The sequence below is a fragment of the Larus michahellis genome, chromosome 2 (genome assembly GCF_964199755.1).
Source record: "Larus michahellis chromosome 2, bLarMic1.1, whole genome shotgun sequence".
Taxonomy (NCBI): domain Eukaryota; kingdom Metazoa; phylum Chordata; class Aves; order Charadriiformes; family Laridae; genus Larus; species Larus michahellis.
Genome location: NC_133897.1, coordinates 53,365,454 through 53,502,493, shown reverse-complemented (window position 1 = coordinate 53,502,493; position 137,040 = coordinate 53,365,454). Strand labels below are relative to the sequence as shown.

Genomic DNA, 137,040 nt, shown 5'->3' with positions numbered 1-137,040 from the left:
CAGAAGGTCAATAAACTGATTCTTCCAGACCTGCACTATTTTGGAGTTGGAGATAAAAGCCAGGATGTGAGTTTTCTGAGACAGTTGCTTCTCTATCTATAACTGCATGTTCATAAACTGTCTAAAGATGATTCAGGGTTATGTAAAGTCTTCAGCTTTCCACACTTATTTGATATTTCCTAATTACAATTCCCTTCAGTGACAGGCCGATTGAAATTCCTATGATCCCTATTGTAGTTGTTTTGCAGGCTTCCTTTATCTACATAAACATTTCCTGTTCTGCTTTCTCATCCTCCCCCAGTGTCCTATAATGGCTTCCTATCATCATTTTTTTACCATTTCTTTCACTTGAGTCCAAATTGTTTTTCACTGGTGACAGTTCTGTCTGTGATTCTTCTTGCTTTAGAAACACGTCACGGCTTCTCACCAAGTGAAGTGGTTTTCCGTGTGCTACCTAATGCTTTAGATAAAACGTATAGCATGATGTTTAAAATTCTTAACTGCATCTTAATCTGACAAGAGCTCGGGCGCAGCTAGTTCATTGTATTGTTGTGATGGCACTACTCTCTTCTGCACACTCATGACATACAGAGGGTTCTTATTGCAGAAGAGATCCTCTCAAAACTGAAATTAACTTCATTTTACCACTATTTTTTCCAAAGAAAACTGCTACGCTAGTATTCCAACCCTGTTGCAGCAGCCATTCCACAAGTACAAGTTCTGCATTCTACCCTTTTGTAATCTATTTATGCAATTCATTTTTACAGCTGGATAGGTTATTATTGATAGAAGAACACCATAGGTGTGCTTCAGATACCGTTTCGGTGCTGTAATACTCTGTGCTTTATATTTTACTGCTATAATGGTTTACTATGGAGCCTGCAGTCTGACTGAGAAGGTTACAGACCACACAGCAAAAAGCGAGGGAAAGACTGAGGCCGTATAGCGCCAGTATGGAAGTTAGTTCATTAAAGTCAAGTCAAAGTCAAGCCAAAAGAGGGGAATCTAAAGGAGGATCTTAAGTCTTTGTTATGTTGTATAAGGGAGGCAGCGCATCCTAAGGAAGGTCTGGGCAACAAGCCTGAGTGACGTTTGTCTATCCTCACCCTCACTGTTGTGCTCTGACCCAAAAACATGCCTCCAGTGACTGCTTCATCCATTCACCTCTTCTCCCTCTCCCTGCTGGCCTTAAATCGTATTAGTCACTTTTACAGCCTTTTCTTATTATTCTCTTAAAATTTATGAATATGCCCCAGCTACCACCATTGGCTCTGTCCTCCTTACTAGCTCCCCCAGACTCTTGTTTTTAATATGCCTTCCATTTTGGGTATCATAATCATGTGCAGTTAGTCTGCAGCGCATTTTGCTGCCAGTCACCTAAACGTCACCTACACTATGTGCCAAGGGATTCTCTCAGTAACACTTAAGGGTGCTTTGGGCTCTCTTTGGTACTTTTTATTGCAAAAATGTACAAGCCTGGTCTTTTTGCCTTCCCTGAGGGGCTTTCATGAAATGCTAGTTTGCAGCATGCAACCGCATCCTTCTCTGCAATGGTGAGGGACTACATCCTGTACACCTGCAGGCACTTCTGTTGGTGGGTCTCAGTTCTCAAATAAGACAGCTCATCATTAATTTGTATGGATTCCCATCATAATTGTCATTACTGAGTATGGCCACCAAATAAAAGACACAATTTTCTTCATCACTTGACTAAAACAAGGTCTGTTTTTATCTCAGATGGGAGAGCAGATGGGATGTGGCTGCTTTTTAGCATGCTACATGTCACTTCAGAGGTAGATGTTGTAAACATGGCTTCATCTAGCACTGAGGATTGTGTTGGTCCATCCTCAGCTGGAATGTGGCTCCTACGGCTCTTGTCTTTGGAGGAATTAGTGAATATAATATAGTTAAAGTAGGAGATGAAGGAGGTAAATTAGCAGGCAATATATTACTGCTTCTGTTGAAGGAAACCTTAGAATAGAATATAGAATAGACTGTTTCAGTTGGAAGGGACCTACAATGATCACTTAGTCCAACTCACCGAGCAATTCAGGGCTGACCAAAAGTTAAAGCATGCTATTAAAGGCATTGTCCAAATGCCTCTTAAATACTGGCAAGCATGGGGCATCGACCACCTCCCCAGGAAGCCTGTTCCAGAGTTTGACCACCCACTTGGTAAAGAAATGTTTCCTCATGCCAAGTCCGAACCTCCCCTGACAGCTTGGCAGCTTTGAGCCGTTCCCACGTGTCCTGGCACTGGGTACCAGGGAGAAGGGACCAGCACTGCCCTCTCCACTTCCCCACCTCAGGAAGCTGCAGAGAGCAGTGAGGTTGCTCCTCAGGCTCGTTCTCTCCAAACTACAGAAACACCATGTTCTCAGCCACTCCTCAGAGGACATGCCTTCCAGCCCTTTCCCAGCTTTGGTGCCTTCCTATGGACACATTCAAGGATATTCACATCCTTTTTAAATCATGGGAGGGACCCAGAACTGCACACAATACTCAAGGTGAGGCCCCACCACTGCTAAATACAGCAGCAAAAACCACTTCTGACCAGATGGTTACGCTGTGTTTGATGTGCCCCAGGATGGGGTTTGCTCTCTTGGCTGCCAGGGCACACTGCTGACTCCTGTTGAGCCTCCTGTCAACCAGCACGCCCAGACCCCCTTCTGCAGGGCTGCTCTCCAGCCACTGCTCTCCCAGTTCAGACTTGTGCCCAGCGTTATTCCATCCCAGGTGCAGAATCCAGCATTTGTTCTTGTTCAGTTTCACGCCATTGGTGATTGCCTGGTGCTCCAATCCATCTAGGGCCCTCTGCAAGGCCTCTTGTTCCTCAAGAGAGTCAGCAGCATCTCCTAGTTTAGTATCATCAACAAACTTAGTAACTGTGTGTTCAACTCCTGCATCCAGATCATTGATAAAAATATTGAACAGAACTGGCCCTAGAATTGAGCCCTGAGGAACACCGCTGGTGACTGGTCGACAGCCAGATGTAGCCCCATTCACTACAACACTTTGAGCTCTGCCCTTCAGCGAGTTAAATCTTGAGTAAACAATATGCATCTTGCAATCTTTTTTTTAAAAAAGCAAGCAATGATCTTCTGCATGGTTTTTGTTTTGTTTTGTTTTGTTTTTTCTGTTTGCCTGATGAATTTCTGTAGCAAATACGTGTTCTTCACACTCAGTCTCCTCAACTGATCTGAGTTTCACTTCAGTCATGAGAATTACATCATCCCTTCTCAGCAAGTATCCTTGGAGTGGTAGGGAGGGAAATACAGTCTTAATGGGGTTGAGCCCTATCCTGTGGAAAGCCGAAAAGAGAAAGATCATTGTTCTGGTTTAAAGTGGCTACTGAATGCGGAGTCACTAAGCTGCAAGGAAATACGTTCTGACATGTTCCCATTCGCCTTTGCAGCTCGAGAAATGCATAACTGCATGGTGGCCTGGCTAACGTGTCTGAGCAGCTTTCTGGTCATTTTAAAAGATAAAGCATTCCCATCTTCCATCTTAGAAATAAAGAGTCACAGGGATGAATGATGCAGTCCCAAGAAGCTGGTTGGATTAAGAAGGAAGGAACGTAAAATGGCTTCATGGGTGTTCAAATGCTGGTCAGAATTAAGTATTACCTGAATGCTGATATTCTTGATAACTCTGTCATATGTAATCTCTCCTTAGCAACTGATGGAAAGAGGGGAAAGTCGTGATTTCCTTAAAGTGCTGTACCATCTGTCAGCTATACTCATCTTTTCTTCAAACTTATTTTGAGTTAGCTTCTTTTCTTCTTCTGACATTCACGATTCTCAGATTTGGCTATAGTTGGATGACTGTAATGCTCAGTCCAGATTATGAGATACATATAACCCTTCATTTTAAAAATCTGAGGTATCTCATCAAGTGACATCCCATTGACGCAAATATTGACAACTAGCTTTCCACAAAAGGATGTCAAGCAAGGAAGATAACCAATGCGACCCTCTCGGATATTTCTGCAGGGACTGCAGATAGTTTTCATCTTTAGAATGACCCCATTGATCCCAAATAGCTTCTGTGGAAAAGCAGCCAGACCTTAAGTTCATTTGTGTCAAAAGCCGCTGATAAACTTGCAGACTTTTACCAGAGATAAGAGGATCACATTGCTCAATGGCTGTGCAATCCTAAGAAAGGTCTGGATTTCTGTGAAAGGTGGGCATTACTGAACCTAGATTTTTCATATTTTTCTTGAGGTCAAAAAATACAGTGTTTATACAATGCAATAAATATGATTTTTTTATATTTAAATGTGATTCTTTTATTGAGTAACATCTGGATGTTACTCAATAAAATGTGTAATGTCTGTGGGAAGAAATTATGCAGTTTTTTTCATCCTGTGCCTGCTTTATTAATTTTAGTTTTGCATAGAATTTTTTGGCTTTTTAATTTTCTTTTTGCGGTCAGTAGGACTTTAGAGTTTTACTTTCTGGATTTTTCATCTGCAGTCTCTCTCTTCAACAGAGCACTAACCCTCAAGAGGTTAAAATGACAAAAAAGGCACATTCTCATACAATCGGGATGCTAAACCCAGCTGAGCAAAGCAAAGCAGAGTGCAGATGCAAGACAGCAATGAAATATGCAGCAAACTCAGAAGGGAAAGAATAAAGAAGTCAGTATGGCAAACAGTGAGAAACTAAACAAACACATTCAAAACACAGCCCACGAGGGAAGCAAACACGTACCAAATATAATCAGAAAGGAAAAGTCAGGCCCGGGCCATCCCCACTCATTGGCAGCACATGAAGAGAGTCAGCAAATGCAAACTGCACGGGCTTCTCTAAAAAGAAGAGCTTGATTTTCAGGAATGGAATTTTCTTCTTCCCATGAAGCAGCAGATTGCATTCTTAAAGTCTATCTCTCCAAAAAGTCAAGGCGAATACCGGAATGTGGTTTAGTGTTTTGTCTTCTGGGGAAATGTTTATATACGCTAACTGAGGGTAATTGGAAAGAAATCGTTATAAATTATCTGTGGAACTTCAAAATTTATCTTTTGCATTGTGTCATGTGCTGGCAACAAAGCGAAAGTAACTTAGAGCTGGTGGTTCGGGGGAGGAAAGCTGGAACAGGAAACATCAGGAACAGCTAATGCAGTGAGTAGCTACTCACAGCATAATTCCCAAAACGTGGATGTTATACACGCACCAGGAGCAAGACGTGCGTGTGTACGCACTTGTGTATGTACGTGCACACCTCTGCCACGCAGACGCTGAGGCAAGAGACGGAGAATGGAGAAGAGAATGGAGAAGAGAAGAGCTTCAGTGCTCTGAGCCCGTGTTCACACGTGTTAGACCTCTGTCCCAAGCCCACCCACACGGAGCCCTTTTTGTCCACTTCGCTAGACTTGAAAAATCTGACAAAGAGCCCTGGCATGTGGGAAAAAGCCAGTGGTTTGCTAAAGCTCTTAGGGGTTGGTCTGCTTTTTTTAATCCTTTGTTAAAATGTGCTCGCAGCCCGGAATGCATACTTTTTTGTGTTTTGCAAATTGAAATCAAAATAAATGAACAGCTAAAAGGAGCCTGCTGGCAAATTTATATTATCTATGGGTTGTTATAATTCTGCTAGCAAACACAGAGTTTTTCAGAGGAGAGTAGCCAGGGCTCAGGACTTAGAAGAACAAAGCAGCAGAAATAAGGGAACAGGGAGCTACATCCTCTGCCACCAGCCCAGCGCCTATTACTAAGATTGTCATACAGAGGCAGCAGTGACATATTCTGAGCTCAGGAAGATCTCTCATATATCACATAGATGGAACTAACAAAATTTAAAAAGATGTGTTATTTTAAAGGATAATGAATAAAGATATACGTGCCTTGTTCCATATTCCAGAAACAAGCAGATGTTCAGAACGGTGAACTGAATAAACCTATCACTTCACATCACTTTCAATTCTTCTTCCATAATTTTCACAGCCAGAATAACTTAGCGGGAAAGCAACACAAAAAGCTGAATGTCAGATGGTGAGGAAAAAGAAACAAACCATCAGTGGCTGTAATATTATCAAGAGAATCAGAGGCTTGCGCTTCCCTGAAGCAAATGCCGTCTACAACCAGCTCTCGCGGCATTTGAACTAGGGGAACTGCTGATGCAAATGAGGCAAAGCCAAATGAAGCTCCAGTGAAGACCTATTGCCGAGGGGTGGAAAGGTTTAAGCACAACAAACGCCTCGGCTTGACAACGTAAATTCTGCAAAGACTCAGACAGAAAGGGGCAATTACTGCCTTATGTTCCAGTTCTAATCTTAAATTATAGGATAGTTTACTAATGAGGGGGAACACTGCCGGAGACAGCTGTGGTGGATGGAAGGGAACGTTGCTGTAATTACAGCTCCTTGCACATCAGTGACAGAAGTTCCCAAACTCCGAGGGGAAACACCTTCATAATGTTTGTTTTTGCAGAATCAAGTAACACTTTCAATTGGCAATGGAATGGAAACGTTCAAGTATGTGAGCCTTTAAACTAGACTGCAGCCCTACCTGGTGCCTGTTAGGAGCTAGGCTAAATTGGCGGGCATGAGCTAGTGTGCTGGGATCCTAACTCAGACTCGGGGTACGATAACGATGGTCAACTAGAGAAATGCAAGGTATGGCAGCGGCGATCGAGGAAGAGAAAACAAATAAAGAAAATAAGTAGACAAGGTCCTAGGCAGAACACCTGATACGGCAAAGTCAAAACAAACTCCTTCTCTTCTTTCAAGATTACTGCTAGCGGCAAGGGCGTTGAATGTTTCATACGCTTTTTCATTACACAGAGCGCATTACTGGAAAGACCGAGAAAACCATTCTTGAGTTAACAGGGTTTTTTTGCCTTTGTGAGCTATACAGTCACAGACAGTGGTTTACAACATGTGGTCTACAGACTCCTAGGGATCCACAGATGACTTCCAAGGGCTGCAGAAGAGGTAACTAAGGAACAAGCTGTTGTCTTGTCCCTATCCAGGGGTCTGCATCTCTCCTGCAAAGTTGATAGGGATCTACAAGTGAAAAAAGCTCAAAACCACTGCTTTTACACTATTACTATTACTATTGCATCACAAGAAATGGATGGTATTTTTCCAATTAGTACTTCCATGGATGACTCAGCTCCTAGTAGCATCATACATAGCTAGTTTTTCAGAGTAGCTGTGCTTCACCCAGTACACAGAACAAGAGCTGGTCATATAATGAGCAACTGTTCAATGATTTGTGTTCTCCTGGTTGTTTAATGGGGCTTCAGTGCTGTAATCTTTTATTTTGCTCTGAAGGAAGAATTGTTTGTTCTCCAAGGTATTTTTTTTTTAGTGACATTTAAAGCTATAAAATCTGAGTACTTCACAAATATTAATGTATTTTTTCATAAAACTCCAAGGTGAGTGGATGAAAAATGGGAGAAAAGATAAATTAATTTTTGGCATCCAAACCTTATCATTCTAAGCATTGACATTACATTTTTTGTGTATACTAAAAACATAGCCCCTATGGACTTTAGTTATAGCTCTGAACACTCATCACTTTCTCACATTTTGCATCACGTTGCTCACTAAGGAAATGAGGAGCTTCCAGGTAACCATATGCAAAGTTTGCCTGGTGTGCAAGGAGTTCTGGAGCAGTGGGACAGAGTCCAAGGGAGCATATAAACCCCAGGGGCCAGTTATCTGCACCACATCTCCTTGCCCTCAGCTTTAACTCCTGTACCTCTGATTGAGCCAGTCCTCACCTCCACTCCGTAAACTTCCTACCCGGTCCTAATCTTCTTGCTCAGCAAATCCTAGGCCCTAGTAAATCCAAGATAAGTGGACTGCAGACAACAGCCCCACGCACAGCTCGTGTCCTGGACCAGCGCCGTTATTCTCTCCCTGGCTCAGCATCGCTGTCCCTCTTGCCTTTCTCCTTTTCTCCAAGACCACTTCAGGAGGGTTCAGCCCCAGGCTCTCCTCGTGGGTACTTCCCAGGTCCCCCAGCCCTGATGCTCCCTTCCCAGCTCCCATCTGACTTCTGCCTTGCAGTTTGCTTCAGGCACCAGCTTTCTGCCCCATCTCTGCTGCCAGTTTAAACTTCTCGCCCTTCCTCCTGCCACCTCCGGGTCCAGTTTCCACTGCTCTGAGGCTCCTTGCCCCCAGCAGCTTCCCCTCCCCTCCCCGGTGCCAGCCAGGGGATGCTGTCTGGAAACCAGGCTGTGCCCCCAACTCATTAAGCGTGACCTGCCACAGGGACTCATAACAACTGTATGGGGCCGGGAGGAGAGGGGGGAATAAGTCTTAAATTTGGAATGGGGTGTGTTCAAGGCAGACAAAATCATTGGGCAGGTTAGCAGCTAAAATTGTAAAGGTTTCTGTTGAACACGTGTGAGCTGCAGACTTTCAAGGGCCTCTCTGCCTGAGCTAACTGTGGCTGAATTTGCTGAAGGAGTGTGAAAGAGAGAGCCCTTTCAGAAAGACCACTTCCTCCCTCCTCCCCCCCCACCTCCTGACTGCAAAGGCCAAATCCTCACTCCAAACCCCTTTGACCCGAGCAAGAAACACGTTTCACTTTTATCCTGGATCTGAAAAGTCCAGCCCCGTGTACATATGTGTACCCAGTGCCGCCAGACAGGTCTGAATGGCTCAATTCTAGGAGCTGGACTCAGACGAAGTTATAACCGGCTGGAAACAGGGCTCTGTAATGAGATGTGCAGACAACTTTAATAATACCTGGAGCCACAGGCCTCACCACCAACAACCGATTTCATTTGGAGAAATCTGTACCAAAACTGTTTTGGGGAAGCCTACAGTAAACAGGCTTTTGTTTTATCCTCCTCCTCCCCATGTTAATTGTGACAGATACAGCCTGACATCATTGTAATCTGGGAAACAGATAGTTAGGAGGGGAATTACAGTCGCATCAGCACCTAGCTTTCATCTGACGACTTTTTGCTCTTTGATCTCTTTAGCTGGATAATTAAGAAGCTTGAATCAGCACGCTGCCAAAATATGTTATGCCTTTTTCCATACCTGTGACCCTCAGAAAGAGCATCCAGTCTACTCGCGTTCAGTAAGAAATTTATCACTTGCGAGTCTTTCGGCTCTGTTCATTTAGGTGACCATATAAATGTGCTCTGTGTTCTACTACGGACCCTCCTCTTTCTGCGTTTCCTATTTCAAGACGAATTGAGGGGGGAAAAAAATATAAGCCTTGACATCACATTTTGCAAAGGAAGCAAATGCACTCCTCCCTAAAGTCTAAATGAATGGCCTTTTAAGGTGACTGCTGAATTAAATTCCTGAATGATGAAATCAACGGGCATGAGAAGGTTCTTATTTCCGAAAAAGAAAAAAGCTGCAGGAAAAAAAAACCCACCCAGTAGTGTGATTGCAGGGCTGGGAGCTGAATAGGGGCTGTTTGCACTGCCTCAATAAAGATACTTTACTCAGCTTTGGTAGTAATGCAGCTTCACAGGCTGAAGGGAAATGGGGATATACGTATTCTGAGCCCGCTAAGCTCCTCTAATGTAAGACATGTGCATTTAGTTGAAGTCCTGAAATACCTCACCAAGAAGAAAGATGATCGAAACCCCAAGCACATCTTTCTGTTTATCATACATTACGTATTTCTGACATATTTTAGGCAGTACTGTATGCAGACAACATTGGTCGTTATATATATGTAACATGCCTGTAAGGTATGCAGCTAAAACCCAGTTTCTGTGAAGACCTAAAATACCCTTAAGACAGAGTAAAAATAATCTCATTAGGGGTATGGGGCATGTCTGGACATTCTCAGGATAGAAGCTCTACTCAGGCACAGCCTGTCGCTCTGCCCTTTCAGGGGGAAATCACAGTGAATCAAACCACCATGAAAGACAACAATGAAACAATCTCCCTGTAATCTTGAAAAAAAGAGGTCTCTACCTCTGTGAAAGCCTTAAATTCCCTAGGAGCCCATTAGTGGTTGATTAGCACTACCTGCTCACTTTTCTATCATTTTTCACAGGGATATCGCAGAAAGACAAGAACACAATGGACATGACAGCTAGTTCCAGTTTTTTTCCACTCCTTATTCCTGCTGCCCCAACAGAACTCCAAAACCTGAGTCTCCATCAGACTTTCTTCCATAACATCTTCCATTTTTGGGGCTTCGCCTGTGGCTGGAGTGTCGATAGCAATATGAGCTTTAGGGCAGGAGAGGTACTGTTAGACATTGGTTGTTTTGGTTTTTTTATTACTACATCAACCAGACTTGCTTTAAGTAAGGTTAGACCACACGGTGATAAAACACTGATGTCTTATCTTAATTGTTCTCAGTGCTGCTACAGGCGACCGTGCTACACCAGCGATAACTGAATGTTAGGGGAGGGTGGCTATTTTAGACAAGCCTCCATCTGCAGGAAGGAAGGGAATGTGACACCTCTGTAGGACTTTAGTTTTAAGATAAATTAAGCAGAAAGCAGCAATTTTCCTTTTTTGAACATAATTCCTCCTACTATTGCAGATTTACAGGTGGTAAATGAATTCCTTAGTTCAAATAGGGAATGAAGAGGGAGATGAATGATGGCTTGAAGACCTTACGTAGTTTAGTCACTTCAGTGGACTAGAAGGGCGTTAGGGCCAGATTATGATGACAGGCAGGGGAACACTGCAGTCAAAGCTACTTTCTGTGTCATAATCTGGAGCTAACCCTGAACTGGATGTCTCAGCAGGGGATGTGACAGCACTACACTCTTTTAACTTCTTCTGTCTTCTTTGCTCCCTATCTACTAAAAGAGTGAATTCTGAGTTTTGGACCCAACATATATTTTATCCATAGCAACCACAACACTTCCCTCAGATTTGCTAAAACGCAAGTCTTTAATTTAGAACAAGGAAGATGGATCTTCCCCCTGATACTTTACTTCTGAGCTTGCCTGAAATTTAGAAGTAAGCATCTTTGTCAGCATCAGGCCTTCCTGATGGCCCTTCCCATCTTAGAGCCTCCAAACTCTGGCTTAGCAACCCATGACCTTTGCTAGCAAGCACTGGGAAAGCACTGAAGAAAAATTGTTGAGTGATGACTCATTCTACCACAGTTTGGTTGCTTTATCATTTTCTAATGCTGCTGATGGGAAGATATTTTCTATTGTGAGAGGCTTGTTTTCCTGCTCCATAGGAACAATGATCCATAAGGATTTCCTGAGGAGTGACTTCTCCTTAGAGTGAGATTTCTTGTCTCTCAGCTCCTGGAAGGCTAACTGAATTAACCATCACCCAGTTACTTATTACCTTCCTGTTCCCTCTCGCCTTTTCAACACCTACTTTAATGCAGAGGGCTCCTCATAGTATGCAGGCACTTGGAAACAGGGTGTGACTAATGAAAAACCTTCATAAATCAGCAGTGGAGGAGGAAACGCATAGGACCAGGCAAGAGCAATCAGGGGCCGCATGTGGACGACAGCATGGGGGATTGCACATGGAAGGGAGCAACGCTACGGGTTCAGTCCTGGCTCTGCTGGCCTTCAGTGTGAACTCCAGCTTGGAACGGCCACAGCCGACGATGAGCATCACAGCAGAGGACTTTTTTCTCCTCTGATCAGAAACAGCACTTGGGGCTTCTTAAGAAAGCAAAGGCGCAACAGCAGTCAAGGTTTATCTGCTTGGGCAGAAGGCCCAAAGCCACTACATTTTTCTCCGTTTATTTACAGCCTTCGGCGAGGACTCATCTCCCCTGATGATCACAGACCGTAATGTTTCAGTGCGAGCACAGCTGGCTGTTTTGGGCGGTTTACAGGCAGAGCTGCACCTGCTAGACTGGATGCTAAGAAAAAAACACGTGTTCTGACAGATACAGGGAGATTGTCTAATCAGTGATGGATTGCGTGGCCAAAAGAGTATGTTAATACCATCCTGTGTGACCTCCTGCATTGACTATCCGTTGACTACTGGCTGGGCAACAGAAAGTCTTTTAAGATGGCACCAAACCTATAGAAATGACTCTGATCTGATGGTGAGTAGGGGTAAATATGCGTGTGTGCCTTTAGGTTGGTGGGGTAGAAGAGATGTCAGTGACGCTGCGTAGCTTGCTATTGTCCCTTTTTCTGCTCCCAGGAGGCCGGGAGAAGCAGCTGTATTGCAGGGATGCCAACCATCAGCAAAATACAGCAATTGTTTTATGAGTTTAATGCTCTTTATCTCCTAATTTATTTACCAGGGGCATGTGTAATGCTCAGTGAAAGCCAGTTTGCTGAGGAGAACAGTCTTAAAAACACCCTTCCATTTGCTAATGTGTTTTTTCTTATTAAATAAAATTGTTGTGTTTTCAAAAATTAAAGCTTTATTTAAAAAAAACAAATAACAGAGGGTGAAGTACCTCCCAGCTCATGCTGAGAGAAGGCAGCAGCAGTTAATGGAGAGCAGGTCAGCCAGATCTTGTCTTCTTTTTCTAATTACCCCAGCGAGGATGGGGACCCCATTGCCCTGGGAGTGTACAGTCCCTGCCCCAAAGCTCACACGCCAAAGGGCGAACGGTCACCTTGTGAAACCATATTCTGAAGGAGTTCAATCTGATCTTCATGCAAATGCGAGAAAGCTGCTGGCTTGGTATTTGCTAGCTCAGGTACCGCTATCTCCTTCGTGTCTACGTACAGGTATCTGGAATGGCTGGGACCCCACGGCGAGCGCTGCCAACCTCTGTACCAACCAGAATTAATTACAGGATAGGGGCCCACTGTGGAGCTGATAAGAGGGATCTAGAAATGCAACAGCGGCCAGACAGCATTAGATAAATGGTGGTGAGAAAGCCTGCATTAATAGCACTAATGTAGCTGTGTTTCCTGAAAAGAAATTCCCTAGTGTAGACATACTTCTTGTTGGCCAAAAAGCATTCTGAATTCCTCAACAATCAGGCAGGAAGTGGTAAAATCCGTCACACAAAATGACCAATATGTTATTTTTTCCAATATCAAAAATACATTTTAGGTCACAACTATTAGAGAAACACATTTTGTGGCCAATCAGATTTATTTTTTCAGCCATACTAAACTCGTCAGTGATGTACAGCAAATGGAATTTCTGTACACAAAAATGTATTTTAAGAACTTTGTTTCAGTCCAGACCAGTACTTTACCTTATAGGTGCATTATTCGTAAGCACTCACTGCTCTTTCAAAAATTTGCACAAACAGAAGTCATGTTTAGGTATTTTCCCAGTCAAGTAATCGGAGAGAAAAGCAGCATTATAATAACCCTGCAGTTTGTGCTGCCAACAAACAAACATCTGGAGTTTTTATCACAAACCGACACAAAACATATAAGGTAATTTCTGATTTAACGTCATTGCTTTGTGTGATTACTTCTGTTTAGTTTCCTCCGTGACCAAAGTCAAAGTGTTGACCCTGTATCCCAACAGGTCTGGAGCCTAGTACCTAGCTTCCTTTCAGTTGGCCGTTCTGAGAACCTCCTACCAAGATTTCCCGTTGTCTCCATTTTAGAGGAGCTCTGTCTCTTCTCTGAGGAGTGGAAGTCAGTAAGACCCCCCCAGTGCTGCTGCCTGAGTTCAGTCAGCAGAGCAACACCGTGGTTCCTTCCAGCTTCTTTCCTCATAGATAAAGAGGAAGGAGGATGCTAGCTTAATAACTTCTCCCCATTGTGCCCCAGAGGTTAGGCGCCTTGCCAGATACAGATGTTATCAAAAATGGAATCATTTTATAAATAAACTGTGAATTAACAGCAGTCTGGATAAATGTATGCTTTGGTTCAAGACTGATGTATTCCATTCTTTGAGAACATTCTCTAAATAAACGGAATGTTTTCATTTTGTACTTTGTTATGATTTATCACTTTGTGGTTTATTTAAGTCTTTCAATGCTCTCTCTTCCATTTGCTGAACTTTAGATATGGAATTAAAATACCCTTGACTGCACTGTCTTCCCTCTGTGTTTGAAGGAGAAGCCATGTAGCTAGCACAATGGATTAAGATGTCCTACACTAAAAACCTGTGTCACTTTTGCAACTGTGTGCATTTATGTAACAAGACATCAGTAGCTAATGGGTCCATCTAAGACACTAACTTGAATGGACACTTTTTTCATAGCTGTGGTAATTATGAATACTCTGAAAAAGGCTTCTTTGCCAATTGTAGCCTCAGAAAATCGAATCCTGTTTTCTTGCAAAAAAATGCTCTGCAAGTATTCAGCCATCTTATTCCATTACACACCATTACAAAAAGCAGTGGCTTGTTTATTCATTGGAAGCTACATGCACATACACTAGATCTTTTGAAGGCCGATAAATGCTGCTTTAGCCTGCTTTCTGTCAAAGGCATAGGCTCAAACTAAGAACCTTTCTAAAGGGTTACTTCTCCATTTATCTGCTATGGACAGTCCATCGCACTAATAGATCCATAATCATGAAAATTCTATGATCCCCAATTCTTTCATAGTGAATTCCAACAGCCACCTTTGCTCTCTGGACTCAGCCACAACAGAGTTATGGATGATCCACCCATCTACAGGGAAAGGGTTTCTTTTGGGCAACATCCCCCAAAACATCAGGACCAAACTCTCAAATGTGCCCAAACCTACTTTTTTTGAGAACTAGGGCTTTCCAGGAAAGAATATTAATAGTGTTGAGGAATATTCACAATAAATACCTTCTGCTGTTATCAAACATATCAACTTCCATTTGGTATTTAGTTATGCCTTAACCATTTATTTACTGTCTAGTTATGATTCATATAACTATACATTGCTGCCAAGTGAATTCCATTACCATGGGGATATTTGCAGACATTTTAAATAGTTGAGATAAATACAATAAACTAGAAACACACCGAGAAATAAATGGATATAAAATGGGAGACCGTTGGCTCGCAAACTGGAATTCAATACACTAAGTTTTTGGACCAGCTAGACAACACAGCAGTAACTGCATGAGCTGCATAATAATATGCTACAGGTAGAACAATACCGTGATTCTTTTTGCAATAAAAGTAGTCAAAACACTTTTTAAAGAAGGATAACCTAGGCAAATATTTGCTTCCTACACAACTGAACCCTCTTTCAGTAATAATTCTTCAGCTAGGTATTTCAAGGAAATAAAGAATGCACGTAAAGGTAAATGTCATGTCCAATATAAATGTCATGTCCAATAGACTACTTCTATCACAGTGTCTTTGCTGAAGATGAGTAATATCCGACAACAGGCACGGGCATTACCAATACTAGTGTGTTCACAAAACATGAAGTCATGCAACTAGTCATTCCAGGTATTAAAAAAAAAAAAAAGTGGTTTTATTTAGTATATTATATAATGGAGGTGTTCCCGTGCACTCTGTAGAGCACAAGATTAACTATCAAAAAATGCTATCAATGTATAACCACACAGTACATGCTTCACGTATATTCATCCACCGTTTTTAACCACATTTTTTACAGAACACTGGGCATTACATTAGACTGTTAGGGAAAAAAAAGAAGAAATGTTGGCGAGGAGCTCAGAAACATCCTGGGTTGGAAGAGTCCATGCTGCCAGTTAGTCCAAGGACATTTAATGACCCCATGATCCAGAAGTGGGAAAAAACTGTTGTTTCATAAAACATATCTATGATATTATGCAGATAACTCCAACCCTAATTTTTCTACACTAACACAGATTATGTATGTTGCATTAAAATGTATACACTGGAAGAACTGAGCCTGAAGTCTGGCTCTGTAACAAGCATATAATTTCTTCAAAAAATCTCTAACACTCTAACTTTCTGTTATTACAATAATACAAGAACTTTTCTTATCTGTAAGACCAAGGATATGTCTTGGGTTATGCTAATGGATCTACTTTGAAATAAGCTCTTGAAATATTCTTGGCTTATATAGTAGATTCATCATCAAAAAGACCATTATCTTCCATTATGAATCCCAAACGTCTACATAACAGATTCTTTCAGAACTGTGCTCTGTTTCTAGTATTGCTCAGTCATCATAGCAAAATCACTAAGTACTGTTCTCCTTATGTAAAAAAGCAGTTCAGCATGATGTAATTCAGAATACAAATATGAAGAAGTAATCTGAATTAAGTTTCAGCGCTTTCCACTTATGCACCTATAATTTAACTAACTGGATTGAACTATAATGTGTTTTGAGTACTTCTGTACTGTCACATTCATATTTTAGCTGTTCATGGTTTTCTTAGAAAACATAGTTTTGAGATTTTTTTCCTGATAACAGACAAATCTGACTTGTAGGAGATTGTATAACCAATTGCAAAATTCCCACTGGCAACAGTGGCAGTAGGCTTCAGTCCCACGTTTAAAAAGACACTAATCCTTACACGTGGCTTAAAAAAAAAAGGTTTTGCTTTTTCACTTATTCCTAAGTGTTTCCTATGACCTTTTGTTGCAAGGGATGAGTACTAATATTGCATTAACTAGGGCTCCATGCCTAGGCGTGTTCAGCCTAATGGTTGCTGCTAGATAAACTATGACCAAAGCCCAAAAGACAGGTACAAATAAACCATACTCTGACAAAAGCAGGAGATGAAGCGGTGAATGTAAAGATTGTATTCATTGATTCCAGCCCAAGGGATCAACAACTGTTTTTAAGCTGGAACCTAAAGATCAAAAGCACATGGAATATCTGAAATTGAAAAGCGCAACTGAGTATCTGAAATGTGACTTTCAAGAAGTGTAGGGTGGATGTTCTGGTGCCAAGGCACCAATAATTTTGTTCATGCAAAGCAGCTGGTCAGAAAAAACAGGAAGGATAATCTGACGACCTTGGGCGAACAGGTGTGGAGGTTCAAGTCCTCCTCTCTGTGAAGTGCTGCACTCCTGGTATGGTCGTGATAAGCAATTCGTTTTGCTTAATCGATTCACCGAAGTGCCAGATGCAGCCTCAAAGGGTGGATCTGGGAGCCAGGTCAAATGCAGGTAAGAAGAGTAAGCACAGTGGGTGGACTCGGGACCTTCCTACCCAGAGGGAGCAGGGTCCAGGCTGGTCCAACCTGCAGTACGAAGGGATGAGTTTGGAGAGGACCCCAGTTTGTAGGTAGCTCAGTAATCATGTCAGAAGCTAGAGTCACATTTTCACAGGTAAAGGAACTGGAACACAGTGAAAAAGTTATTAAAATGCCAGTAAGTAGCACAATCTGCAACACTTTGTTTCAGTTGTTCAACATCTGTACCCAGGGCCTTGATGTGGCATACTGCTACCTCAAGTCTAATGTCAAGTGCTAATCACTTCAGTGTTTGCAAGGACAAAGCCCAATTCATTGTTCCTAGGGTGATGCAGATGTCCTTTAATCGAAAGGGGACAGCTGGAAAGTACAAAGACGGACTGCTGGGACTGCAGTGGCACAGGGTACACAGTACTTCTTTCGAATCAAATCCGGCATTGACTTTACTTTTTGTAGAAACAATGTTCAGATATGAGTGAAGAGAATAAAGAGCTGACTACTGTATGTACAGTATTCATTTGTTTTCACTCTGTAATATTTTACTATTATTTATTCCATAATATTTTACTTCTGGAATGAAAAAAAACCCTGCGAGCATTTATGCAGGAAAGTAATTTTAAGCTCATTGGTTCATTTTAAGAAAAATTATTTTTCTTTTGGAGGGCCTAACTTCTTTCCTTAAATAATAAAAAAAATAATGTAATAAACATCACATTGCATTAAATGCTTAGTATTTTTTTTTCTAATGTAATATGCAAAGTATGACAGCAGTACTTTATGCTACGCTAGGAAGCACTTGCTAATGTAAATAGGCAATAAGCCTGATGCTCTGAAGGCCTTGCTCTTGCAGTGGTGACAATTTGAGTAGACCCTTTTTGCCCATGGGACTCTGCTCAGACGCAACGGTTCGTCGGTATATGTCCGGCTGCAGCAGTGGTTATTAATGATTACACATCGGGATATACAGAAACCCTCATAAGGATTTACCGAGACCTGCCCAACCCCAATGGGGTTTACTTATTAACAAATAAACAAACGGAGAACTGGAATTACAGGACGCGCGCTGCACACAATCACCTTGCTCCTGGTCCATCTGAGCAGCCGCTGCCTGCAAGTGGAAGGGTAAGAGGGGCCTTTTGCTGAAGGCTCCGACTCCCTGGCGCAGGAAATAGATCTTTCAATCTGACAGCTCAGCGGCTTGTGCCTGTGAATGTTGTACAAGCGACGTATTAGATGGAGCATTTTTCAAAAAGTTAAACATTACTGGAAATCTGCTGTGTTTCCCAAGCCACGAGTCCTTCTCGCGAGGATGAGGGAAACTGCCATGAAGGTTCTATCTCACCTCTCTTAAGGAAGTAATTGTTATTGGTATGGGTACATGACTAAGGGTTAGGCAGCCTTCCTGCTTCTACTGATCTATATTCTCTGCTACACAACTGTAACTGCACAAAGCAACCATTTTCTACCTTAAACAATAAGTGCATGTGTGTGCCTCTCACAAAGATCACATCATTGGGTCATAATCTATCAAAGCCTCTTTCTTTAGATAATTGAAGTAATGGATGTATACCAGGACGATACAGTAAACACACTACAAAACAAGAGATGCTGTATTTTTCCCATAGCAATTGTTCAATAGAAGCCTGTGTTCATAACTTTTACAGCATTTTATAAGCATTTGCTGATGAATGTAGCTCTTTCTGATTGTTGCAGAGCATTTTTTTTAACAGCAAATGGCGACACTTAAAAGGGAGCCAAGAGGTATACATTTTATGTTGCTTCATTTGCATATTGGTAGAATAATGTTGTAGGTAGTGGCCAAAGACAACAGCTGTGATGGCAGGGACAATGATTGTTAGGATAGTTGGTTATTGTGCTGCTTGTGAATTTTCAATGTTTTTCTGCTTCCTGACAGCCCTCCTCTGAATACAGAAAATACAGGCCTGATTCTGGAAACCTTTATTCAGCCAAGCAGCCCTACTGACTCGGTATAGCTCAAAATAGGAAAGGGCTGATGGACAAGAAGACACCGGGGTCCAATTAGATGTGACACCAGATGCCTCATACTATTGTTAGCATTTGTGTTACCATTGTGTCGGGCTGCTTCTTGTACTAGCGAACACAGCAAAATGGCAGCATTTAGAAAAAGATCATCCAATGTAAAGGGCAACAGATGTCCAATAGGCAAAAACTACAAGGACAGGAGACGTTACTGGTCAGCATGACAAGCAGTGGTCAAAGAGTGGTCAAGACGCTGGTAAGCATTACTGCAAAGCTGATTTAAGGATGCATTTGAAGGAGGATCCTGTGCTTATTATTCACTGTTGAGCATCCTCAGCCTCCTATCTTGCAAGAGATAGATTATTTACAGGAGTGGGAGTTCAGGACTTCACACAGGTAGAACGAAACTAGTTGTTTTGGCAAGCGATCGCTTGGTATGCAAAGATCTGTTACACTTGCACAGCAGCTCAAAAGGATGCTGCATACATTAGACTGACTGAGCAAGCATGATTTAGTCTGGAGATCCACCACGTGCCCTACAAATCCACGAGGTATTGGAGTTTCTGTGCAGGAGCAAGTCAACAGGGTACAAACACAGTAATTCCACCACATCCCATGCTGGAGCTAATGCTATGTGCAAATTCACCTAGTGAGTCACGTCTGCTTGCATTAAAAAAAAAAAACAACAAACCAAACCCAAAATAGTCTTCATATGTCTCACTGGCAAGAAGACACTGAAACTGGCTTGGCTGGTTGGGAACCAACCTGGCGGCAACCCTAGTTACCAGATTTTGTAAATAAGGTGAGTGGGTTTTGTTTCTGCATCTGAAGACAAGAAGGACACAGATGGGTTCTGAGTTGTGGCAGGTAGCGCTCTACATTTACCTTTGCAAAGCTTTTTATTAATTTTACAAGAAGCAGTCACAAACTGCATCTTCTTTCAAAATCATCAATTTAAATAACATCTGAAGAGTCTTGAAAAGTACTTGCTGAGTTCAGTTTTTTAAAGTTTAGTAACAGATTTAGTCAAGTCTCTTCCTTTTGAAAGACGAACAGCAGATCGCTACAGGAATGGAAAAGTTTGGATTTATTACATTGTACACAGAACACAGTATTCTTCAAACCTTGGGGACCCATTTGCATTTGCTTTATTTCTTCTCAAAATGCACAGAGTTTTGCAGAATCTTCCTAACCCCATAAATTACCCTATGAAAGGAGAACCCCCCCTGCTATTCACAACACAGAAAAATGGGACATTAACCTCACATAAAACCCACTGGCTTGTATCTTGCTTCCTCATTTAAGCCTGTGCCAGTTTTGCAGTAGATTTTAAAGGTGCAAGCTCACTTTTGTTTTTCCGATGATCAATCAACAAAGTAATGTCTTGCTTAAAAGGAAATTACTTAAAAAGCATGATTCCCACTTTGAAGATATCCTCATCAGTTACATACTATTTTCTCAACATTGCATATCTGAAAACCAAGATAAATGTTTTTGAGCAACTTGAGCCCTTACTACAAGACAGAAAACAAGTATTCTTCTAATTGTTTATTTTCCCACAATGTATTTTTATGGGAGAGCTGCAGGGACCATATTTTGTATTCAGTGAACAACTTCTGTGGTGTAAAATGTCTCTTTTTGGTATTCAAATAACCACGAAAGCAATGTAGCTATATCTTATTGCCATGGACATTACCACCTAAACCAACCAGAATGAAAAAAGAGGTTATTTCTTACCTCATCCATTGTGAGAGACACAGATTTATGAGATAACATTTGGCAGTCCTGTGACCAACGATAATAAAAATCTCTTTCCCTTGGGCATCCGAGAACCGCAGTATATTGTAACGCCACCACTTCTTAAACAGTGCTGAACCACATTGTGCAGCGCTACATACCTTTCTGAAAAGATGATGCGTTTTCCTTGTTGTTGCGAAAAGTATTTGTTTATCAAATGCACCCGAAAAAGGAAGTCAGACTTAGACAAGAAAGAATTGGGTGGAAATCGAAAACAAGGACAATCTTAGCGTCATCATTGTTGCTTCTGTCTGTCTTGCTATGACTCTACCTACTGAAATACTGCATTATTGAAAGTTTTCCTTTTGCTGCTGAAATTAAAACCACTATTTTCATCCTTCTAGTACCAGGGAACGCTCTTAAAATGTACTCTTAACAATGGCAGAAACAAATTATATCATAGGCACAATAAATTTATATAGTTTTCCCTTTTTGCCAAGTACCTTTCCCTGCTAGAGAAGTATGCTGTGCCTTGTGTGAAATAAAAGGGAAAGGAACGGACCACACTCGGAAATCCCTAACACAAAAGAAAGTATGTTAGATTTCAAATCACACATCATAAATACAGGCATCCAGTATTTCAGTTGGGGCATAAAATATCCCAGAGTTTAAAAGGCTCCAAAGATACTCGTCCCAAACATAAAGAGGAAATACATGTTGAGAGCTGTATCGGAATAGGAAAGGCAAAATTCGTTTTTCTGCCTCCCTTGGAGTCCATCCTTTTCCGGTGTCACTTCTTTACCACAGTGGACGCTTACCCCAACTTGTAGCAGCATTTCCGAGGAGCCAACCCAGGGTCTCGGGAACGTGCCAGACCAGCCCAAGCGGTAGGGCTTGTCATGGTGATTCCCAGGGTGTACGAGCAGCCCTTTGGCCTCCTAGACGGATTTTATATGTGGTGCCTGCCAACAGCAGCATTCAAATGGCATTTTATTTTTTTTTTAAATGAGTTCTCATTCATTTGGGAGGACTTGGGCAACAAATTATCACCTCCTGATGGCAAGAAGGGCCCGCTCCCGCCAGCCCCGGCGGGCACACGCCGGGGCGTCGGCAGCCGGGGAGCGCACGGCCGCGGCGGGAAGCGGCTCCGCGATGAGGCGGCGGTTTCGAGCGGGACCCAAACGCCTCATTCAGGGGCGGGACGGCGCCGGGCTCTCCCCTACCACGCCGCGGCGGGGCTCTCTCCTCAGCCGGGCGGACGTAATGGGGAAGCAGAGGGACGGACCGTCAGCCACAGCCGGAGCGTTCGGTGGGGATGAGGGAGGCCGGCGGGCCCTCGCCCCAGCGCCCCCAGCCTAAAAGCTCCCCCCGGCCCCTCTCTTCCCGTCGCCGGGTCTCCCTCTCCTGCTCTCGCACGCCAACTGCGTGGGCGGGCGTGCGGACGGAGCGTAAGGCGCCGTAGCCCTTAATGGGCTCCGCAAGGCGCGTACGCACTAGCCATGCTCCGAGAATAACGCCGGGGAAAGAGGGGGCGTTGTAACCGCTTCGCTCAGCCCGTCCGCGCCGGCAGCCATCTTTGTTCCGGGCAAAGCCCTGCAGCCGCCGTGGGAACTTCGGCGCTCCCTGAGCGTGCCCGGTTCCAAAATGACCGCCGAGCGGTCCCTTTTTTCTCTGACACGGAGCGGGAGGAAATAACAGTTCGATCTCGGGCTGGGCTGGGCTGGGCGCGGGATAGAGACGTGGGGACCACGGCGAGACCCACGCTGAGCCGGAAGCCGCCGCCGCTGCGTGCTCGGGGAGGCGGGCAAAGAGCGAGAGTGTGAGGAGCGGGGTGGAGGCGGCGGCGAGGAAGAAAGAGGAGGAGGAGCAGGCGGTGGAGCCGAGCCGAGCCGCTGAGTCCGTCTATCCGGCCCGCCAGAGCGTAGGCGCTGTGCGGAAGGGCCGCGGCCCCTCGGCGCAATCGGCGTAGGGGGCGTTGGAGAATCGCCGCGGCGGCCGCCGGGTTGGCTGGCGGGAGGCGCGCGGGGAGGAGGGGGCGGCCCGCTCGCTACCGCCGCGACTGAGGGAAGGCGGGGAGGGCGGGAGGCAGGCAGGGAAGGAGGGCAGCCAGCCGGAGCCCAGCGTCAGCAGCGGCAGCGACACCACCGCCGCCGCCGGCCAGCGCCATGGGTGAGTCTCCAGCCCGGGGCCGAGGCGCGTGTGTGTGGGGGGACGTGACAGTCCGAGGCGGGAGGCTGCGGCCGCGGGGTCTCCATGATGGGTGGGATGGGAGGCGGCGGGGGGGTGCACCGCCGAGACCCCCCCCCCCCATCACCGCGGCGCGGACCGGCTGCCGGGCGGAGCGGCGGCCCCGCTGCGGGGCCCCCCGTCCCTCTCGTCTCCCTCCCCCCCCGCCTTCCTCCTCCTGAGATGCGGCTCCAGCGCCCCTCACCGCCGCCTTCCCCCCACCTCCTTCTCCCACTCCCCCCCCCCCGCAGTCACTTCCTGCCTCGCCGAAATTGTATAATGCCTGCGCGGAGCCGGGGAGCCAGGCGGCCAGAATGCCGGAGATGTTTCTTCTCCCTGGCTTTCTCCCGTTCCTTCCCTCCGCCTCCCCCCCCATTCCCCATCCCTCCTCCCCCTTTTCTCCTTTTGCGCCCAAATTTGGGAGGGAGGAATTCGCTGCAGGAATTAAAGCAGCCTTCAAATATGCGGGAGAGGAGCGGGTGGGACTGAAATCACGGCGCCGAGGGGTGGAGGAGGAGGAGGACCGGGGAGGAAGGGGGCGCCTGTGCGTGTGCGGCGGCGGGAGAGGGCCGGAGGCACCGCGCCGTGCCCGCCCGCCTGCCTCGGTAGCTGCTTTTCTTTTTTTCCCCCTTTTTTTTAAGTTTTGTTGTTGCTCCTAGGGCTTTATGCCGCTCGGGTCTGGCTTTTATTTGGCGTGCACGGGGCTCGTCGCCGCCTCCGCGGGGTGCCCGGTCCGCGCCCGCTCCGGCCCCTGCCACAGGAACAGGGCCTCGGCCCGTCGCTTTTAAAACAAAATAAAGGTTAAAAATTACGACTTGCGAGCATCCGTATGAAATGCTTCCTGAGCGGTTTCCGTGTGATCGCCTCGCTCGGCCACCCAGTCCTGCGGCATAAATTAGAGGGGGGGGGTCAGTGTTTCGGGAGGGTGACTGGGAAAAGGCGCGATTCCATACGGAAATTTTAATGAGCGGCTTAAGGAAACGCAGCTCAGCTTATTTTAGCGTGAAGTTGTTTGGCTTCACGCTGAACCAGTTACGTACAAATGTTATTCTGTGAAAGACAACGTTCAAGAATCTTCTGCGTGCAGTTTGTGTGCCGCCTCCTGCAGATGAGAAAGCAGTGAACAGAAGACTGTCAGAAGTACCCATTCACTGAATGTTGTTTTTTTTTCTTGGCCGTTGGAATCTCTCTCTGACTGACAGTGGCTTTAGGTTATGTTCAGTGAAAGAAATGCTTCCGTATGTAGAAATACCTACGATCTGTATAAAAATCGGGGCCAAAAAAAATGCCAGCTTGTGTGAGTATGCAGGCTCAGCTCCCATGAAAGTTAGATGGGCCACTGCTGTATCTTTCAGCTAAAAGGTAGACCATACCTTCTTATGCAAGATTTTTTTTTTTGTAGTAGCTTTTCAGTGCTCAGTGATAACTTAATTTCCGACTAGAACTTTCACTGAAATATCAAACTAATATTATTGTGAAGTATTTCTCCTTTATAATTCCTTCCATATATTTGAAAATTCTTGCCTGCTGAAACATTAGGAAATTGGGGAAGATGTATTTTTGTGTAGTGTTTAACATCTTTCACTTGATACCTGCTTAGTTCGTAGTGTTGAATTTTGTTTGCTCTCTGAGATCGCTAGCATCTTTGACCGATGACTTGTGAACATGAGAGCATTATTTCCTTCTGGCTTCAGATGACCGCATTTTTAAATTTTTTTTTTATTATTTTTTCTTAAGCTAACACTTGAATAACAAAACCCAATAAACAGAAATTTTATTTAGGAGAGCAGACTTCAAAAAGCCATTGCTTTAAACGTTGGTTACTGCCTTGTCTGTGTTGAAACCTGAATTGAAATGCAAGGGCATCACCTGTTCTGCATTTGCTACTGTGGAAGAAAGGGTTGTTATTTAGTCATTATGAAATTGAAGCAAATGCACCCAGAACTGCGCATATCAGTCTATGTGCTGATAATAACTCACAGCATTTCCTTCAGTTTACCCACAAGGACAAGCGACTAGTCTCAGTTAAAATGGTGCTTCAGATGTATACTCAGTGTGACAAACAAACGTGGGTTTGTTTATAAAGGGATAAAAACTTGATTGTTTATCTTACATGGAAATAAAGGATCAAATTTGTTTTCTTTGTAAGCTAAAATGCAATAGATTTTGCTTTCTTTTTGCATGAAAATGTCTAAACGGGCACAGTAGTACTATCTTCTTTTTTTTTTTTCCTCTGACTGGCATCTTAGTGGTATTACTGTCTTCCATGGGTCAGGCTCATACTTCTTGTACTTAAATTTCTGCAGTTTTAGTAGCTTACCCAATGGTGCAGTAGTGGTGTTCTTAATACTATCTTAAAATACCCATTAAGACAACAAATAGTTATAAAATACAGTGGCTATAGATTCAAAACCTCATTTTAAAGATAAAGTCAGTGAAGGAAAATCTGCCTCTGAGAAGGTGTAAGAGAGAGGTTTCCACTTGGAACTGTAGCGTGACATACATTTTTAGCTTTAATTTATGGCCAGACTATTCACTTAACCTGTCTAGACCAGAGATGCGTATGTATGAGCGACGTTCTGTTTTCTGTAAGTTGGTACTCTAACTCCTGAAATAAGCTAGCTAATTGCAAATGTGTTCTCTGTAATTAGAATGGCATTTAGTCACCATTTAAGTAGTTTAGTTAAGTCTCGTTTAAATTAGTAATTCAAATTTGGGGTAGTGTTAAACCGTAGGCGGACACAAACTATTCCCTAGGAGGGTTTGAACGTCTTGAGATGATGTTTATAGAATAGATGTCTTGCAGAGGTGGGGATGGTGGCATAGGTGAGGTAAAGACATTTCTCAACTGTGAGGGCCAGAAACTTGGTTCACAGAAACCAGTGACTTCCTGCTCACCTTGCCAGAGTGAGTTTCACATATGTCAAGGGTGAGTCAAATTGAACTTTTTTCCAGTCCTGGTTTAATGATAGCATCGTGATAGCTCTGTAATGTCATCAGTTAGCTCTTTTATATTTGTATTTTTTTCTTTAATATGAAAGAATCAAATCAATATTTACTTACATAGCTTGTCGGTTTTGCCTCCTCCTTTAGTTTAATGCAGCTGCCCTGCAAAACTAGATATCTGCTGCATTGCACAAGCATGGCTGTGAAGCTACTATAAGTTATGGCATTCTTTGTGTTACATTAAAAATGGAAAAGTAACCAGTAGGCTCATAAACACTTCAGAAGGCAATATGTATCCACTTTCCTTTTGACAGAGTTTGAGCTAGAGGTATGTGAAACACACGCCTGACTAAACCTTCTTCTGATGTACATGCTGGACTTCCTTCCCGCAAAAGCCACTTAATCTTACTTCTGGTTTTTGTGCATCAGTGCCGTTCCACGCTTCTCAATGTGCCTTACAGAAACCTGCCAGTCGCACACCGACTTCAGTGTCTGGACTGGTAGCGCTGCTGTACAGAGTAGCGCGCTGGCCAGTAGCCCTTCTTCAAGCTGCTTATGGGGAATCCGTTCTTTAGTGGCTCTAGCTCTGTATCTTATTTTCAAATGGCTCTTTGTGTGGCCTTTTTCATGCCAGATTTCTATCATTTAGCGCAATGATAGTTCAGAATGCATTTGCAAATAATTTTGGAAGCAGTATTACAGAACAATAACACTATGGGTGTTACATTCAGAAGCACTTAAGCAACTAAAATAGAACTGAATTACTTCTTAGTAGCACAGAAGACATAGAAATTTTTTTTTGTCAACATTGAAAATTGCATCTGAAGATGTAAGTTTTTCAATTGCTTTTTTTCCCGTTTTCCACTTAACAGTTGTGTGCTTTTCTATTGGTTATTGTTTTCTAACCTGAATAATGAAGATGTTAGGACCTACAGTCAGGGGGAGGATTGATTAAAACATTAGGAAGATTTCTCCCTCCTTTGACTCACTGTAGCTTTAGGGGGATCGATATTAAGATACAGCACCTAGGTTTGGTGTCAGCATTTTTAAAATAGAGCTTTTTAAATGGAAAATTCGCATCATACACACAAAAGATACAAGACCTAAAGGAAGAAAGAAAAAAAAAAAAAAAGGCTTTAGACTCGTCTTTCATTTGACCACAAAAAAGACCAAGGGGTGACAGTGAAGCATGCCCTCAAAGGAGAGAATATCACATACTAAGCCTTTTCCAGTGCTTTGGGGTAAAGCATGATGGGAACAATGACCAGAAAGAGAAATGCAAATAGATATATATATAGGCCGTACTCTTTAACATTGTTGGTGAGTGTTGAGCTACAAGGTAGCAGTTTATCAAATTCCAATCAAAATAGTCTTATTATTTGTAGAAATCAGCCTATCATACAGTAACGTTATTACAAAGAGACCTTTGTAATAGAGAAAAAGAGAAAGGCAGCCAAAGTAATGGGTGGCAGAATTTCTGGTGTGACGTTTGCCTGAAAAAGCATTGTAGGTCATTGCAGTTGATACTGAGAAAAATGTAAGATGGTATGAATGTTGATATTGGTGCCAGTGGTTGTCACTGTATTATGAGCAGGCAGATTATTAGAAGAATAATGTATGAAATAGTACCTCTTTTTATATCTCGTACATTAGAAGACCTTCATGTAATGATTCAAGTTGAACTTTAAATAAAATGAGATTTGACCTAGTGAGGTGGTCAAAATTGCCAAGAATGCTTAAGTTAATGTTAAATAAAGCTTAAATAAAACCTTTTCCAGTGTTGGCCAGTTGGAGTATTTTAATCTCATTTATGTGTAATTTGTTCACAGTTTGATGGAAGTTTTAGTATGCCCAGCAGCATTTTCAAACAGCAGCCCCTGCTTTCCTTTTTGTTCTTTCTTAAGAACCTTATCATGCAATTCCGTAGCTTACGCTGACATAACTGGACTGCAACTGAAAAACACTATCTTGATTGTGTGTTTTTCTCTTCTCCTTTGTGTTACCTCTAGTGCTCATGTACTCGTATGATGAGATGAACTTGCTGATGTAATGGAAGGTTAACCTTAGGGTAGAGTAGTTTTCAGCTGGATATGTGAGCTAATCTGGCTGGTTCCCTAGCTGTACAGTTACCAGAACTGATACCCGGGAAGCCTAAGCTCACCCCTGATGGTACAGTTGCTAGGTGAATCTTTTGGCCAGCTGCTTGAAAGGAAGCAACTCTGCTGCTCTCCCAACCCTTGCAGCGGTGCCTTTTTGACCTGACAGACAGTTCATGGAGCTCAGCTCACAGGAACTGCCTGTTTTTTCTTCCTCAAGATTATTTTTCTTTCTATCAGTTGAGCTCCCTGAACCTTCCGTAGCATGAAAAAAGAAACGCAAGTGTGCTCTAGGAAGAGATGGAACTTCAGCCGACCATTTCGGCAGTAAACAGGTATGCAGAATCCTGGTTTAGTGCCTGTTTTAGACTTGTGTAACATGGCACTGCTGCGAAGAGAAGCAAGCTTGATGTTCTGTTCCTACCCTAGCACTGAATCTTAATGTAGGCTGAAAGTTGTGGTATTGTGCCCAAGGCACAAGAGATACATGGTAGTTGATCTAGTTGTACAGCTTGTTTATTTCCACTCTACCAGTGGTTAAGATAGGGAAGAGGAAAACCCTGTGCTGTTGGAGGAATGAATGCTCACGGTTAAGAGGTTAGTATTCTCCCCTTGGTGCTGAGCTGGTGACTTCGCTGAGGATAAACACAAGTGGGCAAAGTTTAATGGCTCTTGTTTCAGCTGCTGTCATTTACTGCTTGAGCACTGAATGGGTGAGGTGACTTGCTTTTTATTATCTGCGGTTACGTCATTACCTAAGATGTTTATGGTAATACTAATATTACCATTAGGACTCTCTTGAGTGATTTGCAAAACTAAAGCCCTGACTAATGATGGCTGCAGAAATCTGGCAGTGCAGAGGGTCTTGTAGTCCTGACTAGATCCTAACTGTGCTGGTATCTGAAGTAAGTTGAGATGCCAGTTTTAGCTGATTTGTCAAAAACAAAACAGTTGCAAGGCATTAAAATCTAATGCTGGAGAAACGCAATTTTTCTGGAAGCTTTCTGACAGCAAAGTTTTTTCTGGCTGTGCAGCTTTACCAATACTCACTGTAGCTTTTTAAAACAAGAATGCAAACCTTGGAGTATATGACTCAAAATCTGAGTTCCAGATGCTGGCTTAAATGTAATTGAATGGTTTCAAGTTTGGGACAGTGAAAATTTCCAAAGTAGAAAGAGGCCAAGAAACCCATCTTCTCATTTCTCCCTCCCACCCCATGCTTCTGGAAACAAATGCTTCCTAACTGTAGTTAGTAAAGGTATGCTAACAAACCAAGAGATTCAAGACTAAATTAGTTTCCTCTTGGGAGGCTTTGCCAGATGGTGCAAAATCAAGGTCTGAGTTAATCTCTTGATGATGGGTAAAGGGGAGCCGTGCTGTTGCTGCTTTCTGTGTTCTCTGTCTTTTTAGCACTCAGTTGAGGAAGAACTTGCAGAGGAGAATAGCCTGCAAACTGCTGCAGTATTAGTTACTGAAGCTCACGGCCCTACTGTTCAGTGGTGCCAAGTATTGACCTTCAGTGCTTTTATTTGGAATTCTGTGGGCATCTGCAAACCTATAAGTTTTCAGAACAGTGTAAGGAACCTGCAGTTTGAAAGTGACAGGCTGAAGCAATGGGGAACAAGACCTTAAAGAGACTGGGGCAAAAACTAGTGGATATGATTGTTCAGTCCTTTTTCAGTTCTTGTAAAGTTGTGGTTGTGATTGAAAGGAATTTCTTTTTTAATGAGTTAAAGGAAACATTTCTTCATGTTACAAGTTCGAAACAATACTGAAGACTAGATGCTTGAAAGGTGGAGAAGGTAGGGGTAATGAGCCCCCACCCTATAGAAATTTGCAAGGAAAGCTGGGAATTTCAGCAGGGAGTTTTTCCTTACTAGGAGTTTCAAATTTAATTAGCAAGTTAATTTTTGAGCTTGTTGATGTTTGTTCCTTTTTGGGTGTTTACCAGGGCCTCTGTAAAAGATCTTTAAGATTTGTTGTGTTTTGGATCCTTAAAAAATTGAAATTTTCAGGGGGTAAGTTCAAAATTACATCGGTACTCAGTAGTTTATGTAGACCAAGTGAAGTTATTTGGGCGTTAATACCTTAGTAATGAAGGGACAGTGACATCTTGTTTGTCCAAACATATACAAGTATGAGTTGATTTTGGAGAAGATTTTGAAAGTGATAAAGACACGGCTTCTCCAAAGAAATATTCAATGGATGGCCTCTAATCTGGTCACTGAATGAATTTCACTTGTCCCAAGCTTTGTGTCTCTGACTTCTTGCCTAGCAATATGCCTGTAAACCAACCAATATCCCCTTAGGTAAAGGTGATTCTGTTTCGGTATGTTCAAGTCTTTGTTGCTGTGGGTAGCAAAAATAGTTCTGGGTTTCTTATTCTTTTGAATTGTGTTCCCACTTGTGAATCTTGCCCATCAAGTACTCTGGTGTGGCAGCCAGGTATGGAGGGGAGTTAACTCCCACTCTGAAATTTCGCGTGGCTGATCATGCAGGGTAGATGCTCTGCTGGTATACATATTGGACCATGTAATGCATGCACTTCACAGCCAGCTTTGTTACTAATGCCAAAATCAGAAGTACTTGGGAAGTTGAGAAACTGACAGGTTTGGTGCTGTCGATCACTGGGATGGTTCACTATCGAGCTGTGGCTTCAGTCCTTGCAGTCTTTAGTTTTGTCATCCAAGGCAATTAGACTGCTGGTGTTCTGGATGCTCTCAAATAGGTTGCCTTCCTATTTAAAAAACATATGCAGGGAATGACAAGTTAAAAATTAATTCCTTGACATGGGATAAGTGAACCCAAAACTTAGGGTTTTTAACTGCTAACTTATACTAGAGATTAGTGGTAATTATACCAATTACGTATTGTTGTAGTCTTAATACTAAACCTGGATGATACATTTTATTATCGGTATGGACCATTCTTTTGTATCAGTTGCCATTGCAACCCGCAGGGAAACAATCTTAAGTTTTGCTTACTATCTTCCTTACACAGTAATTATAATGGGAGCTATCTTTCTGTGGTATCTCTCTAGCTTAAAAATAAAGACAATTAAAAACCATGCAGCCAGCCAGCTGTGTTTCAGAACATCTAAGTTTACCATATGAAGAGTTTTTATTAGTTGGCATAATTCTTTAAAATAGCACCTGTGTCTCTTCTTTTAATCTTCATCTCATTAGAGTTATTTATATTATAAATACAGAACTCCTCAGACAGCATGGAAATAGTTAAAAAGTAAAATCCTCTAAGTATTAGTAATTTAATAATATCCCTAAGGACCTCTCCTGGTAGTGTTTGATGAGCCTTGTAGTAGAAGTATTGAAACAAAAATAAACATGATTTCAGAGTATCCTGAAAATTCAGCTTATAATTAAAGTCTAACTTCTGTCTTTTAGTGTCATTAAAATATGCTGTCATGGGGGAAATGAACGTGGTGGGAAAAATACCTAACCTGCTTCAAGTGATAAAAAGTACAATAATTTAACTTTGAACTACCACAGTGCTTTTTTTCCTGAAAATGTGTTTTAAATGATTAGTTGGTAACAGCTTGTTAATGATGAGATAATCTCAAGATACATTTTAATTTTTCTAAAGGAATTACTTGTCTGAGACGAAAGAATCAGTGCTTTCAGAAGAACTTGGGTTTCGCTGTTTTGGGGTGCTAGTTTGCTACAGCACAGAAATACAATAAGCCTTAAAGGACAAGTGGCAGGGACATGTCTCTTAGACAATTTTAGCTTAAAATGACTTCCTTGGTGAAACCTACAAGGCTTCTACTAAGTCAAAGCTTGAGGTGTTCAGCATAGAAACTAGTATGGGAAAACAAGAGAATATACAGAAAAACACATGGCTTCCATATGGGAATGAGTTGCATCCACCATACAGAAATGTATGGTGAAAGCCCTTCACCCTAGTTACTTTAAATGAGAATTCCTCATGTTAACAGAAGCACCAGAGGTGAAATACTGTAATTTCTCTCGTGATTTTAAGGGGAACACTCTTCACTTAAAGTGTGTTGAACATACTCAAGTATTTCTGCGTGAGTGATTCACCTCTCGTTAGCATTTCTGCATCTACATTTCGGGAAATCTTATTAGATAGAATAGTAAGCTCTTCAGGCTAGAAGTGTAGCAAATACTGTTTCTTATATTGCCATCCTTACAGCTGCTTGCTGAGGAGAATGGGATAGGATATATAGCAGGGGAGTTCACTTCTGTTAGTATTCAAGGCGTAGAACAGAAGGGAGCGCAGAGTCCACACCTGCAAATGCTCTTTTTTGGAGTCTCTCAGTTGAAATACTGCCAGTTGGATTGCAGGAATCTGCTCTTCCTGAAAAATTCACTGCTGTGCTTGGGCAGATGTGAGATGCCCTTGCTGTTGCTGCTGCTCCACCCAGAGATTTGGGGTGGGAGAGGGAGGGAATTAGTTCATTTGGTTTTGTTATCTTCTTTTTTTTTTTTTTTTTGATAGGTCTAAACCTATAAACCATGATTTATCACTACCTGCTGAGTCTTTGTGTTAACTGGCCAATCTGTATGCAAATTTTGAAGGAAAATGCAATGTTAAGGTGAACCTAAAGGAACTGAAAAATGCTCAACAGTAACTTAGATTAAAAGGAAATGACAAAGGAACTAAATGATACGTGATAGCATGGTACTTCAATGTATTTCTTAATATGCTTCATTGCTTCTTCCTACTATGTTTCCAGTGCTGAGTAAGACTCTTGAAATGGTCTCCAGGTTGAGGGACTAACCTACTTTGTGGAGAATTTCTATTTCCTTAAAAATGTCTCTTTTCAGACCCATGGTTTAATTGATTTCATAGGAGATGAAACTAGCAGGAGATAAAAGTGCCTGAAAATTCCCACCAGTTGCTTTTTTTTAAAATTCTCTTAAAATCTTTTATTTACATCTCTTTGGGAAGCTTCCACAAACTAAATAGACAAGAGATTTGTTAAATATGAAGTCCAATACAGATAGATACTTTTTTAATTTTGCTTGGGTTGGTGTGTGTTGGTTTTGTGTTTTGTTTTAGTTGTGTTTTTTGGGTTTTTTTTTGGTTTGTTTTTTTTTTGTTTAGTGTTGTTTTTTCTTTCCCTTGGAGGTTTTGTATCCAGGAATCTTTCATAGGTTGTTTCAAAATATTTTTCCTTTGCGTCTTCAGCACTCCTCTCAGTGTGTGTATTGGAATAAACATTCAATGATAGCAAAAGTGAGGAGGAGGAGGAGTTAGGAAAGAAGGTAGGTTAAAAGTGGAGATAGACAAGTGAGGTGTGGTTGATGCTCGATCTGCTGCTGTTCCTGACACTAGTTCCTGGCTGCTGTTTTGATGACCTCTTTCTGTAGGCTTCCCTGTTTTCTATGCCGTTTCTTACTGTAGTCATTTTGACCCCTACTTTATGGAGTGGAAGATAATTGGTCACTTTACTGTCAGATTTGATTTTGAGTTGGTCATTTCAGTTAGATGCAAGTTGCTGTGTGGTGGTCGTTTGTGTGCTGCTTTCTGCAGGCAGACCAAGGCTTTCTTAAAGCCAGAGTAAAGGAGAAAATGCACAAAAAGGACAAGCTTTACAATCATATTCCTGTACTCTTAAATTGTATTTAAAATGCACAAAAAAGGCTTACTTTTTCTTCGAGGAATTAGTTGTCTAGCTAATTCTAGCGAAGGATGAACTATTACATAAAAACTGTCAGTATGGGTAGCTAGTATAAATGTTTTAAAGAGTCATCATGGATAGAACTTCCTTTAATACTGCGTGCTGTAGCTATACAGGGCTGCTTTGGTAGTTTGACAGCCTTTTATCCTCCTCCCCACATCTATAATTAGTTTTGTTTTTCTAAATAGTTAACTGACTTCATTTTCCTGTAGTTGTCTGCTTTCTTGCACTACTTTGGCCGCTGTAAGAATTGTAGCACTGGCTGTATTTGCTATGTCTGCTGCGGTCTGTGCGCAGTTTGCTCAGCCTGCCCTTGTATATTGTACACTGGCTCTGAAGGCTGGCAAATCTCTTTTTAACAGGCAAGCTAAGGTTTACCAGTGTGCCTGCTACATCCCCTTTGTTTCTCTTCAGAGTTTTCTGCTTTCCTTCTGGACGTGCTGCCTGTAGCTCAACAGATGGACTGTGTGGTCTGCTCTTTCTGATCTTTTACAGTGCAGAATCCTTCTTGCAGAACCTTTTTGCTCTTAGACATCACGTGTGTTTTAACACTGTCCGTTAATAAACCAGATGATAGTGTCTGGCACAGGAAAAGAGAGATGGCCTAAAGCTCACTCTTTGCTGATACTGACTCACTATGCCCAGTGAGATTTTCAGGAACAGTTGAATTGAAAATGCATTCACTGGATCAGCGATTGAAATTATTGATTATTGACTTAATCATCTTTCTCCTAGAGACTGAGAGATCCTGATTCCTTAATCATGGTTAAGGATCATCAAAACATCAAAACAATTTTATTTTTTTGGCTCCTTTTTGAGGATAGTTTTTTTTTTTTTCCTAATGTAGGCAAGACCCTAGGTTTGCACTTGAAAGCCAGGTTGTCTAATTATAAAAGAAGGCTTTTAATAGGTTTCTGCTGTCTGCAGTTGATGCCTGTTTGAGGGAATAAAAGTGTTGATGTCCTTTCTATCAGTACTAGACTTCTACTGTGCAGATTACAGTAAACTTTATTGAGCTGGCAGAAGTTTTTACTTTACTTTGAATAGTGACAAGAGAAACATGTTTGTAGATGTTCAGCATAAATTTAAGTTTACAGCTAGAGCTGATGAGTTTCCCCCTTTTGTATTGTTATTTACATACTTTAATTTTTTTTTTTTAATGTGGATTGCATATATCTTAATCTATTGTATTAAGAAGTGCTCAGGGCCTGTAGAAGCACTACACCAAATACTGATACCTAAAGCTCCTGTTTTAAGAAAGTGGCAACAAAAAAGTCAGTTGCAAGACATGTGCAGTTGCAGTCTGCCTCTGGGATGTGACAGGACACAATAGGGATATGTTTTAGCTTTATGTTTTATGTATTGCCTCCATATTGAAACATTAATATTTTGTACTAGTTTGGCTGTGTCATAAATCCTTGAAGAGTTCTCATAACGTCATGTAACAGGCTGCTGGATACTACCAGTGCGCTGCAGCTGCACTTACCCATGTAGAGCGTGAGCTGAGCTCTCAAGTTGTGTGTGGTAGAGGCAAAAAGTGGCTTTAGCTCAGCTTGGATTTGCATCCCGTCTTGTTAAGAGGGTTAAGGTACGCTGTTTTGTCAGGCAATGGACCTTGTGCCACAGACTGATATCTTTTGACCCAGATGGTAGTACCTGAAGAAGGAATTTTATCATTCCTGGTCACAGCACAGAATGAAGGAGAAATGTGAATTATGGTGTGTGGGCAATAACAAAGATGATAGACAGGCTTGATAGAAATCAAGGAAAAGAAGATTATTTTTTTTTTTTATTGTCAGTGGTCTTCCATAAAACTCCTTAGAAAGCCACTGATGGTGCCTCCTTTCTCTCTCTTCATTCATTTACGTAGTTACAGCAGCTTGCTGCTGGCTATTAATCCACTGGTTCAGATGATGGATCTAAAAACGCTAGCTCTGCAGCTGGTTTATGTGGGCTTTGACGTTTTGCTTGGGGGAGACCTACATTAAAGTAATATTGAGTGCAGAGAGTGGATGCATGAAAAGTCATCTAAGGCCAAATTGATAATTGTTTGTGTGGCTTGCCTTCATGTGTGCCATTAGAGCAGAGATGATGGCAACTACAGGGTCTTAAAAATGTTAGAAGACTTGATATAAAATGGTAGCTGAAATGCAGTGTTAGGTGAATGTAAAGTGATATATACGCAGCCTGCTTTTCTGCTGTGTGCTCATATTAGTAAGCTGTGAACATCTGTATAAGCTCAGGAGCAAGGTCTTGGGCCTGTGTATAGTTGACTGTATCATCAGCTCAGTACTCGGAAGTAGTCAAAAGAAAACCAAATTGCATGTTGGGAATCAGTAGGAAAGGGTCAGAGAACAAGAGATACCACACGTTCAGACTGTGGATCTGTTTTGCCTCTTGGATACTGTGTGTAGCTCTCACCCTGGACTCTCCAGGAGAGCAGGGAGCTAGAAGAGTGTTGTAGGAGAGCAGCAGAGGTATGAATCATCTTCTTCTCAATGAAGTATGCTGGTTTATTAAGGCTGTTTTCCAACACAGGTAGTACTGTGCAGCAATTACACTAACAGGCGGTGATTTTGAAACGATAACGTCCTCCCTTTAACAATGTACCTTTAATCAGAGGGAGTCCTTGGTAAAGGGGCTCTTGTGGATGCTCTATTTAAGTGATGCTAAGAAGAGTGTATGAGTGCACAGAAAAGAAATCAATGAAATGCCGTTTAACTGGAAAAATGTCCGCATCTTAAAAATTACTTGAGGTAGATTTTTTGGTGGCTGCGGAGGTGTTTGGAGAAATACTGCCATCTGTTTACCCAGTGGTATGCGCTACCTTAGATGCATGTTTTTGGCCACTGTTGAAGGCAGGAGCTTTGGTCTGGCCCACGTGGCTGTTCTTGATGGATGGTAGTTTTAAAATCATGCAGTTCAGTAATACTGCTTTTCTGTAGGGAACCAGGGCCTCCTGTGGGCTTGGTGAACTGAGGTAGAAGTCATCTGTGCTTGACAATGCTACATTGTTTCAAAGTTGAAAGTAGTGATATAATAGTGTGCTTAGCATGGTTGATATCAAAACCTTTGGGCATTCATACTGCTGCAGGATCTGCAGTACTAGTTGTATCCCAGCTTGTACAGCCTGCTTCAGTTCTACTGCACATGCATCTGTCCTCTTCCCAAAGCTACATGGAGCATCTTGTGCCACCTTTCTTGTGCACAGGGAGGAACTGGAACTGATCAGCAGTGCTTTGCTTTTTTGTCCTCTTGGAAGAGTGCAGCCGCAAAGTACCCAATGTGCTGAATTGTTATGGCTCGGGACACTGATAGAACATGAGGGGGACTGTGAAAACAGAAAGGTCATATCCCGTTAGGTAGAAAAGGAGGAGAGGACCCCAGTGCCACTTTGAACTGTAGTGTAAACTTTCTAAAAATAGGCTCTGAGCCTCTGGGAGTACAGGACTGATTAAAAAATTAGATGTTAGGGTGCAGAAGCATCGTTGACTGCTGGCCTAGAACTTGGTATTGAGATGATTTTTTTCCTCTTTTTTTTTTTTTTTTTTTCCTCTATTGGTTGCTTGAAATACTCAAGCATGAGAAGATGTTAGTGAAAAACAGAAATTTAAAGGGTCTTTGTGGTAAGGGTTTGTAGTTAAAGTATTTTAAGTGCTATGTTGGAAAACTAGCATAGGCCTCTTGTCATCCACAGGATTAGGCGATGCTGAACAGACACTTAACTTGTGCCCCCTAATTTGTTATTTATTTTCTGGCTGTTCAACCGTGATAGTTATGCCCAAATTTGTAGCAGTGCTCTAATGCTCAGTATTGCAAGTGAAGTGAATTGCCACTGTTCACTGAATGTATAAAGTGACATAGAAATACAAAATCCTGAGAGACATTTATGATGATGATGGCTTTGATCTTTGTACCTTTTCCACTCTAAAATAAAAATATTGTGCAGTAGTGTGGTGAAATGAGATTACATGTTCTGGTGAGTGTCTCTGAAGAAAATAAATACCCTTGAACACATTAACAGGTTCAGATAGCATATAGTAAACAAAAAGCACACTGAATATCTAGAGTAAAAAGAACTATCAGATAACTAGCTGTATTGATCATGAAATGGTGTGGAGGTCATGTAGTGTATTATCATGAAACAAAGCTGTAATATATATAAACCAAACTAAATTAAGGTTGCATAAACCACTGTATGCCAAGCATTGTGTGTAACTTTGTTGGTCAAATGTAAGTAACTTTTTCTTTCCTTTTCATTCTTTCTTCACACCACCCCTGTTTCTCTTTCTGGATTGCTGCTGTACCTGCCTGGTCTCGTTGCTGCAATGGTTCAAATTCATCGTTTTACTGGACTACTTTTGGATGTATTCTATCGATATCTTCAACACTGGAAATGATGGAAATGTGTTGTTTACAAAGTAGCTGTAAGTATTACTTTGATAAGGATGTATTACAGTTATTGTGGAAATAGAAAAAGTGTTAGTGTTTTAGTAGGCAAGCTGAAATTAAGCTTAAGTAGCAGCTGGTTGAAAATCAAGAAGGAATAAAATTTAAGGGGAAGCCACTCTAAGTATTAGAAACATGAGATCTCACCTGGCACAATGATCGATACAGTGGAAGTCAATGCTTCAACAAAAAAAGTAATAAGTAACTTATTTTAAAAACTGTTGCAGGAATTTAAGAAACTCAATTCCTAGTTTGTTTTGGTCCATTTAGAAGTAGCAAGTTATGATTGAATGCAACCATTTAAAATCAGTATGTTGAAAGCTTCAAATTTAATTGGTATTGGTATACCAGAAATCTGAATCTGTCATTTGACTTCAGTTTTTTAAAAGGCTCTTTCCTATGGAGTATAAATGCTCACATTAAATATAGCATTAATGCTAAGTGTAACACTTCATACATCTTTCAGGTTAGTAATATTTATATTTCATTATCTAAAATTGTGGGTGTAAATGCTATAGACCCACTTAACAGAGCAAATGACCCAAAAGTTGCCATCTATTCTTGTTTAGCATTTCATACATTCTTAAAGTTCTTAGTAGTAAAACTATCCTAAATGTGAAGCTATATGCGAAGGGGAAGGGAAGAGAAATAAAAATAATTTAAAAGAAGAATTATACGTTAGCCCATTCTTTTAGGCAAAAGAAGTATTACCTAGGTTTAATGAGGGGTTGAGTTGTTTCTGGTAAGCATGACATGCATTAAAAGGTATGTAGGCATTAAAAGATGCAGGTAGTTGGCAAGTAGAACTATAAGGAGGGTCTGGCTGTGATTAGATATTGCATCTGGTAGGATGAATAGAAATTGCATATCCTTAATAGTTATTAAGGACCTGCACTGTTAAGGAGTTCTTTAATATCTTAAGGAGCACCCATCTGCATGTCATGTAATATCTCTGAAGCACTGGCTCCTGTTCAGAGTTTTAGATTGTGATAGACTTTATTCCTTGCATGTAGTTGTAGCAATAGAGTGGATAAGTAAACAGTCTTTGGATTTTTAAATTCCTGCCTGATTTTTTTTTTAATCCTTTGAAACCTTTCAGATGAGGCTATTGCTGCACCAAAGGCTGAATTGAAACAAAAAGCATCTTAAAAAAAGAGTTTCTTGATGACACAAGGCAAACATTCCTACATTTAGAGAAGTAATAACATTTGTTGCATTGTGTGTGTTTGAATTTAGAAACTATTAACACCTAGCTTTAGCTGGCTATCATTAGGTGTTCCTCTTTTGTTCTGTATGAGTTAATGAGTTCAAAGATACTGCCTTTTTTTAAACTTGAAGGAGAATTAATGCAGTGTATTATCACTAAATGAGAGCTGGTACTAATTTGCACTAGGATTAAATCTTATCTTTTTCAACATAGTCCTGCTAAGTTTGGCCTTCTCAGACTTATTTAAATTTGATGATGGCACCAGTATAATATGCCTTTGTAGCAGTGTAGCACTGCTTGAGAATAATGGTTTGTTTGCCAAATTGAGATATCAGTTATGTGACTTAAAGCAGAGTCGGTTCATTGACTGGTGCTGTTGGATTGCAAAGAAGCTAGTTCTTCTTGCATTTAATGCTTTAAAAGGGATAGTGTTTTTATATTGTTGCAAAGAATGTTTGTTTTAATTAAAAAATAATTTTAAACTAGCAGCTATTACTGTAATAAGTTTATTCTGTCAATTTTAGAAAAAAAAATCCAAATAAGCATGAGTAAATCACATACCAAACTTAAATCAACCATACTGTATCCCATACAGAGAAGTTCTGAGTCAATAGTGTGTGTAGTAGAACAGATTATTTTTTTAATTATTTTTTAGAATTCCTCTATACTCTTGAAGATGGGGGGGGAATTTAAACTTGTAGAGTAGATAGTGCTTCAGCTCTGTGGATGTACATAACTCTCTTAAGCTCTGAAATTGAAGTAGTATCAAATCACATCCTCTCAACTTTGGATGGACATAAAGCCTAAAAGCTGAAATCACTGCTCCATGAGAAACAGTAGCTTGTCTTGCTTTAAGCAGGCAGTTGTCTCCAAAAGTATTTTCAGATTCTCTGTAAAAGAATTAAACTGCCTTGTCTCATAAGACAATCCTCAGACCTGCTGTGATATCTAAGACATTTCTAGGATTCTACTGGAGGAGCGGTTTAAAAGTAGCATAGCTGATCTCTGGTGTTTTGCTGGGTCTAGTACAGTGAGGAAGCGGCACTTCGATATTCACATCTTCAATATTTTCATTAATGTGGTGAGAAGAAGTAATGGCTAGTACCCTGAATTCTCCTCTCTTTTAGTAGTAGGCAATATTTTGAAAAACTTCATCACAGTCCAAGGCAACTGAAGTTTTGCCTTTATGGAGGGTTTGTTGCAGTGCATGCTGTGTTAGTGTAGATCTAGATTTAATATGAAGTCCTCCAATTGTGTGACCCAGAAGGAGAGGGTGTTGAGTTAGTCCCCCTCATATTGGGGCAGTACCACCATGACTCTCAGGAGTATAGGCGAGCTACACTCGTACTACTTGCCTGTGTTTCAAATGGGCATTAGAACAAAGTTTATTATATTTTAATCTGTTTGCACTTGTACACTCTGATGCTTGCAGTCATAATGTGGTAATTATACTTGCTCAAAATACTGTTAGCATAGATAACTTTCTGTGCCAGTCTTCTGGCTATCCAGTCAAAAATAATATTTTTTTTTTCTTATGTATTGTCACAGTTCATTGCGCTGTCTTTGATTTAGACAGCTTAGGTTATTGACAGGTTGGGTAGATAGCACCTTTCTACAAATGTGAAAATGAAGTGAACATTTAAATAACTTAAAAAAAATAATAAATACAAGCGAAGTAAGAAGTTACAAGCTTTTGTTTTAACATTTTTCCTAAATATCTCTTGCCTTAGCAACAGAAGAACCTTGAAGGATATGTGGGGTTTGCAAATCTTCCAAATCAAGTTTACCGGAAGTCTGTGAAGAGAGGATTTGAATTCACACTCATGGTAGTAGGTAAGTTTCTTTCTTTGCTTTGAGTGGGGTTAGGGGTATATAGACATAGCTCTTAAAATCTGCGATGATGATGTAAATATGTTTGGCGTGATCTCGTGAGAAAATACGGATCTTCCTCTTCTAGACTGTTAAATCTAGAGTGTTTTAAAAGAACATGTCTGATATGCAAGTAGGTGAGGAGGACAATAAAGAATGAGAACTGTATTGTTCATATGGTCTAAGAAAAGAGTTTGGTGTGGATGTAGTCTAAAATGTGACTTGCAAGTATGACATAATAGAAGTAATTTGAACCTGGATTTTCATTTGAATAAAAAAATCGACCTGCTTTTTCAGTTGAGTGTAACACGGTAAACTGGGATCCAAAAGTAAAGCTGGAATCTTTCCTTGCACATAACCATGCAGCAGGATCCTGTATATCCTGCACTTCTGTGGCCACAAAACTGTGCTACAAAATCAAAGCTTTAATTTGAACAAACCTTTCTAGTTTGTATGGTTGCAAAGAAAACCAAATGTAAACAGTGCTTTCCCTATGGACTACAGAGAATGGGAAACTATAGTTAGTATGGACAAATAATGCCATGCAGAACAGTTCATCACTCTCCTGCTAGGACATCTGATTTCCTCACCCCTTCCCTTCCCTCCTCCCCCCATCTTTTGAGTACTTGTATGATAGTAGATTGTTATTAAGGTTGGGTACATTTGTGTGTAACTAATATGTATGTATTGGATATGTGACTCAGTTTTGACGTGCTAATGGTTAAAATAATAATTTAAAAGATGTTTTGTTATAGCCAGTTGTCTCTTTGTTGATGTCTGCCTTTATCTCTTGTAATTTGGCTAGCTTGATAATGCTTTGATGTTTTGTCATCAATACAATGGATATCTTGTGCAGTCGTTGTGTACATGTAGCATGTTACATAATAGTACTATTGATGGAGTTAGAAATCAAGGTCAAATTGGTGAAAACTCATTGTAGATCACTTAAAATTTTCTTTTGATTACAAACTGAGTTAAAATTTTAAAATTTGAGGGTTGCTTTTTTTCTTTTGGAACTTGATTACGGGTTCCTTTGTAGTCTAGCATCCAAGTACATAAATCATTATTTGGTACAAAACTGTTAATCTTAAGTCTTAAATAAAATCTGGTTTTCTGCTATCTCCAGGAAAAAGGGGGGAGGGAGGGAACTGTCTTCATAAAGTAGTATTCCAGAATGGGGTATAATTTGTACTTCAAAGTTTAATTCTTGCAAAAAGCAAGTTGCTTAAAGCACAAGTAGTAGGTGTAGCATTAGAACTGGAGGAAGTGTGTGATGTTACCTTGGTGTTCTTACTTTTGCCTGTAGTGCAGTCTAATGCATTTGCACTTAGGATAACTGTAGAAAATTGTGGCCATCGAGAAGAAAGGTTGGTCCAAAATTAGATTGGAAATAAGATCTTGATCTGAAAATTTTGTTACTAGTTTTAGTATTTTTGCACTTAATACTAGGACTTAAAAATGCATCTAATTGTCTCCTCCCAACGCTCAAGTATAGAAATCAGATACTTGAAAGTGAGCGTTTAAACAAAATGATGGCTGATCTTTTAGTACTCAAACATCTGGGGAAGGGTGTGGGGGGAGAAATTAATTTGTTTCAGTGATGTCTGGTATTAGTATATCCTGAAAAAATGCATCTATTTTAAATATGAAGGTGAAATAGTTTGTGTTTTACTGATCACTTGTTGGTAAACATCATAATGTGCAATTAAATTCTTAGACTTCTAATTATTTATTGTTGCATTCATCCTTTGAGAAAGTGTACTCTGACTTGGTTTGAGTTCTTTAGTTGACATTATGTTACAGTTCTGTAGTAGTAAATGCAATTATCTATACTTACTAAAACTTCAAAGTTTCAGAATGTAGTGCTAATCTGTATATGGGCAGTGTTGGCTGAATAAGAATATTGTATATATCATCTCTTGGAGATAATCTAAAATGTCCTCTTGCTCTTTCTACTACCAAGAATCATGTGTGCATGGCTGCCTTTTACTGTAGGTTGGACAATTACTAGTCTGCTGGCTATGCTTTATTTACAGGTACTTCAGTGTCAGTATGTTACCTGTTTGTTCTGAAATGAAAAATGAGAAAAACAATGCTTGTGGTTGCTAAACAAGTACATGGGAGAAAGCAAACCATGTTTGGGATCTGTGATCTTTGTGTCCAGCTATTTTCAGGTGTCTATAAGGCTTGGTATTGCAGCTAGTGCATTTGTATAGAAACTATTTTTCTGTTGTCCATTTAGTCTGGGATTATCAGTTAAACTTAATAGATGCACATAGCGTGGTATCTGGCGTCATTACCTTGAAATGTGTAGTATAAAAAGTCATCAGATCAGCGTTTTGGGGGGATTTGCCTGTATGGTTGTACAGCTGCCCTAACTGTTGTAGAAACAATTCAGTTTTCAGTTTAACTATTTGTCACTGAGGAAGTAGTAAGTACAGCATCCAACAGAGCTGACATTGTTTCCAGTAAAAATTTTTGCAGGGAGATAGGTCAGTTTTACAGAACCTTTTTTGTCCATAAAGCATGAACATACTCCATAAAATGCGTATTCCTCAGGCTGCCACGTTACTGTCATTGCCCTAGAGATGTTGGGGCTGCCCATGGCAGCGTGTGGTGGCTTCCTGAACTTCCATTGTGCCAGTGAAGTTGGAGAGGGGGCTTTTAAATTTGGGCGTGCATAAGGCCGAGTAGATGTTGAATAGTCTAGAGCATGGTTTCTGGAGCAGGTTCAGTATATAGGTGCTGCTTATCTGAGCTGATCTAAGCTGGTTGGAGGCATTGTTTTGGAATTGGCTTCATTTCAGCTGTGTGGGCAGCGCTCTGTCCTGTAACTTGCACTTTGAGTCAGGACTCAATAAGATTACTTTATTTGAGGCTTTTCTGTAAATATAGTTGCTAATTTCCAGGTGTTCTGGCATTTATATTAAATGTAACTAAAGGGTGGAGTGTTTATGAACTACACACATGTAACTATAAAAAGCTGATGTTAAAGTATCCTTTTCATATGTAACGTTTTAAGAATCAGTGAAAAGTTAACCTTAATGGGAACTGGGATTACTTTATAATATTCAGCCATAATAAACATTTCAATGTTTCTATAAAATTAACTGTGTTTACGTTTTCTCTAAGTTGTATTGATTTGTTTGGTGGCATTTCTAAACTTTTCTTAAGAAACTGAAGACTGAGATAGCCCTTTTTGTTTTCCTTATTGATCAGTTGTCATTGGACATAGATTTGTCTTTAAAAACTTCATGAGACAACGAATTTCATATTAGTCATATTCAAAAAGGCTGATCAGTAGTTTAAATCACGCTACTGCTGAAATGACTTGGTTTTATAGAATAAAAACTAAGAAGCACCTCCTCTGAGGCTAAGACATAAAGTAGGCACTAATATGCATTAAACCGAGCTTCATTCTTGATGCTTTCAAAATAAGACGTTTAAATAGCAGTTTAAAGCAACTAATTCTACATCTGAAATATTAAAACTTGCCAGTGGAAAAAATGTCAAGTTTCCCTTGAAGCAGCAGGGAGGCTGCTTCCTTCATAATCTTGTGTAATCTCTTCAAGTATAAGACAGTTGTTGAAATGCTTGAGAACCCAACATAAATATTTGGTCTATTTGAAATCCAAAGTGTATTCTCTGTATTTCTCTGCTGTATAGGTTTTTTGGAGGAAAGTACGTGCTTAAGTCAGATGCTTAAGTAAAGAAAACTTCCAGAAGTAATAACTACCATGGTTAGTACCTCACAGTTAAAGAAAATCTTAATTGTGAAGTTGTAGTTATGTCTGTTTATTAATGTAATTACACTTGCTTAAGTAGTGGGTGTGTGTTTTTCTTCTTGTTTTAGTGTGATGAGGTGTAGACAAACAGTTGCTTTTCAGTGTGTCTTTTTTTCTAAACACTGAATCAGGAAATCCCGCTTTTGTTGTTCTTGTATTGAAATTGTGATAGTAAGGTGTAATTTGAATCAACACACAAGTAGATGCAAAGTCATAATTTTTAAAAATTCTTTTCTCCTATAGATTTTATGTACTTAAGAATAATTATTTGGGGTGGCTTTTCTTAGAGCTATATACTTTGAGACGTTCAGGCTTCATGAGCCTTAGTAAAGGTTGGACTCCTAAATTTTTTTTATTTTTATTTTTTTTAAAAATCGTCTGATTTGCAACGTGCAGATCACTTACAGTCAAGAGACTTTCCAGAAGACCTTTCTACAGAGTTTCTCTTTCTTGAGCAACTGTTCGGTAGCTTTGACTCTGAAAGCTGTTTTGAAACCTCTCCTATAGTAAATTGTCTGTTTTGTTTTCTAATTGTCACTTTAGCTTTGTAGATCACCTGTAGATTACAACTTAAAGGAAAATGTTGTGCAGTACTGTCATAGTATTTTGTTTGTAATTATATGCATGCTCAAATGTTTTGGTTTAAACATTGCTTTTTGGCATGGCTGAAAAGGAAAGGGCTGTATTTTGCAAGGCTTTAAGTTAAAGAGAAAGCACACTATGATTTTAAAGTACTTTTATTGTTCACTGAACTTGAACTGGTTTAATACTGGTATCTTCTGGTGATGGATCATGTTCTGATTTGAATTACTCCTTTCATTTGTTCACTTTCTGGGTCAGTTTATTTATCAAGCCAACCAGTGGTACCAGAAGCCTCAGATGCTCACAGCTACTTGTTCATTGCTAGTCTGATACCTTCCCCCCCCCAGTTTTAAAGCCATGAATAACATCATTAAGCATATGGCAAGATAGGAAGAATAATTGAGTGAAAAATAACATGTGGATGGGCAGTACAGTTTAGTAGAAACCGTCTTGGGGTGTTCCCAGTTCTTGTTGACTTGCCGGGATTTGAAATCCTCTTAATTAAGGTTTCTGCAGTGACCCTACTACCACAGTTTCTGTGTTTGGTCTTTGGTGTGACCTTCATACTTGGTCGCTTACAATCAGTGAAGTAGCGTTGCTGAATATTCATTGTCTAACTTTGCCATTATTTTAGAGGCCTCTAGGCTCTACTACTGTACAAATAAATATATCTTAAATTAAAATGTGCTTTTTTTTAAACGTACTGGAGGAAAAAAAAAAAGTGAGTTTTGACATTTCCAGTCAGTTCTTAGCTTCCCTGGGATATATTGTTGCATTATTGGTTACGGAGCCTTTCCTATGTGTACAGTCAGGGGTGCACACTGGCATATATCTGGAAAAGAACTAACAAAGCCTTTTTTATTTCTTCAGTGGGTCCTGCCTCCTTTTCCTCTGTAACTTCACTTCTTCAAAATACCTCAATTCCTCTAATTCCCTCATCCTCCGAAAACTGTCACATGTTCCATGCTACCACCTTGGCTGCAGCCCATTTTGAGCTACTTGCATGATGGTTGACCACCTGTCTGGTGCTGCTGTGCCAGTGGGCTACGGCCAGGTTAGACGGCACGCTTTCCATTCCCCAAGTACTCTTTCTGTGAAGAAAAGTAGTAGTCTGGGTTCAACTGTTGTGTAGCAGATATGGCTCCCTCGGGAAACTAGATTTTAAAAAAAAATATATTTTAAGTTGCAGATATTTTGTTGACAGGGTTATGTTTTAGTGAAGTATAGAAATAAGAAAGGTACTTTGAAGAATTTTGTAAGCTTAAAAAACAAAATTTACTGCCTTTCATGTGCTGGTTCTGTGGATATGTGTTCCAGCAATGATGTCTACAGGGTATTAAAAATGATAGCTTAATATTACATGTACCTGATGGGGATGCCAAAGCAAAATATGTTGAATGCAAGAGAATTGGCAGAAGTAAAAATGAAAGAAGCAGAAAACTGGTGGAACTCAGAACAGAGCCAGGGTATTCCTAGAGATGACACATTCCTCTGGAGTCATCTCTATTGATGGACTAATGCCTCACCAATAACGTATCACTCCTTTTTGTGGAAAGAAGTAACTAAATGTTTTTTGAGAAGGCAGAGTAGATGAACTCTAAAGATCTTTCTGTGGAAGAGGAGTATCTCTTTAAGATGTGAAAGGTCAGTAATCTAACAGTGAGTTTACTGGCCTGCAATGCATGATTTTCCACTGAGTTACTTTCAGGTGACAGCTTGAAGCGTATATTCATGTGACTACTTGGCTTCAATTAGAAAAATCTTCTCTCATACTTCTTTATTGGTTGTATGGATGGGTTTTTTTGACACCACACCCTCCCCCCCCCTTTCTTTTATAATGCAATGAAATACAGTTTGGAGTGTGCTTGCTCTTCTTGCCTCTTTGGTGGTATTTTCCTGTGCCTTTTTCTAGTGTTGGGGAAAGGAACCTGGACAAAGTCTAAAATGTGATGGAGGAAGAGAAACTTTTTACAGCATATTTTTTTAATCACTCAATATGAAAAAAAACCCTATTTTTTAATTTTATTTTTTGCAAAGCTCATTTTAAACACTTCCCTCACTGTGCAATAGCTTAGACTTGTACTGAAGGATGCTTAAAGACTCTAGTGGCCAGAACTGAAGCTGGTATTTAAAATAATTGCTCTTCAATTTTCAATTTTTCATTGTTTGCAACTGCAACATTAATTGAAATTGTAATGCTTACTGGAAAACTTTTAAAGAGCTTTTTTTATTTTCTCTATTAACTGTTTGGATGCAAAGCTGCTTGAGTAGAGTATGAAAGCCAACTTCAGTATGGTATCTCTTACTGGATGCTTGCTGCCATATGAATCTTGAGTTCTGACAGCTAACCTCAAGTATCAAGTATTATTATATTAAAATATTGCTTTGAAAAATTAAGGAAAGGTTTTGTAAAGCCTTGGTGGTTGTATTTAAACTAAACTGAACTGTTTCTTGTGTGGCAGCGGCTTGGTCGGAGCCTAATTTCTCTTTTAAAATTCTTTGTTTGTTTCCTGGCAAAAGTTTTCAAGGGAAGAGACCTTCTACCTAAGTGTGTGGATGTGAACCCACAATTTGGCAAAAATCTGCCTGCAACCTAATTGGCTTTTATTTCTTTAAACAAGTGAGGATTCTGTTGGAAGCATTTTCTTTTTTCTATTTTATATATAATTTCCTGGTCAGTCTCATAACAAATGGTATGAATTCTTTTACTTCTCACTGTGTTTAAAACTGGATCTCTAATAGATGAATTCAGGGAATTTAATGAAAACCATCTAATAAGATACTGTGCTCTGCATTGTGTAGGTGTCATCTTCACTGTCTCTTTTTTTTTTTAAGCTTTGTGGAGTTTTTCACTATTTACCTATGTAATTAATCCTGTCTTCAGGCTGGTTGTAACTTTTGTTATGTTTCTAACTACATAAATATTCTTGTTTTAGGTGGTTTTTTTCTTATCCTAGCTTACCAGTTTTTATCATATCTCTAAATAAAAATGTCCTTGCTGATTTTTATGCATCTGAATGTGCACACATGCACACAAACACAGTTACTCCATTGGTATTTCATATATTACAGTACGCTTGTTCATTATGGGGAGATAACATTTGAACCTGGTCCTTGTTCCTGTTGGTGACAGCTTTGTAGGCTGCAGTTTAACTGAAATGAATGAATCTCAGGGTTTTTTTTGATATTAGAATAAGAATAATCACTGCATGATGTTCTAGTTATGCTTTTGTGGATGCTCAGGCCTAACTAATGTATACGTTTTACTTCTTGAATTGGTTATCAGGTGGCCGACACTTGTTTTGATTCTACCCTCAAAAGTCAACAGGTTGTCCTGAGCTCTCGTGGTGCAATGGTAGGGCGTGAGCTAAATGTTGCACATCTTGTAAGTGGTAACCTGTTAGAAGTCACACTACTACTGTTCCCAGTCCCTTAGCCCTAGATAATCAGGTGCCAGTTTACTACAGGACTGTTTTGGGGACCATGTTTGCTACAAGCTCAGAGTGAGATTTAAAGTAGAAGTCAGGTTTTTGTGTAGATAAATGCTGTATGGGTTGAAAACTGCATCTTTCTTCCTCTTGGCTGAAAATATTAGGTTTGCCTGCTGTATCAATAAATGCTGACAATTTCATGAATGAAAAGGTTAATATCGTAAGCAAAGTGATATTCTTAGATGGACTATTTGTGGTCTAAACTTCCAATTGTAGTAAAGCCACAGTGACCCATTAAATGTGACTCTTTTGATTCAATATGCATGTTTTCCCTCTGGCTGATTTTGCAATTGTTAGTTCAGATCTTTGCTGTGAATTCATTTGAAGCTGTTAAATTTTGTTCCTTTTTCCAGTGTTTTTCAATGTGTAATGTTGCATGCAACTGTTCCATTTTGGTTTTTGGATGTTTTTCTATTGAGCTTCTGAGCACATTTACTGACAAATAAGAGTTTATACCATAGTTTTGTCTAGAATTTTTTTTTCTAAAGAGAATGAACATCATCTGAGACGAATTTTCTCTCACTTCTGTTTTGGTGTTGTGGTGTGATGTTTTTTCCAGTCATTTACTGTAATATAATACTTAAGGCGGAATATGTAGACTTATCAGTGATTGGAAGTGAGAAAGACTGCTGAAGTTGGCTATTTCATTAAATTGCTGTTTCTGTTTGAGTTCTTGTCAGCCTTTGCTTCTTTCCCAGTTTTTCACTGTAGGTAGTATTGTTATGCATACCAAGAGCTCAAGTGAAAGAACAGTCTACCTTGGAACGGTGCTAAGTTTCTGTCAGTGTTGATATAAGCTGTATTAAGTGTGTAATGATGACATTCAACATAGTTCCTTCCCTCTATTAAGCTCAAAGTGAAAACTTTTTGGAGGGTTCAGACTTCCTCATTTCACAAGCAGTTCTGGCTTTCTATCACTGAAGTTTTGACTTCCATCATTGATGAGGCTTTAAGCCAGAAATTCTGCTAACTATCTTATAACCAAAACTACAAGTGTGTCAAAGCTAATGCAAAATGCATTATTCTGATACTTCTGTTCATGAAACTTCTGCTGTGAAGGCTAAATGAGTGTTTTTCACGGGGCAGATGCTTCTCTAGAAGGGGAGAAATGGTCTGTGATTTAAGGGAATTAAACTCCTGGTCTTCCGCAGAAAGAGAAGCAATGCAAAGGAAGGGCAAATTTAAACGTGGGCCAGATATGGACAGCAAGAGTCAGTTCTAACAACATCTGGCTCTGGTATATTACTGCTTGGGCTGTGTGAAGTAGTGCTGCTTTCTATGTAAGGTGACAGCTTCCTTATTTGAAAAGAATCTGAAGCATTCGCAAACAACATCTCTAACTGCAAACAGTAGTGCTTTTTAAAATAACAATTTTGCAGTCTGAAGTCATTATATGTTAAGTTTTTAATTTATGGGATAATCCTGAATCTTAGGTCCATTTTCTATTGCCAAGTCAGTTAAAAAATAGTAATTCAGTGGTCTGAAAGCAGTTGTTGGATGTCTGTGGAGCACTTTGGAGTACAGGCTGATGAGCATTGTGTTAAAATGAAGAACTGTGAAACAAACCACTGCTGAAAAATATAATTACCAGATAAGCGGTTGGTGACACCTGGTAAGCTCAAATGGCATGGAGCAACAAAAGGAATTCATTGCAAACATGTATCAATCAGTTATTACTGCCTTGATCCATGTTGCCCATGTCTTCTATCTTTCAAGATAGAAATACTATACTTTGTTTTCAAAAACATGGTAGGGAACCATGTATTTTAGAAGCAAGTGACATTGGTCTTCAGTTTGTTCCATTGTTTTGGAACTTACTGTCCTTGATCTATTCTCATTTAACACCTGTATTTTTTGACCTTAAATGTTACTTACCAGTGATACAACAGAATGTTATGTTCTACTGTGATGGAAATGGCTGTTATCAAGGCTCCGGTTGTCCCCAGTCAGACCAATAGTTCACTAAACTAAAGGATTTTGAACTATTGCAATGAGTGTAGTTGGATTTGTATTCTTTTGGAATAATCTGATTTTTTGTGACAAATGAGGCAATCTCGTGAATATTCTGAAGTTGTCTCATGAAAGGTCTGAATGGTTCACCTATGATACAGTATTCCGGTAAAAAGCTAGTTAAGCTTACATCTATAAACATGATATAAATCTGTAAAACATTTACTTTGTATCTGTATTGAACTGTGATCCGTTAATTTGCCTTCACATCTACATGATCTTTCTGATGAGGAAATATTGTTAAAGCTTCTGTCCTATACTGCAGAGTTAAAAGGGAGCTGTAGGTTTTCTGAGAGTAAACGTTTTTTTGTTTGTCTTGAAACTCAGCAATTCCCTTTTACCATCCGTTCTTCCTTGTTTTAAGGTATGAGAAAGTTTATTGTCAGTTTCCGGTTATTTTTGTGTCACTGTTTTCCTTATTAACTGTTTACATCTGCCATTGATGAAGAGGATTTGGTTTGTTTTCTTTTTTTCACCCCCAGAAAATGCTTTACATGACAAGTAGCACAGTCTGTCAAAGAGGCCTTTGAGCAATTAGTGTAATACCCTGAAGTAAAAATACCATTGTCTTCATGTAGAATGGCAGAAGTAAATAGCACAAGGAGCTCTTTAAAGGACCTGAAGACAAGCTTAACTCTGAACATTGGTTTTCTTGGGTCTTGGATAATGTGTGATGGTGTTTTGCTTAATGACCTGTGGAGAGGTTACCGACATAAAATAGTGTTCAAGTTTAATTATTTTTAGGAGGATTTCCCTTCTGAACTTACTACATTTTGGTCCCCAGAATTCTAATCTTATGTCTCCAGACTTCTGGCAAAAGACTCGGGAAATGTTGGAACCATCTCCAAGGTTTCTAGGGTTTGTGGCTAACCATTCTGTGCTCCCAGCAACAGAACTGAGGTTGTGAAATGAAATTATATCATCCTTTTGTAGACATTTAATGTATGGCACTCCTTGCTCTGAAAAAGCCAAAGGTAACCTTGTTAGTATGAGTCTTCTGATGCAGAAAAAAATAGAGTTAAAGAAAATCCTAACCACCTTGTTTCTACGCGCTCTGAAGCCTGAGTGAAGGGACTAATTCCTGAGCAGTATGAGTGATGCCTCTTGTCCCACAGCACTACTATTTGTGGCCCATTGATTAACTTCAGTGAAACCCTAGCGAAGTCAGACTTTGAAGAGCACAATCTTGGCTGCAGCACCAAATCCCCTCCTGTATGTAGATTACTGTATCTATAAAATAGAATTTTACATTCACTTGTTCTGTAAAGTTTTGCTGTAATTTTTCCATTGTTATTCTTTTATGGTCTGGGTGCTTACAGTACATAAAAATTTTATTTGAATGATTATTTGAAGGGTATATTTTGTCTCCTACTTCTTCCTGAGTAACTGAGGCTAAAACATGAAACCAATAACCACTGCAGGGAAGTGTCTTCTGTTGGTGATTTTGCAAAATCAATACCCACTTCTGTTATAATACAGGTAGAGCTTAATCCAATAATGCACATTACTTATTAATTCACTTAATAGACTAACACAATCTAGTGGTTGGAAAACTAAATCCGTGTACTTTTCTTATGAGGAAATACACACTGTGTTTCTGAAGTACAGTTCTTGCTCTGTACACTTTGGTCCTTTTACCTCCTGTTTTTGAACTGTTTAACAGTGAGGTCACTCTGTGATGAAACTGTTTTAGTGACTGAATGCAAAGAAATGAGTTGAGACTTGGATGATCGGGCCAGATATTAGCCTTAAGTATTCCTTGAATTGGAACAATTCACCTTGAATTATGACAGCGATGTCAGTCTATACAGTAAGTATAAGGTTGTGATATTAATACACTGTTAGACTGTGGTTTGAACTGAGGGCAGTGTCCAAATTCTTACTTGATTGTGAATTTGTCTGCTTTGGTTGATTTATGTCAGGTGGCAAGTATTCAGATAACTGAATAAAATAAAACTGACTCAGAGGAAGTATTTTATGTACTTTGCAGATATTTGGACTATTTGAGGTTCTACTCAAAAAACAGTTTCTGCTTTAAGTAACAACAAACGCATTTATTCTACAACTAATTGCAAAACATTTTTATACACCTCTCTAATTAGAAAGGAGTTGAAACCCACGAGTTCAAAACATCAACTGTACTATGTAATCAACAGAAAAACTTCTATGTGGTGTATGTGTGTATATATCTCTCTGTATATCTTCATGTCCCTCAGTTTTGGCACTCTTCTGAAGTTTTCTATCCATCTGGTTTTTTGCTAAAAATAAAGTTAATTTTTTAGAAGTAACTTGCTTTTGGGACACAGCGTAGAATGCTGTAATTGTATTTTCTAATGCCCATTAAATTGTGTTGAATGTCTGACTGAGACCAGGCAAGTATACAGACAGCAGGATAAGTAGGAAATACAGGAGATTAGAAGGAGGATCAGCATAATGACAGTAGCTGAAATCATGATGTGGTACTCATTTGGAGAAAGCAGGTATCTGTAAAGATGCATGAAGAAGTTCCAATTGCCTGCCTCCTGCAGTTTCCTGACTGTACATCTGTAGAGCTCTTGTAAAAGGCTTCAGAATAGCCCTCCTGCTAATAAAGAGTTAACCAGCCTTTTTTTTTTTTTTTTCACTCAGTTTGTGACCAGCTGAAGTTGGTGCCTTTGGTTTTTGAGAAATAAATTTTGAGATTAATAGCATCAGGGCCTGACTATAGATGATGCTTGCTTTCTCGGTTACTGTTTGTAACTTCTCGTAGGCACATGTCATTAAGAGGTCAAAATAAAGATCTCTATCAACTACTACCATAAACTTTGTGAGATAAATGGTATTTCAAGGAAATATCACTGCTTGCTTGCATGCCTTTTCACAGAATCATGGAATAGTTCAGGTTGGATGGAATTTCTCAAAGTCGTCTGGTTCAGTTCCTGTTCGAAGCACTTCCATGTGTTTTTTCTTGGGCTTCTGCTTTTGTCCTTTGTCAGGAGGAGAATATTGGATTAGATAGAATAAGCTAGGTCCCATTTTGAAGCCACAGTTGATGACAGTTTATGAGCATTTTGGGAAGATGCTGGTATGGAGCACTTGGTCAGACCAAAGGTTTTAAGTTCTGTATGTAGCTTTTATTGACAAGGCTTATTGAATTTTTTTTAAAATGTTAGCGAGCAGTTGTTTGACTTTATGTTGATGCTGAAAGAGCAGTTGTGTTTCAGGCTAGATTTTTTTTATTTTTTCTTGTACTTGGGGGCACAGTTAATACTTGAGTTTTCTGAAAGGTCTTTTGTATGTTACCGAGGGCTATGTAATATCTGGAGAACCAATGTAGGTTTTAAGTGGAGGAAGACAAGGAAAAAGCAAAATCCTGAGTTTGTGAGAAATGTTGGCTCATTTTTCTATAGGTTATTTATTGCTCTGCACCACTGTTTGGAAAGCCAAGGGTCAAATCCAGCAGAACCATCCTGCCGATGTTCACTGCACAGTCATACTTTAATACTCTAGGTTTGGTAGAGCATATTTGGTCCAACACATGCAGATGTCTTATTGAATAAATTAATGCATACAGTGGTCTGGTATCTGCTGTGTTCTTGAACTTCTGATGAAACATAGGCTCTTCCGTTTCGTTATTAAAATTACTTGACAAATGTTTCTGTCAAATCACTTTGTGATGTTGACTTGATTGTCCAGCTGTTTCTAGAGACAGACAACATCATAATCTAGAGATTCATTGTATGGATGAGATGCTGCATAGAAGTCTTAACTATTCGGCTTTCTCATTTTACCATTTAGGCAGATTCATTTTGCCTCAAAAAAGACTGAACTGTACAAATGCTTTTATATAATTTCAACGAGAAGTAGAGTTCAGGAAGACAGAAGACACTGGCAATTTTGAAAGGACTCAGAAATCTTTATGAATCTAATACCCTTTAGAATTTTTCTCTGGCTAAATTTGTGTCCTGACATGCTTTGCAGTTGCTAGTCAGATGAAGTTATGCCATTCTCAGTTTCTCATTAACCAGATACTGCAAATATTTTATTAAAAAGTAGTTTTTTAAACCGAGATTAAATAGGGTTGCCTCAGATAGAAACTAGAGTTCGATTAAATTGCATATAATGACAGTTCTTGTTTGCATGACACTACTTTGAGTATGCAGAGTGTAAAACCTTTGTCAATGTATGTGAAACTGTTAAAGAAAAGATGATACAGTTTATGAGAGAACCTGTAGTTGATTATCTTATTCCTTTAGCATTTTAAAACTGATAGTTATTGCATCATTTTTTTAGTGCTATTGGAAAGCAGGGCAAGAAAGGCTTCTCTGTTACTAGTAAGATGAGCTTATGGCAGATGCAGAGAATTTTTTCTGCTTATTCAAATAAGGTTATTCAGATAGGTTTGTATTTACCAGTTTCCTTAACTGATTGCTGCTGTCAGCTTAAACAATAAAATCAATTTCGTGAATGTTGAATATGATTAAGATTTAAATAATAGCTTATTGAATGAAATAATAGTAATTTTTAAAAAAGCCCAACAACCATGCTTCAATAACGATGTTGTGTTCTTTACGTGTTTGCATGTTTCTAAGTGGTTTAATTTAGAGATGTCTTTCTAAATTAGGTTATCCTCAACACAAAAATAAGCACTAAAATTAGGGCCCTAGCCTCAGTAAAGACAAATTCTTACTGACTGTATTTTGTGGTTTTGTGGAGGCATTTCATTAACTTGTTCTATGTGCTGTTCGTATTCGTGCTTTATGGAATGCTTCCTCTTGAAGTTGCCCTCTTTCCCCAGGTAAGTCGTTAAAGGCTTAATATGCATTTTCGTCCATATTCTCGGCTGTAAAATTTCTAATTCTCCAGAACCACCTTCCCTATGCAATCAATAATAAAGTGGTGGGATTTTTTTTTGTTTTGCTTTTTTTTCTCATTGTTTTTTTAGGTTTTTGATAAGGAGGAGAAAACCGTATACTGATTGTCCAGCTACTGAGAACTAGACCTTTGCAGGTATACTAGAAGTATATACAGTACTAACTGTACTTCCTAGAAAAAGCATCACATCTTAAAAGCTGTTAGTTTTCTTCAGGTAGACACATTGTTCTAACAACACCTACTGTCTGTGTACTTTAGATGAAGCTTGAGGCTGTCTCTTACTAGATAAAAATTTGAGAACCTTTAGCACTTTTAACTCTACAGAACAGATAAAAGATTAACTTTGACACAGTTAGAAATATTGCAGATTGCAATATCTCTTAGAGAGGTGGGTGTATATGCCAAATTTAGGTTGGCAGTAATTGCTGTATATTTCCTCTCCTGAGAATTTTCCCCGTTTTCTGTCTTTTTAAAATACCTGTCTTTTTCACATATTTCTGGTGCATATACTGGTACATGGCCCCTTCAATGTTACCTATTTATTATGAAGAGGCATAAATATGCAGCTTCTCTTACTTGTAGTGAACTGCAGTCTCAACTTGCTGTGTAAGATTCCTCTCCCCCGCCCTTTCTGCCTTTCAGATAAAGCCTCTTCGCAGCTGAAGTTTTATGACAGATTTTGTTACGTATAGCCAAAACGATTAAAAAAACCTCATCTGGGTTTTCTTGATACAGTGAGAAGCTTTTAAATGAGGTGTCTTGAAAAAAAGAAATAAGCAACTGAGAAATTTTTATTTTCTGGCTAAGAAGACTAAGATAACTAAAAAGACCATCTTTGTTTCTGTAGATGATCACATACGACTTTTAGTTAAATTGTGCCTTGATTATGTTTGTGCTTCTGAGAATGGAAGATCAAGGGCCATATCTTACATGCCTTTCTACCTGTTTTGTTCAAGCTGCTGTGTCATAGCAGTACTGTTGAGTATATTTAGCATCCTTTTATGTCCAGTAAATTGTAGAGATCTTGTTTCTGATGTTTCTGGCTACAGCTTCTTTGTTGATGTATTTTGGACCCTTTCCGGAAGGCTTTTTATTACTTACTGTTCAAAAACATCTTTAGCTCTTTCCACATATTCTAACAAAGTGACTGCATATGTCGAAACATATGTATAGCTTCAGAGTTAACTGCTTGTAGGAGCAAGCAAAAGCTGTGGTTCTTGAAGCTATTTTGGGAGAAAGCGAGGACTTGATATGCTGGGTGTGAAGGTGGGAAAGTACAGAAAAGGACGGTGAAAAAAGAAGACAAAGGAAACTTCTATTGCTGCTTAGTCTTGAGATGCAAATTTTGATTTGCAAAAATAATTAGTAATTGAATTTCCATGGATAAAAAGGTGGAAAAATGTGATTGGGACAGATATTCCTGCTCTGTACTGCTGTCTTGGTTTGGATCCCACAATTCAGATATAATGATGGGTGCTGCTGAAGAAGTGTGAACCATCTTCGTTGGCTGGTGATAAGGTAGACAGAGAACTGTGGTTCGTAGAGAAGTTTCTTTGGTTAGATCTGCTAACAAAGGCGAATTTCTGTTCAGCCTCTTGCAATATGCCACAAGAGGTTGTCAGATGGTACCCTGCTACCCACAAGGATTTCTCATATCTCAAACCTGAAGAATACCACAGCTTTTTGTCATCTTTGAGGTGACTGAAGTGCTTGCAAATGCGGGTGAGGACACTTCGCAGTCATGCAGTTGAGTGAGGTTGAGGTGGTATACAGTGTTTCCCTAAAATGTTAGGATAAATGCGGTGCAACTTAACATGGTTTGTTACAGAGCAGATCTGTTGGGTGAGTATTCTTTGTCTGGCGGAGTCGGGTGGGTACTGTGCCTGGGGTACTGTGCCTGGGACATTGTGCATAGACACTGTTCAGAATGAATGTAATTGCCAATGTTCCATTCAAGCTTTTGGAATTGGTCTGAATGTTGTATCATGGGGCCTTTTTATAAGCATAAATTCTCCATACCTCTTTCATCAGGAGCTTATTTGCCATTTTTGTTGCACGTGAGCTCATTGGGTGTTTCCTTTTGAATGCTGAAACGTGTTTTGGTCCTGTCCTTTCTGTCGTAAGAGTATCACTACTTACATTCAGTAATCCTCTGGGTACCTCTTCTTTTTTTTTTTTTTTTTTTTTTCTGATTTACATGAGTCATGTCTAACAAAGACACCTTAAAGGTTAAGTGCAGAATTAGTTCCTGCACAGATGTGGTGGTCTGAATCATGGTATGGATCTATTAACTTCTGCCATTATGAAGGATTTTCTCGCTTTTTGCCTTGTAGCTTGTTGAGAAGCTGAGTCAGTTTACTGGCTTCAAAGGAGGATGTTTGGGATAACACTTTAATCTGAAGTCTCCATCTAAAACTATAGATCATAATAAATCATCTGCATCCAGAACAGCAGAACATACTGGTTTTCTTTTCAGAGTCCAGTATGTGTGTAGAGAATGCAAAAGAATTACATGGAAGCTATTCCTAAGTTCTTTGCTGCCTTCAGCTATTTTGAGACATTTCATTTTATTCTAAGCTAGTTCTAGAGACCTTCAGTATAGGAATATGGAGTTTATATTTTTTTCATAAACAAAACCTGCATCTGGAAATCATGTTTCTGTGTTTTGGCTGGTTTTGTAAGAGTCTTGCAAAGTAGCAAAGTCAAGTCTGAATACTTTATATATTAATTATGTATTAAGTATAAGTTTTGATAAAATGCAGTAAAATGTTACCTTTTTATTTCTGTACATACTTGTTGTGTAATGCTGTTTTTGAAAGGAGGTGTGGGGATTTTGGTGGGGGTTTTTTTGTTTATTTTTACCATCTCTATATTCCCTGTTGGCTATATTTGAGTTTATGCATAGTGACTGTGACTTGTACTATGTTGATAATTTAACTACTCAAGCTTGTCGAAACTACTCTAGCTTGCCTTTCAGAACAAACTTCTTAGTGTCTCAGTTCTAAGCCTGTTAATTAGTAGTTAGCATTGGTCATGAATCAAAACTAAGCACTGTTTGTGTATGCTATGGACAGGATGAATTAAGAGCTTTCTGTCTTGTTATATGCATGTTTTCCTTGGCGCTTTTTGTTTGAGGGTATATGAAATGTAGTAGTTGTTTAATGTTGATCCTTCTTACTAAGATGCACTGAAGTTCTAAAATAATCCATGCTTTGGGTCCAATAGTGCTTTTGGAAAGAAGCAAGTGAAAAAGATAGGGACAATTTTAGGGCTGCAGTGGTGTGGGGGTTTTTTGTTTTGTTTTTCAGTAATGCTGATTTATTTAGCTTTACATAAAGCTTGTATGCAAAAAGTTCTCAAATATGTTGTTTTTTATAAAGTCTTATGAGATCTAGTGCATAACACATGCCGGGTAGGAGTATGTTTGCTACATACTGTGCCATCCTTCATTTTCAGAACTGTGAGGACAGAGATTGCATTAAGTTTCCTCCCCTATGATCCAAAGGTACTAAATTCATTTTCTTGTAAGATACTTGTACATACTTGCCAAAATACTACTCAAAATAGTCTGACCATATTCTGCAGCTTGTTGCTTCCTGGGTCAATGGACTAATGTTAGAATTGTGAATAAAATTTATTCAGTGGGTTATGAAATCTCTGAGAGTAGGAGTGTGGTTGCAAAAATTGCATGGTTTTACATAGGCTATTTCAGGTTTGTTTTCTTGGGCGGGATTCCTGAACAGAAGGTTAAGAGAACTAATTTCTTGTCTCTGTTTGATAGTGGAGTTCAACTAGTGTCTCCCAAAAACTATATTCCACTTCCAAGGCACTGACATTATTGTAATTTTCAGCTTTGGCTCTGGAAGGGGGAGCATCTCTGCTCTTCTGTGTGAATCCTTCTGCCTTGGTTGGCAAACCACCACTGACTTTAGGTGGGGTTGATGAAAGTGGCTTTTGACTCGACGGGGGCGGCTTTTGGTAGTCTGAGAGGATGAGGACTAGGAAGTACTGCTCTACTGTAGAGAAAATAATGCTTCTGCACTTGAAGGGAAAAGGAGTAAACAGACCAACAGCAAGGCTCTGTGTAAGGAAGCTGGAGTCCAAGAGCATTAATACAGATGTATATGAAGTATAATATAAGGAAAAAACTGTTTTGGGTGTGTTCCTCTCTTGGTTGAATAAAAGCTTACGTCCTCACTCCCTTCCCTGAGTGTGGGAAGACAGAGCCTTAAATTTTGAGGAAAAGGGGAGAAGGGAAGTTTGTTTCCTTTCTGGATTGAATATAAATTATGCCCCTATAATTGGATAGTTTATCTCGGAAAAAGCTTTTAGATAACTAAGGCCAGCAGTGATTATGTGAAAGAGCCCCTTGAGACTGGGGAAGTATTCTGCATTCAGATTTAAAAATTAGTGCTTTTATAGCCTACCTTGGGTTTGCAAATGTCTGTGTAAAGTATCAATGCTGTTTTTTCCTCATGCCTTTTGTCTGGCACTAGAACACTTGTTTTTCTTCCTTATGGGTAGAAGACCAAGTGATCATGCTGCCTGTTGTTAATTCCCTTTTACTCCACCACCTCTCTAGATGATACTGGGACCTCTTGAAGAATTTCAAAAGGTGCCGAAAACTAGAAATGTCATGTAATTATATAGACACTGTTTTTTCAAAGACACTGATTTTTCTCTTCTTGAGGGACAATATAAATAAGCTTATTCTATTCTACAGTTGGTGTTAGTTGGCTGATTTGTTAGCAAAAGTATTACTGGCCAGCAGGTCTCACTTGTGTTTCTGGTCTGGCGAAACAGCATGCTGTATGGTTGCAGCTACAAGGGAGTTTAAGCTCTGGGCTTAATTCCGTTTCTGAAGTGAATCTCCCTTTTTTCCCATGTATGGGGCTTTCATTCACATCATGGGGCAGTCTGGCAGCATATGAACTGAATTTCTTTCAGAAAAAGTATTAGATCAGGAGATTCTCTCTAGGATTACATCTAATAGGGTCCATTTGCTATTTGGCATTCAGTCTGTCTGCCTTGAGGCTTATACTGAGGGTGCATTACAGGAAGAGAGAGAGGCAAGAGGGCTGAAGGAGGAACCTGCACTAACTGCTTGGTAGAAGGGGATTGCCACTGGTGTCTAGAAAACCAAACTTGGTTCTGCCAGTTATAGCACAACTTGTATGGCAATAACGCATAAAATTTATAAATGTTTTTGTAAGTGTATGGTTGCAATCAAGCCCATATTAAACATTTACAAATGAATACAATTTTTCTGATTGTAGTGGTTATTCCAGTAAAAGTGTAAATGTGGCCTTAGGTGTAGTCAAGTCTTAATTAGTTCCTGTAGTACAACTTTTCATGCAAATTTTGCAGTATTTGGCTTTTCTTGTATGTAGGAAGTAGTTCATAGTTTCTGTGAAGGGATGCTGATTTCTTTAAAGGGAGAAAAAGCAGCAAGATGTCTAGTAACAAGTTTTAGATGTCTGGTGGATTTTTTTATGTAGAAACTCTGAGAATCCATAAAAGCATATAACTTATTTAACACACGGGCTGTAAGCTGTAACTTAAACATTTCCAGTTAAATTGAATTAGAGTAGTTCCGACTGCATTTTAGTGATAGATTGCTTTGCCAACTTTTGCGAACTTGTCAGTGGTAAAAACTTCGAGCTTGTTGGTCTTAATTCCATAAATGTCAAGGTGTTCAGCATAGACAGACAGCACCTGAGGATCTGCAGTGGGCTTGCTGTGTTTGCTTTTCCTAATGAGGAAATTACCAGGTAGTTCTCTTTCCTCTTTGATGGATGTTGGGGTTTTAATTATATTTTTTTTTTTTTTCCCCTCCTGTTCCCATTTGTGACAGAAGATGGTCAGTTAGGCATGTAGAAGCACACAGGAATGTAGGTATGGTATATCTGTAGTAGACTCGAGGGGCTTACAAGCATTTGATGAGTAAAGGCCAATAGCTGTAATGACCATTAAGATCAGGAAATTGATCCTAAAAGCAAAAAGAAATGAGTGAAATCTCTTTAAAATCTGGTTGGTAATAAAGATATGACCAGTATTTTTTTTTTTTGTGCTTCTGCACAAATGCTGTGAAATCAATGTAGCTTTGAGCAAATCTGACCTGACTTGAAATAACAAATTTAATGCTGAAGAGTATCTTGTATCTGCTATCAGAGGCACTGTAGCTGAAAATGACCTTTATCTTTTTTCCTATGCTGCAGACATTACTGTTGTCCGATCATTTTAAAGATATTAATGTAACTCCTTATGGGCTATTTATATTTAAATAAATAAATAATAATTTTTAAAAAAATCTATGCTTTGGGACGGGAAGAAGCCATACAGGTCACTTTATCTGATCTCCCTCACTCATGGTAACTAGCCCTTTTAATCATTGCAATGAAGTCCCCCCAAAAACAAACAAACCCAAAAAACCTCAACTATAGCATATGCTTTTTGCTGCAATATCTTCAGTAGGCCTGGTACAAGGACTTCAGGAGTGGCTGGTTGAAATACTTCATTTTTAACGAAGCATTTCAACTTCATCTTCGTTGAATACGCTTTAAATGACTCCTTTCAGAATCATAGCTAGGCATGTTTTAGGAAAAATTTTGACCCAGAAATATGCTAACTTTTGTGTCCAGTCCTTCAGGATTGTTTTAAGCAGCAGAAAAGACACAGTTCATGGTCATGATGGGGAGAGGGGAAGCCCTTAAATCTAAGAAGATAAGAGTATGCTTCTCATTCTTTTTGCAGCAGGCTTGAAGCAGGAGGATGCTCCTTTTCCAGTAATCAGGAAGTTAGCTAGTAAAGAAGGATTTTTTTAATTTTATTTTTCAAATTACCTGCATAGTTGAGAGAAAAAGTACAGCATCCCAATAGAGATTGCAGTGCTGCATCTCCAATTGATGGAGAGGAGAATATTGTGAAATGTAACTCGGGAGGTAAAATATCAGGTTATGTCGAATTACAAATAACTCTGTTGGTCATTTCAGTACCTGAATTATCTCTGGAGCAATTTAGGCCTATAATTCAAATGAAGCATTATTAGAGATGACTGGGGAGAGGGGGGGAAAAAAAAAAAAAAACAACACAAAACACCTTCACGGAAATTTGGAAGGAAAAATTATGTTTTTTGGAGGGGTGGTAGTGACAACCTTGATCTTTATTTTACAGTCTAGATGAGTTTAGATCAAACTGTAAAAAGCAGTTAACCTGAAAAGCATACTGTAAAGAGGAAGTCTGTTGTGGTTGTTTATGGTGAGTTTATTTTTGGAAGGAGTATTCTTGGGAGAGCAGAGGGCTTATTGATGTACACTGTAACACAGGTCAGTGCAGCAGAGATCTTTGCTGAACTCCGAATCTTGCCTAAAACCATTTTCCACAGCTTTATGATTGATTTTGCTGTAGGACTATTTCACTCAGGCATAATTGGGTGCTGGGATGTCTAGTACTGCTCTCCTAGTATGATGCTCTGTTTAGGACTCTTGTCCTTGCGTTCTCTCTGACTACGATGCGTGGCTTAAGTGGCTCACTGTTGAGATGTTTTGTTCAGAAGCAGCACAGATAGGGGCTGCCTGCGTATAGGTATTGTTTTCAGACACAGATAGCAGCTTATTTTTCAATTTTATTCAAAATTCCTTGTACTTTTTGACAACTTGCCAGCTTTCTCTTCTCCCAGTTCCCCTCATCCTGACCCCAGGTTTTCTATTGATTCTGGTGTGTGCTTACGTGTTGGGTTACCTTCTGATGAGTATTGATGTTTGAGACACCTTATGGTGCAACATAACCACTGAATCTAGTGGCTTCTTCCTTTTCATTGCCTATCTTTTAGGCTGCTTCATTTAGGCCTTCATGTTTGTGAACTTGAGTTGGCTGTTGGGTTGCCTTTGCTTTTGAGAACTGAGTTCCCGATAACACTCTGGATATTCAAGTAAAAAACTTGCCATGTTTTTTTCATCATAACAAGTTTGAACAATAACTGACGTTATTGAAACTGTAAAAGTTCCCCCTCCTTTTTACAAGGACGTTGTACCACACAATGACCTATTTTAGCCATAGCATTTGGAAACAGCTCAGAAGAATCCAGACTTGCATCTTCCTTTTCAAAAATATTAGAATCAATGCAAATTCCTTGGCAGTTGCTGCCTTAACCATGACTCTGTTTTGTAGGTCTTTACCTCATCTGACTGCTTTTTTTTTTTTTTTTTACATTGATACCAGTGGATTTCTTTGGCATGGCTCTTTTTCCACCAACCAATCTGATGTGGCAAACTGTCCTTCTCCAGTCCTCCTTTGATCATGTTAATGTTCGTAGATCTGTAAGGTGACCATCATAAAGTTACCACTGGAAAATTAACTAGAGCTGCTGTCTCCAAGATTGCTGGTTCCTTTGAGAGGTTTCCCATCGGAACATGGCAAGGACGACTAGCGTCACAGATGTTAATGGATAAAACACTGTACAGAAAACCACTTTTTTTAATGTGGCACTGAAGTCACTATTAGACTTGTTTATTTCAAGGTTTGTGTTTTTCTCATTTTTTTTTCTATCTCTTTAGTAATTGTATATCTTTAAAAACTGTAACATTTTAGTTAGTATTTTCCTTTCAGTATTGTGTGCTTGCCAGCTTTTTTTCCCAAACCAGGTTATGGTGACTTTTAGGAAAATGAGATGAGCGCTTTTTGTTGGGGCAAAAAAACAAAACAAAACAAAAAAAAAACAACCCCCAAAACTTTAAGGGTTTATTTTGCTTAATGAAAAACAGAACAAAGTGAAGGGGAAAAAATTAAGCTGTGTGTTCCATATGTGGTCAGCCTCTTTTCAACTCATTTTTCTGTAGAGGTTATTTTTGGGGTGGGTGGTTTTCGTTGGGTTTTTTTTCTCTCTTTTTTTTTTGTTTTTTTTTAGTGAGTCGTCTTTTTTTACGGATTCTGGAATTCCCTTTTCACGCTGTTTCTTAATATAGTTAACAACCTTTTGAAGATGCTTGGATGGGAAAGTTTGGTTGATGTAGAGGGTGTTAGTTGTGTAATTAAGAGTACAGAAATGATTCATCATCATTTTTAAGTACTTGAAGAGACATACAGACCTCAACTCAGTGACATTTATGAAGTGTCATTCTGGTTTAATTAGGAAAAACTGTGATCCAACAATAGCAGCTGTTCCTCTAGGCTGAAGTTCAGATTTTAACCTGGCCTAAGTCTGTGCTGTTGCTGGAAGAACTAATAGCACTTGGCCCAAATTGGATTAGTGTGCGAATCCAGCTGGATAGTTCTCTGGGAGCTGCAAGGAAGATTAGTCTTCAGTCCGTTTGCAACATGGCAAAAGAAAAATCTTGTGTCAGCATAAAGAAGGGGTGGCATGGAGGCTGGTATTTTATTTTTTTTGGTAGCAGTACTGGTTGATATGACAGTGACTAGGCATTTGTTTCAGAAACTTGTCAAAATGAGCCTTGGTTGCATTGAAATAATGCTTGCTTTGGCTAAAAATATGCAGCATTGTAATTACAGACTATACTGAGGTGGTTGTAATGAAGGATCTACATTTACGTCTGAGATTATTTTTCCTTGAAGAATTTTAAGACTTCTATAGTTGGAAGAGCAGCTTATGCTGTGGATACCTTCATACTAAAAATATGCACAAGTCAGTTTTGTAGGATGTGATTGAAAAATAATCCTGGGTAAGTGTTTAAAAATTGTATTTTGTGGATCTATAAGTGTCTGAAATTTTTGAGAGCTCAGAGGAAGAGCACAACATATAGCACTGCTCAGCTAAGTCATGCATCAAATCAGCTGATGTTAATGGGTACATAACTACACTTTGGCAATATGGTTTTGAGTTAACACTTTTTTGAAACGCTGGTTGTTGCAGCTGCCCAGTGTGGTGTAGGATGAAGGCGAGTCTTTGTTCCTTGTTTTAAAAAGCACAACTGAAGGTTTTGTAAATGACGCATCGTTTAGCATACATACAGTCTTGGCTTTAAATCAGTTGTTTAGGATCTGTGTTTCAAACAAAACATTTGTGGGGTGTGGAAGTCTTATTTCTATGTATTTTCAAATGACTCCCGAAGTTTTTATTAAATGGGGAGCTTTCACATATCTTAAACTGTAAATAACTACATGTTAATCATATGTATTTTATTTGGACTTCCATGCATCACTGAAGCTTTTCTTATTTTTTTAAAGTCTCATTAGTAGAATTACTGTTTCAGTATGAACAAGTATATGATATACCACTTTCAACAACAAACTTGAGTAAGAATCTGATGATTACTCAAGCAAATTCTTAAACATGGCACATGAGGAGTGGGAAGCTTTTTGCTGTGGGAGAGTAACATGACACTTTTTAAATGCAGATTTTTGAAGTTCAGATAAAACGAAAATCCATAGTGCTGCAAAGGTGGTATCCTCATATTCTACCTTACAGAATGTAGAAATTATTGGAATATTTCATGTGCTGATAGCCCTACAAAAGCAAGTAACTTTAAAATCCATGGTTGAAACTCAGATCCTTAGAGTAGCACAAATACTGAAACAGGAGACGAGGTGAGATTTTGTAATATTTAGTATTAAAAAAGGCTAATTTAAAGGTATGCCATCACACTGTAATGAAGGAGAAATTGCAAGATTTCTTAATTTTTTAGGTCTTGGAGGCACACGCTGCTGACAAAAATGTGGGATATTTATTTTTTATTTACTTAATTTATCAGGGAGTGGAGCAATAGGATCAGGGGTAAAGGTTTTAAACTGAAAGAGGGGAGATTTAGATTAGATAATAGGAAGAAATGCTTTACTGTGAGGGTGTGGTGAGACACTGGAAGAGGTTGCCCAGAGAAGTTGTGGATGCCCCATCCCTGGAAGTGTTCAGGGCCAGGCTGGATGGGGCTTTGAGCAACCTGGGCTAGTGGGAGGTGTCCCTGCCCATGGCAGGGAACTTGGAGCTAGATGATCTTTCAGGTCTGTTCCAACTCTGACCATTCTATGATTCTGTGATTTGAGCAGCCTGGTCTACTTGGAGGCGCATGGCAGGGGGGTTGGAACTAGATGATCTTTAACATCCCTTCTAACCTGAATCATTCTATGTTTCTATGAATATATACAGAATCGCTAATTTAGAGGAAACTGGCTAATGGCAAGTATTTATTAATCACTTTTCTGCCGCATTGGTGCCAGGCATCACAGAAACCAATAGCTGACCACTCAGCGATGTTGAGAGACTAGAGAGGATGTCAGATTTTCACTAATTTACTAAGTTAGTATTTTTCTTCTCATTGCATTTGACTGAATGATTTAAGAATTTATGTAAGAAGATACTTTAAGAATTATGTTTTGTATTTCTCGTGCCTAAACTCACTGTATATCATCCTCACCTTCTGTAAAGGACAAGCCTGTGACTTACCCGATTCTACATCCTTGGCTCTGGGTTGTGTCCTCCCTAGCTGTCAGGAATTCCAGAAGGAGTCCTGATCCACCTCCCGCGTCTGTCCTTCATGCTCATCCACTGCAAAACATAGCAAGCTCATTAAACAGGTCTTAAGATATCACCTATCAAACCTATCCATTTTCCTTTCAGCTTTGTAAATATATACTTCTCTTGTTGGCTATAAAAGCAGCTCAGTTTTCCTCTAAGTAATTATTAGAAAACTAAATAGTGGTGGCAGCAATGGCTTAGGGCTTAAGCAAACCAGTTTTCTCAACATATTAAAAAGCGTATAGTCTTGACAACACAAGCTTATTCCAACCTATCTCAGCCTTTGTTAGACATAAAACAGCCACTTTTATGACTACAGTGGAAGCTGTCTTATGGTAACAAAAACATGTAACCCACCCCCAAGTAACTGAGTTATCAAATTTGTGTATTTTGCCAAGGTTACATAGAAGTGGCAGCAGCATATCCAGCAGAGCTCATCTCTCGGATCCTTTTGCTTCTTGAATAACACTAGACCAAATACTAAAAAAGCAAAAATTATCCTAACTTGCAAATGACGTTCCCCTAACTTTTCATTCCTTATTGCCCCAAAATAACATCACTGGTGTAAATTTGCAGAATCCTGTCAAGCTATCTATAACTTCTTTTTGCTGCTTGTGCCAGTTAAGTGTCTTGTCCTAACATAGTTTCCTTTGTGCTGCCTATAATAACAAGTGCTTCTAAAGACATTAAGAGGAGAAGGCATCAAGAGACAAAGTATAAGAAGTTGAAAGAAATTTGGACTGGCACTAGGAATCTTCTAAATTCAGTCCTCTGACAGATTTTTATGGGCTGGTTTAATAGCCGAATGTCCTACCTGGCATATTTTGAGAGTGCTCAACACTTACTTCCAGTAGGTTTTACTGTGTTCATGCGTAAATTTTCAAGGGAAGAACTGATGCAGTATTGAGTAAGTCAATCTAGGTGCTCTTTGTACGGTTACGTAGAGACAATAGTTTCCATGTAAATAAAAATAATTTTCTCTTTTGTCCTTTTGAATATTTCTGGGATATTCATGCCTCAGATGTATATTGTTGGGTGGTTTGTTTGAGTAACATCCTGCCTAAAGTGTCTCACCTTTATCTCCTTTTGCTTGAGTTGATCTGTAATACTACTTAAGTGAAATGTGAGTAATGCAAGCTATACTGTCTTTAAGGTGTTGAACCCTGTATCTGTGTCAAGTATTTTAGTCTTGCAGTTAATCCAACCGCACTTTTGTTATTTTCTCATCAGCATGTAGATAGCCGTGTGGGTTTTATTTCTGCTCAAGTAATGAAAGATCCTACTGTGACTAATTAATCTGTGATCTGCTGATTAAAGTACCTTTCATTCTTCAGCCAGCAAATATTAGAAATTATGTTGTGGAAATGCTGTACAATTAGTCGTCAATAGTGATGTATAGATTGTATAGATGACAATTTGCATGTTCCTATCATCTTTATCTCTCTATATTTTTTTTAATTCATATAATTGGGGAATTTAATCGATTTATTTGTCATTGCGTATGTCCCCAGAGAGCAACTCCAGCTCAGCAGCTTTCTCTAGACAGATGATTCTTCTAGACCAAGGAGTGGTGGTCTCAGATGTATGCTTTCTTAGGCTTAAAAAGAGCACCCTCCTTTAGCATTTTCACAACTGTTGTTATTCCTCTTTCATTCATTTTGAAGTAATATGTTTTTTTTTTTTTTTCTTTTCTTGTGAAGGCTCTTTATTTTGGCTTTGTCAAAGCCTGTGAAAACTCAAGGTATATGCCGATTATGGGGTTTAACCGTAGAAGATTTGGTGTCCTGGAGCTCTGCAGCTTCTGTCATTTCTAGTTGAATCCCTTAACCCAGTTACTTCACAGATAGCTTTGTGCATTCAGATTTTCCATGTAGGTCAGGTTTGACAACCTCTTGTTGTTTGTAACATCTCAGAAACTGCATTGCAGTACGACTACAGCTTGATTAGACATAGGAGTTTTCTTTTAACTAGTATAACTTTGGCAAACCTGGGCTGCAGCTGCTAATTGCGTATCTATAGTTCCATGCAAGCTTGGATGCTGAAGCCCAGGTTGTCACATTTAAGCTGTTGGTACTAGATATGGGTAGACTAATGCTGTGGGATGTTTTTTTTCATCTGCAGTCATGCTGAAAAACTAAAAATGAAGAAACTTGTGATTTCAGGTCCTTGGTTTTACTAGACTAGAACTTTTTTTAAAAAACTGAAAACTTGCTTCCTTTGCCTCATGATTAATTAAAGAACATATCGTATTTTAAATGGCTACTTTGCAGACATGCTATTTCTCAGGAGGAAAGCCTATGTAAGTAATTAAAGCAAATGTGACTTTCTTCATGAAGTGCCACAAATTTTTTACTTGTGAATTGGTGGTGGTTGTTCTGTTGCGGAGAAGTCTAGTTTTAAGTAAAAAATTTTTACATTTACCCTCCTCTCTTTTTGCAAACCTGTAGATTTGACTTACCTCCTCTGTCTGGTGCCTTTTTTCCCTTCATTTTCTCATCCTCAAGCCCCTACTGCTCTGGTTTGCTGGATCGCTTTTTGCCTCACTGTGCTGCCTTATGAATTCTAGTGCAAGTGGTGGGCTGGGAGTAGGGGACCATTTCTTTTGGCAGCAGCCATTATCTCACCTGTGAAGTTAAGCCATTTTTTCATGGCCATTTATTCTGTCAGTTGTAGAAAGCTGGAACCTGCTTTTCCTTTGAGGGGAAATAATAGTACTTGAAAAATGCCATCTAGAATCTATTACAATATTCTTCTGAAGTACTTCTCTTCCCTGCTTTTAATGGCTCTTCTGAATTATTTAAACGGCATCTGTGACAAGAACCATATGCCAAGAATCTGTCTTCAGTTATTGCACTTAAAATTTAAATTTTGCTCTAAGAAAGCTGATTAAGTTGTGTTATTGTATACTGAATGCTGAAATTCTGTTGCTGTTGATGCAGTTGCTGATAGACAAAAGTGAATTTATCACTGGTAGACTTCCCTGTTATTCTGTCTTGCTAGGATCAGCTTTGTGGTTCTAACAGGTGTTACTTCCATAATTTATGTTCCAAATTCAGGTTGTGAATTGGTGGAGCTTTGGCTTTCTTTCCTTTATAAATGTCTGTAAAATACAAAGTTGAACTTTTTGCAAGATTTTGCATGACACTGTCCTGTGTGGAACTTGTAGATACATGTGAGCAGCAGAGTAGCACCGTGCTGCTCCCACCCCTCCTCCTGTTGGGTTTCATTTGGATGTACTTGTATGTTTATCGAAATGGTGGTTCGTATTTTGTAGAGTGCTGAAGACAGGAACTAGCCTTTACGAAAGCTTCTAAAATCAGACTTAAAATTAAAAGCATCTTGTAGTCTCCATTTTTGTGGTCATCTATAATGACATGGCAGAGCATCATTCCCCCTCAGCAAGAGGATGGTTCCGTCATACCATTTGGTGTATTTCAGGCTCTTTGATTATTCATGGAGCTTCCCTTCTGTATAAAAGCAAAAAACTGTGTCTGACGGTGCCATCAAAGCCATTGCACATTTGCATAAAGCTGCAGGTGCTGTCGTGCACATAAACTGTGAATTGTACAAGGATGAAAGAAGATGAAATGCAGTATTTTTTATGTCTTCTGACAAGCTTTCTACCCCTCTCTGAGTCACCAGCATCAAACTGATGGGATTATATTTTAAGCAAAAACTGTCACAATAATTACAATTCATACAATTGAAAAAATTACATGAAGAAACTGGCTCATCTGCTAAAAATAAAGTATGCTTTGATGTAAACATACTGTATATGTAAGTTGTGGAGAAATACAACATTTTTTTCTGTTGCATTTGATCCCTTTATAATAACTCTCGGGGCTATCTAATGCACTAAAAATCTGTTCCCTCACATTCTAGAAGAAACCTATTGTTGGATATCTTCATTCTGATAAAGCAGTAAAGCATCTGCAGCTTGTGTTTGGCTGTTTATATCAAGTAACTCTAAATACAGACTTCTATTTAGAATGCAGTGTAAGCTTTGAAAAAAAATTGTGCAGTTTGTAGAAAACTCATTTACCCTGGGACATTTGGTGTTGGTGGCTTGTCTCTAATAAGCTACAAGCCCTACTAGGATGAGTTACCGTCTCTCACCCACCAGAGCTGTTAGCAGTTAAAGAACCTTCTGAATCTGCATTTCCTACCATTCTTATTGAATGGATACAGTGACGGAGACTGGGTCATCTTCTTGGTGACAATACATGAAACATAGTTCTTCGAGCGATTTAACTGAAGCCTCAGTTTACAATGCTGTGATCACCAAAAGTGTTTTCCTTGCAGATGGGTGGCTCCTAGGCAGTCTTGTAGTCCACCTGGAGCTTGGGAAAGCAACTTGAAATTCCTAAGTACAGATGGCACATGTGGTCACTTTCCCAGTGGTGTAGTTAACTGTCACAGGGCATGAGCATGAAATACTGTTTGACTGATAGATAGCCAAGTAATTGTTAGTGAAGAATAGAAAAACTTCTGGTGATTTCTGCAAGAGTAATTTCTTTCTTACTTAATGAAAAGGTATGAAAATAAGACATGCGGAGAGCACACTGAGAATGTTCTGTATTGGCTAGTGATCTTGATCACTTGATGTATTTCCTGAACTCTCACATGGAATCATAAATCTAAGAATGCAAGTCATGCCTTTAAGTTCAGGGTGTTGATTTTTAGAAAACAAGATCCTAAAAATACTAGGAGATCACAGCAGAAAACTGATCCTGGTTTTTCAGAGTGATATGGTAGGTAGAAGATGTAGTGTGGTATGTTATCAGGGGATGCAATATGAGAAAACAGCAGTCTCCAACAGGAGTTAGATATAAAGCTGGAAGCTGGGTTGGACTGGGCTGCTTGTCCATTTCTTGTAGGTATTTGACTAAGAATGGCGGAGGCTGAAAAGTTGGAGGAGGTTGGAAATATGCCACGTTCTCAACATGCCACAACAATGAACGGTGAAAAAAATCATCATCGTTAAGATTTAAGGATAACAATTCACTTCTATTATCATAGGGAGGAGATTCTTGCAGTTTAAGTTTCTTTGTAGTAATAAAGTCAATGAAAGATCTGATGGATAGAAGTTGAACTAGAAAAAAACACGTATTGAACACTTGCAATTTAGCTGTGGGTAGATTCTATAACAGGTTATCACAGATTAGGATTTCTGGTTCATTTACAGAGTGTGATTTGGAAACGAAGGTGAAAGATTTATCTAGTTCAGTTGAGAGCCACCCGAGTTACTTATTTTGTCTCTTCAGCATTGCTTTCCCCCCGTTCCCATAGATTGCACTTAATTGTTCCTTTTTTTTAATTGTTAATTCTCCGTACTTATGTGCTTTAATATTATTCTGGAGACTATAAACCAAGCTTTGCAAATCATTTCGGTGTTTGCTGGTGGTGTCACTGACACACACCCCTACCCCGAAATGTGTCTGAGATATAAAAGAAAAACCTGTGAATGTATTGGGGTAGGCTTTTTTGTCTCCCTTCTCATGTTACAGATAGTCTCATCTGTGTCGAGAAAAAGGGAAGTACCGGATCAGTGTTTTGTTCACAGAAGAAGGAATTTTGCTATCCAAGGTTGATTTTTAAATTGCATGTCATGGGCCATCTACATGAAGAGGCTAATTGTTGACAGGTCATTGTTAACCCAAGTGTATAAGAAAAGCTCCAAGATTTGTACAGACATTTAGATAGACTTGAGAATAGTTGGAATTCTTGCTAGCCCTGTAAAGGGCTGACAAAAGATTCTGTCCTTTGCAAGATTGACAGGAGTATGTTAGTAAAAGTATATGCTTATTTTTAGCAAAAAGAGTGGCCACCTCCACGTATATGAATGAAAAATAACTTCAGAAAAACGTTGAATTTTTTAAATACTAATTTGTTGATAAACAGGAGACACAAAACAATGAAGAAAAAGAACTGTGCATTTGTTCAGAAGAACTTGGGAGTATATATGAAACATTTAGTAGGAGGGTGAGGGCAAGGTAAAAGCAGTAGCTGGATACCAAAAATAATTAAACTCTTGGATTCAGGATTACCCTGCAATGTCAAAGTATTTTTTTTTCTTTCTTTTTGAAACAAAACATTTCATGCTGAAAACAAAGACATAGGGTATTTCTAAAAATCACTTGCTCTAAATTAGGCAGCTAGATCAAACTGCATCATGACGCATTGAGTGATTGAACGTTATTACTGCTGAAATGATTCTATTACATTGTGTCCTTACGCCACTTTGTATAATGGTGAAAGGGCAAAATCTCATCAGAAATGCTTACTGAGAACGGGAAGATGCATTTTATTTGGGATGCACTTTTTTGCATTTTTTCCCCATATTAAGGCAAAGTAAATTCCACTTGTTTTCCCTGTTCCTTGGTGTTTTGTTTGTTGTATTCATAGCCCATTGCATCCTTGGAAGCCGCATTCCCAGCCTTTCCAGTAGGGAATCCTTTCAAGTGAATTTGGGTTGAGCAAGGTTCTAGATAGGGAAGAACAGAAGGTTTTGTTTGTAGATTTATTTTTTTTCCTTAACATATTTCTAGCTAAGATCAGAATATTTTAATGTGTCCAAAAAGGCTGCTAGAATTGTTCGAATACATTTGGTTTCTCTAATTCTGCTTCCCCTGTAACCAGCAGAGAAATTCCTGTTTGATTACAGTGGAAGCAGCATGACTCCCCATAGTACAATATTCAGTGTTGCAGTTGTGTTTTTTTACCTACAGTTTCAGTATAATTGTTTTATTTGATACTACAGCCTTTTACTATGATTGTAAGTGTTGACTGTTATGTGTTCTAAAGCGCAACTGCAACCAGGGTTGGTGTATTAATGCAAACACATGTAATAATGCTAGCAGTTAAGCAGTTTAAACTGTTATAATCAGCACTGGCTGATTAAAGTTAGCATGGGTATGGGTATCAAGGATGATGGACGCCTGTGGGAACAAGGTGGTGCATAAATACCTTTTTCACTAAAATAAATTGTCTTCACTAATTCCAGCTCAAAACTGCCTTCCCATCCTTGCTACTGTAAGCAAGTGGGGGGCAGGGGAACAAACCTGAAATCTCTCAGGGCATAATGCTTCAGCAGTTCAGGAACTACTTGGTATGGAGTGCCACAGCTGCAGGAACCATCTAGGGCAAGCTGCTGGTTTTCCATCACATTCTTTCAAACCTGAAAATCTTATTTCCATATGTTCAATTTCAATGGCAACTTGACAAGCGCTGTGATTTTTCAGGAGAAGTGGTTGTTCTGAGCATTTTCCACTTCAAATTCTGTAGCATGGTAAGACAAGCAATAGCCCTAATAGAAGGGAGAAGAAAGGGCAGCCCTTTTTGTATATTGAAATAGGATCTGATACACAATTTTTTTCAATAGCGCAGTGGAGAGCCTTTTGCAAGATAATGGTCGACTAAAAAAGCGATGTTTGCTGAAAGGATATGAGTTGTACATTGTGAAATCAGAGCCCTCCTCTTGAGAGGTTCAGTAGGGTGGATGAAAAACTCGGCAATTTAACTGGAATGATATGTGCGTCTTGAGCAGAGTTGTGAGATGGAGAAGTTTAAGCTTCAAACTGGCTGCAGCTGTGAGTTTGGAAAGCTGTGCTTTTCAGAAGCTTCTTTCTATTGCAGGCTGGGTAGGGAAGTCTTTCAGCTGCAGCTGACCCTGCCCTAAAGATTTTGTGGTGCAGAGTAGAAGACGTGCATCCCTTACAACCAGACACTTTTAGGCACTGTATTTACCACGTAGTTCTGAAATGTCTATTGCATCTGAACACAGAAAAAGGCAAAATTTGCAGTGGTAGTAATGAAATACTTGTTAGCAAACCTGTCTCTTCTTGCTTGCATATAGCTGTTGTGTTGAGGTTAGTTGTTCTCAGCACTGCTGTCTTGAGGTTATGACATGAGCATCTCCTTGGTTCCTTGGCTGATGCAGCCCATCTTCCTGGCCGTAGCCAGAGCCTGCCTGCAGCATGGCTTAGCTCATCTGTCGCACAGGATGGGGTTTGAAGAACAAGCACTGCTAATAAGGTAGGGAGCCAGCCAGCCTGCAGGAGCTCTGGTTGCAGCATTTCATCAGCTGCTAATCCGTTTACAGTATAGCTAATCAGATTGCTGTGTTCGGTGCTTCAGAGACTTTGAGCTACACTGTTGTAATCGAGATGGCTGATGTGTATAAGCTAGCTTGTGTATGAAACCGAGATGGCTATTACAGCGGAGACAAGGTCTTGTCTGCTGAGGTCCATAACTACTTTCTGTTTTGTAACTTTCGATTATTTGCATTAACCCAGGACATGTATCTTAAGACAAATTGTGAAGCTTTCTGAGTTTTGTCTTTAAATCAACCAGTATTTGGGGATGGGGAGGTTTGGCAGGTTAGGTTTTTTCTTTTCAAAGTGTGCAGGCAGTGCAGCTCATTCTTCCCCCTCGGTGAAAGTATGTTACCAGTACTTTGCACTCAAATTTGTTAGTTTAAGAGCAAATTTCTGTGTGACTGTTTCCGTTTAGGTCAACATGCTAACAGCACTGCATACAAAAACTTAAACAGAAAGTGTCACTTTTGTATACTTTTTTCATTAGTTCTTATGCCAGTGTGAATTCTTGTGTTGAAGTTGTTTCTTTAGAATAGAAAACTAAGCCAGAGACTTGACTTTTTAAATACCATGGTAAGTAGTTCACCTCAAGTTCTTGCTCCTGTCTCTGTAGAGCTGTAAATGTGGGATGATTTTTGCTGTAGGAATTTTAACTGTATTTGCTTTGGTTTGTCATGGTAGTAGTGTCTCCAGATTCTTTAGCAAGGCTGACTCACTGTTGCTCATGAACAGATTACCAAAAAGCAAACAAACAAAATGCAATCCCCCTTCCCCGCCCCAACAACAACAAAATTCCCAGGCAAACCACATAGTTCTGGAACTTCATTTTAGCTTTTTGTAGCTTTAGAAGTTAGACCAAAACAATCTTAATCTTTTTTTGTTTGTTTTCCCCCCCCCCCCCCCCTCCCCCCCCCGACAATAAGATCCTGAAATAATACTTGAAATACAGGAGATTGCTTAGTCTGCATTGGTGCCGTGATAGGAAGCAGTACCAGGAAGGTAGCTTGTTTATAAACTTTAATGTGAGGCAATATCATCTCTGTGTGTTGTAATGGGAGCGATGGAGAAGTGCTAAATGCATGCATTCAGTACTTAATGTGATCAGAAACATGAATGTCTAAAGAATCCAGCAGTGCCAGTTGGATTTGTAAGGTTTCCCTTGAAATTAGAAAAGGTGATAGATTCTTAAAGCCTTACAGTGGAGCGCATGTCTTCAGGTAGTACGTTTCAAGAGTATTTGAAATGTAGATGTAAATGTTTATACTCAGTATGATACTCCTGGTTTTACTGAAACTGTTTTGTTTTCTTCTAGGTGAATCTGGACTGGGAAAATCAACATTAATCAACTCATTATTCTTAACAGAATTGTATTCCCCAGAGTATCCAGGTCCTTCACACAGAATTAAAAAGACTGTACAGGTATGTCTGGGTGAAAAACCTGCAACTTGAACTATGTAACTTGCAATTTAGGAACATAAGGGGATACAGTTGTCACATAAGCACCTACATTTCAAAGAAGTTTAGCCAGGATGTGAACCATTAAGAAATATTCAGTGTGTCTTTCCGTATACCTTAGCTATGCAAAACTTCCGTGTTATGAAGCTTGTAGCCTGTTGAAGTGTGAGAGCCCTGGTGTGAAGTACCTTGTGTGCAGTCCTGTTCAGAAGTGGAATGTTTTATTATCAATTAAAATATTGAGTATATCTGTAGAAATATGTAATGTGCACTAAACCCTGTATGACAGGCTGTTAAAAAAATGTGTATTAAAGGATTTGACATAAATGCAAGGACCTAGTGTGTACAAGTATCCAACAATCATCTTCAACTTGCATACTTTATGGTACCTTTTTTTTTTTACCCCCTTATTGTAAGTTGTAATTCTGAAACATATCTGGGACTAGGGTGAACCTGGCAGAATAAACCCTGTACTTACATAGGCAAAAAAGGTGTTCCTGCAAGCGCAAGAAACAAAATATTTCGTCAGACTGAAAAGCTGAACTTTTTAATAACCTATAAAAAGGTTATTAAAAAACCAAACAGAACCCTAACACAAATAATGTTGTGGGTAGTCTAAGAAATCATTATGTTTCAGTGGGGTGTTTTCTGCCTCTGCGGCTGTGCAGCTGAATAAGGGTGCATGAGTTCCATTCATCTCTCTTGATGCTTGTCAGACACTTGCTGGTGAAGATAGATTGTGATAATCTAACTTGGTACAGGTGAGGACCAAGTGTGCTCACCATTGTTACTGTTGTCCAGCAGAGCTCCTCCAGCTGCAAAATACGACAGTCTTAGACCACCTCAGCTGTGGCAGAAGTGACTGAAATTACAGGGTTGTCATAAAGTGATTAAACCTTCCTAAAGTGATACCCTCCTAGCATTGAGTTAGGAGGGTATGCAAGGTGCTAAACAGAAGCTGCAAAATTGAATGGGTTTTTTTGTTCAGTGGAATTGAATAACTGTTCCGGTGCTATGACCCACTGACCTTACTGTTTTGTGGGTTTTTTGGTTTGTTGTTGTTGTGTTTTTTTTTTTTTTTTTTTGAGGTTTTGGGTAAGACTTTTTTTAATCCAATCTCAGAACACTGAATAATGACTGGAGGGCCAGGACTAAGTTAGTTATGCTAATACTAAAAAGGTTAAATGGCATTGATGTTGAGCTAACTGACAAGCAAAGTCTTGAATACTAATACCAAATACATTTGTTACATAATATCAATTTTTTTAATTTGGAAGACATCTTTTGAACATCCTGAGTTTGATTAACAATATTTTATTTTTTTTCTAAACTTTGATCATGTCTATTAGGCTATGTTATCGGTTTAATGTAAAACCATAGTGACTTTGAGAAAATGGACTTAAAAGCTTGTTAGCAGGGGCATTAGACCTTTATTTGAATTAGAAGGGTTGAATTTATGTACCTGTTTCAAATAGATGTTAAGTGGGATGGAAAAGATATGCAAATAATTAAGCTCTGGTACAATATACTTATTAATGAAATAACAAGTGACTGTTGGAAAAGCAAGTAGAAGGGTGACTACTTTTTTATTGGAAAAGAGGCGTAATGTGACTCCATTACTGCTGGTTACTCATTGGTTTAGCAGAAACTGAACCAATTCAGGTTATGTTTATTGAATTACAGTTTAAAGAACTTAACAGTGCATTGAATTTCTTGTTGTTGGAAGATTTTTTTATTTTTTTTTTAAATTGAGGAAAATCATAGGAAGGATTTACATACAAACTAACCAAAAAAAATAACACGACATCTTTCCGATAACTCAGTCCCACCCTGGCTGAAGGTGGACCAGTGTAAGAAAAATTAAGCTAAAACTCTGTGTGTGGAACTTCTGGAATCTGAGTTAAGTATTTTCATCTGTCAGGTGCCGAGATTAGATGATCTGTTCATCCTGACCTTTTGAGTTCTTCAGAAATGTTTTGATTTTTATTAACTTACTGGTTGAAGAAGAAAACCCATACTTCTCAGGAAGCTTCACTTAAATTTTTTTTTTTTGGTTTTTATTTTTTTTTTTAGACATGTAAAGCTATGGGGGGGAGGGAGGGGAGGGGCTTGAGCAGAGCCTGGCTGGAAAGCCATTGCCTTTTTTCCTACTTCCACTGTGTGGGCTAAAGCCTGAGGGTGGCCTAGGGCTAACCAAAACTATTTTCATTAGTGAATTGGGGTCTATCATGACTTAACAAATAATATGATTGGAATAAAATATATTAAAAGACCACCTTCCCCCATAGAAACTATTGCTTACTTTCTCTAATGAGAAGTTTTTTTGTTTGAGTATGCTCGTAGTGCGGCACTGCTTTGCTTTCAATTACTTGTTGTGATGAATGAAGAATCAGTAAGCATAACATTTTAAAAAGGAAACTGAAACTGGCATATTTCAGTGTCAATGGCTAAGTGAGGATAAAATTATTTCCCTCTACAACCTTGAAAATTATGTGTGCTAGCAACTGTGTGTATGATGTGGAGGCGATTCCATTCAAATATTAAAGAATTAAGTGGGAACTGTTATTTGGATCCGTGGGATTTGTAGTTTTTGCCAGTGTAAACCTTTCTAAGTTGAGGGTGTCAAGAGTTTTGTAGGGCAGAGATGGGACAGACCACCAGAGCATCCTAAAATCTTGGTGGTAATAACAGTCTGCTCTTATATGGTGGGAATAACTTAACTGATCATGAATCATGTAAGACAGTCTCACATAGATACATACAAACCGTGGTTTTGGCTTGAAAACAATTGCAGTTTGAAGTTGTTTTGTGAGGCAGGTCCTTTGTATTAATTTAAAGGAAAACATAGAAAACCAGTTAATAGTAAGTCACTTGATGTCAGATGAATTCAAAGGAAACTTCTTCAGATTTGATGGGATATGAAATATGTTTTCTGTGATCATTATTTGACAATCTTAAATGGCATATGGTAAAGGCTCGTTTAATTCATTAAAAGTAGTCAAGCTGTAACAAGCATCAAGTCACGAATGCTGTGTAGGAACTGCCAAGGAGACCCGAGTGACCCAGTTGACTGGAGTGCATGGGAAAATGGCTGTTTGGAGGAGACTTTTAATAAAAAGTTCTAAATTCCGAAACTTGAACTAATGTTTTCCATGAATCCCTTGGGAATACTTGTAAATCAGATGATAGGATGCAGTTGGATGCTTAACTATGAATGACACTAGTTTACAGTGATTTTCTGGATCTTTTCCAGATGTTGCTGCTTTCTGTGCCTTTGACCATGTATGGACACATCCAATTTGGTTAGAAAAACGCAGCTTTACAGAGGCTTTATGTCAGGTCCTTCATATACTGCCTCTTACGAGCAGTCTCTGCTGCTTACAATACGTGGTGGATATGGTCTGATTGTCCCCAACACGAGCAGAGGACATCTAATTTGATCAACTAATGTTTCTTGTTCTGTAAGGTTTTGAAAACCCTGCTCTGATAGCAAGATACCTACATGAAATTATAAAAAGTAAGAATAAATTTAAATCCTCGCCACCCAGTAAGGTATTAGCACAGTCTGTAGAGATTCAGTTATTGCAGGCCGTTTGTCAGAAGGTGACTTCACAAATTCAGCCATGCTGACATTTTATAAGCATACAGAATCGGGGAAAATGTTTGGTGTGGCATTTCTGAGGATCTTGTGACCTTCCTTTTCCTTTGTTATAAACACACGTTCAAGATAATGTTTTATTAATTGCTTCTTTTGTAAAAGCACTCCACTGTGAGCATTTAATAATTTAACGGTTCTTGCTGGGAACTCTTGTGCTGGAGAATAAAGCTGATACCTTGTAGCACTTGGCAAGAGTACAGCTCTTAACATTATCATCTCTAGTATTCTGAAAGTGTTAGGGGTTTCTTATACTTGCAGAGAGCTTGGTTATAGGAGCACTCTCTGGATACTATGTGCAAGATAGCAAAAAGAATGCGAGGAATCAGAAGTTAATCTCCTGTGTACTAAAGCTTGTGAGTAGTAAACTCTTGGCTGAGTTGACTGTGTGGCTGGGGATTACTCTCTTGAGAGTTCTGGCATGGATTGTGTGCAATAAAATTTCTCCATAGAACTCTTGAGGAGGGAAAGATACATGCACCACAATTAAAACATAAGTTTTTAAACCACTGCATGTATTCCTCATGGTTCTCATGGCTTTGGACTGGACACTTTTGGAAGGATAGGAGCTGTGCAGTTAATGAAAGGGTAATTTGGTGGTGTCTTAGGCTGGGCTGGGGTTTTTTATTTCTGTAATTTAAACCTTCCTAACCTTGCAATAAGGCCTGCTCCAGTAGGAGATGGATCTGGGGGTGTGTGAAGTCCGCTCCAACCTGAGTTCTTCTGTGACTAGCATCCAGGTAGCCCAGTGTAGGGGACTTTTGTTTTATGAAGCTGCCTTCCCAATATTTTTTTTGTTGTTGTTGAGTGAGGAACCAGCTCATGACTATTGCATGCTATAGGCAGCCATAGTGTAGCTGAGTTGATTTTTTGAGACCTAGCAGTGAAAGGGGTTGATCTGGCTCAGATGGGATCCCTGCTGGTGAGTAGATAAAAGTAGCATCATGAATACTCCGAGGTTAAATATGTAGCTTTCTTTGCAGTTACTTACTGTTTTCTGTGCTTCTGTATATTCTTTTCTGAATTAGAATCAGTGTTTTGCTTGTGCAAGAGAGATTTTGTTTGACTTTCTGCAGCGTATTAATTTATCTTATAGATTGACATTGCATCATGTAACCAGTGATTTGCAAAGTGTTTGCAACAATGTTCAGGTGTGACTGTGAGAGAGTCTGTTTCACCTTTATAACTAGGGGTGTGCAAGCGCTTAAGCAGCATTGATACGATCTTGCAAATCTTGAACTGGTCAAGAGACCCATCCAGATAGGATTTTTTATCCACATTTCAGCTCTCTCAAAGTTCATTACTGAATGTTCTTGTAGGTATTCACCTAGTTAAATATAACTTTCTTTTCTCTCCCCGGTTAGGGTTCAGGAAGCTTAAGAAATGTTTAGCAATGAGCAACAAGGTGGCATCAATGTCTGCCAACTTTTGTGTCGCTCTGAATAAATGGCTTACATGGTTGGTTTCTTGAATCTGTATCTGGAAAACGGTGTCACTAGTGATTTAATAGATATTGTCTTAATATCAAGGAAGAAAACTATGATTAAACGTGTAAAATTGGAAAGAGCCAACCTGCTGACATGAGTATGTCATTTCTTACTATTGTGGATCAGACTGATACGACAGTGGTGTACAGCACTTTCTCAGGCAGATACACCTGATGTTGGCATTATCAATAATTACTGAGCTATTGGTAGAAAGAAGGGAGTAGCAGTTTACTTGCTGTTTAGCCTAAATTTTGTGTGTCATGACACGCTTAATCTGTTTGACGTGTTTACTGCAAGCTGACTGAGCTGCGCTGCAGATGGGTGGTCACAACTGGAGGCACGCGTTCCCACACCCAGATCTTGCATCACGCCTTGCGCTGATGCGGTTGCCTTCTGAGCCAGGTTTCCACCAGTGACCTGAGCTAACAGGAACCAATCCATTACGGTCACATGAGGTCTAGCTCAGCAGATTGCAGCCAGATTGTATTACCTTCCAGTATCAATCTGTTTGTAAAAGGAAACCATCACTTTCTATGATTCCTTTCCCAAGCATTATACTAGCTGAAGAATAAATGTATTCTTCAAAAATATATTAATAGGACTAGAAATGTGGTGTCTAAGGTGCTTGGGGAGAGGTTAGTTTTGAAAAATTTAATTTTCTTTGAAGTGACCAAAATTCACAATTTCATCAAGTATAGTGCCTGTTTTATCAGAATGTCTGGATGTCTCAGAACACAATTATTTTAATTTTTTTTTTTTTACTACTGGCATTAGTATTATTGTTTAGGGTTTTTCGTAATTTGACAGGAGTTAAAATGTTAAGATATCCTATGTATTTAGATGGGTTCTTTTATCACTAACTTCAAATTATGACCCTTTTTTTCTTTAAAAAAAATAAAAATTATCAGATTATTGGGATTTTATAAGCAAAACATGGACTCAGTGTCCCTCTGAAGCAGGAAAGTTAGCGATTCTTTGTCAAATTTATTTAGTATTCATTTAATGTTTTTCCCAGTGTTTAAGATTGGTGACTAAATTGCTAAATCTTGCCTTATTTATTTTACAGGTTGAACAGTCAAAAGTTTTAATCAAAGAGGGTGGTGTTCAGTTACTACTTACAATAGTTGACACACCAGGATTTGGAGATGCTGTGGATAATAGTAATTGGTAAGACATTCTTTATTCTTTGTATGTTCTCCCACAACATTTCTGAATTGTGTTGTGGGTGTGCGAGATATAATAGCATGTGACTTTTTTTTAAATGCACACTTCGATCTTCAGTTAAAATATTAATGCTTTTGAACTTTTGCAGTTAGGTGAAAACTTTAACTACCGTAGTTCCAAGTACCTTTATAACTCGATGGAAATGCTACCAGCTTTTCCCTTTAAAGCACATGGAGCATTTGGCTCTTTATCCACACATGCAGTGTGCAGAACCAGCTTCTGTGCTGTCACAAGATGTGACCAGTAAAGCGTATTCCTTTGGCAACTCTTAAGTGTTCTATTTAATGCCATTACAATGAAGGTAATTGTGTTTGAAAGGGTTTTTCAGTGAACTCACAGATTGTATCTTCAGAGCTATGTAACTCTGTTGTATTTGGAAGAGCTGGTCACTTAAAATGTACTGTCTTGAAGTCTCTTAATTAAAAAAAAAAAAAGAAAAAAAAAGGCAAGCCATGGGGAAATAGTGTACATCTGTTTCGTAGCAAAGACAGACTTTTTTACATAAATGATGTAACTTACAGGTTTTTATTCATGTAACCTCTGCAGTTGGCAGCCAGTTATCGACTACATTGACAGTAAATTTGAGGACTACCTGAATGCAGAATCTCGAGTGAACAGACGTCAGATGCCAGATAATAGAGTGCAGTGTTGTTTATACTTCATTGCTCCTTCAGGACATGGGTTAGTATTGGTGTATTTTATGTTTCCTTTCTCTGTCTTTTATCAGATAAACATCCAAATTTCGTATACTTAGTTATGTATAGGATTTTCTTAATGGCCTGCAGACCAGGCTTAATTTCAAGATGAGCTTACTTTGGCTTGTCAAACATCAGCAAGCCAGACAAGCAATAAGCTAGAACACCAGAAAATACAATTGCACATTAATTACATAACAAGAAAAATAGCATTAGAACGATTAAAAATACATAGATGTTCACAAGTGCCAGGTCTATTTGTGATCTATATGTCTTTTGTTCACACACTCCGATTAGAAGGAGAAACTGGTTCACACTTCAAGCAACAGGGTATTTCCTTTCCACTCTTCCTCCTTCCCTTTGATTTTAATGATAAATTGAAGATGGGAAGTTTTATGCATCCTTATAAGCATGCTTTAATTCACCTGGGGTGTAATCCTTTATCTGGTGACAATGCCAATATAGGCATTCTGGATTTTCTTCAGTGATTATGCAGTCTTCCACCCCTGCTTAGTTTTTAACTTGATCAGACTTCTATCTAGTGGTAGAGAGAGAGAACTGCATTTCCAAGGTGTATTAGATGCAGATTTGACTATATCTGAAATTGGTTGCTTAGCATTTTATCATTGTATTATAACTGATTAAATTTGTCGGAGACTGCTAAGTTGCACCTTCAAAACCAGGAGGAGGAGAGGATAAGCAGCCTATTCTATTGTATGGGTCAAAAGTAGTAAAACTTGTTAAAGGAAATAACAAAGGAATTGTGAGGAACATTCCTCAGGCAGTGAAAAATGCCAGTTGTTACACTCAGCTTCTCTAGCTAGCATTGGAATGGTTCTAATAATGTTGAACTAGACGACAACTTCTCAAATTTGGAAAGAAATATTGGAGGGTGGAGAAGAGTTTTTCTTATGTCGACTTGCCTTAACTAAACATTTTGGTTTTTGGTTGTTGTTCAACATGAGTGTTTGTAATGTCAGTTTTGTTCAACATGCATGTCCATTTTAAATGCAGATACTTGAATCCTTGGCATGTACGGTTTTATTAGTGTGCAGAATCAAAATGTCATTTAAATGAAGGGAAGATTATCCATTCCTTGTGTTAGTCAATTTTTTTTGAGCTAACTTTCAGATTCTTAAGAAGCATTTGTCTTCTCTCCACACCCCCATATCCTCCTTTTATGCATTAAAAATTTCTAAACCAGTGGGAGGTATAAATTGTTCATAAGGAAAAATAAAGGTAAGGCTTCAGATAAATTAAGTTTTGGTCACTAAATTTGTGAGGCTGAAAGCTGGAAAAGTATGTTCCTTGTACAGGTATTTCATCTCATTCTTGGTGGGGGGGAAATGTGTAAAGTTTAGCTAGGTTTTCATAGTATCTTTCGATTACTGGAATAAATGCTTAGAATTGTCATCTAATTAAGGAAATGAATGAAATTGGTGCTGGTGTTAGTGTTCACTTCCTCTTTTAAGATACTGTCTTCTCTGAGAGGACATTGCTCACTTCCTACCTGGTTTTTGTGGCAGTGCAGTCGTCGGTCATGTTTCCTGTGCACACAGCAGCATATGTAACCAACCCATCGAGTAGTCTGCTCCTCACTCTTGATAATGCGTGGTTGTATTTACATTTGAATTAAAGCATTTGTAGGTGGACTTACTTCTGATTGTCTTTATGACTTAATACATTCATAAAAGCCAGCTTGTTACAATTTATAAAGAAAAAAATATTGCAGATTGGGTGCTTCCATTTAATGCCTCCCACTGTTTTTTGCTAGTAAGCCCACAAAAACCCGAACTGTTGGTTTTGGGGGGAGGGTAGGGAAAGAGAGTGAAGGGGCAGGGGGAGCCTTCCAGGTAAGTGAAGGGGGTGATAACGAATTGCAGCCTCTTTCTGCAATTCTAGAATCTTTTATGCAGAGTTCCCGCTTCAGTCTTCACTCTGAACTCAAGACCTTGAGGTGTTCTGAACTATTCTACTTTGGTAACTCTCCTTCAAGCTGGTGTTGCCCTAGGTAGGTTTTTGAAGCGAGGAGGGGGAAAGCATGTTAAGGTGAATGAATAGCCAAACCAGTGCTCTTAACCTAGAGGTGCATTAATGTTAGCTATTTAATGGAAATATGTTGAGAAACTGAGAAATTCAGTGGCATGTAGAAAATGTTAAAGTAAAGTTTAGTATGTGTTCTTTAACTTTTTCTTTATTTTATGTATGGTTTGGAGAAGAAGCTAAATTTGAGTACCAAATGAATCTGATTTTAACGTTTCTAATCCTAATTTCTTTTATATGAGAAATAATCTTGTTAAATCCTTCAAGTGAATCCTTTAAGCCTGACTAAACTTGCTGTAATTCTGAAGCATTAATGCATCAAAACCTCCGTGGGTTTTCTTTAGCAAGCAGGAAATATTGACCGCTTGGACCCACCTTTTTGGGTTTTATATACCCATATGGTGAGTGGTTTAGTTTTTGTCATTGTTGTCCGCTTTCATAATGGTCTTTTTGTTATACATAGCAATTTAGAGATGAGACATTTCTACCTCGTTTGTGCACAGGCCACAGATAACTGTCTTCAACAGTCTAATGTATAAAAAAAAAAAACCATCTCACAGCCCACTCTTAGGAAGAAGCATGCAAATAAACATGACTTTCAGAAACAGAAACTGTGTATGTTCAACAGAGCACGATTCATAACTGTAAACTCTTACCAGTCAGGCTTTTAATGGGACTATCTTCCAGCTAATGACATGAGTTTTACTTCCTTTGCAGGTGAGTTCTTATCACTTGCTTAAATGAGTGTCATTTCAGCTAGCAGAAGTCTCATGACTAGTAGTAATATTAATTTCTTCCTCTGGTATTCTACAATTCTAGGGGTTTTCCTATAGCAGTTGCAGGTAGCCTTCTGAATTTCATTCAAGCATCTATCTTTCAGAAATCAATTTCTTAAAGAGTAGTGGTCAGGACAAATCTCGAATCATTTGTGTGTTCTTGTTTAATTAATATAAATTGCAAAGCTCTAATGCTGTCTTTCAGACTTAAGCCTTTGGATATAGAGTTTATGAAACGCCTGCATGAAAAAGTGAATATCATTCCACTTATTGCCAAAGCAGACACACTTACACCTGAGGAATGCCAACAGTTTAAAAAACAGGTGAGTTGTAAGATTAATATCTACAACACAGGATAGTTTAGTAAGTTAGTCCCTATGGAAATGGTGAGATTTAACTTCTTATATGCAAAGTTTAAACCCTGAAGCAACAACTGGAGACAGCAAAGCTAAGTAATTTATATCTCTAGATTTAATTATATTTCTTGGTGAAATAATTTTGTTTCTATCCTCAGGGGAAGAGGTTTCAAGTTTAGTGTGATTCTTGGCAAGTGAAGTAATTCACTGCTGAGATAAAAATCAGTAAGGGAGGAAGGGAGCTTGCAAGATTTAGGTGCTTAACAGAAGTTGTGTTAGGTTGTTTTGTTTTTTTTAATAAAAAAAAAGGTATTTAACAGTGTTACAGTATTATTGATTGTGGCATTCACTTTTGTGTTGACACACTGTATTTATTAAAGATGCCTCAAGTATTAGATGAGAAACAGTATACCTGTCGTTCAGTCTTGGGCTATGGCAATGCATTTTAAAGATGGTGAGATAATTCTAACATTGATACAACTGATATAAGACCTTTGTATGTGTAGAATAAATTTGGTATTAATGGCTTAGAGCGGTTTGTGTTTTATTTCAACTACATGATCAGAATAGAACACTTAGGCTTTGCTGTACTGTATGAGGACGATAAGGAGGACCCAGAACAGGACAAGACAAGGCATGAAGTTTGTTTTACTGAACAGTGTCCAGTCCTAGTTTAAAAGAACACAGATTCTGAAAAAAGTTGGCGTTAAGAGATGTTGTGTGCAAAACCGTTTATTTAAAATTAAAGGATGTTTTCTGTCTTGAGGAAACTTAGGCAAGATGCTGTAGACCTGAAGTCATGTTTTGGTTGCATTTAGTTTTTTTCTTTTTTTTTTTTTTTGTGATGTAACTCTATATGGAGGGGAAAAAATAGTAGAATGCAGGATATTACTTAATATATTAACCAGCTTTATCAATGAGTTAATATTAAAATAAGGGAGACTTTCCCCAGTCAAACTTTGAAAATTAGACCTTGCATGAATTGGAAACTTATGTTCTTATAAGATTGCAAACCCCTGAACCAGAAATATTCCCCAAGGCTCTGGAGTGTAGCTGTCAGCTAAATGGTCTAATATTTTTTCCGTTCCAAAATTCTGGAAGACTAATCAGCTTGTTTTTAAAATACACTTCAGACAAGTTGAGCACCATACCAGTACAGTATCATTTTTGATGACACTGTCCTTTATTCTTAAATTTTCAGTAGTGCTTGCAAATATTTTTCAACACAACTAACCGCTAGAGTCAGTCCATCAGTCACAAGCTCTATTAAAATAGGCAGGTGATCCTGCTTCAAGCAACTGACGCTCAGGTGAGCTAGAAACAGAAAAGAGTAGGAGTGACAGTAGTATCTATTGTGGGAACCCAAAGGGCTGAGGTATGCCTGCAGTTATCTATTCAAATCTTTTTTTTTTTTTTTTAAGGTACTCAATTGCAAGAGTACCTTGCAAGAGTCTGAAAAATTTCAGCTGTATTGTATTAGTTTTTGCATGTGCAGCTAGAATTCCCATTAGTGTAAATCTCTGTTTGCCCTGTTGTAAAAAACTGAAGTTCATTTTTGCTGCCTTGTGTTTATGGAATAGTACACTCTTAGCTGTGAGGCTCTGGCTCCGATCCTGTCTTCTCCTGGCTAAGAAGAGATGGTCATGCTGATAATCCCTGGGGTGACCTGATGGTGTTTAGCATGTGCAAGTTTTCTGATGTAACTTAGTCACCTTAATGTGCAAGGATCTTGCATATCAAACAAAAGGAGGGAGAGTCAGATTGCAGCAAGAAATAGGGTTGCTGTAAACTATGAATTCCTCAAACAAGTAACTTATTTTTGGTTTTAGATAATGAAAGAAATCCAAGAACACAAAATTAAAATATACGAATTTCCAGAAACAGATGATGAAGAAGAAAATAAGATTGTTAAAAAGATAAAGGTAAATAATTTTCTTTTGAAAAACTGCTTACAGGGTGGGGTGGGGAGAGAAAGTAGAAAGTGAAAAGCTTTTTGTCAGTAATGAAGAGCCCACCAAAATATTTAGAAGGTAAAAATCAGATGTAAAGTTGTTCTAAGAGTCACTGTTCCTCAGCAGAGGCAATGGATGACACTCTTAGATTAAGTCCATTAATGGCTAAAATTCAAATGAGAGCACTAGATCACATGCTCATTTAAGAAACTCTTAAAAGCTCGCTCTCTTTTTATTCCATCCCTATTTGACTTTTATCCACCTCCCACATTTTATTTCCTTCTGAGCTTTGAATGAGGCTGGGGTTGTCTTTCAGATAAAGATGTGCAGTGGCACAGAGTGTGTGCATTATAGTTAATAGCTGTCTTACTAATTGATATACTGAAACCTTAATGGAGACAAATGGCTAAAGAAAATCAAAAGGGCTGTCAGGCTGTTGAAAGGCTTTTTCTTTGTTTACTTGTGTTTTTTGGTTTGTTCTTCTATGTTGGAGTCTATCTTGTATATGTTTCTTGAGCTTTGCCTCTGTTTGTTCAGTATCTTTAACAGCCTGTAAGAGCTTTTAAATTTTTTTGTTACTGTGGGAACCACCTAGGATAGCTAAACAAAAATAGCACAAATGGAAGGTATTCTGGTACTAAGCCTAAAGGAGAAGAGCATAATAAAAGCAAAGACAAAAGTCCCAAATACTTAGCTTTGTACACTCTTCCTTTCAGCTACTTAAAGCTGCTCTTGGCTCCTTTGTTGCTTGTTACACTGGAGGAATTTTTGGTTCAGCTAAAAACAAGAACTTGAAGTAATACTTTGCCAAAGCTTTGAAAACTAAAACTGGGTACAAGGTGCAGCCTAAAGTAACAGTCCTTGTAGCCACTGGGAAAACTAATTGATAAATAATTACTGTGCAATTGATTAAGTAGGAAATGGTTTGCTTGTTGCTTAGCTTACTAAGTAACAATAGTGTCTCTTTCTTAACTAGATTTACAGAATATAACAGTGTAAGGAATTTCAGAGTAGGGTGTGTGGGTGTATATATATATATGTATATATATATATATAAAAAACTATTCTTGCACTTTGGGTAAGCTGCATTGCAGTGTTATAGCATCAAACTAGCTTACATCAAGTTTATACATGGGCTTGCTTTCAGTATCTTTTGGCAGTTGAATTTTTGGTTTTTAAAGTAATACTTTATCTTGTAGGACCGTTTACCTCTTGCTGTGGTAGGTAGTAATACGATCATTGAAGTCAATGGCAAGAGAGTTAGAGGAAGGCAGTACCCATGGGGTGTTGCAGAAGGTAAGGCTTTCTCATGATTTTTATTAATTTAAAACTTATTGTACGTTAGTCTGTATTCGAAATGTTTGAAATGCTTGATTTGAATGTGCTTTGGTCTGGAAATTTATTGAATATACCATTTTGTTATTCTGACAGTGTTGGAATGAGGTAGAGGTTTGGCAACATGTAACTTTGCAAGCAGATTCCTGTTGAAGCCTCACTGAGAAATTGTAAAACTTGTAGTAACTTACTGCAGTTGATGATGAGGCTTAAATTACAACTGCTTGCCAGCATTCTTATTCTAATTTTCTTTGTATAAAAACTATATATTTGTTAAATTCTTCTTTCTAGAGTATTTGCATTATAAATGTTAATTTGATCAGCTTGACTAGCATAAATTCAATTTAAAGTTTCTTGACGACTTTTTTTCCCCAAAAAAACATCTGAGTCTTAATTGCTGGGGTGTAGCAACAGGAAAGTACCTGGTAATGAATTGAATACTTTTGATAGTTTCCTTTTTTTTCTTGTTTGGTTTTTTTTTCTTTTTTGTTTTTTTCATTTAAAGCTTACTCTCTAGGGTTATAGAGGCTTGAAGATAACTGCACTTTCCTCTGGCAAACATTGCTTGTGCTTTAATGCTGTTCACTTATTTCAAATGGCACATGAAAAATAAAGCTTGCGCCATGCTGTATAGTGACACAATCGCTATTAAACTTTTTTCCATGATCATTGAACATTTTCTTTATAGTGTGCATGTACTGAATCAAGAGAAGATCTTCCATCCCCCCCTCCCACTATTTTGGCCTTCTGAGAGCAATGTGATAATAAATGTGATGCAGTATAAAACAGACAAAAAAAAGTCACCAACCAACAAGCAGAGTATGGACCAATGCTTTAAAGAAAAATGCTGCAGCACTTTGAAGTGCGAGTCTGGCAGGAAATGAGGTTTGGCAGAAAGTAAAAACCAGCTGCACCAGAGAGGATCAAGCTTTATTTTAAGGCACTTGTGTTAGCATTTGGGAATGTACAAGATGGTGCTGCTTTTCTTTTATTTTAAAACAAACTTCAAAAATGTTTCACACTCATGTGATTGTACAACTTTTGGAAGGGAAGAACTACAGCCAGACTAAAAGGAACCTCTTAAAGTGGCTTTGAGTCTGTCAGCTACAGACAGAATACTTGGAGACAATGCTTTTTTGGGAGTGTGACCTCATGTACTATCCAAGCGGAACTTACCAGTTTGTGGAAAACCATAGAATAAAATAATGCAGGAGTGCAGATACAAGATGGACACATGAAAAGGCTACTTCGTTAATTTTTCAGTAGAATTTGCTGAACTTACTTGGGTTATTTTAATTCTTTCATTCTGTTTTTCTTCCTTCCCGTGAAAATGGCCATCTCTATTTCAGGGGCACATTGGAACCTACTTCGTGCCTTTCTTTTGTGTGTGCTAACAGCTTTGTGTGTTGCCTTCTCTGTCTGCAAGCCAGAGCGTTCTGGGGTGTGCATTTTTCTCTGGTGTCATTTCATTATCTGTTGGGGAAATGTCACTCCCGGCGTCAGCCTCCTCTACCGTAATGGGATGCTAGGCACGGCTGGAATAGGTGGCACTTAATGACAGCTGCCAACCCTCTCTTTTGGTCCATAGGCAGGCGCATCAAATTAAATACGACTTTCCTTTGCTTAGTTAATAAAGAACTAAATCCACATTAAAATTAAAACGAAGACTTTTGCAACTCGTTTGGTGAGGCAAGGAGAAATAGATTGATCTAAAAGTTTTGGATATGGCTGGATCTAGACTGAGGTCTTCAGTGAGTGTCTGATCCTTATACAGCTGTGCTGGCAGGGCCTCCAAAGGATCGTAAAGGTAGTTAAACTTGCAAAACTGTGTTTCTGTTGTAGTAGCTTATTCTGCTGTATTGACGCAGAGTACCGTTTGCCAGTATGGCTTAGGGGATAATAGGAACTTTGCTGGTAAGATCCATCTATACAGTTATATTGTTAACGCTCTCCTACTGTTACCACACATACTATTTAAGTAAGGAAAGCCTGGAAGTAATCTGATGTTGGAATGAATGTAGGAGATGGGTGACATCTAAAAGTCTTATCTCTGTGTAAGGCACATACCTTGGTTGGCATCTCAACAAAAATTTATCTCTTTCTGTAGTTGAAAACGGTGAACACTGTGACTTCACAATTCTGAGGAACATGTTGATAAGGTAAGTGATTTAACAGGTAACGTTAAGTTTTCTAGTATGTCTGAAAGATTGGAAAGTCCTATATTGGAGAAAAAAGGATTTGAGCTAGTGAGTTCATATTAATCCCCATATTTTTAATTGTAAACAGTATCTTACTCTCTGTGATATCTTGTTTAACCACATATTTAGCAAGCAGTGGTGGTGATAATTTTTTAAATAGTTCTCTTTACTTTCTGGTTACTTGTTCTTAAAAATTGCGATAAACCATAGGAACCTGAGTTGTCTGTTGGTGCTGATGTATATTTAGTTGTAGACTTTTTTTTTTTAATTTCCAGTGCTGTAATTGTCTAAAGCAAGACTGCCTGTGCTTCCTTATGTTAGGTGCTGAGTCCTACCTATACTTACAGCAGTTCAGTAAGTGAAACCTGCTGTAACAACTGTTGGTTTGATTATTAAACTTTGCTTTTCTCCAAGTAGCCGGTGGAAAATTATTAAAGGAAGCTAATGTTTGTGTCTTAGTCTTGAACTTTACATTGCAGACTTAAAAGATAGAAACTAGGAAGCTTTTGCTTACTTCCTGTTTCTTGCTTGATGTACTTTGGTGCACCTACTACAGTAGTAATACACAAGTTTTCATATCTATTCTCCAAATACTTGCAAGTTTATCCACAGACCTCATATTTTCCAAAGATTTTGTCTGTAAGTTAATGTTTTGAATATTGCAAACTTGAAATAGTTCAGTGCAAACTGGTATTTCTGTGACTTTGCTGTCTTGACAGCTCTAATTTAAATGGAAGAATGACAGCATTGTGGGGAATGGGACATTCATGGAGGGATATAATTTAAGTCAATTTGCAAAATGAAGATGGACCAATTTTTCAGATACTATTTTGTGTTCGTGCACTAAGCTGATAAATTACACTTATTGGCAGAACTCATATGCAGGACCTGAAGGATGTCACTAACAATGTACATTATGAGAACTACAGAAGCAGAAAACTGGCAGCTGTTACATACAACGGTGTTGACAACAACAAAAATAAAGGGCAGCTAACAAAGTAAGTTCTTGTTAAGGTTGTATTGCACTTTAATCTTTTTGCTATGGGTTTGGTGATTGTTTTTTTTTGTTGGTTGGTTTTGCGTGTGTGTGGTGGAATTTTTGTTTGGGGTTTTTTGGGTGAGTGGTAGTTTTGTTTGTATTTTATCCTCCAGTCAGTTGCCTCTTCATTGCGTCCTGAACACTGTATACTTCTGGTTTACTTATGATTTGGGTTTTTTTCTGTTTCACTAAGGTTTACACTAGTTTGTCTGAACACGTTAAATAACTAGAGTTTAGTTAGATTCAGTTCCGAAGAGAATGCTTTCATTTACTATTTCCGTAAATAGTTTTTTGCAAAGTTTTTGTGTATTAGTGTTTCTATTTTGGTATATATAGTACTTTTGGAATTACTGTCTCTTTCAGTATGAATGCTCAATATTCGGTGTCAGGATGCTTTTGAGAAGAACGGGTTAATATTTGTTTAGAAACTTTGAAAATGCAGATGCACTACTGTCATCTTTGAAATGCTGCCCTGGCTACTTCTAGGGTTGCTTATCATGGCAGGGAAGTTATTGCAACATCTTTATCTTTTGTGAGAAGAGAGTTGCAATGCTGGGTTTTTGGGTTTTGTTGTTGATGGTGGGTTTGTTTTGGTTTGGTTGGTTTTTTTGTTTGTTTTTTTTTTAACCCTAGTATGTCAGCAAGTTGTTTGCCAACCTGATGGAATTAATGGAAAATTTAAAAGTAGGCTCTACTGTATTTTTAATTTTGTAATGCTATTTGAGAATAGCTGCACTCTTAAATTTAAGTATTTTTCCTGTTCTGCATGTGTCAACTCTGTAAACAATAATTAGTGATTAAATAATTAGTACTTGGTGACAGTCTTTTTTTTTTTTTTAATTGTACTGTATTTAAATACAAATTTCTCAACTAAAATAAAGGGTAGTATTCTGTTAGGCTATTGATATGCCAAATTATAGCTGTTCTTCCTGAAAAAGATCCCTGAAATCAGGTGGAAATATCTGCTGTTCCCATTGGTATGATAGCTACAAAGCCATTTTTCACTATTGGAGTGCCTATTCTACACAATCTTAATGCTTTGAAAGCGCCTGTGAGGGGAATGATTTAAGTGGATCTGATTTAGTTGCACCTAGTATGAGCCCACACACTAGGCTTCCCTCCTCAGTGTTGACAAGAAATATAATAGTATATGTCAGTTACATCAACTTTTCAAAAGTGTACTTAAATTTAGGTAAAGTTTATAGAGAGGTCAAGTCTTAAAGTGGATAGTCCTCAGATATGTGTATCTATTACGCAGTGGTTACTTATTCTCACTGTCATGTTTTTTGCCATCACTTTATCCCTGACTCGCATCACTAGGCTTATATAGCAAGTGTGTTAGAAATTTTTCCCAACCTACAATTGTCCTCATAACAGTACAGTGTTGTTGGTAGAGAGGGGAGGAGTTTTAAGAAATAAAATTACTAAATGAGGTAGTAAGTGTGGAAAAATCGGGGTGGGGGACATGTAAGGTAGTTTGCACATTTGAGAACAAAGCAGTGCAGGTGGGCACATCAGAGAAGAAAATGTGCTTAAGCACAAGAACTTGAGCCAACTTTCTCTTTGCTGAGGTGATACTGTAGTAACAGTAGCGTAGAATAGAAAATTGTGCATTTCCTCCAGGACTTCTAACTCGCTATTACTACACTTCTTACCGTACTGTTATTTGCTATTACTGTACTGAAAAGTGAAACTTTTTCATTGCAGTTTTAGATATCAGAGGAAGCTGTTGTGATTTTATTTTTTGTGTGTTGTTTAATACCATTTTTTATCCCTTTCCAAATCTTCCTAAGTTTTCCTTAGATTCAGAAAAATCTTAATTTTAGTGGTAACATGTTCACCACCTTTCGTTTTGTGCCTGCTTAGATTTGTGTTAGTCTGCACCTACAGACTTAGTCTGTTACATAGTTCAAGTAAGGATCAGTTATTCTGCATTCTTCTTAAAAAGAGCAACACAACGATCTATTTTTTTATTTATTTTTTAATACCGTATTGCAAACATAACAAGGTCTGTTTTTGTATAAATGCCTCTACCAGACAGTTTCAAAACTTTTCATGTTGTTCATTCTCCCCCTGCCCTGCAGTCAGTTGTTGATAGCATTGCTGAGATTCCCTTTTTAGCTAGAATTTATGCTAAGAGACTTTGGAATTACTCTGCTTTCTGAAGCATGCTTACTTTTGCATCTTCTGCCATCTCAGGTCACTGTGCTATCCACCTGAATATTTCTAGGTAAACGTGCCTTTTGGAATAATTTTCTCCATTAAAAAAAATTATGTGGCTCAGAACACTGCAGTACTGCAGCTTGGAAGGGAATAAATACGACTGGTGCTCTTAGCTATCAGGTTTTCTTCTTTTGAAAAAAAAAAAAAAAAAAGAAATAAGTTATCACAGTTTGCTTGATTCAGACATCTGAAAGGTGGCAAAAATCTATCACAAACTTGTGTTTTGAACCTTTCCTTGGAGTCAGTTCCTCCAAACACAGGGTGACTTAATAAGTAAATAAATAGAATTCTTGAATGCGTATACTGGTTATGAAGCAGTTGATGCTATTTTTGTCTTGTTACCTTGTCCATATGTTGAGTTGCAGCTTTTTTTTTTAAGCTTTAACATGCTTTTTTGGCTTCAGTGTGTTTTCATAGTTTTGAATCTAGCATATTGAAGCAGCATGAAAGGAATTTTCCTAATAACCATGTATGCTCCTGGAAATTAATTAAAGGGGGGAAGAAGAGATATTAACAATTTATCTGTGCATCCCCTTAAGAATTTTATGCTTGCCTCCTTGCCTTTTGAAATAAGTGTCTGTGTCTCAAAATGAAGTACTATTTGACTTGTCCTCTGGAAATGTGATTCTTTGATGGGAGACAGATCCAGTGCCTCTGTATGAGAATGGAGATGTGCTCTGATGCTATCTGCTGGTATTACGAGCATACTGTTAAGCACTGAGACAACCTCTGGGTCTGGAAACTCTTTAAGCTGCTCTTCCTTTGTAAGCTGGGAGCGTACACGTAAAAGGAGATGTATGTACATGCAGTGATTCTTGCACTTTTCCAAAAGTATCTCCTACTGGCAGCTGTTGGAGACTGGAGTGACCTTTTGTACCTTTAAAACAGCTGTATCTTTGTGATTTTAGCAGATCTTTATTTTTCATGCAACTGTTAATATTTTTGTGAACAAAAATGCAAACGTTAAAACAAATAGAAGTATGTGCTACAAGTTTTAATAATACTGTGCAAATTAATTGAAGCAGTTTCTTTTGTTCAGTTGATAACTGTCTCTCTGATTTGTCTGCTTTGGTTTGGTGAAACTATAATTGACTGTTCTACAAGTAAGTTATTGACCTAAGAGCAATCCAAAGCATGTGTTTTCCATGATTATGTAGCTTTTTTGTATTTTAGGTTTAGTGTCTGATTTCTTCACGTTTTCAACATCATCCCATCCATTAAAAAAATGAAATGAAATGTCAAGGGTAATCTTCACATATATGGATAACTTGTCTCTTCAAACTATGTGGTAATTGTAATTTCACACGTGTACTATGTGACATGTGTGAAAATTGATATTTGCTCTGAAATTTAAAGTTTTTAATTTGAGAAATCTTTTCCCTTTACTGTATGAAGGTGATATCTTCAGCGAGTTTAAAAGTAAAACCTTATTTTATTGAAAGCCACATTGTATACTGTAAAGATGGGCCTTACCCATCTACTGATCTGTTCAATAACCTGTCACACAGGGTAACAAAATACACAATGCGTAGGTCCTTCTAACTGCTTAGTTCAGACTGCTTCTAACTCCTTTTGCCGATATTCTTAGAGAATTCTGTGAAATGGTTCTAATGTTATTAAGGCCATCTTACTATATGGTGAGACTTAATATCAGAATCTTGTTTTCAGACTTTTTTGCCCTTTCTATAGTATTAGTGAAGTGCTAACAACGAGGCATGCTCTAGTTAAGCATCAGGCTCTGGGGAGGTGACGTTGCAGCCAGACCTTCTTCAGAGCTGAGCTCAGCCGCCGGTGAGACCTCTGCTGGCCATTGAAGTCAAGTGCTCTTTTTGTAGCACAAGAACATTCATGGGTTTTTAATACCATGCCCTTTACAGGGTGACAATTTTTAAATGGATAGGCCTCGATATGGCATTGGTTTCCAAAAACTTGTTTGGAGCAAGTGGTCGTTTATGTCACTAAAATATTTAAAATCGCTTTGAAAGCATTCATATTCTAGGCAAACTATTCCTGAAAATATCTGCACATCAAACCTGCATTAATAGTTACGTGGTGTGGTGATTTACTAACGGAATTTGAAATAAATATAACCAGCTTTAACTAACAGTCTTTACTTTTACTGTGAAAAATTTGCTTTTGGGGGAGCACATAAATAGCTTTAGGAATCTATTAATAATGACTTTACTTTTTTAATTATTGCTTTTTGTTTTTGTGGTTTTATTTAAGCATGCTAAGCTAAGCCTCTGTATTTTTTGTTTTTTAGATTTGACACAGTTGAAGGCATGTAAGTGGTCATTTAAATTTTTCCAAAAAACTTAAAGACAAAAATTTTATAAACACAAAAAGAGTTTCACTGTTTAATGTTTCAAATTTAAAACAGTTTCCTGTTATCCCACTCTTAGCATTGTTTTTTTTTTTTTTCCGTAGCAGGTTTTTTTTTGTTGTTCTAAAGCTATGCTAGTATAAACTTTAGGAATTTATAAATACTTTCAGTGACAAATACCTCTGTAAAAACCCATTCTCTTTAGAAACTTTTTGGCTAAGTCTCAAGACAGATTTGTTCAAATTTCAACAATGTAGATCCATCATCTTTATAGAGATGCTTATAAAGAATTAGTGGAATTTTGATCCTTATCTGTAAATCTAAAACTCTTCGGTGGATTGGGGAATTAGTTACTTTAATCTTTTCTGACCATGATTTTACCTTATTACTGGCTCGCAGAGGTTCCACTTTGCACATATCTAGAATAATTTTTAATTTTTGCAGAATAATTTAGAGGGCTGTTTTAACATACATCCTGTTAAATCAGTTAAATGTTTCACACCTTTGTTTAGTGGTTTGGGTTTGTTTCCTTCAGCTCTTTTTTTTTTGTTCAAGTCCCTTTTATCCTGAAATACAGGTATGTGACCCATGTCACATACCTAAGACATAACAAAATCAGTTGTGACCTGTGTTGTAAAGCTCTCAGCTGTAAATGCTCGCTTATTAGTTTATCAGATTTTCTGTGCAGACTGATTTTTACCACTTTCTCAAATACAGCTGGCATGATCCCCATTAGATTATTAGGTTGTCAAAAGAAGGACTATTCTGCTCCCCTTTCAATTCTGTAGAAACTGAGCAACGATTCCTCAGTATTCAGATCTACCTCCCAGGTTAATTTTTTGAAGAGCAGATATGATTGAGAACTTTACAATTCTAAAAGGTAACAACAAGAAAATAGTCTTGTTTTGACAGCTTTTTAGCTTCCACAAGTACTGCTACTCACCTCTTCTTTCATTTTCTTCTTATTTTTGTGTATTATTGTATTTCACCTGTGTTTAACCATTTATTTTTTTTCCTTGACAAAAGTTGCTAGCAGTTGGCCTTTTGAAGGGCTAAAGTAAACATTGGACTGAGGATCAGTTTCAGTTCTATATATTATACAGGATTTTACTCACCAATCCAAGCTTTGCAACTATTAGTTCAGATTCAATTTAATTATTTTTTTTTTAATGGAAATCCCATTTTCCTCCTCCTTGCCCTGCGCCAGTTGTCATCATTAAATACTGGTATTTGACGAAAAAGTTCATATGGCTTTGAGTTCATATGACATTGATTCCTTTCACTCTATGGTTAGTTGGTGTAAATGGGCAAGCAGGAAGGGTAAAATGAGCCATTAATAGTCAAACCAGATGTTTGATACATCGCCTCCATTCCTTTAAGAATGAATGGCAAATTCTGAATCAAAATAGACACTGCTAATTATGTTTCAATCATCAGTGATAGTTAGTCAATTCTTTTCTCATTTTAGAATACTTCTTCTGCATGATTTGAATCAGAACAAGGTTTTTTTTATTATGTGTGGGGTTTTAGGGTTTTGGGCTGGTGGTTTTTTAAAAAAAAAAAAAAAAACAAGAATTGAAAGCAAAAATACTATTTTTGATAGGGCTTAGGCCTGCCACCTCTATTTAAAAATTTGCTAGTCTGTGTGACTTTTGCATATGTTACAGTAGATATCCTAGCTGGTTGATTGTAACAGCTTCAAATATATTTAGTTCTTCATTTTTACCAACACGATAGTTAAAACTTTGTCATTTTAAGCCATATGTACTCAAAACTGAAACAAGAGGCCAGTGATTTGTTTTGATTGCTCTTTGTTGAACAGCAGAAAGGTCTTACAAGACTGTATGTAGCAATCATCACTAGATCAAAATCATCATGGTTCATAGGGTATTTAGTATGAAACTTGCTATTTAAAACCTGTATCACCTGGATAGCAGGCTTATACAGCTTTAAAAAAATCAGTAGAATCCAGGAAAGTAGTTACCATATAGTGTATAGGAAAAATGAAAAATCATGTACGTTATTTTTAAACATTACATTTATTAATAGTATTCTAAAGGCCAACTAACACTTTCATAAACTACTGATGTTCAGTTGCCTGAACCTTTTTTTGTGAAGTCGCTCTCTCTTCAGAAGTATGACCACGGCGTTCAACACAGTTATTTATGTTAACTTACTCTTGGGCTAACTTTGAACCGTGAAGATTTAGAGAGGAAATGAGACTTTTGTCTGCAATGCTCTTAAAATTTTTGTTTTGTCCATTAATTTTTTATATATTTGAATGGGAAAGAAAAAGACACATGAAGATCACTCAGAAGATGCTAATTTTTTTTTTTTTTTGTAACTTTGATTTCCTTTCATCCCATGACCAGGTTCTACTAAAGATAGTGAAGAGTTTCTGTTAACCTAAATGTAATGTAAATCAATTGTGGGGGAGGAAAAGATACTGTATGAAATGTCTTTTTGAGGAACGCTTACCTCAACAGTTAATATAATAATGCAAGTTGAATTTAAGCTAGCAGTGCATAGAGCGACGTTGTTTATCTTAATGCTTCAGCATTTTTATTTTGGATTTTTGCAGATGCCCTAATGTAACAGATAGGGGAAAAAAGTTCTTATTAGCTAACTGCTTCTTCTGGATTTATGGCAGGAGCCCGTTGGCACAGATGGAGGAGGAAAGGAGGGAGCATGTAGCCAAAATGAAAAAAATGGAAATGGAAATGGAACAGGTGTTTGAGATGAAAGTCAAAGAAAAAGTTCAGAAACTGAAGGACTCCGAAGCTGAGGTAATTGAAATCTCTTAAACCCCAATATGCTTGAGGCTTAACAAATGTAGAGATGGCTCTTTTTGCCAAGACTTTGCAATATAGCCTCTGTCTAGGAATTGATTTCATAGTTAGATTTTATGTTTAAAGACAACTCAGTTATTCTTTCGCAGCTTCTTGTCTTTGCTGAAATGGTATAAACCCAAACTAAAACAGTATTTTAGTGTTCATGTATGTCCTCTTTTTATTTTCACAGTCACAGTATGTTAAAATACTCCTTAACTTTCTTACCCTCTTTTTCTCTCACTTCTTTTGAATATTTTATGCCTGTTTTCTTCCGTGTGCTTTAAAAAGTTCTTGGGACTTTCATGGTTTACATAAGATAATATCGTAAACACAATTTGCTTTGAATATTAAAGAAGCATTTCAGGAACTTGATATGATGTCTATAAGAAATCATCTAAATTAGAATTATTAGACTAAGGAAGAGGCAGGGATGTGTTGTTGTCAGTGTTCTGGTGTCATTTGAAGATATGGAAATTGTAAGGATTAATTTCTGACATCTCCAGGTGAAATCCTCACAGTGAAGCTGTTTTTATGGGCTTCAAGCTGCTCTTGAAGTCTCTTTTTAAGAGACTATTATAAAATTACATTTAAGTAGGAAATTAATTTTAAGTTTTGAGAAGGCAGCTTCTCACGAAAAGCCAAACAGAGAAGTTGAAAACTGTCCTAAAGAAAGTCTGGCTCAAAATTTGAGGGAAAGTGAAGAAACTTGGAAGGGTAGTTGAAATGCTTGGCAGCCTGGGCATTGTAAGGAGCCAAGGCATACTGGATCAGAGGGAAAAAAATGTATCAATCTAGATATTTTATTTTTTTTTTTCTTTTGGAGAAGTAAGTAGATAAGAATATACCAGTCATCAACTTGAGGATTGTAAAGCTAGTTGTTTTCTCTGTGTCACAGTGTTTAATTAGTCATTGGATTTATCCTTCCTCGATTTCTGTCTCGAATCTTTTTAAACCCATTTATACTTCTGGCCTCCACACTCTCCTTGTTACATGAAAAACAAACAAAAATCATTCTTTTTGTTTTTTATGTACTACCTCATGACTCTCTGAGTAAGTGTGTCCTGTGATACCAGTTTTTAAATGTTCATGCAATTAATTCCTTTTTTAGTTCACCATTCATGTCTTCATAACCTTCTGTTTTATTTTTTTAAAATGTGGAAAGGTAGGCAATAGACGGTATAAAGCATTTTAAAAAAAAATCTGTAAAAGGAAATACGTTTATATGTTTTGAAGGGTTTGTGTAAGAGAGGGACTTGCAAGAGAATGAAGAAAGAGTAAGTTTTATTTAACTCAATTAAAAAATGTGTTACACCAAACAAAAGGAATCACTTTTCCTGACAGTGTCTGCATTCTCACATACAACATGATTGATTGTTGGTCTGTCCCGTCAACTTGCAGGAGACTTCTTATACTATTCTGGCAGTGTAAACAGTTCACTTCAATAATACTAATAATGATTCATTTAATTAGTATTAAGTGTATTAATTTATTCACTAATGTTTTCCCAAATAGATCCTTAATATAGTTAATGCTATCGGATAAAATAAATGTTTGGGTGTTCTATCCACACAAAGTCAAAGGTGCTCATAATTTATGCATTACTGATACTCAAACGCTCTGCAATTTGTTTCTTAAACATTTGCATCAAATGTCAAAGTATGCTTGAATTTCCTTTTGTTTGCAACATGTAGCTGCTTACAAGTCTTATTTGGAACTCAGGCAGCTTTTGGGGTGTTTTCTGTTATCTCTAACATGAGGATTAATACCCTTTTCCATTATTGGCAATAACCATAACCTTAGAGTTTTTGGTCTAAGAGTCTCTCTGAAGAGAAAATATAATACTGTATTTTCTTGCATTAGTATAGTTGCTGATGGTTGTTTCTACAGCTCCAAAAGTCGCTGTGTTTTCTGTGCGTACTGACTCGGTTCATAACTTTTTCTACAGCTGCAGCGACGCCATGAGCAAATGAAAAAGAATTTGGAAGCACAACACAAAGAATTAGAGGAAAAGCGTCGCCAGTTTGAGGACGAGAAAGCAAACTGGGAAGCCCAACAACGTATTTTGGAACAACAGAATTCTTCCAGGTAAGTTGGGGTCTTGTCCTGCAGTTCACAGTAATTGTGTAGCTTTCTGCTAAAAGACAATTTCTGTGGTAACGATGGTCAGTGGTGGTTGACCACTATGAAAGTGTCACTTAAAAGCCAAGAAAAATCTTGAACTGCTTTTAGTTACAAATGAGCATATATCAGAAATACTGGGAAGATTATTAGCTTCCAAAGCAGTTTTTCATCTGCAAAAATACTGTATCTATACATGACTACATCTGTCTAAAAAAATTGTGTTTTGAAACTTTGTGTACTTGTGTAAAAAGATGGTGTATTTGAAAGCTAGATTGCATCAGACTTCTGAGGGATGAAGAGTCAAAGCTTTGAGAATGAAAGCGTTTTAATTCTCCTGGTTCTTGGAAGGGGAAATCTAGTGATAAATGCATTGCTTGACTTTATGTACTACAAGTACTGTGTACATAGTAAGTTTCATACATTGTATTGCAAATGGCCAAGCTTTATAAAATGCATGTTTTAAAGATGTACACTAGTGATATTTTGTTAAAAAATAATAATCAAAGCACATATGCATTATTCAACAAAATTTTTCTATCATTTTTAGAACCTTGGAAAAGAATAAGAAGAAAGGGAAGATATTTTAAATGCATCATTTTCACCACCAGTTATGTATTAGTTGCCAATATGCCAGCCTGGACATCAGTGTTTGTTGGATCCGTTTGACCAATTTTGCACCAGTTGTATCCATAGTTATGGATTTAACAGCATGACAAATTTTTGTTAATTTTGATGGAGAATGAGATGCCTTGAATTGTCTAGGGTGTTGTGTACTTGGAAAAATAACAGCTCTAAGTACCTTATTTTTTTCCTTTTTGTTTTTTTTTTAAACAGATGTCATTTTAATGCAAAAGAAAACATTTTACTGTTGTACAATCATGTTCTGGTGGTTTGACGGTTTACAGGATATTAAAAAATGCAAGGACTCTAGACGGTTTTTAGTGAGGATAAATTGCCATAATATGATGCAAACAGTGCTTCTCTATTATTATAATACAGGAATTCCATTCAGTGCAGCATATACAATAATGTAATTTAGTCTAACACAGTTGACCCTATTTTTGACACTTCCATTGTTTAAAAGTACACATGGAAAAACAAAAGTTGTAGGCTTACAGTGCACCTAAGCTTTTTATAACAACCCTTTTATGTTTTGGATTCTTTAAATATATGCTATTCTCATTTAGTAACTTCTTTAGCCAGAAGGATCTCATTACTGCTTCATTTTTTGTAATAACATTTAATTTAGATATTTTTCCATATATTGGCCCTCCTAAATAGAATATAGCTTCTTTCATATGGTAGGAACCAGCGAGTAAAACTTTTCCTTTAACTCCCTTTTTACATTTTATGGTAAGTAGCAGGAAAACGCATTTATAGGTCATTTCTAGGCAAAATTGTGGAGTTAACTACCAACCTGTTTCTACCTGTGTGCAGTCTTTCTTTATTTTACTAGAAATGGGAATATGGCCTCAAGAAAAACATCACCATTTCGCATTTAGCTGTATTCATATACTGCATTTCTGTATTTTTGTTTGTATTGTAAAAAGTCACATAATAAACAATGTTGTGATGTAACACGCTGCTGTGTCAGAAATTTTGAAGGAGATAGACAGCCAAGGACTTCCTTGGCTCTGACTCTTCCTTGACTCTTCCATCTGGACTTGATTGACCTGTGTCTTTGATTTGTCCGAGGAATTGGTTAAAGGTATAGAAAATGCCTTTCCATTGTGGAATTGTTAGAAAAATCCCTTTTCAGTGTCTGTGCTCTGAATTGGCAAAACAAGGTTCTGTCTTGCCCAGGAGAGGGCACCAAGTGTCCGCACCGCTGCGCTGTGTCACACCAGCTCTGGTTTCTGTAGTCAGGCCCTCTGCGAGCTTTTGTGCGTATCTAGTGAGGCTGCTGCGTAACAACACATTTGCAGCTTCTTCGGGTACTTCTCTTAGGCTCGTTGGCAAGGGAGGGTTTTTTTTTTTTGTCTTTGGTTTTAGTTAATTCTGTCCATTCTAATAAATGTAATAGCCAGGAACTTGATATTTAAAATACAGCCTAGAAGTTGTTAAAAAAATTGATGGGGGCTTTTTATGTCTGTCTTTGCCTCTGAAACAATGAATAATGTCTCTTTTTTTGCAGATGTCCCTTGTATCACCCCAGCTATCATTCAGTTTCTGTTCATTTTTCTTTTACATGAGTTATGCTTGTCAGAAATATCATGTATTCAGGTAGCTTCCCAAAGAAATGAAGACATTTTCAATAGTCTATATAAAGGCCTCCTTATAACTCATTTCAAATATACTGCTTATCTCTTTTCAGAGAAGGCACCGATGGCTGGTAAGTGGACATAGCTTTCCCTTTCAGTTAAACAGAATTGCAAAATCTCATCTTTAAATACATCACAGAGGACGTACACTGCTTGCCCCTGCCCCTCGCCCCCTCAGGTTTCAGTTTAATTCAATAAATTGAATAGTGTAAAAAAAACAGGCAAGAGTTACTATCTAGGACAGAAGCTGCAGATTCTGAATCGCTTTTAGGACTCATCAAAATTCAGGATGTACTGTCTGTGGATATGCTGGTGCTTTAGTGGTCCCATTTGCTCTGAAATAGGGATTTTCATTTATCAGGAAACTCGTTTTAATCATGCTTGTCTTCTTTCTCCCCGCTTCTGTTCTCTGTCCTCCCACCCACACACAGGATAATCAGAAACTAGTATAAGCTCTTGCTAGATCTCTTGTATGAGGGCCCATAGATATTCTATACCATAGCATTTGTATTTGAATGAAAATGTAGAGCATGCAGAAATCAAGTGTTCCGAGTTCTTTTCTGAAATGGAGCATTCTCCTTTTGGGAAGACTTTTGTCACCTCTTAAATTGTTTCTTAAAAGCTTTGGCTTTTTATGGTAAGTTCAGGCTGCACCAGAAGAGTATGAGTTTGCCAAAAATTAGAATTCTTTTTCAGACTTTCTGCATTCTCTAGGGGTGTGTGTGTTCTTATTTAAAAAAAAATAAATAATAAAAAATAGGAGGCGTGAACCTGTGCAGCTTGCAGTATAGTAGCTGCGTAACCAGTAAAAAGTCTGTAAGCTAAAGAGATACTATGACACAGCCCAGGATTTTTTTTTTCCTTCCACTGAATAAATAATAATTTAAATGTGTGAAGTCAAACCTCGTTTTTCTTGCTAATAAATAGGTATTTAAATTTCCCTGTATTTGTGTCACGACTCAAAGAACACGCAGCACGGGTTTAGTCATGTGTATGCTAGTTGGTCAGAAACCTGTTGCATCCAGATGTCACTGGACAGCACTAGACTTGTCTCATTTCCCTGGTGATGCGCTGTGAAACATTACCTGCTCTACTGAGGCACAAAATAGAAGGTATTAAAGAATTCTATATATCTGCTGCATATTTCTATAACAGTAGTTGTTAGAATAATACGGTCTAGATTTCAGGCAGCCATGAGGCTGGAAATTTTGCTGCTCTGTTTTAGAATGAAGATCTCAATTCAGCTTATCGAGTGTGTTCTGCTAAAGAGGGAGTGAGGAAGGGAAAATAATCCTGGTCCTGTCAAGCACGGCACTGCAAACAGCCCTGTTGAGTGTGCAACCACACTAGGCCATACATTTATATGGGGGTGTGGGTATATTTACTTTTATAGAGAGAGAGATAGGAAAATGCATCTATATTTTTATCTATGAAAAAGTATGAATAAAGACTGCAAACTTGGGACTTTCTTCTGATGTAAAATACATTCCCATACTCTTCACAGAAAGAGTGGTCAGACACTGGAATAGGCTGCCCAGGGAGGTGGTGGAGTCACCATCCCTGAATGTGTTTAAGACTCGTTTAGGTGTGGTGTTAGGGGATATGGTGTAAGGGAGAACTTTGTAGAGTGGAGTTGATGGTTGGACTCGATGATCCCAAGGGTCTTTTCCAACCTAAACGATTCTATGATTGGGTGGTTTATCTGGCTGACCATAATTCAGGTTCAGCATCCTAAGTATCTGGATGCTGATATTCCTGCTTCCAGCCTGAAATACGAAGTGTCAAGTTTTGGTGGCATGGCATTGTGGCTCTTTCTGTTTTCACTGTAGTTTCCCATTTGGTAGTTGGTGACCAGCTGCTGCCCTTTCTGACTCCTTGGAGAGGCCACATGTTGGACCTCTTGAGTTCGGGTGACTTTGTATCACCTGACTTCTCTTTGTGGTCTGGCTCAAGCAATGCCAAAACCATTCCTCAATTTGGCACCCCAGGGAGTGAGGCAATCTACGTTTCCCCTTCATAATTTCCAGAGTAAGCATAGAGAAGAGATCCTTAATTGTCTGAGGACTGGTTTTGTCTTCATTGATTCATGAAACCTCTCAATCTGATTTAAATCTAAATGACTTAAAATATTAACGCTTTTAAAGGTTTCAATAAATCAAATAAATCAATATGGAAATCAAAAATTGGGCTGGATTACCAGTTCATGCTTTGGAAATGAGCAGAAAGTGTAGCTGAACTTGTGGAGCAAACCATTGTATGAAGGGTTCGTCGTCCTACTTGTGCAGCATTGCCAAGCTTCATTTGCCTTTGGGTGGCGAGGACAGGCTAGGTTAGGTGCCCAAGGTAAGGACGTGCTTTTCCCTAAGGGCTCCCTGCGGAGGCTGCTTTTGCATACAGTTCTTGGGTTTCCTGCCAGCTTAACCTTAGTGTTTCCAAGCCTGTCTTAATGCAGTTTCCATTTCTCCACAGCCAACATCTCTGTTTCCTGACCTTATGCTGTTTAAGTCTCAGCAAAGGCAATTATTCCTTTCTCCACAACCCATGCCTGCTTCATCCTGTGTTCCGCTGAGTATATTGCTTTGGCGGATGGCTGGTGGGTTTGGTGGCCGGCCATCACGGTAGCCTGCCCTTGACAGCAGGATGTGCTGTGTCGCGCTTCCTGAAGTGAGCTGCTCATGCCAGCCCCTTCAGGAGTGGAGCATTTCAGAAGCTTTGCGCTGTGGTGTGGTTTCGCCCACCCCTGCCTTCCTGTTGGCACATGGATGGTCACTTCTCCCAGGAGCTACTCAGCTGTCGCCTGTGGCAGCTTCCTTTGCTTCTAACTAGTCACAAATGTTCATCTTTAGAAATGGGCGCTAGACCCTGGTAAAAATGGCAGAGGTCGTCTTCAGAGGGTGCGAATGGGATTCCTCCCCCACACCTGGATCTGAACACCTGCTGGTGCTGGGACAAAGCACTGTTCCCATTGTCTCAGTTTGTGGATACAGGTGGTTGGCCATCTTTGGCTGTGGATGGCAGTGAGGAAACAGAGTAAACAGAAGGTCTTTCCCTTCCTATTGTGTTTGGAAGTGAATGAGAGATGCTGTCACCCACCTCTCTCTGTCCAAGGAGAGGAGGGAGAGACACACACACTTACAAGTTTAGAAAAAAACTAAACTAATGAAATATTAATAATAAAAGAAAATAATGAAATACAATACATACAAAACAGTATCAAGCTCCCAGTATGACGATCACATCACCGGCAGGCACTGGGAAAGTCCCAGACTGGACTCAGCAAAGGACGGGAGCTGAATTCAGGGTCTGGATTCAAGAACACATGGATGAGGATCAAGGGCAGACAAACAGACAGAGTCCTCCTCAGATGCCAGCCATTGAAGAAAGAGGCTGACCCTCAGCTTTATGCTGAGTATGAGGCAGATGGGATGGAACAACCCTACGGGTCAGTTTTGGGTCACCTCTCCTGTCCGCTCCTCCCCGCAGGTGGGACCCCTCCTGTGCTCTTCTGCTTCTGACCCTCCAATGGGGCAAATAACAAAGTTCGCTGACCTCGGTTGTTATAGCAATAAGTGTAAGCAAGAGCCTCTCTGCATACCATTCCTTGGTATAAATAATAAATAAAATCAGGTCTTACCACTCTGACAGCAATCAGCGTCTGGACAATAGGCTGTTTGTTAGTTTCAGAGAGTTCAGTTAATTAGAAGAGGCCCAGCTGCAAAGTAAAATTACTGAACGGAAAATTGGTTCTGTTTTACCTCAAACCAGGACACCTGGTCACCAGGATATACAGCTGGGAGATCAGTTTGGTCCGTTCACCAGGTATCCTGGGGCATCCCAGGAATTGGGCAGCCGGAGGGGATGCAGGAGGGCATCTGCGACTACAGGTGGGGGCCCAGCAGTGGCACGGTGGGACCTGCAAGCGGACTGGGATGGCGGGCAGGGCTGCTGCGGGGGCTGCACACCGTTTTCTTGTAATGAGCTTTTAAAATCAGGTGAGTGAGGGAAGAGATTTTCAAGCAATATCACAAGAAGAAACTGCTGACTGACACAGCAAAACAAGTCGAAATCTTTATCCGTTCCCCTCATGACTGGGGAGGCAGCTCTGGTTCTCCTTCTGTAATGTATCACCGCTGTGCTGTCATCTGGAGAGGTCTCCAAGGCAGCCAAGATGCTTGCTTTGTGCAGCCAGAGCAATTTTTTAACGAAGGTGATCATCTTTCAGCTTGCCCTGGGACAGCTAGACCACGTAAGTCAAGATAAAACTTGCGGTTTTGCTTTATTAAGAGAATATTATTCCTCTGGCTTCTCTGATCCCCCTCCTTGGCATGCTAGCAATAATCTTCATGAAAGCCAATGAAAGGAAATGGAAAAAGCAGCCATGTCGCAATGACCAAGCCACATTTTTGTAGTTTATCAGGATTACTGAGAGGCAAGAGGAATCCCTTTCCCACTCTCAAGAGCTTCTCATTGAGATGCCTGGGGAATAATTTGCTCCTCTCCTTCGGGAGCTGCTGAATCACTTCTCCCCAGACTTGACTCATCCGTGTGGTTCTCACAAGGCGAGTGTGATGGTGAAGCTTTGAAATCTTTGCTGACTTGACCTTCACTTATGCCTGAGGAGATGTTAAAATCCAGGAACAACATGATATCACCCTCTTCTACCCAGCAAAAGCTGCCCCAATCTGTGGGCTTTAGCCGAATATTAACCGGAGCAGTGTGAGAACACCAGAGGAAGGCTTTATTTTGTACATGCCAAGTCTGAGAATCATGGTGACAGTCTTCAGGCTTTCACCTGGCCAGTAAAAGCCTCTGCGAGCTTGGGAAAGTCACCTAAATTGTAGTTTTCTTCAGTTTCCATCTGGAAAACAAATTCTGCTCTCTCTCCAAAAGAAAAAAATACCTTTCTTCGAGAGGATGGAAACAGGGGCATGAGTCTTAGCAAAATGGATGAAATGGGTTTGGCCAACTTCGGTGGCTGAGTGTCCTGCCACCTGGTACGGCGTGAGCTCCTCACCTTCCCTCTCTGCTGCGCTGCTTTGGTGGTTTTAGACCCCGCATGGAGCTCATTCAACTCCCAGAAAAAAAAAAAAAAGCAAGTAGCTGTGTAATTTCATCCTGTCCAGAGACCTTACAGAAAGTAGGTTCAGACTGAATCGGCGCAATTCCCAAGCCTTCACGTCTCCATTCCCCCCAGGACTGCGCACCAAACTCCGGTGGGTCTTCTCCCCTCACCCCACGGATGGATGTAGCATGGTCACCGCGGGCTGTCCCTTCCCAGCCATGGCGCTGGTCTGGTGGCTCAGCCCTGTCCCCAGCTCTGTCCTGCCGTCCCCTCTCCGGCGTCACGAGGGCATCTGCAGCTAAGACGCTCTTCCAGATGGTTATAATTAATAGATCTTTCCCCAGAGGCGTTTCACCGGGGGGGGCAACAGCAATCCAATGCTGCTGCTTCACCAGCTCTCCCCGCAGAGCAGCCCGGGCTGGTTTTGCTTCGTTTCTCTCCAACTGCCAAGCCGCTCTCCGGCAGAGACGTGGGCCTTCTTATCTAATCCCGTACAAAGCATGCACGCTCTAATCCTCAATACCACCACCTAATTCTTTGAATTGCAAATAAGGGCGGCGGTTCAACACCTGTTCCTAGTGTGTTTAGGTTATGCACTTCTTGCAGTTCTTTAAAAATAACTTTAAAAGCTCCTGGATGATTAGGAGACTAGAATATCTCTCGGGGTCTGGGGGGACTGAGGGACTCGGGTCTTTTCAATCTGGAAAAATGAAGACTTGAGGGGGGATTTTATCAATGCTCATAAATACTTAAAGGGTGGGTGTCAGGAGGATGGGGCCAGGCTCTTCTCAGTGGTGCCTGGGGACAGGACAAGAGGTAATGGGCACAAACTTGAACACGGGAAGTTCCACCTAAACACAAGGAGGATCTTCTTTACCCTGAGGGTGGCAGAGCACTGGAACAGGCTGCCCAGAGAGGTGGTGGAGTCTCCATCTCTGGAGACATTCAAAACCCGCCTGGACGCGTTCCTGTGCAACCTGCTCTAGGTGACCCTGCTGTGGCAGGGGCGTTGGACTAGATGATCTCCAGAGGTCCCTTCCAACCCCTGCCGTTCTGTGATTCTCTCTTGAATTTGCTTTTGAATGCCCAAGGTTTGGCCACCCTGGATCCTCATTGTCCCCACAGACTTGTGCCTTGTACTAAGAGGCACCAGGGAAGAAATGTCAGCTGAGTACCTACCCAAGCTCTTCTGAAGACTTTGCAGGTGATGTATGCTTGCTGTGGTAGCCCACCTGATTTGCAAACCTGATTACGGTGAAGAAACTGCAGAGAAGGGAGCGTTTCATGGTCCATTGTGTTTGCCAGCAGTACGGTGGAAGAGGAGTTGCTGACAAGTGAGTTACAAGCACAAAAAAACAGCTGTTAGTCCCTGGAACATGCTGTACTACTCCCTTCTACCTCGCAACCAGGCTTATTGGGCTACAAAACTGTTCAAACCCCAGAAATGACCCAAACCCCAGGGAACAATTGTCTGCCTGCATTTAAGCAGCAGGTGGCAACATCCACTGCCTTATGAAATTCAACTTCCGGGTTCATGAAGCGTTTATTTCTCCTTCTCGTGGAGCAGGGGAAACCTCAGGCTCTGTTTGCAGTCTCTGCTTCTCTGAGGAGCACCAAATAAAGTCTTCAGTAGCACAGAAGGGAAGTACCTTGAATTTAGAGCTACGGTTCCTGTTTAGAGAAGGTGTTTTTTTCCCCCTGAGGTCTTTCAACGAGCACAACCTGAAGGGAGTCGGTGGTGTGTGTGGGCATGCAGGAATGCCTCCACAAGTACTGACAAACGCTTTCCCTACATGGTGGCTTTAGTAGATTTGGGAAAGATGCAGAAAAAATGCTTTCCCTGAATACAAGGATGTGCATGGGTATGTGTTTTAATGGCTTCTCAAGGCGGCAGTTTAGAAAAACACCTCCACTTTCCTATTCTCAGCTTTTCCCTGCAGGGCAGCTTAGTGACAGCTCGGCTCTGGGACCTTCCTCCTCCTCCTGCCCTTGTTTCTCCAGCCTCCTGCCTGCCTTCCCCACGGCCATGCCCTGCTCCCCCAGCCCTGGCTTCTCCTTCTCCTCTTCCTACTGTGGGAAAAGACCCCATGGAGCATCCCCCACCCCAGACCCTCCATGGCCTCATTCCTGCCCTTCTCCTCCACCTCCCCATGGAGCAGCGTTCAGCCCTCATCCACTCCTGTTCACGGCTGTTCCTCATGCACTTCAGAATTCCATGTGCTTTCTTCAGCCATCGGGCACGGGGACTGCTCAGCTGCCCCCTCTGAGGCTGGCTGTGGCCTGCAGGGAGAGGTGTCCCCATGCCGAGAAGGGGCGTAGCAGAGCTGTAGTCCCACGCGTTGGGTTGCATCAGATCGCAAATTGGCCATTCATCCTGAGTGAATTTTAAAAGCATGACTTGGTGTCTCTTGCTCATATTGCCTTTAACGCCTCATCGAGTTTCTGGTTTAAAGGGTGTTGCTGCTGCTGTTCTGTTTTCTGGCTCCCACTGGGAAATCTCAGCGTCCTCCTGAAGTCTTCTGTTGGCCTTGGTGGGTCGCAAGCAAAACACTTTAAATATGAATTCAAGCTTTACTTTGAAATACCCTGGCACCCTGCTGGTGTTGCAGCAGTTAGACCTGAGATACGCTGGCTCGAGCAGGCGTGGCTCTCCAGCTTTGCTGCCATCCTTGGGACCACAAACTGGTAGCCATGCCACAGCTGGTAACTCAGCCTTATTTTAACCTCAGCATCTGGAAAAGCTGCCGTAAACCCGTTGAGCCACTTCACTGTTTGTTTCTGTGTGCTTCATCCACTGCATCGCTCAGCCTCGCACTGGTGGGATGGGGAAGGACATTTGGGACGAATCCCAAAAGGGAGAAGGCTAAAGCTCATTTTTAAATGGGAACTGCATGAAGAAGCCTAAAACCGTGGTACTCTTGGCACAGGAGGATACAGGCAAAGGGCCCAGGGTGCGGACAAGGTCATTAAATGGCATGATTTCTAATTAATTAGAGAGAACGCCAGTTAAATTCTTCTATGTGCTGCCTTCACCTTACATCTGTTGTTCTTCTGAGGCATGCTCGGTCTCTAATGTCCAGCTCTTCCATGCCTCTGGCTAGCAAAAGCAAAATGGTCATGGGTATGAAGCGTGAGGTAGCTGTTGATGTCCAAAAATGCAGTGACTTTAAACAGAAACGCAAAAACAAGAAAAAAACAACCCCAAAACTGCTGACTAAATCCCCTTCTGACTGCAGAGCAATTCTGTCTGGCACTTCCAGATTTCAAATCTGTGAGTAGCTGCTTATGGTGAAGAAGATGAGCTGCTGCGCAGAATGACGCCAAATCTACATAGTGAGGCTGAGCCCTAAAAAAAAAACAGAGAAAAATGTTCTGTAAAAAATATATTCTGTAAAGTGGGTGATTGATGGATAGTGTTGAGCACCAGAGGTAAGGTCACATTGTTTAAAACGCAGAGGAACTAACAAAATAAGGGAGCCTGTTATGGAGAAAGAAGCAGCCAGAAAATTGTCAGATCACAAGATTTTAGTGCAACAAAAGACCATCTCTGTAGCTGTGCAGACAGTAAATGCTAGCCCAGAAATTCCTGGAAACTGAGGAAGAGACACACGTGACGCTGACTTCAAAGATACTAAAATATTTCTGTCCGTAAAGACAGATGGTCAACAGGAGATGCCTGAAAGCCTGGGGGATTTCATTTGATACGGGTGAGGAGGACAGTTTATTAAGTCACGAAATGATTGTAAGTAGTGGGCTTCGTTATGGGAATTGGCAATAAGCGTACTTCCACTTTCTATTTCATCTTCTGCTCTTCTCATGGTCGTCCTTCTGGCATGTGATTCGTATTACTCTTTCATCAGTTTTCCATTAGCCTCAAACTCTTCCTTTTAAAATCTGCTCTTACCGTTAACGTTGTTTTTCTTAAATACCAGGTTTACGTGCCTTCCGGTCTTTCCATCTACAAGGACAATCCCCATCCATGTGAAGCCATGGAAATGCGGTTGCATGGAGAAAGCAGGCAAACAAACAGTCCCATTTGCTTAGAAATTTAATTTTCCATGACCAGAAAAGGTGTCAGCTTAACACCTGCTCCTTCCTACTTGATGATTTCAGTTCTGCTTCCACATGCTCTTCCTGCACCGGAATTTGTCCTGGCTGGAGGTGGTGGTCCGGTTTGGTGGGAGTCTGGAGGAGCTGGATGGAGTCTGGGTTTATGGCAGAGAGCGTGACCCATGGATGTCCACCTGAGCAGATGGGTTGTTCGTGCATCTGAGGGCATGGCGAAGGCTGTCCGCTGTCTTTGCAAAACCCCTGTCTGTCACCTTTGGAAGGGCCTGGAGACCAGGGGAGGTGCCAGTGACTGGAGAAAGGCAAATGGCACACCTGGCTTCAAAAAAAACCACTGAAATTCTGCAATTCAGCAAGGCCAAGAGCTGAAAGTGGGAAGGATTAACCCCTGACAGTGATACTGGGGAGGGACTTGCTGGCAAACAGCTCTGCAGGAAAGGCCTGGGAGTGGTGGGACAGGAGCTGAACATAAGCCCCAAGTGTTCCCTGTCAGCGATGGAGACCAGCAGCATCCCACCCCTTACCAGAAACATGGCTGGTAAGTCAAGGGAGGGAGTTATCCCCCTCTAGTCAGCACTTGTTACACCACGTGTGGATACTGCATCCCTCCTAGTACCTGATGGATGTCAATGAACAGCGGCGAGTTCAGGGGAGGTCCCCAGGGTGGCTGTGCTGGTGGCCAGGAGGCTCTGCGAGCTCCTACCCTGGAGGTTTTGCAGCCCGGCTGGATACAGCCCTGAGCATCCAGCTCTGAGCTTTGAGCGGGAGGTTGGACCAGAGCTCCTCCCACGGTTCTGTCCCACCTGAATTATTCTGTGCCCTTCAGCTTCTCCAGTGGCAGTGGAAAAGACAAAACCCTGAACTAAACTGGTCTGAAATCCACAGCCACGTGGAGCACCCCGCACTGGTGAGAGCATCGCAAAATGCCAAGAAGGGACCAACCTGACAGTGTTGCTGCTGCCCCTGTCTGCACTTAGAAGAAATAGAAATGACCCAGAAAATGTAATTGCCTTATAAAGGTATCTCGTGACTCAGAAACAAGGATTTTTAATGCTGCTTAAAGTGCTACTTCAGACTGATGACTCCAAAACAGCAAGCTGTCTTTATTGATGTGAGCTTATGTAGAGATACTGTGTGCTTATATATGGCATACAAAAAGCTGGTCCTGGTTTTGCACAGTGAACAGGAATGTGCCTCGGCAGCTGGTGCCCCCGCTGGCCATGGCCTCATCCCATGACCGAGATGGGTTTCTTGAGCTCCTGGGGTATGTCTCAGCCTTTTCAGATAATTAATTGCCTCATTACTGGCAGTTTCTCCTGGTTTCCTCGGGGATGTTTGCTTGCCTTCGCTGCTGGGGTTCCTCCCACGCCGCCCCGCAGTTGACTGACCCAGATGCAATGTCCACTGTGGCCATGGCTGGGAGAGAAGCCTGGGATGGATGACCACAGGATCCCTCTTCTCCATGTCCCCGGAGCAGCCCCCGAGCCCACGGGGTGGAGAGAGAGCACAGATGTTTGGACCCGCCAGCATCCACGAGCCGCATCCCGGGGTATTTCCGTCACAGCGTCCAAGCGGCGCTTGTGCCTAATCCCCGCGGAAAGGCAGCCACGTTGCCAGATGTTACAACTCCGCTGACCTAATTCGGGATCCGGGGGCTGGCACCTGCCATCCCCGCCGCATCTCCCAACATCCTGGAGCAGCAGCCTCTGCCACGGGCAGGAGCATCCACCTCATCTTTGGGACCCTGCAGAGCACCTTGTCCCTGGGCACTGCTGTGCTGCCTGTGTCTGCACGGGGCAGCCGTGCCCAAATTCACAGCTGGCAGCATCCCACCTGCAGTGTCAGCTGTGCTCCGGCCCCGGCTGAGTGCTGGAGGATGGGCACATGACTTGTTTTTTGGCGTGCTGAGCCGATTTGCTGCACGCCATGAAGGGAGGGCACGCTGGGTTTTCATTGAGGGCTGCTCTCCCAGAGGAGGGAATTCTGTCAGGGATATTAACTCCCTGCTGGTTCAAGCCGAGTGCTTCAAGTGGCTCTGATTGATGTCTTAAAATTTGAGATATCCTTATGAATATATCCCAAAGGTCTTTGCTCTCCAGCAAAATATGTTGTTGCCCACACACCAAGCACTGTCTTCCCTACCACGGCCTTGCCAGCATTTGACTTCGTCCAAAGGAGAGTCAGGAGGTTGCACCCTTTTCCTCAGATGACCATCACTTTGTCAAAGAGGAGTTTGGGCTTATTGACACCCCAAGGGATTTCCCATGGGTTGGATTTATTTCCATGCCTCTCAAGAAAGCTGATGAGTTATGTGGCACCCACTGAGGTGTAGGTGTGCAGGTGGACCTTCAGACCTGGACTACTTAGATGGCAAGCAGATGATGAATAAGCTGTGCATAAAGCACTACTTGCTTTCTCTACACGGGTTGCATCCAGGATCAGCTCAAGCTCCAAGCTCTGCGGGGGATGGGGTGGTGGTTGGGGGCTTGGTGAAAATGTCACCCGCACCGAAGGGGCAGAAGACCCAGTGACTTTGAGGTTGCTTTGGACATTCAGATGTCTCCTCTGCCTCCGAGCTGAACCAATGCATGGAAATTAAGTCCCTGTCACACACAAAATCACCTTTTGAGAAGAAAGCTAAAGACTCTGCTTGTTCTTTGCTCCTATAAGACTGCGATTTATTTAATTTTCTCTGGAGGAAGGGAGTGACCTGTTGCCTTGTCCCAACCTCAGTGTAAACGATGTCTCTCCTGCCTGCGTGGGGACTCAGCTGAAGGTCTTTATTCCTTCTGTACTAATGCAGGGTACTACTGCCACGTGTCCCACCAGCTGTAATGGGTCTTCTGCTGGGAAGAGAAGTAGCTCCAAAGTCCACAGGGAAGATCCCTGGACCCAGGCTGGACCGTGGGACACTTTTGTTTCAATTGCCTCCTTTTCTGTGTCACCAGAGCAAGTCACTTCAGACCAGGTTTCCCAGGTCCAGAAATGCCGGTGGATGAAAATGCCTGGTGTGATTTTCATCAAAGGCTTGGACAAATCAGGTCATGCATTATCACTGGAAGATGTAGCAGCTTCCAGACGTGCCCACCTGCCTCTTCCAGACCCACAAAACCCTGCACACCCCTGCGTATTGATGCCAGAGTGCCAGGGATGCCTGTGGAGATTTTCCTGCATGAGAACCGAATTGGATGAGGGAAATGCATGTGAGGGTCCCAGTCGCTGTCTGAGAGGGATTGGTCCCCCAGTGACAGCCCCCAAAGTGTGGTTTTCTCTTGTCACATGAGGGAGGGCAGCAGCATGGGGACGGGGAGGCCGGGTTTGGGGTGCTGAGTGCTGCTGGAGGTCCATCCCCCTGGCTCTCACTTGCTGTTTTTTGGCCAGCTCTGCATCTGGCTGGGTCCTCAAGAACATGACTGTGGGTTTAGGGGCTTGGGCATGCACGGGAAAGGGCTCTGCAAGCAGAGGCTGTGGACAGCCTTCATGTGTCGTTTATCTGAAAAAAAGCTCCAGGATTTTGCATTGGTTTTGTCCTCAATTCACATTTGCTGTCCCTCTTAATCTTCTCTGCTGTTGTTTACAGAGGCACCGGGGTGGGATTTCAAGCACTCAGCTGTGGCTCTGACCCTGAAACACTAAACCCCGTGGAGAAATGCCGCAGTTGGGTCAGCCATGGGCTCTCTGGGTGTCGGGAGCTGGAAATCGGCAATCCTAGCCATGGGCCCAGCTGCTGTTCCTGGCTCACCACAGCCCCCGGTGACTGGCTCACACTGGAGACACCAGCTATCCTGCCCGGAATGCTGAGGGAGGGAAGTAAAAGTACCTCCTTGGTCACACACTTGTGTGATTCCTGGATGGAAGATGCTAAAAACAGCATGAGGGTTTTGCACGGTCAGGCTTCTTGGTGATGCTGTCCACAATTAGGCTACTTCCTGGCTTTGCACCCTGTTATGGTTTAAGAAAGCCACAACAATTTATTGTTGTTTAGACAATTATTCTCTCACCCTATGACCCCTCCCCACCCAGAGAGGGGAACTGGGAAAAAACAAGGAAGACCTGGCATTGAAATATAAACACATTTAATAGAATAAGACTAGATAACGAGCATTAAAAATACTAAAGAATCAATATTGATCCCGATACCAATATAAAATACACCAGGCTTATACTCAGCCCATTCTATCAGCAGGAGCTGTGCGCTCCCAGCTGTGGACAGCAAATGCCGGACACTGCGAGCGTTACGGCTTCAGGAGGAAGGGAAGGGCTCAGGGGTCTGGTGCTGGGGCAAGAAGTTCTCAGGATTGCAGCCATCGAGAAAGGGAGAGAACTTCACAGCAAACTTTCTAATCGATATTGAATGTGACGTTCGTGGTATGAAAAAATCCTGTTGGCCAGCTTGGCTCAAGTGCCCGGGTCTCGTTCCTCCTCATCCCTGCCTCTGGCTGGGCTCGAAAACACTGAGACCTTGAAACCCACATACCATAGCTGGCTATAAAATAAATATTGTCATGGATTCAGACGCTAGAGTCTTCTAAAAGTGCAGTTTTCCCAAGCAATAGAAGAGAAATTAATCCTGCGTTGCTCAAACCAGGACACAGCCAAATGGCGGCGTAGGGTTGGGGCTGGGGGGAGAGCAGCACTGCCCTGGGTCTGCGTACTGGGACCTGGGTGGGAAAATGTGCCTTTTCCCAGCTTTCTTCCTGCCAGGAAATCTGCTTGGGCAAAGAGGGTGGTGTCCTGAAAGCAGGGCTCTGTGCCTCAAAATCACAAGGCTGGCCAGGAGCAGAGCAGAGGCAGGGCTGGACCAGCCCCCGCTGGTCTAGGACACCAATGCTTTATAGGAGAAAGGGCGTTTTAATGGTAGAAATGGTCTGAACAGACTCGTCCCACACGTATAACAAAAGGAAACTTCCATGGAAATAGTGTAGTGGGGAAAAGCTGGGTTTTTTTCCCCATGGGGAAGGGGAGGGGAAGGGAGTCTCTGCCCTCCCAGAGCTGCTGGTGCTTTGCACTTTCCTGAAGCAGCACACCAGCTTGTGACCAACCCCCAGGAGACGCCTGGGGATGAGGGGGAGCTTGCCTTGCCCAGGAGGAAAGATGCTCGACAAGTGCAGAGGCTGTGCATCTCTGAGATGTTCCCTAAAACAGAGGAAAACGAGGGATGCTCACCCATTACAGGCAAACCCAGAATAAAAGTTTGGGAAAATCTTTTATCTAGGAAACCGAGAGAGCTGTGCGATTTCTTTCCTGTTGTATAAACAGGCTTTTGTAAACCACAGGCTTCAGCCATGTTTATTTCAGTTGTAAATACTTTATAAGAACACCCAAGGGAAGATGGCAGGAGAAGGAAAGCCAGCCTCTGAAATAAACGTGAGCGCAGGCAGGAAGACTTGCGTGATCCCACTCCGATGAGTTGCAGGAGCTGTCATAGGCGAATGGGCCGTCCCGCAGCCTCCGTCTCCATCCGCAGCTCCTCGGGCTGGATGTGGTGGGGAGGCCAGGAACCTGCGTTGAGTAGGATGAGTCCTGTAATTAGAGCAGAAACCCTGTTGCAGCCGTGGTCTTGGCTTCACTTTAACTCCCAGCTTCCTGCAAACGCTTCCTCTGAGCCCTGCAGCAGCTGTGTTCCTCCCCAGTATAAATGCAAAGGGATTTGGTAGGTGCTCAGCCAAATAAGCGCTGGAGGAGTTGGATTGTGCTGAGACCTCAGCGGCCTGGCCATGGGCAAGAGGTGTCGTCTCTCACCAGTGCTGCCCGAAACCAGTAATGGCTGTTGAACCCCTCCATTAATGCTGGTGCGTCACCTGCAGTCACTTCCCCAGTCCCAGCAGGGAGCATGGAGCAATTGGGAGGCTGATTTATTAGTAGTCAGTGTCTTGTTAACTCCTGGAAGAGGAGCTTGGCCTCTTCCCCAGCCGGGGAGGGCAGCAGGGCTGCAGCCAAGGGAACAACAGGATGAATCACAGAACGGCAGGGGTTGGAAGGGACCTCTGGAGATCACATAGTGCAACCCCCCTGCCAGAGCAGGGTCACCTAGAGCAGGTTGCACAGGAACGCGTCCTGGTGGGTTTTGAGCATCTCCAGAGACGGAGACTCTACCACCTCTCTGGGCAGCCTGTTCCAGTGCTCTGCCACCCTCAGGGTAAAGAAGTTCCTCCTCATGTTGAGACAGGATTTCCTGTGTTCCAGTTTGTCTCTGTTGCCCCTTGTCCTGTTGCTGGGTGCCACTGAAAAGAGTTTGACCTCATCCTCTTGACACCCGCCCTTTAGATGTTGATGAGTATTGATAAGATCCCCTCTCAGTCTTCTCTTCTCCAGGCTGAACAGACCCAGGTCTCTCAGCCTTTCCTCATAAGAGAGGTGCTCCGTTCCCTTGATCATCTCTGTAGCCCTCCATTGGACTCTCTCCAGTAGTTCCCTGTCCTTCTTGAACTGGGATCCCAGAACTGGACACAGTGTCCAACTGCTGTGTCCTTGGCAGCTATGGATTTTGAGTTACTACCTTAGGGAGGCATCAGCCTGTGAAACACACCTTTGAAACCCAGTCGCCTGATCAGGTGAAGCAAGACATAACTTGGGTTGCCTGTCTTGAAGTTGAGTACCAGGGCTTCTCTCCATCCCTGATCCTCACCCAGCAGGCATGCAATTCCCCTTCGGTGAGATGGTGGTGTAGCCAGTGCTGCTGAGGGATGCTGCACTCCCAGTGGTGCTGCTGTTCTTCTGCCTCCACCACCTCCTCATGAGCTGAGCTGGCTGCTCCTCACGCAGGGAAAAAGGTCTCTTCTCCCAGCTGAGGTGGCTGAGATATCCATAATGGGGCAGGGGGGAGACAGCACCCCGACCCTACTCTATGCTTAGACCTGAGGTATCTCGGCAGCACTCGCCCATGTTATCTTAGATAATGTCCAAGGACGGGGGAAGCCAAATAACTTTAAAAATATCTATCTGCATGCCATGCAATGTCAGGTCACCGCTCCCCGGGAACAGCTGCTGCGGAAAGCCATCCCATCTCACAGCGCAGGCACGAGCCCAGAGGGTGGAAAATCACAGGAAGGAATAGTAAATTAGGAACCAGCACCCTTCCCATTTAATTTTAGCAGCAGACAGTGGTGTTTACAGGAATTTCGTCTTCTTCCTCCATATTCCTGTTGACTTCCTACTTGTCGATGTTATGGCTTCAGTCAGTGTGACCCACAGGCAGATGAAAAGCAATCAACAAGCCCTTGCCTTGCCACGGGGAGGTGTGGGACGAGGGGCTCTGGTGTGGCTACTGATGTGAGATGCTCCAGTCTTTTGACTGCCCACGCTTAGCCTGAAAAGCTTAATTCTCAGCGAGGCCGATCACATCTTTCCTCAAATCAGACCTTGCCAAGAGTTCAAATCAGCCCCATGAAACTGTAAATGTCCCCAGATCTCCAGCCTCATGTGCCCGCGAGGAGCAGTGAGCTGAAGTGAGTGCTGGCTGCAGGACTTGCTCATGCGCTGGCCCTCAGTCCAGTGGTGGCAGCAGGGGATGCTCCTTGAAGATGCTCTCTGCAGAAAAGCAATCATGATTTTCCGACGTGTCAGACCCTGCTGGGAGGCTATCATGCTGCTCCAGACCACGCATCTCCATTACCATTTAACGGCACAGCCTATTTAATTAGCCCACCTACTCAGCAATGGGAAAGGGATGGTGTTCCCAAGGCTTGTGCATCACCTTTCCTGATCTGAGCAGGGCAGGGGCTCTGCAAAACCTTCAGACATGAGAGCTGACAGGGAACATGTCAGGCAGTGTCCCACTGTGTCCCATAGCAGGATGATGTTCCTGCTTTCCCTTCAGCAGCAGGTGACAGCAAGCCTTGCCTTCCCCCTCTGCCAGCCCTCCCTTCCACTTCCCCGCTGCCTTCTCTTTCTGGGGGAGCCTTGCCCCATTAGAAACACCTGCTACAGGCAGGGGACTTGGGGCCATCACTGTGGGCAGGCAGGGCAAGGAGGGCAGCAGGACAGCCCTGCTCCCAGCCCAGCATGCAGACAGATCTCTCTGCACAGTGCTGGTCGTGATTTGCCATTGCATCTACTTGATCATAGGATTGCCTAGGTTGGAAGGGACCTTTCAGATCATCTAGTCCAACCATCAACCTAACATTGACAAAAAAACCATCACTAAACCATATCCCTAGGCACTACATCTACCCATCTTTTAAATACCTCCAGGGATGGTGACTCAACCACTTCCCTGGGCAGCCTGTTCCAATGCTTGACAATTCTTTCAGTGAAGAAATTTTTCCTAATGTCCAATCTAAACCTCCCCTGGCACAGCTTGAGGCCATTTCCTCTTGTCCTATCACTTGTTATTTGGAAGAAGAGACCAGCCCCCACCTCTCTACACCCTCCTTTCAGGTAGCTGTAGAGAGTGATAAGGTCTCCCCTCAGCTTCCTTTTCTCCAGGCTGAACAACCCCAGCTCCCTCAGCCACTCTTCATAAAACTTGTTCTCCAAACCCTTCACCAGCTTCATTTCCCTTCTCTGGACCCGCTCCAGCACCTCAGTGCCTTTTTTGTAGTGATTTTACAGATCGGGTAACATAGGCTCACTTCACCTCCTGGTGGGCTTTGCTCCAGGTGCTGCAGAAGGGGTGGGCAGAGTCACAGCAAGGAGAAATCCAATCCCATCCCATCCCCCTGAGGCCAGGGTGCTTCCCTGCCACTCACTGGTTCAGGACATTCCCTCCCAGCACAAAGATTCCTGCACCTTTCTGAGGTGGTATTTGTGAATTACTGCTGACCTTCATCAGCTGGGACTTAATCCCCAGCAGCTGCAAGTTGTGGGGTCAGGTTATATAGGGACCTGAAGGTCCTCTCAGGTGAGGAGGGTAGTTTGAGGTTGTTTTTAGTGTTGTGGATAAGCGTCTAGTCTGCTCAGTGCATTGTTGTACTGGGATCCTCAGAAGAGGTATTTCAGCATCCAAGAGCAGGGGTGGCAGGTAAGTCATGCTGCAGCAAGTGGGCGTGAGGGAGGAAAAGAAGGGGTTTAGCCCCAAAATATTGCTTCTTGTTTTTATTCCCTATAGGCTAAACCTTAAAATTTTAGATGCTTATATTCCTGCTTTAAGTATTTCTTTGTGGAAGATTTGGGATCTAAGCTGTTGTGTTAAAGTTCCTCACACAGTGTGTTTTATCTCCTAAGTGTGCCTGGGGGTGGTTATCCCTGCAAAGGAAACCACAGCGCAAGCCGATTATGGGCCTTGGTGGTAAAATGGAGAAGTGAGGTCTAAGGTCTTAAATCCCTCTGCTGTGGGGCAGCTGGCAGGCAGCTCTGTGCCTGGCCCGTGGGGAGCAAAAGAGCAGCTATCGGGAGGGAGGGATGGATGGAGGGTGCGATGGGATGCTTTGTGGCTCACCAGGGAACCATTTCAGACAGATGTAAAGAGCAGCAATTTTCTGCCTGTGAGAGAGGTGGAAAATAATTTCAGAAAACAGCCTTTGGGGATAGATGAGGGGTTTCTTTGTGTGCCAAACCACCTGTAGGACCACAGCGTAGCTGGAGGAGTGTTTGAAGAGGGTTTGGCAGCGGTTCTGAGTGAGGGGTGTGTGAGAAGCTGCATACTTGGATGCATATTTCTGTGCAGCTGAACTCGGGAAGCCACTCGTTCATCTGCTCTGATGACCTGGCCCAGCTGCTTCATGTGGCTGTGTAAATTCCTGGTGGCTTTCTCTCTTCTGGTGGTGTCTTCCTTTTTGCCCCGTCTTCCTTTTTGCCCCGTCTTCCTTTTTGCCCCGTCTTCCTTTTTGCCCCGTCTTCCTTTTTGCCCCGTCTTCCTTTTTGCCCCGTCTTCCTTTTTGCCCCGTCTTCCTTTTTGCCCCGTCTTCCTTTTTGCCCCGTCTTCCTTTTTGCCCCGTATTGTGCAGAATGAACCCCCACCTTTTGCCCACTATTTTGGGAGAGAAAAGGGAGCAGCAGTTTGTCTTTTATTCAACTATCGCGATCGCAAAGCTCAGCGCTGCAGTAGGCGATGCTCACATGCCACCCTTGCTTGCTGGAGGACGAGGGCACATTCGAGTCGTTTCGGTGGGAGATGCTGGTGAGGTTACTGCCTTTCCCTGAAGCTGTTCGGCATCATCATGTAAGAAGTTGCTACTAATTTGAGGACAAGGGACTTCAAAAGCCCCCGTGCTGAGGTGAGCCACCTCCTGACCGAGCGGGGTGATGAAACGAGCTGCACCAGAGCTTGCTCAGGGAGGCTGTGATCAAACATTGCCTCACCCGCCATGCCCGGGGGGGTCTCCGCTGTCCCTCTCCCTAGAAGCAAGCACAGGGCTCCGTGTGACCTTGCATCTTTTATTAGGAGCAAAAAAAAATCCCCCCCTGCAGTCTTGTCTGGGCAGGAACCAGAGTCTTTCCTCATCTGCCCCGCTTGCTGGCTTCTGGCATCTTCCCACCTTTCCCACAAGTGAGCTGCGCAGACTTGTTTTTTGAAAAACGCTGGTGTTTTGTAATTTTTTTGGCAAGTGAGACAAGTTCTTTACAGTTGTCTGAACTTTGCATTTGTTTAAGCAATTCATAGCTGTGTCCCTCGGTAGGGGTCACTTGTCCAAACCTGAATAGCCACGGGGCTAGGGAATCGCCCTCGGCCTCTCCACTCTTGCCTCCACCTGGGTATTGGCTGCCCGCGGGTGATGTGAGATGGGCTTTGCTTCACCCTGTTTGCTTAATGAGTCAATGAACCCTGTATCTCTCCTGGCTTCTGGGACGACCTTTAAAATGAAGGCCGATCTCCCTGGCCTGCCTTTCCCCCAGCTGCAGGCCAGAGCTGTGGATCCATGCCCTCACTGCAGCAGCGGGGCAAATGGAGAGCCTAGCCCTGCAGCCTCAGTGAGGGACAAGGCTGCACGGTGACCTGTCCCCAGAGGGCCTGTAACAGTTGTTTTTATTCTAAATAAAGCCCCTTTGGAGATGGCAACCGACAGCACCGTTGGGTGCTTGCAGGCAGGATGGGCTGGTGCCAGAGCTGGGACTGGAGCATCTCTCTCCCTGTTCCCAAGCCAAGGCTGATTTCCTCTGGGTCTTGTCGTCATCCTTGTCTCACCCAGCAGCCTGTAAAATCTGGAGGAAATCTCTTTTATCCCATCCTCCAGGCTGGAAAAAAACCTCTGCCTCTCCGCGTAGGGTTGCTCAGGATGGGGCTTTTTCTGAGACCTAGGGTGAGGGACCAGGTGAAACATCAGTGAGATGGAAATAGCATTAGCCAGCACAGGGGTGTTCACTATTTATAGATACATAAATAATTGCTAATGTCGTTGAGCACTGTTACTACTTCCTAGAGGTCAGGCAGCTTCAGGAACGGTGAAGTGTCCTGCTGTTTCACCCCAAAAAGAGCTGCCTCAGCTCAACAGCATCTCTCAGAGCCTGCAGGCAAGACTCCCGTTTGTTTGCAGTTTATAACTACAGCGGAGCCCTCATGATAATGACTTCTGGGCTTAAAATAAAAGAGGGAACAACCTGAATCTAGCAGGCTATGCTTCAGTGGTGCAATGCACCTCGCTGGCTGGCGAGAGATGCATTTGCTGGGTTGGCAGCCCCTGCGCATCCCAGCCCCGCTGCGCAGCCTGATTTGGGGGGTTACACTCTGCGGGTGAAAAGTGAAAGACTGGCTGCCCGAAGCACTGCCACGATGCTTGGCTGATTTGCATGCCAAGGGGACGTTGGGCTTCCCAAAAATACTTTCAGTGTGTCTCTCGGCAGCCACTGCAGGGAAGTGAAACCTTTCTCAGACACCTATGCTTTCACACGTACAAATACACATGTACATGTGCATCTCCCGCCTGCTGCAACAGCGAGCGCCCCAGCAGCCGGGGCTGTGTGAAACATGGAGTCAGGCCTCTTGCTTTCTGCTTCTGCTTGGGCAAGCCCGCATTTCTGGCTTTCCACCATGTTAGGTAGCACTGCTCTGCTGTCTGGCTGGGCACCCGAAACCTGCAGGGCAGAGGAGAAACAAACCCAAAGATGTAAACCCCTCCCAGCTGGCCGATGCTCTTTGCTCACAGTTTGGCTTCTTTTGGAGTTTATGAAGCAGCACGGTGGCAGCATCTCTGCAGGCACCTCTTTGATGGGGCTGTGTGCTGTCTGCAGTGTTATGCCACATGTGTTTTTAGGTTTCCCATGTGGAGTGGCACAACTTCGCTGCAGATATGCTAAAACGCGGCAGAAGCAGCACCGTTTTGTTCTCTGGAAGTGCCTTGAGATCCCTGTGATGGGCAAAGAGGAATTTGTGAGGTGTTGTTGGCTCTTGTGGCACAGCCATGATGGCACTGGGGGGCACATAGAGCTCCCCACGCTTCTGGCGACAGGGTTAGAGCCTCCAGCATGATTCAGGGCCGTGGAAACAGCCCGAGCCACTGGCTGGGTGGCAGCTCAGACTGTGTTGTGTGTTGCTGGGGCAAGAAGGAAACAACACAAACACTCACCTCATTAAAACCCCCAGAAAAAGTCCCGGATTTTTTTTTTTTCCTATCAAAACTGAAACCCCAACATGCAGAGCGCAACCTCAGCCTGGCACATTGCCCCAGGGTTGTGTTGGCAAGCCCTGACCTGGCAGGAGAGCCCCGCTACCCTGGAGCATCCCTCCATGCAGATGAATGGTCCAGCCAAGCAGCCTTTGACCTGTGGGCAGAGCGCTGCCAGCCTTCCTGTGGTCCCTGTACCACGGACACATACCTGCAGCACGTGACTCCAGACCTCCAGCCTCCCATGTGCCACAAATGGGAGCCCTTGGCTTTGCCAAAAAAAGAATGCTCTTTTCTCTTCAGCTGGGGTTTCTGTTCCAGCCCTGATGAGGCTGGTGACTCATGATCCTGCTTTGAAAACTCTGTCTGGATGAGCAGCAACCGGCTAGTTGTTCTCACTTGTCCTTTGTGCCTCATTTACAGTTTTATCATCTACTTTGAGGCTTTCCCTTTGTTCCCTCCTCTTTTCCCCATCCTGAGTCCCACAGAGGCCTTTGCCTGGGTCTTCCTGCCTTGGCTTTGCCTTGAGAAATCTTGTTTACTCTTTTCAGTCCCATTTGCTGACTCTTTCACATCATGCCCTAGATCATTCTAGTCAAAACCCAGTTTGCGGGCTTCTAGGGATCCTTCTAAGATGAAAGAGGGAGCCAGGGTTCATCTGTCCACCTCCGGCACCACATGGGGACACACACGCGCCACCCTGCAGGCAGTCCTGGTAGAGAGTGAGGGGTGGCACATGGGGAATCGTATGGGAAAAACAAGCTATGATGTGATTTGGGAAAAGGAATCAGACATTGCTCAAGTGAGTATCGCAACCCCCCAGCATGAGCAGAAGCTCTCAGGGAGGCTGAGGCTGGTCTGCTCATGTGGGGTTCACTAGCAAGCACCACCAGGCTTGCTCTGCTGAGGGTAAATTGGTTTTTTCGCCCCCACCTGTCCCCCTTGCCACCTCTTCTGTGGCAACGGTGGTGGAACAAGCTGCCCTCTAGTCCTTCAGATTTTCCTATGTGTAATCATCTGGGAAAAACAAGCTATGATGTGATTTGGGACGAGGAATCAGACATTTCTCAAGTGAGTGTTGCAACGCAACCGCCCTTCATGAGCAGAGAAGAAAAAAAGAAAGTCAAATGCAGTGATGCACCTGGTGCCCACAGACAGCAGCAAGAGCCAGCCCATGCTGTCACCCCTCTCCAGGACCAATGCTCCCAGATGTTGAGGAATGTCCCTCATCAGTGGCTAAGGCAAAGAGCATGGAGGTGGTTGCTCAGGCCGTCACCGGGACGTGCTTCCTACCTCATGTGTACTTGTGCTTGAGGTCCCCTGTAGCAAATGGAGAACAGATACTCTTGCAACAACCTGGGAAGGTCTGAAGCAGAGTCAATGGTCAGCTGCAGATGATGAATGAGCTCTTCAGGAGATAAATGTGTGATTTGGTGTCTGGCCAGCTCATTATTTAGCATTTATGCAGGGAAAGTTCAGCCCTGCAGAAGGCAGTACATGACTGGCATAACCAGAAGACCTGAAAAGCCTGGCTGCTGGCTCTGCCTGCAGGAGGGTTTTCTCTGAGCATGGCTGGCAGAGCTTGGGCGGCTTGTGCTTCCCAAAGGACTGGATCAGAAGCAGTGAGACACTGGATCTGGAAACACGGTATGGGGGAGCAAAGGCCCTTCTGAGCTGAATAAAGCTGCAAGAGAGAAGCCAGATGCCCGTGTTACCGCAAGGCTTAGTGAGCTTATGTTTCAGGAGTCCTTATTTCATAAACCATGTGCTACCCTGCCTGCGCAGCAAGTTAGGAATGCACCGGCCCCTCACTAGGAAGACCCACCTATACCGTAACTGTTACTGGGATTATCCTGCATAGTTACCAGCCACGTGTAGTTCTGCGCTGAAACTTGGAAATGCTGCGAAAGAGGAGAGCTGTGTTTCATAGCTGGGGAAGCTGAAGCGGGCAGGAAGGCTGGTACTCAAGGGTCACTAAAATCACCTCTCTCATGTGTCTCCATCCTCTGCTCCGGCTCATGGGCCCTTCTGCTGGCTGCTGCTCCAAAGCAAGAGCAGTTGTTGCCTGTCACGGGAGCAGGAGAGTGGGGCAGGGTATTGATGCTTCTTAATTAACAGAATTGTCCGAGTTTCTTTGCTGGCATTGAAATGTATTCTTCACATAGCTGTGCTCTCTGCATTGCAAAATGGTTGCTGCAGCTATTTTTATATGTGTTTTCCCAACCGTTTTTCATTTTTCTGTGCATCTGCTCCTCGCCTGATCTTGCTGGTTAGCCAGGAGGGAGGATGAAGTAAGAAAAGGGAAAATGCTGCCGTTTTCCATTTGGGTAGCTGTCTGAAGGTTTTCTCAAAACTTTAAATGCCCCCTGAAGCTTTGATCTTTTTGCAGTGTTTATGCTGGGCACGCCCCAAAATGGCATCATTTTAAATCATCATGCTCTTTGGAAAGTGCGGGTCAAGCTGTGGTGGCCAGCAGAGGTGTCTGGCAGCAGGCATGGTAACTGGTGCAACCCTCCCCCAAGAGCCCCCACAGCCCCTCTGCTTCTCCCAGTTTCTCCATGCTCTTGTCCATCAGCTCTTGTGTGGAGGGGTGGAGGTGAGGAGAATTGCGTGTAACCCGTTTAATTTTACCTCCTTGCTTGGAGTGACTTCAATGCAATGGCTTGCCCTTGGCGAAAGGAAGAGCTGTGCAATGAAGGACCTTTCCATCTGCGTACAATGTCCCTGCAAGATGATGGGAACTGGGCTTGAGTTGGGTGGGAGATGCCGCCTTGCAAAGCCCTTGGGCTGCCGCTCATGGGAAAAGCAACCCTAGGAGAGAGGCTGTGGTACTTCTCTCAGAGCAGAATGGCAAAACCCTGGTGGGCCTTCTCCCTCCCTCCCTTGTTCTTTTTCCTAGTGAGGGATTTTGATTTCTTGGGAGCAAACAGTATATGATATTTCTTCAGCATGATGGCCCTGATGCATTTTGTGGCTGGCAGATCTTGACACTGTCTGTGCGTGAGTGAATCTACCTTACATGCGTTTGCTCATCCCATGCAAACGTTTCCCAGGCAGACACTTTCCTCACAGGCTGCCTTCAGGCATGAGGGACACCCAGGTGCCCTCTAACTGTTGGAGAGACCTTCCTTCTGAATTGGATTCCTGCTCAAAATTGTGCTCTGCTCCTTTTTTTTCTCTTCAGAAATTATAATCTTTAATAACAGTGACTAAAAATAATCTTCAACAAGAATGATTGAATCATTGCCTTGGTCTCATAGGTTAATTCAGCCTTCATGTATTCAGGAGGTGCTCTTTAGGAATTCAGTCTCGGCAAAGCGCTGGTGGGGAGACATTGCAGCAGGGGCTGTGGCACAGAGCAGAGCCACTTGGCTCCTTCCGCTATGGGGTGGCAGAGATGCTGATGTGCAGATAACTGTCTGGCAAGAAAGACTGAAGAAACTGGAGGTGAAGGTTGGTTGTGTGGCAGTAGGCAACACCTAAAGTTGTTTGTGGAGTGCAGGGAAGCTTTATTTTTAGGCAGCAGTGATGATACCTGGAGAGAAAGCGCTGGACTTTTCTGTGCAACTCTGCTGCTGTCTGACATCTGATGGGGAAGCTATTTCTTCACCCAGCCTTCATGACCATCTAGGCTTGGGCTTCAAACTTCATTCAGAGTGGTGGGAAACCTAAACAAAAAACTGAGAGGCTTCTTAGCATAACCCCCATATTGGGTGAGCTCAGAGATGGACTTTTCCCCCCTGCTCTGCCTTTAAAGGCTTTTTTTTTTTTTTTTTTGGCGGAACAGTAGCATGCTTGCGTTGCATTCTTCCCTTGTCTCTTCAGAGCTGTGCACAAAGTCTGGTTTGTTCCCTTAGGACAAAAGGACAAAGAAACTAAAGTTCCTCAACCACAGACCATATACAGTGTCTGTCAAACTCAGCTTTTCCCTTGCTGGTATTTCCAGTGCTGGGTTTGGGCTGGTTCACAACCCAAAGTTTCAGTTTAGGCTTTGGTCCTGGAGGACTTCAGCAGTTTAACTTCTCACTGTCTTGGAGGGAGGGAATAAACCCCATCCTCTGAGTGCCATGCTGTGTAGAGCTCCCCACGTTTGGGGTGTAAAGACAGGCGGATAGCATGTTTCTAAACTCAAGGAAAGAGTTTGGAAAGCACAAAGCATCAGCTCGACTCTGGTCCCAACAGAGTCAGGCATAATACTCCAGCTGACCTTCCTGGAAATGGTGTTAGGCCAATGCCCAGTAGTTTCGAAAAATCCCACTCCTTTAAAACCATCTTCACTGTGGGCATCTCTGGTCACCATAGAAAGTCATTCAAGCCTTTCCAGTCTCAGAGTGGTGAGCACCACATGGTCCCTACGGTCACGGGAATGTTTGAGGCTGGTGGGCTTATGTGCTTGTCTCCATGCAGCGTGGCAAGAGCTCAGCCCTGGGTGCTGCATGGCTGGTGAGGCTGAACAGGCTCTGCACAGAGCTGCTGCTGAGGCTTTCCGTGTCTGAAAGGGCATGAAGAGCTTGCTGTATGGCCCAGATCTTCCCAATAAACATCGAGCTGTTGGCCACAGTGGGTTGTCCTGGGCTGTTGTGAACGTGCCCGCTTTCGTGTGGGATGGGGATGCTCTGAAGGTGGCCTTCCACCTGGCATTTCTGTTGGTAGCAAACTAATACAACATCTAGAGCAGGAAGGAGAAAAGGGGAGACCTTGCCTATTTGAAAGGAAAGCTAAGTTTCACTAGGCTTCATTTAATCAGGAATGATTAATATTCCCCTGCTGGTATAGCTCCTCTGGGGCTATTCCTCCCTGCCTTGATTTTCATTCAGTGTGTTTTTAATGCACTCTTTGTCTATCTGCTATCCATATCAGAAAGGCACCCCTGCAATATATAACAAACAGGCGAGCAAAGGAGGGAAGAGGAAGGAGGGTGGAGAGGGACGAGCACAGATGCCTTTTCCGCAGGCACCGGGTGGCTGGCTCTGCTGGAGAGGACCGGCTGGCAGCCAGTGCTGGGAAGCTGGCGAAAGGCTTCCCGCACGGCACGCTGTGCCGTAAGCCAGCAGGCAGGGAGCTGGGAGGATGGCAGGCATTTCGGCGCATCCCAGCTGACATCTGGTGCAGGGAAAGAGTAGGAGGGAAGGAGGGGGGAAAAGGCAGCTTGATTTCTCAGTGTTAGCTGCCAGCTTCTTCGCCGCCTTGCCAGCTCCTAGCGCTCAAAGTCGTGAGGCAGCCCATCCTTCGCCTGAAACCACGAGATGTTTTTACACCATAAAAACATCCTAATCGCCTCAGCAAGAAAGCAATACTGAATGCCTGGTTCTTTCTGGGGTTGGAGGTAAGAGCAGGTTTTCAAGCACTGCTCTGCCAGCAGGAGGGCCAGAAAGGCAGGGGTGATGAGCGAGAGCTGGTGACCTCCCAGAGCGGTCGTGGGCACCAAGCTCCTGCTGCTGGGACGCTGCCTGTCAGCCAGGGAGGCAGCACAGATTTTGGGCAGTTTGTGTCCAGATCCTCCATGTTTCCTTTGAATTTCTTGGGTTTGGATGGCCCCAACCCAAAAGCCTGACATAATGAAACTCCGGAGTCATGCATATATGTATTCCAAGCTGGGTTGAGGGGAGAAATGTGGCCTCACTTCTGTACTTGTGACACCAACACAAGGTCCGACTGGGTTGTGGAGTGTTTTTGCATTACAATTTCTCTTTGCTCTCAGTGACAGCTAAAGAGGAGGGCCCCATGTTTGGGCCTACCCACCCTGTCGTATTTTGTTTCTAAGTGGTAAACACTGCGCTTGGTCAACTGTTCCTGCCCGCCGCCGCCTCCTCCTCATCTTATGTTTCTAGCACCTGCCAGCTCAGCCAAAATCTGTCAGCAGAAGTCCAAATGCACTTCCTGACCTGTCAGCCCACCCGAAACATCCTAGCCGTCCCAGCTGGCTTTCCTTGACCTTCACCCAGGGCTCACCAGAGCAGATAAATCTCTTTCCGTCAATGACGGGGCCTCTATATCTATATGGGACACCTGTGCGAGCCTCAAAATTATTAGCAAAAAACCAAAACCAACAAAAACAACCAAAAATGTGTTGGCCACTTGGAGAAGAGGGTTTCCTTGGTAATTCCAGGAAAAGTCTGACATTACAACATTCTCCCTTTGGAAAAGGCATCAGTGGTCAAATTTCTGCCCCCAGCGCAGGGTTGTTAAGCGTCTGTCATCGCCCCTTCCCGCTCCCTGCCAGCAGGGACAAGGCGAGAGGCTCTCAACCTTCATGTGCAATCTGGGTCCCACCTGCACCTAAAAATCTGTCAGTGTTGTAGCTGTTTTCCTATGGGTTTTTTTCCTCTTCCCCTCCTTCAGTATGTGCTGTGTTTTAGCAGATGCATGTGTATGTTACAGACCACCTTTGTCCACAGAACTGAGCTGCAGACAATACAACAGATCTGTTGTGCAGATATTCATACCACTGGAGTGTAAGGCAGCTTTTGAAAGGAGAGACACCAGGAATATCTCCATGCTAAACCTATTTTGTAAAGGATTTGCAGCTGCCTGTGAGAAAATCAGCAGTAGCCTTATGTTCCCCATTGATTTCTGGGCTGAAATACTGAGAGCAAGATTTGGTTCAAGGGACCATGGTGTTTATAGCTGTTGGCTACATACTGAAAAACAAGCCTATTTGGTCATTCTTTAACCACAAAGAAGCAAACAAAATAGAAGATCATTCATTCAAGAGGCAATTTATGCTCACCGAGTTGAAACAAATGTCTTTATTTCATTTTGTGAAGTAATTTTCTAAGCAATTAGTTTCATCCTTAGCCCTTAAAGTCATGATATGCTGACAAATATTTTCCCACTGCCTAGGTATTTATCATTAGCAAATGGCTTTTCCATAAGCCCCAACACGGCTTTCTGAGGATCTTTTTTTTTGAAGAGATGACAGTTGAGTGAAATGTGCTTCCCCAAAACCTTTTTACAGTTTCAGTTTAGTTGGACACCATCACTGGAGAAAACAAATTTGTTCATCAAGGCTTTAAGACTCCCCACAGAAACATGAGCTTGTGGGATAATGAGTAATTCAGTTTGATGTGGTTGCACCTATCAGAGCTACCTATTGCTATTCTTGTCAGAACTTTGGGATGTGGGAAAGAAAGATTTGGGATTTGTTAATCTGTGTGTAACTTGTGCATTGCATAAGGTCCTGGAGTGATGAAGTACTTGAGTGCTTTCATTGACCTAAGTCTTATTAGTTAAAATATGTAAAGTTGTGTTTAATATCAAGGTGGGCTCCAAGGAAGATTTATTTCTAAGAAATCTGATCAGGGACCTTTGGAAACCCAGAGTCCCTGTGTCTGCAGGGAGGCCACCGCGCTTTCAGGCCTCGTGGCTCTGAAAGGACAAGCCTTGAAGAACATACAGTCCTCTTGCTTTTGGTGTGACCACAGGCATCCTTGAAGGTGTGTGCTCGAGTGCTGTGTGCGTTCAGGGCTGTGCTGGATCTTTCTGAGAAGAAAGAACACTTTTATTACTGAAGACCTGTTGCAGTAGCTCTTACAGTGAAGATGCTTACACCGTGCAATGTGTGTTGTACAAAGCTCATGGGTATGGTAAGGAAAACATTAGTTCTTGCAGGCCAGATACCAGTGTCACCTAAGGAATAGTGGCCTTGTCACGGGCATGAATGTTGGTAGTATAATAGCAGTGGCTTCTCGTAGATCACACATATCTGCCTTTTAAGAAGATTAAATGTGGGCAACTTCTGATGGAGGAAAGCAGAAGAGAAAGGGTTGGATCCAGCACAAGAAACATTTCATCATGTACATTTTAGTTTACTCGATTCTGGGAAACTACCAGTGTTTTAACTGTTGCCTAGAGGCTGGCAAAGATGGTGCCTGAGGGGTTTGAAAGATCCTTTTCTTTTTTTAATGGAGAAAATTAGCAAATAAGAATCCCTAGCAATTTCTTAAGCTCATACTGATATGAATAGCAGCCTAAGACAAACGTCTTGGTCCCTTCCTGACATTTGTGGCAATGAGTCACCAAAGGAACAGACCAGCTCCGTGTCAGCTAACCCTGCACGGGCAGCCAGGTACCGGTTAGCTGCTGGGAGCCAGCCAGGATGGGTTTAATTCGGTGGCATGGGAAGGGGCGGTGACACGGGCAACGAGGTTTGGGCTCCTTGCTGAAGAACCCCCTCCTGCACAGCCCAGCTCTAGCCGTGCATCCCCCAGCCTTTGCTTCTGGTCCCTCTCACTGTGGCCATCGGGTCCCTTGTCCCCGCCTTACCCCCACGCCCGACAAACTGAAACGAGACGACGATGACTCCGTAAGGGTAACGGAGATCTATTCCGGGGAAGCGGGCCAGATTTATGAGTTGCGAGCACGTTGGTTCCCTGCGTGCGTCTGCCGTGGCAGAGCCCGCGGATGGGCTGACATTTCAGTGCATCCTGTTTACGCTGCAGCTCAGACAGCCAGAGAAGTATTTTTAAACAAAAATGCAGATCTCATTGTAATCACCCCGTGTTAAGGAAACAAACGTTTTTGCCACAATGCAAAAACAAACATTTGCTCAAGATTTAGGATTCCTTTTCCTTAAGCTATCTGCAAAACAAAAACATTGACTTTTTCCCTCCTCTTCCACCGGTTTCCTCACTGCAGTCCTGTGAAACATCTGATGGAGAAATGTTTGCCATAGGTGACGGTTTCATATTTTTGCATTTTTCAGCATGCCAGGAACTTGATTGCTGAGCATTTCTTATTTTGAAATGTCAGGCGTGTCTATCTGAATCCACTGACTGCTGCTTGCACTGTGAGCAACGCCTGTATTTTGACAACATCTTTATACTGAAAAAGAAAAAAAAAAAAAACAACAAAAAACAAAAAAAACCCAAAAAGGCTAAAAATGACCCTGGTTGCTAAAAATACTGTGGGCAGGAATAGAGAATTCACAGCACTATTTTGCAGACTCACGTGTGCTTTGGGTTTTATTATAGGATTAGAGCTGCCAAACTATGCCGAAGGCTGAGGTCGAGTTTCCATTATGTCTGCTTTTGGCTTCTCCCCCAAACCGCGGAAGGCTTCACAGACGCCTCAAAATGCGTAGATAGGTCGACTTTAGGATGAAGGTGTGGGTGTATGGGACTCGCTTTGCTTCCTGTAGCTAAATTTGGAAGCGGGGTGCCTGGAGCAGCCCAGCTGTGGGGAGCATCACACCCTGGTGTGTGCCTTCCCCGTGGCTGCTGGACCAGGGACCGACTGCTGCCGGCCACCTTGGCTGAAAAGAGCTGTTGTTACTGGAACAAGTACCAGGTTTGAACTGTCCCACATTACACCCCTGGCTGTTTGTGCAGAGCCATGATGGGGAAAAGGTTGTCTGAAAGCTGGCTACCAAAGCTTTCTCTCCTACCTTTGTCCTCCTAGTGCTGTTGAAGAGAACTAAAAGGCAGTAGGTCTGAAAGACCCTTTTGTAGAAGACAGCTTTGAATAGAAGTCAATGACAGCATCAGCTAATAAACACGAGCACAGATCAAAAAAAGCATGTAAGCACGTAGTGAAAAAACAAAAAAGCAAACCTCAATGTTGCTTTTTCACGTGACAGAAAGTTGAAGGAGTAAAAGTTTCAGGATGGCTTCCAAATAGGGATCCCCTCGGGGTACTGTATTGGGCTGACGCTGCCTCATCATCCTTCCTGCTTTCTCTTTTTTTTTTTTTTTTAATGTGGTTTTATTCTTCAACAAGCGGAATACATTATTTTGCAAGAGCTTAATCTATAAAAAGCAACAAGTACGCTGAAGCCTGCCTCAGCTGGGAACAGCTCTGCCACTCCGAGTTAGCAAACTCCGTTTGCAGAGCATCTGCCAGGACGGGAAGCAGAAACACCTGAGGGGACTGACCCAGATAATTTGGACAGCACTGTCTCTTGTGTTACGAGCAATGAGAAATACCTGCTGCAGGTCATTACTGTAAAGACCTGAGCGGGAAAACGGGGGCCATCAGCTTCCCCAGTGCTAAAAGTGGACAGAGGAGCCAGCTCCCCGCCCTCGCTTGCACCATCCTGTCTCTTGGTCAGGCTACATCTGCAACACGCGAGGGATT

The 137,040-nt window shown here is 41.1% G+C and overlaps 1 protein-coding gene across 6 annotated transcripts; it reads left to right on the top strand.

The window, feature by feature from the left end:
• Positions 1–22,196: 22,196 nt before the first annotated feature.
• Positions 22,197–104,671, top strand: SEPTIN7 (septin 7). 6 transcript variants are annotated; one of them, XM_074575464.1, is made up of 15 exons: positions 22,712–22,809; positions 39,119–39,217; positions 40,957–41,059; positions 76,693–76,799; positions 83,044–83,144; positions 83,748–83,882; positions 86,921–87,038; positions 88,901–88,993; positions 90,223–90,319; positions 92,466–92,517; positions 93,429–93,554; positions 98,082–98,102; positions 100,792–100,927; positions 102,918–103,057; positions 103,641–104,671. In XM_074575464.1, the coding sequence occupies exons 3-15, from the start codon at positions 41,050–41,052 to the stop codon at positions 103,678–103,680; spliced, it is 1,176 nt and encodes a 391-aa protein (XP_074431565.1). In that variant the 5' UTR covers positions 22,712–22,809; positions 39,119–39,217; positions 40,957–41,049; the 3' UTR covers positions 103,681–104,671. The 6 variants fall into 6 exon arrangements, with proteins under 6 accessions (XP_074431564.1, XP_074431568.1, XP_074431569.1 ...); XM_074575463.1 differs by lacking the exon at positions 39,119–39,217 and having other exon boundaries at positions 22,197–22,809; XM_074575469.1 differs by lacking the exon at positions 98,082–98,102 and having other exon boundaries at positions 22,698–22,809.
• Positions 104,672–137,040: the final 32,369 nt, after the last annotated feature.

Coding starts and splice junctions, on each gene's coding strand:
- SEPTIN7 (XM_074575463.1), top strand. Junction 83,883..86,920: donor ATTGCTCCTTCAGGACATGG/GTTAGTATTGGT, acceptor GCTGTCTTTCAG/ACTTAAGCCTTTGGATATAG. Junction 88,994..90,222: donor AGATTGTTAAAAAGATAAAG/GTAAATAATTTT, acceptor TTTATCTTGTAG/GACCGTTTACCTCTTGCTGT.